The sequence below is a fragment of the Panthera leo genome, chromosome E1 (assembly GCF_018350215.1).
Source record: "Panthera leo isolate Ple1 chromosome E1, P.leo_Ple1_pat1.1, whole genome shotgun sequence".
NCBI lineage: Eukaryota > Metazoa > Chordata > Mammalia > Carnivora > Felidae > Panthera > Panthera leo.
In genome coordinates, this window is record NC_056692.1 from 35,472,520 (window position 1) to 35,584,962 (window position 112,443).

Genomic DNA, 112,443 nt, shown 5'->3' on the forward strand with positions numbered 1-112,443 from the left:
TATAACCGTACAGACAAGTCCCAGGCAGAATTAAGGCTTCACAAGGAACTCCTTTTTAGCTGGGCCATTTCAATTGGTGGGGAAGAAACTTCCAAATGTCTACCCACTCCCCCCCCCCCCCCCCCCAGCATACCAGTCTTGCAGGAGTCTCCTTCCAGATTGGATCGTTTTAGGAAATGTTACTGTGTTTTCCTCTAGGAAAAGCCCAAGAGGGAGGTTTTGGGAAGCTCTGAAGTCAAGAAACATACCGCTACTTTTTAACTGAGTTGATTTCCTAGCTTGTGTGGCTACAGTATCCTTTTTGCCCATACTATAGGGTTCAGTGGAACACACTTAGGGGAGGACTATCCAGAAAAAAGAGAAGAGGGGGTAGAGACTAAGCCAGCTGCACTCTGAGGCTGTTTGTAGGGGAACCACCAAGGCCATGTGAGCTGAGCCGGCTTATGGAAAGACTTGAACACCAGCATGAATGTGACCTTAATCCAACAAGCATTGGAAAGCCCCGTGGATGAGCAGGGAGGCGACGAGCCACGTCTGGACAGCAGGATATTCTCCACTCTTCCTGAACCGCTTCCATAAGGAGGTAGTGCAGATTCCAAGGCCAGGCAGGGACCTCAGAAGCAACTTGACAGCTGAAACAAGCTGAATGAGCCACACAAGTGGCTCCCAGGCTGCCGTAGTATGGCCTAGGAATAGTGCCCCTGGAGTTACACAGGGGGTGGCCCTTTGCCAGGCACATCTGGTTTCCAGTCACAGGCAACCACCTGAGGCAACCTACAGGCCAAACTCAATTCCTGTCCTTGCATTTCGAAAGTTCTCTTCTGCCCTTGCCCAACGCTGTGTGTCAAAATCATCTGCAAGGAAGGGCTTCGAACGGTATTTCACCCTTGCGTTTTAGTTTCAAGCGATGCCAGCAGGGGTCACTGCCGAGGCCGCATTCAGGAGGGAGGCCTGGGATCTCTGTATTCCACTTCTGCACCTCCTCCCACGCCCGGTCTCTCTTCGCACGGCCCTCACTCTTCACTTTCGCTCAAGCTTCGGGTGTGGAAACATCTCAGCTGGTTTCCCACAGCAAAAGCGGAAGCCGCCAGCCTATCACTTCTGCCTCATTCAAGGGGTCAAAACAAGTGAAGAGTCCAGCCCACTCTCCAGAAGGAAAAGGATGGCTCTTGCTGGGAGGAACAGAACACATAGCCAGAAATGGCAGAGACTGCTGGTGGCCAGCTCTGGAGATGATCTACCACACCTGTGTGTGTGTGTGTGTGTGTGTGTGTGTGTGTGTGGGGAGAGAGAGAGAGAGAGAGAGAGAGAGAGAGAGAGAGAGAGACAAGAGTATAGGTTTCTAATAACTCTGGAATAAATAGAAGGTGAGCTGTTCCCAGAAACGAACCCCCAGTGAAGAAGGGAAGGCTGCTTGGAATGAACATGACGGGTCAAGGACAAAGGTGTTTATATCTCACAGAGACCATCTGGGGCGAGCAACGGAGCCCGTGTTGTGCAACAGCACAGGTTATTTTTCTCCACTCTTGGCACAAATAAACAAGCCCCCAAACTCGCAAATGGCGGCCACATGACCGGCATCTCTAAGGTCTTGCACAAGGCCGAGGAGACAAACTGGTATTTCAGCACCAGGGGCATTTGTCACCACCGGGCGGTCCTTTGTTTCCTCCTCGGTGACACTGGCATTTGGTTGGAAGACACCACAAAGGAAGTGGGCAATTACACTGCCCCCCTCGGCAGGAGACAGTCTGGGAGAGGCAGTCATACAAGTTTGGAGCAGAAAGTGCCGGGGCAAATCCGGCGCGTCTAGTGCTTAGAATTGATGACCCAGCGGAAGACCAAAGATCGTGTCTACGGGGCGCCTGGGTGGCTCAGTCGGTTAAGCGGCCGACTTCAGCTCAGGTCATGATGTCGCAGTCTGTTAGTTCGAGCCCCGCGTCGGGCTCTGTGCTGACCGCTCAGAGCCTGGAGCCTGTTTCAGATTCTGTGTCTCCCTCTCTCTGACCCTCCCCCGTTCATGCTCTGTCTCTGTCTCAAAAATAAATAAACGTTAAAAAAAAAAAAAAAAAAAAAAGATCGTGTCTACAACTCCTAGCACACCCCACATAGTTAACCAAGTTTTCACTTTATCCTAACACGCAGAACCCCGTGCCGCGTTTTGTGTATATGCACACTTGGGAGGCCACGGGAGGAAGTGGAGAGCCACAGCGAGCCAGGCCCGCTCCCTCAGCGGTCACTTTACCTTACTCCGTGGGACCGGTCATTTGAGCCTGCACACACAAACCAGTTGAGGGCTCTGGTGGGGGGGGGTGTGAAGGCGGGGTTCACACTTGCTCACAGAAGCTTTCACAAACCAAGTTTCTTATTTCTGAACCTCAATGCAGGAATGGACTTCGAAGGCGGGGTCTCCTGAACTGTAGACAAATGGGTGCGTATCAGCATCGCGTGCATTCCAGAAGATCCAAGGCTAGTTTTTCTCAAAAGGTCAGAAGAAAAAAAATGATAGTCTCTGCAGAGAGCTACGACGCGTGACCCCGGCACCGGTCACACAACCTGCACTTCCTGGATGCCATTTGGCCTATCAGTGGCTCTTTGGATGAAAAGGCAGGAAGGTGAAGTTACTAATACACCGTAAGTCGACGCTTTCCATCCCATTCCATATTCCAGAAATGTGTACCGTAAGCTGTGGTCTGTTTTCCTACTGGCCTTTCATACGTAGCCCCAACCTCCATTCGAACCAACTACTTTTCGCATCAACTCCATGCAAGACCATTCCCAACCCTAGGCAGGCCATCTGCCCAGAACTACAGGGACAAAAACAAAGCTAACAATCACAAGCGTCATCTTGGCCTATACAGGGTAAACCATATTGTTTAAAAAAAAAAAAAAAAAAAAAATCACTTGACTCCCTCTACTTCCTTGGGAGAAATGGGAATAACAGGCAGAGGGATCACGGGGCTCATGACGGCATCGTTAACGGGTCTGGAATCAGAGGGAATCAGGACTTGGTTTCTATAATCCAGCAGCAAGAACTCTGAGCCTCCAATTTTCCCATGAAGAAGAGCGAGGTATGAGGAGGGAAGGAAACCTCAGGAAGGGAGGATGCTTACTGAATAGCTCAATCCTAAAATCAGCAGCACCAGAACAGGGCAAAGCTTCTGCTTCCTGGTTCAGGTCTCTGGCCCCCAGCTGCTGCTTATAGGGTCAACTGAAGTCCTTTCCTTCATCTGAAAGTTTCCACGTTTATTTTTCTTGCAACGGAAACCACTGGAAGTATGGGTGCCTGTGGCTGAAGCAAGGAAATCCAAAAGGGGGAGGATGACTGGGGTGCATGGATGGATGGCTCAGTCGGTGGAGCGTCTGATTTTGGCTCAGGGCATGATCTTGCGGTTGGTGAGTTCGAGCCCCGCGTCGGGCTCCGTGCGGACAGCTCGGAGCCTGGAGCCTGCTTCAGATTCTGTGTCTCCCTATCTCTCTGCTCCTCATCCTGTTCACGCTCTCTCCAAAATAAACATTAAATTTTTTTTTTTAAAGTGGAGGGGTGGGGGGGATGACTGATTATCATGGAACCAAAAACGTGGAGGAGAAAGATAGAGGGTAGGGTGTTAGGTTCTCACGCTGGACAGACTACAAAATGAATGTTCTGCCTTCATTGTTTGTCACCTTAGGCTCCAGGCGTCCTGCAGAACCAGTGTGAATTACTCCTGCGTGGGGCCGACGTGAGGGCCAGAGAGGCAGTGGGAAGGCTCATGGCAGTGCCAAGCATATACAGGAAGTAGCCAGCACACGCCAGGGCTCCCTTCTCCTCCGGAAATAGAGTAGGCGCTTCCACTTAGAGGGTTTCAGGAGCTGGATCCAGGAGTAATTCCAGACTTGTTCTGCTAGAAAAGAGCGTAAGCAGCCGAGTTGCTTTTGTGCAGGTAAAAAGAGTCAGAGGGGTCAGTCTTACACAAAATCGCCCAGGAAGTGAACACTCTGTTCCCATACCTGTAGGGGATTTAAACCAGAGAAATCTTTTACTTTTCCGTAAGGCACGTTGGGTGGCAATCAGCTGAGTCTTGGGATCCGGACTGTGCGCGAGAAAACTTCTAGTGCCCTGACCTCAACATTCCAGGCTCATGGCTCACATGACGCATTCCAATGTTTTAGAAATGTGAGCGAGCAGGGGCGCCTGGGTGGCTCAGTCGGTGAAGCGTCCGACTTCAGCTCAGGTCGTGATCTCAGTCAGTGGGTTCGAGCCCCCACGTCGGGCTCCGTGATGACAGCTCTGAGCCTGGAGCCTGCTTCAGATTCTATGTCTCCCTCTCTCTCTGCCCCTCCCCTGCTCATGCTCAGTCTGTCTCAAAAATAAATAAAAACATTAAAAAAAGAAAAAAAAAAGAAAAGAAATGCGAGTGAGCAGAATTTCCCTTTGATACAAATATCTAGAATAGGGAGATTTGGGTATACATCATTCTAAGAGTTTAAGAAGGGTCTTTGTTTCTTTTTTAAGAATTTATATATTTTAAAAGAGAGTAAGCAAGAGGGGGAGGGACTGAGAGGGAGAGAATCCCAAGTAGGCTCCGTGCTGTGAGCGTGGAGCCCGACCAGGGGCTTGTTCTGGAAACCGCAAGACTATGACGTGAGCCAAAATCAAGAGTCGGCCACTCAACTGTGCCAGCCTTCCTTTTCCTGCACTGGGTAAACGTTCCAGGGCAAATGAGCTCCTTTCAGAAAGCCTCTCAACTTGGGCGTCAGCGACTGGGAGGAGATAATGCTATTAACAAAGGAGCTTAGCGAAGAGAGGGAAACCTGTCCCCACTCCACTCCAAGTAGCCACTGTACCCCGGCTATCCAACTTCCTGCTGGTTCCTTTGCACTTGGAATCACAGGAAAATGCACTAATAATAATGAGGCACCAGGCTGGCTCAGTTTGTAGCACATGTGACTCTCGATCTCGGATTTAGGAGTTCGAGCCCCACGTTGAGCATACAGCTTACTTTAAAAAAAAAAAAAAAAAAAAAAGGAATACCGACCCATCACTGCTATGCATACCTATTAGCGGCAACTGAGTGAGGCAGAGAGAAGCCATCCCACCGAGAAGAGTTCGGAGCAATCACTCCCTCTATAGATAGCCTGCATCAGAGAAGACAACAAAAAAATTCCACAGCCACAAACCACATCCCTCAACAGTCAGCTTACTGCCGGGGAAGATAAACCCCAAGCGCGCGCACTAGGAGCGCCGGGTCCTCGGCACCCCGTCCAGACAAAGAAAGGCTCCTGCGCAAAACGGGCTTGAGCAGAGAACATGCTTTATTGAGGAGTAGATATAGAACAGCACATTCTACCACATGTGGGGAAGGGTTAGCTTCGATAAAAGGCCTTTACCCCTTAAGAAAACCCCCAGTGAAGTTGCTTTTGGATAAACTTTTAACAGTGACACTGAAACTGGCAGGGAGCTGCCACTGAACATGCTTAAAATTAGCTCCCCCCAACCCACAGTGAGTATAAGTAGTGTACAGAGATGACAGGAGAAAGGCACAAATGACCAGAGTCGGGATTGTGGGGAGGGCTCCACACGAAGACAGCGGTGTTGGAGGCGACCAAGTTGGGAAGGGTGGCGGGTCCTACATCAAAAGCTGCCCCAAGATAGCAGGTTATAATGGGCCGGACAGAAATTAGAGGGAGCATCTCTTCCTTTGCTTGAAACCAAAAATAGGAGACCAGAGAATGGGCGGGGCGGGGGGGGGGGGGGGGGGGGGAGGTTGGGTAGGGACGGTGGCAGATCCCAAAAAAGGAAATGGAGGAGGAGTTCTTGGAAGGGCAGGAGTGCTTCAGTTCAAGAGGGGAGGGTGAGGCACTGTCGAAGAGGAGCCAACGTTGGCGGGGGGTGGCCACTCTGCCCTGCTGAGTCATGGGCTGAGAGGAGATCCGGAAGTCCCTCGCGGTCACTTCCTACTTCTCCAGGGATGTCCGGGCAAAAAAAAAAAAAAAAAAAATCACCGCGACTGGGACAGAAGTAAGGGTGTGTGCCAGATCGGACTGGCGGGTCCTGGGGAAAGGTCCGTGCAGCCTAACGACCCAGGGAGCGTGCGACCTGGACATTATTTTGGCACCTGCAGACGTACATAAAACGGGGCGGGGAGTTAGGGGAGGAGAATACATTCAGGACTGGGCACTTCCCGGGGAGGCAAGGAGCACTCATTGGCTTCCCCCGAGACACTGCAAGTTCACTGCAGGTGAACGCCAGGGACAGAATCACCACCTCTCGACCATCCTTCTCCATTTCATTCGGATAAATTACATACTGTTACCAAGTTAAAAACTACAGGTCTCTGGTCAGCTGGACGCTGATCAAAACCAGACCTTTCAATAGAAATGGTGGGGGGGAAAAACTGCAAGGGAGATAAAAATCCAAAGGGAATGGACCCCTCCGAGTGGGCACACACTCACAAGCGTTCCCTCTTTCCTGCTCTTCCAAAAAAAAAAAAAAAAAAAAAAAAAAAAAAAAAAAAAAAAAAATACACGTTAAGGAGGAACTAGAAAGGTCCTGGTGGCGACAACCGTTATTTGGAAGTCTGGTGACCGGGGCAGCAAGATGCACTATTACAAAGTTCGGGAGACACAACACAACCTGAAGGGGCTAGAGGGCACGAGGGGAACCAGTGACTGGACAGGTACAGTACCAAACAGAACACCTTGGGTCAGTGCTACGAGGGATCTGTGCTCAAGTCTACTCGAGATCCCATCCAGGCAACCTCACTGAGGCCGAAACAACAGTTCCTCAGAACCAGCGTCTGCAGAGTACGTGAGGCTCGGAGCCAGGACAGTCCTGAGGGGCATGGCCTTCCCAGAGGATACTGTACTTGCCAATCACAAGAGCAACAGAAATGACAGACAGATCCCTAGGGTACGGATTCCTACTGCTGGGGTTCGCTGGCTCAGAGTAACAGGTCACTTTAAGTGCCCTTGGGAGGGGTCCATTTTAAACAGCTCGGATCCATGGTTTTATTGGAGTTGGATCTTTTGGCCTCCTTGGCTATCCACTCATCAATCAGGTCCTGGGGGAGGGAGAACAACAGGAAAAATTATTATACGCGTTCAACGAAAATGTCTTTGTACATACAGATTCCAAAATGCTGGTCAGTCAGGAAGGAATCACCCCAAGTTTAATGATATGCTAAGGTGCGAAAGAGGTATAAAAATATCTCCGGATTTACAAAATTCTTTCCCGCAGAATCCGTTTCTTCCTACTGTGTCCTCCGTAAGAAGTGAAAATTATTCATCTTCCCTTCTTATACAGGAGTCAACCAAATCAAATTAAAAGTGGCCATGACTTGAGATGGAATTTGTTAAAGGAATTTAAAAGCACTTGCACGAGCCCTGCGGTCTACGAAGATTCCCCTCTACAGATGGGCAATTTTTTCCAATCGAAGAAAATCACGCAACGACACGAGTACTGTGGGACACAAAGCTGCTTAACTGAGCGGCTTCACTTGTGTCATCTGAATCTGAGACAGGAGCTTACCCAAGGTTTCTGAGAGGGGAAGATAGGAGGGAGACAAGCCTAACAGACATTGCTGCCTATGAAAAAAAAAAAGAGAGAGAGAGAGAGAGACCCAGTGAAAGGTGTATCTAAGCAAACTCTTCCTTTAAGAAGAGAAGGCAGGGGGCACCTGGGTGGCTCAGTCGGTTAAGCGTCCGACTTCGGCTCAGGTTGTGATCTCATGGTTCGTGAGTTTGAGCCCCGAGTCAGGCTCTGTGCTGACAGCTCAGAGCCTGTTTTGGATTCTGTGTCTCCCTCTCTCTGCCCCTCCTCCACTCACTGTCTCTCTCTCTCCAAAACACTAAACATTAAAAAAAAGGAAAAAAAGAGAGGGCTGCCTTTTGGGTGTTAAGCCCCCACTTCGCTGTTAAGCCTTAAGAGACATTTAGCCATGAGCCAGCAGCTGACAAAAACTTTACCTGTCTCTTTAAAACTAGGTGTTTTCCTTTCCAGTACTTGAGCATCTGAAGGGCTTGCAGAGTGCTGACAATGTCCACAGGATTCACAGCTGTCTCCTGGCTAATTTCTGAAATAGAAGCACTATTGAGAACCTGGCCAAAGTGCAAACCCTCAAACCCCCAACTGAGCCTCGCTACCGCCACCCCCCCTTAGAGGAAATCCAAATGGTTGGAATCTTTGATACTCAACCCAACCTGTTCAGAAAAAGTTTACAAAACATTCATTTGACCGGTTCTAATAACTACAAAAGAGGAATAGTACAGCAGGAAATCACTCCGGCCCCTATGGAAATCAAGGTCAAAGACAGACCTGATTAAATTCTTCCACCCTGGCGTAAATATACAGGGATGTCTTACCAGCTCCTGTGGAAAATAAACGTTTTTCTTCTTTCTGGACTTTTGTTACCAACCCCAGGTTTGTGCAACCAAATCGATAACCATTCCCAAGGGGCCAAACGCTCTGGAACCCGAAGGCACCTTTAGGGAGAGTCTCTGCAGTGCCCCGTATTCAGTGGGCCTTCTATTCTCATATTCAGATGAGACACAGAATGAGGCATTCTCTTTGCAGGTTACACGCACAGCGGGGCCAGTGGAAAAGCTGGACTATCCAGTGGCATTAACATCTTGGGTACCAACCATCTTCAAGAGTCAAAACACCAACCTTTGATAGAAATCTCTTTGCCTTGGAAATTATGCAGGTAACGGAGAAGCACTTCTTTCCAGTAACTGCGATAGCTTATGAGTCCCAGGTCGGAGAGCGGGCGTTCCGGGGAGCCAACTTTTTCTTCCACTTTGGAAAGCAAATAACCTGCCAGGGAATGGAACACACACACTGTTATTTCATCCGAACGGCAAACGACATTGTGCCAACGTGGCAGGCCTAACGAGAACCGTCTGCTGTGCGGTACGTTAGGATTCAGACATTCAACAAAATACAGTGTGGCTGCTGTATGGTATGCTACCTCGGGATAAACCAAAAGAAAGAACGTTATGTTAATATTTACTTGTAGGAGACAGGAAGAAAACTCGAGAAGGTTTCACACGTAGAAACTTTAGAACAATGGTTACCTGTAGGTGTGTGTTGGGAACGGGAGTGGGCACAGAGACGGGAAGCCATTTCATTACGTCACTTTGTGTGTTTTTGGAGATTTAAAAATTTTTTAAATAGATTACCTCAGTACCCACATCTCGTTATGGGGATGCAGTCCACAAACTCCACTCTGAGAAACCTTAGTGGGAAACTAACCTGCTTTCGACAAATAAATAGCAAAGAAAAACAAGAAACAGATGGAGTGGGAACTTTCAGACTGCAAGTGATTTACAAGCCACATCTATCAATGCCAATATGTCAATTCTCTTTGGAATGAAGTAAAAATAATTACGCGTGCTTTTTAAAGGAACAAAATCATAAAATTAAGGAAATCTGAATACTCTAACTTAGGTTATTAAGGGATTTGGGGAGGTTTGGTTTTGTGTATGTTTTAACCTGAAATAGATCTTTTCTTTTAGAGACAACCAAGTAATTGAGGGTAGAAACAGAGGTAAAACAAGACTGGCCAGAAAATGCTAATCATTCATTACAGAGGGTTTTAGGCAATGATTCTACTTTTACGGATGTTTGAAATTTTCCATGAAGACAAGTTTATAAGATAGGTGTCACCTCTTCAGAGTTACAGGCACACACACACCCCCACCCCGGTAGTGGGACTGTTCCTGATTTCATCTCTTCCCAGGTGGTTTAAACATGGAAAAGCTGGAAAGCTAACTCTAAGAATTCTAATTTTGACCAAAACATGTCATAGAACAGTGAACCCTGCATAGAATACAGTTGATTATCATTTACAAGAAGTTAAATGTTCTCTGAAGTCACGGCAAATACCGCACCACCGCTCCTAGGGGAAATACCAGGTTCGGTTTCTATGAGCCCTCGGTCATATTTTCATCAACCCGCCATTATGTAACCTTGTTGTAAGTGTTTCTGTTTCACAACTTATTTAACATACATTGTTGACTCCTTAGCATCCAGCTTCCGGCCAATAGCACCACAACCTACGCCTGAATGAAGCCTGCCTAACTCAGGTATTTTCTCTGCGAGGCACCCCACAGCCTTTCTGGATGGCATTTCAGCACTACACTCAGGGGCAATTTAAAATCACCAACAGGGCCACCTGGGTGGCTCAGTCGGTTGAGCGTCCAACTTCAGCTCAGGTCATGATCTCGCGGTTTGTGGGTTCAAGCCCCGCATCGGGCTCTGTGTGGACAGCTCAGAGCCTGGAGCCGGCTTCAGATTCTGTCTCCCTCTCTGCCCCTCCTCCATTTATGCTGTCTTGCTGTCTCTCTCTCTCTCTCAAAAATAAGTGTTAAATTTACAACAAATACAACCAGCAACAAAAAGCACAAAAATATGAAAAATGTAGCACTGACGGATCGTGAAACAAACATCTGTTTACACCATGAATGCTGAAACAAGGCACCTGCTTGTTTGGAGCTGAGAAAATGCAGTGACTTTTTGCTGCTGTGTGCGTGTCTACAAGTGACGGCAAAGTGCCGAGAGTATTGACTTGGGGTTTAAAAATAAATTCCTAAATACAGAATACACTATTGATGCGGCCCGAAGCCTCCACCAGGTATATATATAGGGACTGCCTCTCTAGACAAGGCCTTACAAAACCGAAATCCCTAATCCGGGAGCAGATTTGAAGCCTTATGCACGTATGTGCTGTTCCTAAGCCTCAAACGGGGATAATCCTCAAAAGCTTACTTCACTATCCTCTCTTTCTCCTACTCTCAGGTACCAACTCCAGGTTGGTCCAACGAAGGTTCATTGCATACCAGGCTGGCCGGAATTGCTCAGATTTTTCTCCACATATTCATTCACTTGCTACACGCCTGCCCGGAACTACAGGGACCACAGGACAGAAAGATGACAATGTTCCCATAGCCCCTGCCCCTTGTGGAGCGTGGGCCTTAGCAATGTCACTTACTGAAATCAATGAGCATCTTGCCATAGCCCTGTCTCATGTACTGAGGCATGGTAAGGATACAGGACACATTGTAGTTGAGGAATGAATTCTTTTCCTGAAATCAAGAGCAAACAGATGGAAGCAGGTCACGAGGGTTTGGAACCAGAGGGGTCCGCAGTCCCACAGATTCAGAATTAGGCACCGGCAAAATATCTGGCTAACCAGTCCCGGGGAGCGGCTCACAGCTGTTAACGTCCACACCTACTAGGTATGGCCAAAGCCATTAATCCCAGGGTTTCCCTAGCTCTTGGGATCAGTCTCATTTTCAGGGGGCGGACTCAGAGTTCTTTATAGTCACAGCGCAAGGCAAGGAGGTCTGAGGTTTCGACTGCTGAGTTGGTCTCGGGCAACCCTCTGTAAATGCTATTTTTTTTAAAGGGGGTTGCCCACTGGAAAGGAGGGAGACCCCAAAGAGTAAGCCCCCAGTTTGGAAGGGGTTGGTCAACAAGCAAACCACATTCTGGAGGATTCCGCTTATGTCAAATGTTCACAAGAGGCACACTTCTAGAGATAGAGGGCTGGGAGGGGTTGGGTGGAAATGTGGAATGTTGCTTAGGGGTTTCTCGCCAGGGTAACGAAAACAGTGGGGCCTGTGTCGTTGCCGCACAACTCTAGTAAAAACCACTTAAGTATGCACTCTGAATGAGTGACTCGTATGGTATGTGGATTACACTTCAATAAAGTTTATATTAAAAAGTCCTAAGCAAAATCTGGCCTTCGGTCTTCAAAGGCACAGTGGGGTTATCACTGAAAAGAGCCCAGCTAGAAAGCCAGGCAAAAGGAATATATTCCTGGTTTTAGGCTAATAACAGAGGGCAGAGCCAGGAGGGTTGGCTTGACTACAAAATGTGGGTTTTAAGGGTTAGCAGGCAGGGCCTTGGCCAATAATTAATAGGCAGCTCCAGCCCACAAGTCCAGAAATGAATAAACCAGAAGCTTTCAATAAAGAATTGCACATTTTCATTAAACAACCTTTGATACATGGATTTCCGAGCCCCGAGCCCCCGCCCCTGCAAGGGAAGGGCGGTCATCACTGTCCAGGGTACTGCCTCTTCCTTGTCAGTGATTTGGGTCCCCATATGCCAACATCAATCACCCCTGCTGTGGCCATTAGCTTCTTAATCTCCAGATCCTGCTGACCTTGGAAAAATATCCAATCAGGTGACAGCCGGTGTTGTCCGCTTCAGTCATAACATAAAACAGGAAGGGTTCCACATCGTAATATAATGTCTTGTGGTCCAGAAAAAGCTTGGCCAACAGGCACAGGTTTTGGCAGTAGATCTGGAAACCGAGAAACAGAATTCATGTGTGGGCCAGCGACTCCTACACTTATCAGATAAAGGCCTAAAATTAAAGATCATTATTGCTGATGAAACGGCATGTGTACTTTGGTCAATAGTTGAACTTTATCTTCTTTACAGGGCGAGATGGAGACCAAACACACGCCTTCTGAAGCCTGTGAATATGCACCACCACCACCACCGCCGACGCAGCCACCCCTCCTGCCACTGTTTACCTTGTTCTTCTTGCCATCTACTTCAAACACAGAGACGGAGCCTTTGCGATAGATCTCGTCGCCGGGTGGGTGTTTCCACACACATTTAGCCTGCAGGAGAATGGAATTCATATCAGGGAAACAAGCTTTCCCCAACAAGACTACCGCTCAAGAGGGAAAATGAATCACAGGTCAAACTTTAGTTAGCGGAGATGACAGACAGCTGACACACTTGAGAAGGTACAGCAAGGGAGAGTTTGTTTCAGTAAAACAAAGTCTTCTAAAACCATAGTAATGTTTTTATGGTATTTTTATAGCAGTTTAGAACAAGATTTCTAGATGGTATTCTGGCCCTGCTTCAACCCAGGAGATTAAAATCATCTACTACGTAAAAGACAGATAAATAAAAAATACCCTTATTATAAAACGCCTTGTGCCAACAGGAAATTCTTAAGCAGCTTATTTCCAGCAGCTTAGAGTTGCTAAGTAAGGGCAAGAATACTTGACGTTCACCTTTACCAGTAAACTTTGCTACCACCTAGCCATTAGTCTTGTTTTCAGATCAGAAAATAGGCCTGTAATAAAAACTACCCCCACCAAAGTGTTCCCTTTGGTATATAAGGAATAGGAGGAGCAAGTCCTTTCTGTGGCTTAAAAAAAAAAAAAAAAAAAAAAAAAAAAAAAAAAAGGAAAAAAAAAGTCAAGCAACAAGAAACTGCAGGGGTAAATGGGCACCCGGCCACAAGGGGGCACAATGTACCCCCCCCTTTCCTCACCTTCAATGGCTAACAGATCTAATTTTTTTTTTAAGGTTTAAGACAGAGACAGCACAAGCAGGGGAGGGGCAGAGAGAGAGGGACACGGAATCTGAAGCAGATTCCAGGCTCTGAGCTGTAAGCACAGACACAGGGCTCGAACTCACGAACCTTGAGATCATGACCTGGGCTGAAGTCAGTCGCTTAATGGACTAAGCCACTCAGGTGCCCTCTTAACCGATTTAATGCAGGCTGTCAGCCATTGCTGTACATGGATGAATTCTTTTCAAAAGTTTTATGTGAATACATTTTTTTTTTCATTTTTGAGACAGAGAGAGACAGAGCATGAACGGGGGAGGGGCAGAGAGAGAGGGAGACACAGAATCGGAAGCAGGCTCCAGGCTCTGAGCCATCAGCCCAGAGCCCGACGCGGGGCTCGAACTCACGGACTCACAGACCGTGAGATCGTGACCTGAGCTGAAGTCGGACGCTTAACCGACTGAGCCACCCAGGCGCCCCTGAATACATTTTAAAATATCATTTAAGAAGCGCATGTACGTGGAACATTTTCTACCAAGTTTTATTGTGACTTTTGGTCAACTCAAGAATCATGGCCCAATTGGTCACATGTAAATCCAAGTATTAACTGGAATTACTTCAAGAAAGCTCCACCCAGTCTGTTCCTTTATCCACCTCCTTATTCATGCTGGCTCTTTCCAATAACCTAATTAGTGTGACACTCACTTGTTTAGAAACAGAAGCCAAACTCTTGGCCAAAAGGCCAAAGAAGGCCCACATCAGTGATTACTCCTAAAGCAATGGGAATCAGAGGAGGTGTGGACGAAAACAGGTTTTCATTTCCGGAAATTCGATTCTTGCACCTCACTTAATGCAGGAGGTCCTCAAATACACATAATGTTTACCTGGCCTTCAGATTTATCCAAACCCTTTTTTTACCCTTCTACTACTATTTCCTGCCCTTTTTGACTACTTCATTGGTTAATGCCACTAAATAACCAGAAACAAAAAGGAAGAAGAAAGACTTAAATGGTGAGAAGTTCACATCCATAAAAATACCAGCCTTACTTTCACGCAGCAGCACGGTATTTTAGCTTCCCCTCATGGTCTACAACGGTTGGAGACCAGGCCTTCTGGTACCGCTCCCCACCCTCTCCCCACACTGGTGTCTCCACCAGTCCAGTCCTGCCCATCTCTCCAGCAGTCCCTCTCTACCCGAAGTCAAGCGTGCAGGGGTCTGAATGGCTTAATTCACAGGGGCGGTTCTGGGCCACAACACTACAGACCACGTGTTCAGCGACGGGAACACAAAAATGCAGTTATCCCCCAACCCAACTAGGGAGAAGAATGGAAAGACAGAAACCCTGGGTTGTAGATGCTGGCCATATGGAAATCCTGGAAAATAAGGGGGGAGGGAACAGAAGAAAAGACACCCTGAAAGGTTTTAGAGCCAAATATGCTGTGACTGCAGAAACAGGGAAAGGAAGGTTCCCTGCCGGAAACGCTCCAGTCTTTCCCCATCTCTGCTCCCAGAAATTCCCATGTTTCAGACAAGACTTTTCACCCCACAACTAGGGAAAGAAAAATGGCTTCAAGCTACAAAATATCTAGTAACCAATAAAGTGAGTGTCATGTCTTTATTCCTATTTAAATCAGAAGGACAATGTTCAGGAACCAGAAAGCACTAAACTTGACAAGGCACCAAAGGACCCATTTTGTAAATTTCATAACTTGCCTCCTTTAAATAAGCATTCATTCAACAGTCACTGGGCATTTACTGCCCACGCTGGTTGCTAGGGATATACAAAGGTGAGTCAACGTTGTCCTTGCTCTGTCTAATGAAGTCTAATCTAATGAAGTCTATTTGTTTTCATCTAGCTTGGGACACATAAAAACTGCAGGCAGGTCATTTATATCCCAAGGAGAAACAGAAAGGAGCAGGCAATGTGTATGACAGGATGTGGTTAAGGGACATCAGTTGTTTCAGGTGCCACACAGCACACCTTGCCACAGGCTGAATCCCCCAACCCTGAGATGTGGCTTTCAATTTCCTATGCCTTCATCTCATTGCTATGGACCACGGAGAGATGCATGGATAAAGGCCATCCAGACAGACAGCAATATCTGGAGCTCCAAAGCTCATCACCATCATGATTGCGGAACCCCAGACCCGGACAACTTACCATGTGCCGGCGGAGTATCGTTTGGCTCTTCATGTATTTTAAACAGAATTCGCACATGTAGAGACGTCCCAATCGTGCATACTCTTCAGGATAGGGAGAATGGTACCAAGTATCGAGCTCATAACGACCAAAAGCAATTGTTTTAATCATGTTGCTCCCCTCTGTGATTTGGCCTTGCAGCCGTAACTTCTCCTAGTGTGGAGAAGAAATCCAAAGTCAGAAGATTAGAATTGATCATCTGTGTTATTAAAAAACCCGTAGTTAGCTTACTATGCATACTACCACCCTAGGCTATGAGAAAAATAGAACTGGCTTCTAACTCACGAGAAATCTGCACTATGGAGGGCTACCTACCTGGGCATGGATAATCAGGAAGGCTTCTAGAAAACTCCTGCCTACACACTGCCTGGCACAGGTCTCAACAGACAGCAAGCGGCTTCTCTCTGCTCCCCCCTACCATGCTCCAGGCCTTGTCTCTTGAACCTCAGAACGAGTCCTTGGTAAAATTTTGTTTTTAACCAGCCTGCACCAAACCAAATTTTAAAGCAATCTACCAAGAATGCAAATGCCCCACCCTTACTGGACACTTCTAAAATGAAACAGAAGAGAATATCTAGAATGTGCTTTGAGATCTGCTTCTAAAGCTCATGGATCGTTGGGACAAATCTACTGGGATAGAGGGCCATCCTCTCAACCTCGGTCCCTGAGAAAAAAAAACATTCCTGAAACATGGACGGGTGCTTTAATTCTGTAATCTAAACTCCAGATAAAGTAGAAAATACTTTTGGGGATCTATCTCTGCTAGTCGCTAGAATTTGTCAGCATAACCAGGTGGAGAGCGGTGAAACAGACTAACCTGGGGAATGTTCTGTTCCGGAGCAGAACAGAGAAAGCCAGCCATAGCACAGCAGCCCAACCCAGCCCAGCCCAGGGCAGCTATCAAACCCTGCCTCCTCTAAGTTTCCAATAAGTCTATAGGAGGATTTGTAAATTAAGTGTTTGATAAAATTAAAAAAAAAAAAAGGTTTAACGGGATGTTCAGGTTTTAAGCTAAGTTTCCCTCAACACATTTAATCTGTTAAATCAGAGGTACCACAGTTTTTAAAAGCAACGTTGAAAATTCTGCCTAGGGTATCAAAACTACGTGTAAAACTAACTGTAAATAAAAAGCAGAACACAAAACCAGCTTCATGTATGAAACTTGGCTAGGTCAACGCTGAATTTTCTAAAATATCCACCTACAGTCTTTTCCATTATTCCTCTTCACTATTCTTTTAGAGCTAGCCTGGAAGGGCTGAAGAAACTGCTAAGCCTAAGCCAAGTTCCTGGAGGGGGTTAAGAGAACGGAGAGGCGCATCAACCAGTCCAGAGGCTCTCAGAATTGCAAATTACCCAACTGAGACCCAGGGGCACCTATTGTCTTTACCAGCCTCAATACCTCCACACCCGGAACTGGTCCTTCCGGGAGGTGAAAGGGAGAGAGAAAACCCATCAGGCAAAGGAAAGAGAAGGGAGGAGGGGTAATTAATTTTAACTATGAATGGGGTGGATCACCTCGAAGGTGGATAGCTGGGGGAAGGGGAAAGAAATTCAAGCGGCAAAGTACGTTTGTTTAATTCCTGGCCAACTGATGGCTGATCATTCTTCTTGGCAGTCCCACATGCCCTTCCCAAGTGGTCCAGAGCTTGAAGGTTTTCATACTCACCAAATCCTCTGAAGCCCGGGCTTGCGCTCTTCGGAAAAGATCCAAGTCGTATTCGCTAGTCAGGTTTTCCAAGAGAGGTTCCCGAGTATTCCCATAGGTCTGTCTGTGTTCCTAGGAAAATAGCCAGAGCGTGATTCTCTCTGCTTCTAAGAACTTCATCTATTTCAACTGATGCCAACCAGAGGGCCAAGCACAACTATAAGCTATTTACTTAGTGCCTACTATATGCCAGGCATTATACTCGGCACCAGGAATTGAGCGTAAGACGCACTATCAGGTTAATGCCAAAAACCACCACTATCCACCCTAATGAATCTAGAAAGAAAATGCTCCTACACCTTCAAAAAGGAGCTTCATTCTTCTATCTCTAAATGAGCACCTCGAGGATCAGAATTCTATGCCTCCATTTCTTCATCTGAAAATGTGCATGACAGTACAAATAAATAAAAATATAACAAACCCAAAGGCACTACACATTCCTAGACAAAACAAAAAACAAAAAAACCAAATCTCTGACACTCAGAGTCTGAGAGTTTAGACTGAAAGGGAAAGCTGCAAAGGGGAAGGGTTAGCCGCGCTCAGGAGTCCTTGGTAAATTCTGTCCCGAGTCGCTGCACCCACTGCGGTCTGCCAAAGGCCCAAAGCTCCCGACTCAGATCTCCAGCCCAAGTGCACAGGCAAAAGAGGATGGCCTCTTTAAAAAACATTTTACTAAATATTAAGCAAGAAGAAAGAGGCAATATTCATAGAAAATCCGAAGCATAAAAATAACCCAGTTCTTAATTAGTATCAAATCTCACCATGATAGCAGAGAAAAGTATCCTTGCGCAGGAAAGGAAGGGCACGGGGGAAACTTCCCTTTTAAACCTCCGATTCTAGCCCTTCCCACTTGATCCTAGACTCCACCTCCCACCCAGAGAATAGGAGATAATGGTTGTTAAGTGGAGTGGATGGCTCATCCTAGGGAGACCATTATAGAGTTCACACGCATATTAGCATGTGAAAAAACCATTCACCAATATCTTGAAGCTATTACAATTTCTTCAGGTTCTTCTGGGCCCATCTGACCAGTGTATTTTGAATTTGGACTCTGTTATCTACGATTTAGGTTCTCAGTATTAAAAGTATTTCTTCTAGTTTCATACACATCTTTTTTTAAGTTAAAAAACATACCCTACCCAGCATTTTTAACAGGAAGGTTGGGTCCCCATCACCTAGCTCAAATTATTGCAAAGTAGATGTTTGTAAGATAAACTTCAGGAGCTTTTCCTTAGGACACTCCTTATACTCATATGATTTCTGGGCAAATTACCTCTCTAAACCTCTCCATTCTTATCTACCAAATAGGTGAGACGCCATCCGTCATAGAGGGCTGTCCTAGAAATGATGGGAACAACATAACCATAACACCTAACACACAAGCACTCGATAAATGCTATCACCGTATTATTTATGCCCCATCTACCCAACATGTGAATAAAAGCCCGGGAAGCAGCAGTCAGCCTCATACTAGAGCCCTCCCTCTACAAACCCAACAGTCTGGTGTAGGTGTTTAGCTACAAATTAGCCCACCATCCATCTCCTACTGGCTGTTGCCATTTATTCGTAAGATTCTCATTCTCAGGGCAGGGAGGACCACCAAATAAAGTAAATACGTAGTTTGGCACGTTTTGGCCTTAGTGAAGCCACGCTGTCTAAGCACTCACAACCCATCTAGTCTGATGACTCAAGAAGCCAAAATTCCAATTCCATGAAAAAATAAACATCAGAAAAAGACCCAGAGATCACACACTGAAACACCCAGGGGGTTACATCTCAGAGGGTGATTTTTATTCTCTGTATTTTTGGTATTTTCTTTCTTTCTTTTCTTTAACGTTTATTCATTTTTGAGAGACAGAGTGCGAGTGGGGGAGGGGCAGAGAGAGAGAGGGAGACACAAGATCTGAAGCAGGCTCCAGGCTCCAGGCGGGTAGCTCAGAGCCTCAGGCGGGCTCGAACCCATGAACTGCGAGATCATGACCTGAGGCAAAGTCGGATGCTTCACCAACTGAGCCACCCAGGTGCCCTTTGGTATTTACAATAGTAAGCATTTATGAACACGTTTATAAATCTTTATCAATTACATATATTCACATATCACATTTAAAAGAAGTCTTTATTTACATTTTATGCAAAAAGTGTTTTGAAGAATTTTTCATGAACTTGAGGAAATTAGTTCAAACCATTTAAGTGAAAACACAGAAATTCAAAGCTGTACTTACAGTAATATCCAAATGACATAAATAAGGCATTATGTAAAAGGTCAGAAAAGGTCAGGAAGCTCTCCCCCCAGACGCTAACTGTGGTTACTTTTAAGTAACCACTACACCCAATGTGGGGCTCAAACTCACAACCCCAAAATCAAGAGTCCGATGCTTTTCTGACTGAGCCAACCAGGCGTCCCTATTTCCCTGTACTTTTCTTAATTGGTCTGTATTCCCTATTACAAATGTGCATTACTTTTAAAACTAGAAAAAAATTAAAATACTACCAAAGAAATCTTATTATATAGAATACATCCCCCAATTAATACTCTTTATCATGTAGGAATTTTGCTTTCCCATTAAAAATACACAGACTCTCACTCAGTTGGAATACTTTTCCTTATACAGACATCTCCAATATCTCGGTATTTGTTCAAGGGGCTAAATTTAACCGTTTACAGCAAATCTGAAAAGCAGAGTTTAGAAACCAAAAGCAATCACATGCAATTACAAGAGTTCATGCCAATGGTCAACGTTTTCTCACCATGTATTTCTCTTTCTGCTCTTTGCTCAGCCCAGAATTCCTTTTCTTCCTGAGTTCGGCCACCTTTTCCTTATACCGCAGCTGCCTCTCTGTTGGTGCCTGAAAGGAAAGAGAAAACTGAGAAGCTAGCCAGAAAACTCATTATGTCAGTACGTTTCAAAATGAAGAACAAAATGAAACGAAACAAAACAAAACATGGCAGGGAAGAAAAAAACGCCAGACGTGTGAAGACCACCCTATGCCTATGACGGCAATTTTCAAATTCCAAATTGGGTTCCCAGACCACCGTGGTTACAGGCAGTTCATGTTTATTTTAAATATTAAGCCCAAAAGAACACATATTAAGGAGGGACGTCTCCACCAGAGCAACACGAATAAAATAAAGATGATTTCAATTCAGTAAGCATGTATCGAACATTTACTGTTTTCCAAGTACTGATACGACAAGGAATACAATTTTTACACTGAGAAAGATTAGAACCCAAGACAGACAATGAAAAAAAGGAGAGCTACCACTTACAGAGTGCGTATTACCTGCCAAGCACTGGGGATAGGTATTTTGTTAGCTGACGACCCTACCAGGTAGGTATTCTTCTTCACTCGTTTTTATTAACAAAAAAATGCCAGGTGTGTTACAAGGACAGAAAGTTTAGGGAGGTTAGCTGACCTGCCCAAGACCACACAGGTAGAGTCACAGAATCACAGTATTCAAATCCAGATCTGTCTGGCTCCAAACCCAAACTTCTCCCTCCTCACCATGCCTTCCTCTGCTATCCACCTACAATCTAACCACAAAAACAGACATCCGTATGATGAACTGTGATAAAGGCTAAACCGGCCTTCTGAGAACATTACAATGGAACAGATGAGGAAGAAATTCATTCTTGATAGGAGATCTGGGAAGAATTCCTACCACGGCTGAGAGGTGCTGAAGGCCTTGAAGGATAAGCAGAATTTCTTCTTGGTATAGGCACAGAGTTAGGCAGAAAAACAGCAAGACCCAAGACCAAAGGCATTCGTGGAAGAACTAGGAATTTAAGCGTAATCAACAAGCACGAACGTTCAAAGAGGTAGACAAATTAGGGCAAAGCAGCATCTAAGAATCCAAGGGAAGAGAGAAATGGAAGAGAAATGACATGACCAACAAGTGTCAAATGCTAAGGAAAAGTCACCGGTGACCTCGGAAACACGCCAGCAAAGCGAAGGGGTTTGAAAGTAACAAAGGGCTAAAAAGTAGATGCAAAGTGAGGAAACAGAGCAGCAAGTGTATCTTTCAAAGAATGAGGATTATCTTTTATCACTATTACTATCATTATCATAAATAGCACGGGTCCTTCATTTATGAGGCAGAGGTGTTTGCTTCACGAAATTTTACTCTTTGGAAAAACAAAACAAAACAAAAACGCTTCTGAGTTTATGACTGAAGACCAGTTATTTAGAAATACCACAGGGAACGAGAGGCACAGATAGACCTAAAGACCGTTAACGGGGCAGAGGAGATCCCAGACTTGGCTCTCAGACTGTGAGCGGCCAGAGTTTAACAAGGCCCATACCTGGTGCCTGGTTGCATGCCTGTTGTTGTCATCTTGCCTGTGGGACAGCATCCTTTCTTCTATCTGCTTATCCCGGCTCTGTGCTCTCACCTGCAACCATCAACAACGTCAATAAATCCACCTGCTTCTAAGACTAAGTTTACTGAAAGCATAAGAATACAATGGTCATCCCTTGAATTTACGTTGCACTTTCACCTTCAAAGGGTCTTCGCGTTTATTAGCACAATCTCTCCAAGAACAGGCGAGGCAGGCGTCACAGTCTGTCGCCTCAGCCACGAACTAGAGTCAGAGAAGTGAAACTAAGACCGCTGACCGGTGGTAAGGCTAAGATTTTAATTCAGTCTGAGGACTCTGAGCCTGGACCCTTCCCACCGTACAGTGGGTAAGAAACAAGAAACCGTGAGGAAGTGCAAACACAGGGCAAAGAAGTGCGAGGGAAAGGGCGGACACCCGGGGTCAAGTCTACAGGGAAACTGACCTCTGGAGTCGGGTGATCCTAAGACGGATCACATCAGCTCTCCCAACCGTTTCAGGACCATCTCCCGGAAGGAGAGGGCTCGTATCCCACCGCCCGTTCAACTTCACGCTAGGACCCGGCAGGTCAAAACACAATGACTGACATCTTCCCACAGATCGGCTCCTCCCAAACATTCCGTCTATCGACGGCAACGCTTTCTAAGCCACTCACCACGTCAGAAACGAGAAGGTCGCCCTCGTTGCTTCTCTTTGTCTCACACCTCGCATCACAAAATCCATCAGCAAGTCTATCAGGCTGCTCCCCTCCAAAACGTATCCCGAGTCCAATCAGCTCTTACTATCTCCACTGGTACAACGCCAGTCCGGGCCACTAGCTCCTGCCTGAGCCCAGAGCGGTCTGCCAACTAGTCTACCCGGGTCAGCGCCTGCCCCCTCCAGTCCGTTCTCCACGCCACGAACCAGCCGTGACTTTTAGAAAGTGCTCGTGAAAATTCTATTACACCTCTGCTAAAGCCCTCCAAATGCGTCCCGCCGCCATCACAGTAAAGACGCGCTTCCAACGCCAAGGCCTTAACAGGTCCTTCACGATCTGGATCCGGCTTCCGCGTTCCCGATCATGTTCCAGCCACGCTGGCCTACTCTTGGTCCCTCAAACCCAGGCGTTTACCCCCACCTCTCAGCCTCTGTGTTTGCTCGTCCTTCCACTTAACGTCTCTCCTCCTAGATGCAGACACAACCGTCTCCTTGCCCATCAGCCACGTCTCAGGTCAGATGCCAACTCCTCCAGGAGGTCTTCCTGAACAACCCAAGCGGAAGCAGTGCCGTATCCCCGTCACCCCCAAACAGCCACTCTCTGTGTTTGTAGTTTTTGGTTCCTCGCAGCATTTATCACCGCTTGAAATTCTTCTTCCCTTATTAGTTTGTATGTGTTTTGCCTCCCCCTGCGAGAACGTTAGCTCCTCGAACGCAGTCTTTTACTGCATTCACAGGACCCACAGATATCTGTCACGGTGTTTGGCACAGCAATCTGGAACTGAATAAATTTGGTCCTAACGCTGATTGCAATTGTCCACTGGGACACTCAGAGTGACCACATATAGGCAAGTACTTTAAAAATGACAGAGCTTTCAATTTAGGTGAGGAGTTAGTCTATAATTCTTCCACTTGGCATTCCAAATATAATAAAAACCTATATCTTTCCGAAATCCCCTGGATCGTCCAAGTTCCAGTAGTCAAGATGGATTATGCTGAGCCTGATTTCTCTTGCAAAGAAGAAAACACGACAGAGGAAAAATTCAGGAAATGCTTTCCTTTTCTTCGTAACTTTCTTCCCCAAACTGGCATTTTTCTTTTTCTTTTTTGAAAATAAATTGCTTAAGGTAACTCGTTCACATTGCTACAAGCCAACAATTTTTGAAAGTTGTACCCGAGGAAGACGTCAACGCGAGACCACGCTTAGTATCGGATCACGATATTTAAAGTCAAGAGGTAGAGGACAACTCCCAAAAAAGAGATCACGGTTATTTTCAGAGAACGAAAGACCCAAAGCCTTGTCGGCTTCTGCTGCAGATACCGGCAGAGCTGCTCCTGTTGGGATCTGGTCTCAGACTAACGGGAAGATAATGGGCAGACCAACCACTCACTCTTACACAGAGCAGAAGAAATGAGCCTGCTTACACAAGAGATTTGGAATAAAGAAAAATGACAGTGTCTTCAACCTTGAAATCCGTGTAAGCTTTCAAAGTCTACTACTTTGCCGAAAGACTAAACATGCAAAGAAACTTCCCATCGTGTGGTCTCGTTAAGAAAATGAGGACAAATTCCTGAATCGGAAAGAACTAGTGTTAGTTAGGGATTCTAACTTTTCTTAGGATGAAACTGGCTCAGACGGGAATAAATCTGTGACCTTGGCGTTGTCAGAAAATAACAACCACAGGAACAGTTAATGCTTTGATGTCATGAGCTTGGATAACCTGTCCCAACACTACCCACGCAATGCATTTAATTAAGCGTGTTTGCAACTCCTGCTTCCCCATTATTAGTTTCATCCTTGGTAACAGCAGCCTATACAGGAGCCCGCAAAATAGGATCTTAGGCTCTCCTAAATCCATCACCCCCAAATCCCAAAAGTTACGTAGGACTGTATCTTTCAAGAATTTAAGACAAAAATTGGCCAAGAGTGGGTGTGACTGAGAGTAACAAAAAGGAAACGTATTCTGCGGAAAGAGAGCCAAAGGAAAATAATCATGCAAAAATTTAAAGAGCAAAATGTCTTCACAGATTCACGAGAAGAGAACTTAATGCATAAATACTGAGATCACATATTTAGGCAAATTAATTCCTCGTGGAAAAGGTCCCTGCCTCGTCGAAGTCAATTTTCGATGGAAAATATCAATGCACACAGGATGATATTCCAAATGTTCCAGATCTCCCTATTAATTTCTTTCGAAGCAGTCATTACATACTGTAATTCTTTTATTTATCTGTTTAAATCTTTTTTTAAAAAACCCAGCTGTATTTTTATTGTTTCCTCCACTGGAAGATAAGAAAAGGGACCTTGCCTATTTTGTTCACATTGTATCCCCAGTGTTTAGCCAAGTGCCTGGCAACAGAAAAGCACTCACTAGATTAAGTATAGAGTCAAATAATGAATACAATTACCTTGCACTCATCAGCGGACAGGTTATGATAGAGCGGGCATCCTGAGATGGAGAAATGTCTCTCATGTTTTCCTGTAAGATGTCCTGTTAAAAGAGGAAAAAACTTAATCTCGAGACAGAAGATTTAAGCTCATAAAGTGACGTGGGTTTTTTTGTGTGTGAAAAAAATTTGTTTAATGTTTATTATTTTTGAGGGAGAGACAGAGAGCAAGCAGGCGAGGGGCAGAGAGAGAGGGAGACACAGAGTCGGAAGCAGGCTCTGGGCTCTGAGCTGTCAAGCACAGAGCCCGACGTGGGGTCGAACCCACAGGCCATGAGACCATGACCCGAGCTGAAGTCGGACGCTCAACCGAGTCACCCAGGCGCCCCAAAGTGATAAGTTTTCTATAGGACAACTGTGTAATTTGGCTGTATCATTTCTATCCAATATGTATCTGATCACAGATTGAATCCACCAAAAGTAAGTGCTGCCAGGGCCATAACTTGCACCCACTGATGAATTCTTTTTTGCCACAGGAGGGATCTGGCAATCTTTGAACATACTTGTGTATGTTTAATATAAACTGTAGCTCCTTCTGTTCTTTTTTTTTTTTTAAAGTTTATTTTTACTTATTTTGAGAGAGAGATAGAGAGCAAGCAGGGGAGGGGCAGAGACAGAGAGGGAGACAGAATCTGTGCTAACAGCACAGAGCCGGATGCGGGGCTCGAACCCAGGTACTGTGAGATCATGACCTGAGCCGAAGTCAAGAGCTGGACGCTTAACTGACTGAACCATCCAGGCACCCCAGTTCCTTCTGTTCTGATAATGTATTTCTCAAATTCTAAAAAATCATAAAGCCATATATTTATAAAAAGGAACAAAATTACAAACAGAAACATTTTCTTTTGGTGAAACTTAACTTTCCATTGCTAAATTATCAAGTTATATGTATAACAGGTGCTCCTTCCTTTCTATTATGCAATGCTACCCAATCCGAATTGAACTCCTTTCAATAATCAAAAGAAACTTGTGGAAAATGAAAAAGAAAATGGACTCTTCTATTCTGCAAATAAACATATGTTGACAATTTTGAATCAGGTTAAATATATTCATTTTTTTGGAAGGGGGCTGATTTTGCTTAAAGATTTAGGCTTCTGTAATCAGACTTTTTAATAGATGGTATTTTTAATAATGGGATATTACTCAGCCATAAAAAAGAATGAGATCTTGCCATTTACAATATGGATGGTATAGGGGCACCTGGGTGGCTCAGTAGGTTGAGTGTCTGACTTCAGCTTGGGTCATGATCTCGCGGCTCGTGGGTTCAAGCCCCACATCGGGCTCCACGCTGACAGCATGGAACCTGCTTGGGATTCTCTCTCTCCCTCTCTCTCTGCCCCTCCCTCACTTGTGCTTTCTCTCTCTCAAGACAAAAAAACTCAAAAAAAAATTTTATACAATATGGACGGCATAATGCTAAGTGAAATAAGTGAGTCAGAGAAAGACCAATACCATATGATTTTACTCATAAGTGGAATTGTTTCAGAGTAACAAACGAAGAAAAAAAAGAGACAAACAAACAAACAAACACCAGGCTCTTAAATACAGAGAACAAAGTGGTGACGCTAAAGACAGAAGGCACGTGGAAAAAGGGGTGAAACAGATAAATGGGTTCAAGAGTACACTTAGCTTCATGAGTACTGGGTAATGTATAGAATTGCTGGGTCACTATATCATACACCTGAAACTAATATACCACTGTAACACAAATAAACAGGCACAAGTTAGCACAAAGCTCCTTCTTATGAGGGGATAACGTGAGGAGTTAACAATACAAAAAGCTCACTTTAAAGGGGTATCTCTTCACTTTTTAATTTTTCATGTGGTTTTGGGAAACACACAGGGAACTGAACATTACTTCCTTTTTATACGTCTCTTTAACCAAAAAGCTTATAAAACCTTCAGGTAATAGAGACAATAGGATTTTAAAAATCATATATGATTTATAAAGTAAGCTTTAAAGAACAATAGTTCACGTATTGGGAGAGACAGGAATTAATACATGTTATGCGGACTGCCATTTCCCCAGGATTGTGTTATTAAAAATGTGATTTTAGAGATCTGTTCAATTTATCTTGCACACAAAAAACTAACCTCAGTGATCAAACACCGTGTACAAAATGTAAAGCATCCATGTTTTAGAAAGTCTTCTTTCTGTAGATTATTTCCAAAAAATATTTCTGTAGATATTTCTAAGATATTATTCATCTATATCTTCTGAGTAAATTATTCAAATGTCTTAGTTTATAATAAATAAACTAAAACCAATCAAATGAGTTTATATTAAAAGTTTTATAAATAGGATAGCTAATCTATTGATCTAGCAATTCTATTGTTACAAATTTATTCCACAGGTTTTCTAGCAAGACATCAAACTACATACGTACAAGACTATCCACTATAGTAATATTCAAAGTAGCTAAAAATGAGAAATCTAAATGTCAACTTATACTGTACAATTTAAAAAATTTATAAGCTTTAGGGGTGCCTGGGTGGCTCAGTCGGTTAAGCGTCCGACTTCGGCTCAAGGTCATGATCTCGCGGCTTATGGGTTCGAGCCCCGCGTCAGGCTCTGGGCTGACAACTCAGAGCCCGGAGCCTGCTTCCGATTCTGTGTCTCCCTCTCTCTCTGCCCCTTCCCACTCATGTTCTGTCTCTCTCTCTCTCTCTCTCAAAAATAAATAAACATTAAAAAAAATTTTTATTTTAATTTATAAGCTTTCAATATAATGGAATGCTCTGTATTCTTTTAAATAGATGGAACCCTAAGTAAGTAAAATACCCAAGATGCCAAACCAACCACTGTATTTTCCCTTTTGTGAATAACAAAAAGGAAATATATGTACATATACATGTGTACGTACATACAAACACACAAACTTACTAGAAGCATTCATAAAAAACTACCAAGAATAGTTTTATATCTGAGGATATGAGTGAAGGAGAACTTTTACTTATTCATTTCAGGGCTTGTAAGTTTGTACAAGCACATAATACTTTTATACCAAAATTATACACACACACACACACAAATTAATGCCATTATTTTCCCAAACATAAAGAGTGGAACAGGATCAAAAGTAATTTTGGCAACGGATTTTTTTTTTTTTATTAAGTAATCTCTGCCCAATGTGGGGCTTGAACTCACGACCAAGATCAAGAACCACATGGTCTACTGACCGAGCCAGCCGGGTGCCGCCTTATCAAAAATAATTTTGGAAGCTCAGGTTCACCCTTTTCAAACTTTGCCAGCAGATGAACACCAAAATTCAAAGTGAACTTTCTCTGATGCAACAGATTTGTATTTATCCGCTCATCTACTCCATTAAGGGGGTTAAGTACTGAGCAAAGATAACACACGGTCAGGCCCGACTCTGACCTCACCTCCTCCTGTCCACTGTGGCTGCTCCGCCCTAGGCATAGTGGCCCCTAAGTGTGCCTCCAACGGCCTAAGCATTCTCCCGTCCCATACCCTTTGCACTGGTGTGTGTGTGGGTGTGCATGGCCGTACATATGCACAACACCTTACTTCCCCTCTCAGCACTACCTTATCTTCCTTCAGAGAATGGTCTCTAGTTGACCTATTGTACACCTACCTGTTTTGACCTTCCCAGTTAGACTATAAGCTCCGTGAGGGTAGGAACTCTGACATGTTCATAGCTACATCCCCAGAACCTAAAACAGTATCCGCTACATAGCAAACATTCAATAACTATGTACTGAATAGCCAATTAAGCATACGACATAAAGGGAACAAGTTAGGGATGCACGGACAGTGACCAGCAGTGCTGGAGTCCCTTTCCTTGCTGTGCGGCAAGTCGATCCCCTTACCCTCTTAGAGCATGTTGGCTAGCTCTTAAACACTGGTGTTTATATGATGAGGTCTAGTCTTACTTTTTCATTATTTGCGCAAGGAAACAGATTTAGGCCTGAACCAATTAGCTTCTTTGAGCGAAGGCTGGTATGACATTCAGGGGAATTTATGCCCTGTGCATTCTGAGTTCAAATTATCTGAGAAACCAGTGCCAAGACCCGGAAAAGATCCAAATAAATTAAATACTAGGGAAAACATACTGTGGGCCCACAAAGCAGCAGCTCACTCTGTTCTACCTTTTCTGAACCTGATGGCCACATTCACAAGTTCACAAATTCGAGAAGCAGACCCGGTGGAGAAATGCCTGTGATCTCAAAGTCAGCACCTTCCAACTCTAGACAAAAACTTACGCCCAACATGTGCACTGAAGCTCACCTAAGGAGAATTGATAAGGTTTAAACCACTATAAGAATCTGTCAGTCAGGAGTCAAGGTCATAAGAAAACAAAGACATACTCATTTATCTGAGAAGAAATACTTGTCTGGTTTGTATTGATTAAGCACACAAGACCTAAAACCACTGAAGTCACAAAAGGCCGGGGTCTCCTCTGTGCCCTTTTAGTTTCAAAGCCACGCAACAAGAAACCTGTTTTTCTCACTTCCTTAGCAGCTGTGGCCGCACAACCGGGGTTGTGCGTTAGCTTACACTCATTGAGTTTGAACTACGCGCCATACAATGAGTTGTCTGAAGGTAAATGGTCCTCTGTTTTGTTTTTTGCAGGAAAAAGGAGGAAATTTTTCACGGGGGGGAAGCTCTCGATAAGCAGAACGGTGCATCCCACTTAATTTCCTTGCAATCGGATCTGTTATTATGGACGGACAACAGGCCAAGAAGCAAAAATATTCAAGTGGGCAACCCAGTGATACTCTGAGCACCACTGAAGAACCTAAGGAGCTAGGTCACAAGGGAACACAGAACATTTCTTCAGGAGCCTAAGTCCAGAGGGCAAGAAGCACAGAACACAGGCATCGTGAAGCTGGGCACACTCACCTAGAGAGTTACAGCCTGGAGTAGGACATTTCATATTGAAATTGTAGCTTTCGTGGAAGCGACGACGCTTGGGGCGATGAGAGAGGTCGCTGCCTGAGTCCTTCAGGGACATGTCCTTGGCCATGCTCTCATCGTGAGACACATTAGGGCTGGAGATGTCGATGTCAGACTCAGAAGAAGGTGCGTTTCCAGTTGGAGTTCGAGGTGGAGACTCATCATGATCGGCTGTATTTTTAGTTTCTAAAGCAAAAGTAATTGGTACAGCTCATGAATGAAGTTCATTTGTTGGAGGTTTACTATTCAGAAGAGTTTATGGACTTTCCAGATCCTCTATCATTTAACCAGTAACTTCTAACCACTTATCTGCTATAAATGAAAATGAAGAGAAACTAACATCATTCCTTTGTGCAACTTTACATTCTGACTACAATTAAGTTTGGAGTTTCCCCAATACATTTCACTTATCTGTGTTCCTCACAAACCCCCAACCATGGATAATCAAAACTAGATGGAGGCAAACTTTTCTTTAAAATTACCATCCAGGGGCGCCTGGCTGGCTGTCGGTTGAGTGTCCAAATGTTGACTTTGGCTCATGTCATGATCCCAGGGTCATGGGATCAAGCCCCGCCTCAGGCTCCTCACTGGGCATGGAGGCTGCCTGGGATTCTTTCTCTCCCTCTCCGTCTGACCCTCCCACGCTGGACAGCACACGCACGCATGCACTCTCATTCTCTCTCCCCCTCTCTCAAAAAGCAAAAATAAAAATGCGATGAAATAAATAAAATAAAATAAAATAACCCATTCCACTCCTAGGAGACACACAGGATGGAAGAGAAATGGATGACAGGCTAGGTGTGTGAGTGTGAATGAACTTGGCTCTCGAGATAGCTTGTGAGTAATCTAACAACGTAGATTACAAATCACGGGCTGTAAACCAAATGCCTATAGGAGCTGGGCAAGGCCAGAGACCCAATTGTCCATCTCAAGGAGACAACTACTATTCCGCTCTAGTCAATACTGTGAGTGAATGGGTTACCTCATTCATGTTCCCGGAGATTTGCATTTTTTAAAGGAAACTAGTAACTCAGGTTTTTATATGAAATCTCTGTATTTTCAAATGCTGGCAACAAACTTTTAAAAGTGTTAACACAGTGGGGCACCTGGCTGGCTCAGTCGATTAAGTGTCTGACTCTTGATTTCAGCTCAGGTCACGATCTCGCAGTTCGTGGGTTCAAGCCCTACATCAGGTTCCACACACTGACGGCGTGAAGCCTGCTTAAGAGCCCCCCCCTCTCTCTCTCTGCCCCTCCCCTGCTTGTGCTCTCTTTCTCTCAAAGCAAACTTTGAAAAAATAAAAAATAAAAATGGGAACCCTGTGCAAGCAAACCAACTGAGCGTGTTGGCAGACTAGACGCTCCCCAGTCTATAAGCCATGCGCTAAGGCCTCTGATTTGGGCTGGTGAATCACGATCACAGCAGCTCGCCATCCCCCATTACCGAAGGTCACCTCTCCCCAGAATTTCAGAGATAAATGGACAGACAAGCATGAATGTAAGAAAATCTGGTTTAGGCCTTCCTCATCTGTGGGTAAGAGGGCCACAGTCCCTTTTGCCTGTTATAGGTCCAACCCAATATACTCCAGAGACTGTAAACTTCAAGAGTACTCTAGAGCAAAACTGTCCTCAGCAAGACATTCAAGAAAGGAATCCGGCAAACAGCATTTACCTAGCTGAATTTCGTCAGTACCAGGCATCTACCTGCAGTGGCCCCAAGCCTTCCTTAAGAGGAAACTGACCAGATCTTCTCTGTAACTGACCAATTCATACTATACTCACTCACCTCTATCTGAAAAGTCAACCACCTGCTCAGTTTCTGAGCCAGACGAACGAGTCTGCCGAAGGGGGTACTTTTTTGGAGTCACTGGGGTAGGCTGCTGCTGACTACGGGTCACTCTTCTGGTAGAATAAGCAGGCTCCTCAGTGCCAAAAGATTGCAAATTTCGAACCGGGCTGGAATCTGATCCCCAATTTTAAAAGATAATAAAATAATTAAAGAGAAAAGAAGGAAATTTGTTTTATTTCTCATCCATATGACTTATTACCACCTGCGCCCTCCTCTTCGTATTTCACAAAATCCAACAAATCATTAAAATGTCTATTTTATTAAATAAAAAGGAAGCTAAAGAGACTAGATCAGGCATAGAAATCCAATACAGTACAGAATTAATAGTTTTAGGTTCTGGAATCAAAACTGACTCCCATTCAATCCCCCTGCACCATACCAACTAGCTATAACATCTTGGGCAAGTTCATCTCTCCAGGCCTGTTTCCCTGAACTATTAAAAAAAAAAAAAAGTAAATTATTTGTAAATTCCTCACCTTTGTTGTGAGAAGTCAGTAAGATAATTCATAAAAACGTTTAACGTAATCCCTGGTACCTAGATCTATAGCTTTCTAAGTATTAGCTGCAACGTCTCTTTCTTTCCTGATTCCAACCCACCATCAAACAGGTACTCTACTTCTAAAGGTAGAACAATACACGTATTTCCTTTCTTCAGGCATCTCTTGTGTTCTTCCTGATTACCCTGTCTGATACTCTGAAGCAAAGTCAGAATGGATTCATGAAGGGTAAGGCAAGAACACAGCTTTTGAAATTCTTTTGGATAACAAAACTATTCTGAATCACCCAGCAGCCTTTTCACATCTCTAATTTGATGACACTGAAAAAAGAATTAGAAAAAGATTCAAAGCTGAAACTAAAGCGTGTTTTAAACAACGAAAGATCCTCAGAGGATATGTACATCTTATTCTGCAAAGAAGAAAATTGAAATTCTCAAACTTTTGGGTTAAAAAAAAAAAAAAAAGCACACAGCTAGGTTATCAGCTTGCACGCCTCCAGGGGATTCAGCCGATTCATAATAGGGTCTATATCTTGCTTTAGAGAGAGCCACCTTACACAGACTACATTGTGAATGATGCCCCTAGGCGTCGTCCAACTTCATAGTTATGAAGTAGAACAACTAAGAAGTGACCCAGGACCCAGTTATTTCCTAGCTGTTTGGAATATTTTCAACTTTCAGGTGGCCAGGGCACAGCCAATTATGCTTTGTGAGAATATCACTCCCTTTCCTTTGCATATACTGTTCTCTCTACCTAGAATGATGTTTTCCCACCTTTCAGTTTGTAAATTCCTAGCAGATCCTTTAAGATTTCCATCTTGGAGACCGGCCCCAGCTCTGAACTTCCATAATATGCTATACAAACGTCTCAGAGCTCTTAACCACATGCATTACTACGATCAGCTGGCATACTATATTTCGCACTGAACTGTGAGCTCCTTACGGGCAGGAATTATGATTTTTCTATCATGGCATTCCAATACATAGCATAGTATCTGAATTACAGTAGTTTTTTATCGGTATTCCCAGTATGCTAAAAAAATAAAAACTTACAAATTGAGAATCTTACAAAACTTACAAACTTACAAAAAGACAACAGCTATACTTTGGCTGAAATGTTAAATACAAAAATAAAGTTAGGAACAGTTGTTGAGAATCTTCTCGTTTTCTCCCTTGAAAAACTGAGGTTTTTCTCTCATTTTGCATCGTGCTCCTAAAGCAGTAACTAGACCTGCACTATTTAAGTGCTTGAAGCATATTACAAAATTTTCCCCCTTAATCTCTCATCAGCTACTGATCATTAGCTTTTTGTATTAACCGCAACTTTCTTTCCTCCCCAGGGAATGAATCCCAGAGCAGAACCAGGAGGGATGAGGGGTACCTTCTAAATCAAAGCCCAGATGGCTAATCGCACTAGAGAACCTTCAAACTGCCTTCCAACACGGAGGTCCTCTATTCTTTACTACCAAAGCCAACTTCTGGGTATTTACAACTGTAAAGTAGTTGGATGCAACTACTTAGGTCTATGAATCATGTCTGACCACGTTACAGAATTACATGTAAGTTATGGAAGTATTTAGAAGTATTGAACCTCCTCCAAAAACAAGTTCAAGAGACTATTTCAAATGCCTAAGTCTAAGCCATTCTAACAGAAAGTAAAAACATGGTCTTCCCATTTTGCTCATGGAAAAACTATTATTCTAAACAAAAGTTAAATGACTTAAGACATATACGCGCCACACACTCATTGTATCAGATATAGTTCTTTTGGGTCTACAAACTGGACTACCCCCAACAGAACCATTTTTAAGAACCTGATACTTCTGCAGGCATTGACCCTGCATTTTACCAGATTTTGTCATCTACACCAAGCCAAAGGACCAGTTTCCACATTCACACAAGAATATGATGACCAGCGAGGTGGCTATGAGGCACATCAGGAAGAATGAATTCTTATACCTTGGGAACTCTGGCTCAGCCGGGCTGAGGAGCGGGTGACTCGGGCAGATCGCCGGGACGTGCCGTCACTCTCTGAACTGTCTGTGTGCTCGAGATCTGTAGAAAAATCGGAATCTTCGGTTCCATCTGAGCTACTGCCTGCATTCCTCTGTAACACCATAGATCCAGACATTAGCACAGAAGCATTTACTCTGTGGGTTTGTCTTAACACTGGAAATAAAATGAATTATGATACTGAAAACACTAAGAAAGGATTCTACCGCCAAATTCCCTTTATTTAAGGCATTTAAACGGAACAACCTGCAAGTAATGCACCTTGGTTAAATAAAAAAGAGAATTAATTCTTACTTTATTGTCACTAATTCTGAAACAAGTACATTTAGAGGTCAGTACCACAAACTGGAAATAAAAGTACCTAATTCGAAATGGTCTGGCTGACATAACTACGTACTTCGAGTCCATGGTGGGGAGAAAAATGTCAGCGCTAGACCCCTTTTAACTTTGGAGTAGCTTTTGTTCAAAGTCTCCATGAACAGCCATCACATTTTTTTTTTTAAACCATATACTAATTCAAAATACCAGGGTCCACAACTCTGATCCCAAGAGAACTTAAAGGAAAAGACTAAAGTCTAAAGTTCTTCTTATGTTATCTATCTACGAAGTTTCTCCACGTGAATGCTGAAAGTGGTTTTAAAAAAAAAAAAAAAGCGGCTTGCATGTGAAGACTTAATATCTAAGAACAGAGATTTTATCATCTTTTCAATAATCATTTGTCAATTTTTAGCCTCCTGAAGATGATTAGCCATAAAGATAACTTTTATCGGTTGAGCATTACCACTACACCCTTTACTAAGCCAGGAAGGAAAGAGCATTTGCTTAGAAAACAATACAAAGCCTCAAACCACAAGTCCTCTATTTTTTATCCAAAACCCTTAGGGCCAGTTGTGCTTCAAATTCCTAACTTTTTGGCTTTTTGGAAAGGGAATACTTTGCATATATCCCTCAAGTAACACTCCATAATCAAACACACTAATATTTCTACAGCAGAATATAGAAACAATCGCACCAAATCAGACACACAAAACCTGTAAGTAGCCTCAGGATAGTTGAGGACAGGTTTTGCCACCAAATAAGTTACTAAAAACACTTACATTTTCAATAGCTCTTTGTATTTGGGACCTGCAGAAAAGGGACTGTGGGCCTATTCCAAGGCACCGACACTATTCCTGCACTTGGTTAGCCTTCATATAAATAAATACCACCTACTAATGTAGGCCATTTTAGGAGAAAATAAAAGATTCAGATGTTTTACTTGAAAACCTCTGTGGAAAAAAAAGATTTCTGCAGAAATAAGCAAGAACACCATGCAGCTTTCCAAATATTTCAAGGGTAAACTGCCCAGAAATGAGCAGAGACTTCAGAGTCATAAGATGAAGGGGGGAGTCTTACAGGTCATCTAGTCCAGTTATCCGTTATTTGAATCCCTGACCATCCCTTCCGGGTTTGACCCTGGAATTCAGCTCTTCTCTCTGGCTTTCACCAACCTCCTTCCCATCTTACCCCAGAGCAGACTTAATCGCTCTCTTACTTCCCTCCCATAATACTTTGTATATACCTCCACGTAGAGAATTTACTAGCTCCTTCTACACTTATTTATATGTCCGTTTTCCCCATCAGACTGTGATCTCCTTAAGCCAGGGATCATGTCTGATTAATTTGTGAATCCCCAGCAACTAGCACAGTAGCAAGCAGTCAATAAGCATTTGTTGAATTAGATTTGTTCTGTAGTCCAGGCTCTGCTATTGCCTAATGGGAGTGGCTTAGGGCATTCCATTAGGCCTCTGTTTGTTCAGCTGCAAAGAAAAGGGATGGGGGTGTCCCTAGATGACCTTATAAATCCTATGTAATTGTGGAAAGTTTTTGACTTTACGAACTGCATTTTCTGGCCGCTGTCCAAATCAGCAGCTAAGGAAAAAAATACGTCTTAGATGCAAAAGGGCCTGAGCGGGATCCCTAGGGAGTGGGCGCTGGTTCTCTACCACCCAGTCTTCTGCTTTGTTGTGCCCCCCGCCTGGAGAGGAAGGATGCTCCAAAACCCCGCCCATGCACCTATCAGCATCCCCGGCCGGAAGGGCGGGGATTCGTGCCCCCCAATCGCGCTACGGCTACGCCGCGCCCCCACGGGACAGACTGCCAAGTCTAGCCAATCAAGAGAGGAGGGATCGTTCTCTACAGCCAGTCGGAGAGCCGTAGGGCCAGGCCCCGACACCGCCCCCGCACGCGGGGAGGTGACCGTTGGACCCAAATGGGCGGTGTCACCAGCCAATCAATATGCTTCCAGGCGTTTCAGCGACCAATTACCGAGAAGAACGCCTCCGAGCCAGGCAAGCAGAGGGCGGGAATAGTTGCAAGCATAGGCCGAGGCCAGGATCGGGCCCACATTTTTCTGTCGGGTATGGACAGAAGAGAGGGTTGCTGAGCTAGATTGGGGGAAGCGGGAAGTTGGCACCCAACCACCGTGAGGCGTGGCCAACTGCGTCACGTTGCCCAGTCGACTGTCCTTAGACACCCGCCATCCCTCTGTCCTGTTCCTCTCACCTTCCTTCGCGGCATTGCCGGCGGCTGCGGCCCGACAGTTCCGATTCGGGCAGCGGCGGCAGCAGCAGCAGGAACGGTGGCTCCGGCGGGCTCCGTGGCGGCCTCTGTAGCAGTCCCAATCCTGCGGACGATCCCAAGTGCCTCCTGCTTCACAGCGTCTAGACCCTTCTGCGCAGGCGCCGCGGGCTGAGGCGCTTTTTCCTTCACTTCCGGCTGGGGCTCGCGTCACCTGACGTTACGGGCCAGAGAGGGTGCTGGGAGGTTCGCTCCTTCTGGTGAGGCTAGTGAGCGCCATTTTAGAATTGGGCAGAAAGTAGCACGGCGGTAGAAACCCGGGCCGGCCATGTTTAGTCAGGGGCTTGGCACCTTTTGTGGACGTGGGCAGCCATTCTTGTTTGGGGCTGAAGCCTGACAATTGAAGTTAACGGTTCTCATCTTTACCTTGGGCAAAATTTCCCTTCCCGTTCGTTTTAATTTCTGAAGTAGAGGAAGGAAACCCCCAGAATCCATCAGGTGGCTGAGGTTTAACCCCTTGGTTGCCTGGTTGACCAAAGGACGTTTCCGTTTATCCTTTAAACTCAACGTTGGGAAGGGATATTTTGCCCAAGAAATTGCATCTTAAAAGCCATCCTGTGTCTCAAAGTGATGGGAACGGGGGCTTGTAAAAGGAACTGAAGGGTAGCGTCCATCATCAGGAAGTTTGTTGTCTGGTAGAGGAGACATTGTCCTTGCCCGTAGCGAACAGCAAGTAAGTTAGTTAGTCGTTCAGGTCGCGGAAAGAGGCAGAACCATTCTCCAGAGGCTGTAGCTCCAGAGAATTCCCACATTCGCTCTATGGTGAGCGCCCATCTCCTTCCCCCATTCTGTGTGGGTTTGAGAGCCCTGGGTGGCTCGCGGGGGTGGGGGCGGGTGCTGATGCGGTAGCGAGAGTCGGAGAAGCAGTGATCCCCACTTAGCCCAAGTTAACTCTGGAAATCTAGATGCTTGAGCCAGGAGTTGGGGGAGGGAAGAAGAGGAAGGAATATTTTTAGTAAAACTGGAGCTTAACAAAAAAAAAAAAAAAGGCATGGATATTTAAATAATAATAATAATAATAATAGTAATAGGCCTGTCTTGAGAGGAAGGAAGAGTTGGTCAAGGATGTAAGGCTAGGAGAAGAGCAATTTAAAAAGGCTGGCAAATGGAGAGCAGGCTTTGAGGATGTAATCTCTCTGGAGGAAATGCTTTGAGAGGACCAAAGATTGGCGAAGAGCGACCGGGTGGAATCCAGGCATACTCAGTCATTAAGTTAGGCTCCTGGACCCCAGTTTCACCTGAGGCCAAGTAAGACGGAGTTTTCCCCCTGGAGCAGAGCTAAAGAACAAAGCAGCCGAAGGTAAACATCTGACTGATGCGCTAAACAGAGAACTAGGAAGAGTTAAAGTTCCAGACCCTTAGCCAGCACTCTCCTGGGGGGGGGGGTGCATTCTGGGCCGGTGGTAATACAGGCAGCTTTCAGTATTTAGTATCTAGCTTCTAGTGTTTAGTATAAATACCTCTGAATAACCTGCTTTAGGTTGAACTGGACATAAGAACTTGTTGGAGCTCTTAATGCTAAAAGCACATCTCAGTTTTGTGTGTCATCCCTAATAGTGCCCAAACGGTCCTCTATGCACAGGAAATGCTTGCTAGTCAATCAAATCATGTTTACCCTTTCACAGTCTCTGAATGGATAGCCCTCAAAGATGGTGAAATATCCCTCCCTGGAAATTAGCACTTTAGAAGATCTTATCCTGACGTAACCACTCGGCATACGAACACCAGCATTACGAATGTTCAACATTAATCTCTTACGCTGGATTCTCCAACACTGCGGCTGACACGAAAGAATGTACAGTTTCATTTAGACATGGTTCTTATCCTTGGAAAATGTGCACTCTGGAAAAAAGGTGAAAAAAAACTAACATCAATAGGATAGAAAGATGGTCCTAAGGAAAATGTATACTTAAAGCGGAATGGGTAGGCGTATTTAGAAGGGGGAAGAGAGAACCCTAAAAGCTCCTTTTTCTTCCTTTCTTTTTCTGAATTAAATATAATCTTTACCTTGAGGGTCATTTTTCATCGTGGCACAATTGGCTTTTGAAGCAGGGACTGATGCTGGGTTTCAGAGTCTCTTGACTAAGTTGCCCCCTGCCCATCCTCATCCACCAGACTTAACGTAGGTAGCTCCACTGGTTTTCCTGCCTTTACACAGGCTTTTCCTCCTGCCTGGATGCCTCTCCCAACTTTCTTTAAAACTTATTTCTTCCAGGGTGCCCGGGTGGCTCAGTAGGTTAAGCGTCCGGCTTCAGCTCAGGTCATGATCTCACAGTTTGTGAGTTCGAGCCCCGTGTCGGGCTCCGTGCTGACAGCTCAGAGCCTGGAGCCTGCTTCGGATTCTGTGTCTTCCCCTCTCTGTCCCTCCCCCGCTCATGCTCTGTGTGTGTGTGTCTCTCTCTCTCAAAAACAAATAAACATTAAAAAATTTACTTTCTTCAGAAAGTCTTTCCTGATTTATTCATTCTAAGGTAGTAAGGCACCGTGATATGGTATTTTGCACTTACTGCTATATTTACACTTTTCCTTATACAACTTGGTAGATGTCCTGTTCCCCTTTCTCCTTTCCAAACAGATAATAGGAACATAACTCCTATTTATTTCGCTCATCAGCTCTCCTAGTGTCCAGCACAGGGCTCTGATGTCAGATCTGGCTTTGAATTTCAGCCCTGCCACTTTCTCGCTGGGGTGCTCTCGGACAAGTTTTCGAATTTGTGCCTCGGTTTTCTTATCTGTGAAATGGAGATGCCAATAGCCGCCCCCACAAGGCTGTTGTAAGGCTCAAAAGAGGTGATTGTGGTAAAGCGCTTAGCAAAGTTCCTGACCAGAGTAAGTGCTCAATAAATGGCCATTGTTACTGACATTTATAATTCCAGTCACCCTAGTCATGGCTGGCATCCTAATGTTTGTGAATGTGGGCATAGTCTAATGATTGCTTATGTCTGTTCAACCTCACTTCAGCTCAAGGAACACAGAGTGGGGGGCGGGGGGGCACCTGGGTGGCTCAGTCAGTTGAGCGTCCGACTTCTGCCCAGGTCATGATCTTGTGGTTGGAGTTCGAGCCCCGCGTCGGGCTCTGTACTGACAGCTCAGAGCCCAGAGCCTGCTTCGGAATCTGTGACTCCCTCTCTCTCTCTCTCTCTCTCTCTCTGCCCCTCCCCTGCTGATGCTCTGTCTCTCAAAGACTAAATAAATGTAGGGGCGCCTGGGTGGCTCAGTTGGTTGGGCGACCGACTTCAGCTCAGGTCACGATCTCACAGTTCTTGAGTTTGAGCCCTGCATCGGGCTCTGTGCTGACAGCTCAGAGCCTGGAGCCTGCTTTAGATTCTGTGTCTCCCCTCTCTCTGCCCCTCCCCTGCTCATGCTCTGTGTATCTCTGCCTCTCAATAATAAACATTAAAAAATTTTTTTAAAAACCTAAATAAACGTAAAAAAACTAAAAAAAAAAAAAAAGGTTCTCTGTCTCTCACATCTGTGTTGGGGTGCTTGGGTGGCTCAGTTGGTTAAACATCAGACTCTATGATAACTTACCCTGAGTTGAAGAGGAACAGAGCAAGGTCAGAAGTGGGGGTAGTCTTTTGTGTATGTTCTTGTGCATTTTCTTTCTTGTGTCTGTATCTTGTCTCAGTCACATTTGTAAGCTCTTTAAAAGATTCCTCAACTTCCTTGGGGCACCTGGGTGGCTCAGTCGGTTGAGCATCTGACTTCGGCTCAGGTCAAGATCTCGCATTCGTGGGTTCGAGCCCCCTATCGGGCTCTGTACTGACAGCTCGGAGCCTGGAGCCTGCTTGGGATTCTGTGCCTCCCTCTCTCTCTCTTTCTCTCTCTGACCCTCCCCTGCTTGTGCTCTGTCTCTCTCTGTCTCTCAAAAAGTAAAATAAAATGTTAAAAAAAAAATCCCTCAACTTCCTTTAAAATGCTCCCTTGTCAGTAAAATGATAGGTACCATATTTCAGATGCAAAGTGTGGTTGGTGGTTGTCTCCTTCCAAGGCCTGGGAGCTCCTGGAGGTTGGGAGCCTTGGCTGGCTGGCTACACCGTCTCCAGCTTCTCCCTTGCTGCCTGACATCTTAAAGGGCCCAGTAAATGCAGTGGCGACTGCCAAGTATTGGCTCAGTCAGGAACCAGCCACCCTCTCTCCTCTTAAACCTGCTTTTTGACCAGTGATGGGTCTAGGAAGGGTTAGAAACAGCGGTGTCCTCTGCGTGCAGAAAGCTGACCTGCAAGGTGGAGAAGCATGCCTTGGCCATTTTAGCGGCTAGGGTAGCCAGGCCAGTCTCATAACTTCTAAGTAGAGGTATTGGCTTAGTCTCTATCCCTTTGGGAGAAGCTCAGAGGCTGCTGATGTGACCATAATTCATATTAAAATATTTTTGTGTACAGCTGCCTTAAAAATGGAGTCAGCGCAGTCACGAATGGTCCTGTCTTTCTTACTCTTCTTGGAGGTGGCCTGGAACTTCTCTTACCTTCTTGGCCACTTGGGAATTTGGTTCTTGTATCCCCCTTAGCCACCACCCCTCCCCAACCCCACCCTGGGGGAAGGTATTGGACAGATCCCAGCAGGCTCAGGCATAGCTCCCCGCCTCTGCAGCTGGGGTTATAAATAACCACCAAAACTAAACAGTCAAATAACCACATTTTGAAAATGGCTTTAAAAAAAAAAATCACCCTAATCTTGATTCCATAGTACTTCTCCCACCCTTGCCCTTCATCACCCGCCTTCTCTACTTATCTACCTCCCTTCCCTGATCCAATCTCCCTCAGGAAGTCCATCTGCCCACAAAGCCTGCCTGTGATAAAGACATCCTTTTCCACATTTGACAAGGCCAAAGCCCTCCAGGGGTGTAGTTATAGTTACAAGGTGTTGTTATGGCAGCGGAGGCCTCAGGGCAACATATGTTCCTGGGTGGTAATTGGGTTTGCTCTAACAGACTGTCTCTCCCTGGGTTCTCCGTGCCCAAATTCACTTATCAAGAAGACCAGGGAATTGTCATTATGGATAGGACTTCTTTTTTTTTTTTTTTTTTTTTTTTTGAGTAAGCTCCGCCCACCTTGAGGGCTTGAACTCACAACCTGGAGATCAGGAGTCACATGCTCTACTGACTGAGCCAGCCCGGCGCCCCGCCTTCATTTTTTTATTCGAGCGAAACCAAGTTCCTGTTTATTCCCCAGGATGGAACATACCCAGCGATCCTGGGTTGAGACTTTTTGGACTGCAGGCATTTTCGCGTACCCATTCAACCAATATTTACTGAGCATCTGATAAGTGCTAGGCTCGGACTGGGAGCTGTGTGCACACTGTGGATAAACGGACATGGTCCTTCCCCTCCCAGAGCAGACAATGCAGGACAAGGGCGTGTAGAGGGGGCTGGGAGAGTATGACTTTCGAGAATAAGACATCTTAACCTCACTGCTGCCCCCAAGCTGCTTTTGTTTATTTATTTTTCTTTTGGCAGGGTGCGGTTCAGTTTCTCTCCACAGGCACACGCTTTATTACTGTGCACATTTTTTTCATAGATGCGCTCAGCGTTTACATGAAATTTCACATTTTCTTACGTATTCTCAACATTCGCCATGTGTCTCTATGGCCTTCATAACTGTAATTATAATTGCTGGGTGATGTCGCTCTGGTACTGTGACATCAAGTGCTCATTCTGAGGCGCCTGGCGGGGGGGGGGGCTTGGTTGAGCGTCCGATTCTTGATTTCGGCTCAGGTCGTGATCCCAGGGTTGTGGGATCGAGCCCCATGTTGGGCTCTGAGCTGAGCGTGGAGCCTGCTTGAGATTTTCTCTCTGCTTCTGCCCCTCCCTACTGCGCGCCCGCCCCCTCTCACTCTCTCTACCTCAAATTAAAAAATAAAAAATGTGCTCATTCCTCTATTCGAGATTATTGAGGGTCTTTTGTCAGATAACGCTGTAGCGAGCGTCTGCGTGCCTCCATAGGTCTGTCCTGTTACTATGTCTACCCTTTATATATTGCTTTATTTCTTTCCGCAAACTGGGGAAACACTTGCCCAAATTTAAAGTGTCACCATCATTGTGTGAGGGTGCCAATTTTAAGACATTGTTCCCAGAAGTGATTGTTACCATTTAATAAGATCTTGCAATTTTTTTTTAAGATCGTGTTATTTCGTCAGAACGAAAACTGTGCCTCCAATGTGCTTTTTAAAATTTATTTTTTTTAATGTTTTTAAATGTTTATTTATTTAATTTTTTTTTTAAATTTATTTTTGAGACAGAGAGAGACAGAGCCTGATCAGGGGAGGGGCAGAGAGAGGGGGAGACACAGAATCCGAAGCAGGATCCAGGCTCTGAGCTGTCGGCACAGAGCCCGACGTGGGGCTCGAACTCACGGAGCATGAGATCATGACCTGAGCTGAAGTCGGACGCTCAACCAACTGAGCCACCCAGGCGCCCCTAAATGTTTATTTATTTTAAAAATGTTAATTTTTGGGCGCCTGGGTGGCGCAGTCGGTTAAGCGTCCGACTTCAGCCAGGTCACGATCTCACGGTCCGTGAGTTCGAGCCCCGCGTCGGGCTCTGGGCTGATGGCTCGGAGCCTGGAGCCTGTTTCCGATTCTGTGTCTCCCTCTCTCTCTGCCTCTCCCCCGTTCATGCTCTGTCTCTCTCTGTCCCAAAAATAAATAAAAAACGTTGAAAAAAAAACATTAAAAAAAAATGTTAATTTTTGAGAGAGAGAGAGAGAGAATAAGTGGGGGAGGAGCGGGGCGGGGGGCACAGAAACTGAAGCAGGCTCCAGGCTTTGAGCTGTCAGCACAGAGCCCCATGCGGGTCTTGAACTCATTAACTGTGAGATCATGACCTGAGCTGAAGTCAGACGCTTAACTGACTGAGCCACCTGGGCGCCCCTATTTAGTTTTTTTTTTTTTGAGAGAGAGAGAGAGCATGCGCACCTGCACTAGCAGGGGAGGGGACGGGGAGGGGGAGGGGGAGAGAGAGAGAGAGAGAGAGAGAGAGAGAGAGAGAGAGAGAATCTTAAGCAGGCTCCACGTTCAACGTGAAGCCTGACACGGGGCTCAATCCCACAACCCTGAGCGGAAATCAAGAGCCAGACTGGCTGAGCCACCCAGGCGCCCCTCCAATGTGCTTTTGATTTTTATTTCTGGTTAGGATATACGTCAGTCTTCCATGTGTCCCTTTACCAGTTCTGTTTCCTCTTCCATGAAATCCCACTCATTACTCATTTCCCTACTGAGGCCTTGATGATTTTTTCTTTCTTTTTTTAATGTTTATTTTATTTACTTTTGAGACAGGGAGAGAGGCAGTGAGCGAGAGCACAAAGCGGGGAGGGGCAGAGAGAGGGAGAGAGAGAATCCCAAGCAGGCTCCACACTGTCAGCGCAGAGCCCAGGGCAGGGCTCGGTCCCACAGATCACGAGATCACGACCTGAGCCGAAATCAAGAGTCGGGCACTTAACCGACTGAGCCACCCAGGCGCCCCTTGATGACTTTCTTTTTAAGTCCGAACGAGGTATAGACAGGTAGACAGACAGATGCCTCGTGCGAGCCACATCCGGTTACAGAGTCAGTTGTGTCAAGAACGCAGACCGTTCGCTTTGTAATCCTTGATCCAGTACTTTCTCCTGCTCTGCTCTGGCTTCCCAGTTACCTCTAGGGGCCAACTCTCAGTCAAGTATGCGTGCTGTTGAGAGAGAATGACACGGTGAACAGAGTGTGCAGGTGACAGGAGTTAAAGCAGTGAGGAGGCAGACTCTGTTGTATCTCAGCAAGAGTCAAGGAGCCACTTTAAAACTACAATCCCTCTTAGCCAACTACAGGAACCTTGAAGACGGTTCTGTAGACGACATTTTCCCAGTGACTTAGGAGAAACTGAGTCCCAGGGAAAAACATTTCCCAAACCAGTCAAACTTCAGGAGGACGAAAACTGACCCTGAATTTTGCCATGCGTAAACTGTGGGTCGTTTTATTTTGTTGGGAGATGCTTTCCCAGGAATGGGGGCTCGGAATGGGTCCCTCTGAGTCATTTACACATGCTTACCCAGCCTCCCTTGTGACTAACTGTACCCAAATGTGAATCAGCTGGCCGAAGCGAGGGATGGAAACCGCGACTAGAAAGAACATTTCTGCATTTAAGGCAAAGCAGCACGTACATGGTCCAACGTGTCTTGCTCTAACCAATATCAGAGGCTTAGGATGATTTGTCTTCCTAGACCAGAAATTGCTTGAGGATGAGTGGGCATCTGGTCATTTGCTTACCTGCCTAGCCTTGCCAGTAGATGTCACTACACCAAACCACATTCTCCGAATAAAGGACAAGAAGGAAGGAAGGAGAGGCCTTCAGAAAGGCTAAGTCCAATCACCATGACCCTCTTCTCCCATGACTTCCAGGAGGAAAACTTCCCGTGGAGAACTATCAAGGATGTGTAAATATACACGGTTCCAGACAGTACAGATGCCTGAACTCAGCAGGTCAAGACCCCAGGTTCTAGGCAGTCAGAGTTCTTATCCAGGGGCCTTCCCCAGATCAGGTGGGGAGAACAACTGTACAGGAAGGGTGGCGGGGTGAGCAGGCCATTTAAATGGGGGTAGGTATACCTGATAGAGTTATCTAGGAACAAGAGCCATAGTCTTGGGGCTGTTCCAAGCCTCACTGTGCAGCTGATAGCTCAGGCAAAGCACTCCACCCACCCTCCACCCCTGCTCCTCTGTCCACAGGAGCAGGGGCCATCCCTTGCCTGAGGGCTGCCAGGCTGGGGCTGGCTTATCAGTCCTGCGCCTCCCCAGTGCCAGGCAAACACAGCCACACCATGCCAGGACACCGGGAATGTTCTTAGGAGTTCAGACCATCGTTACTGTTCTCCTTCAAGACAAGTAGAAGCAGCATTAGTAAGCTGGGGAAAAGAGCCACCCTTCCGGAGATTTTTGCCTCATGTGCTGCTCTAGAATTAACGACTGGCATCCTTACCTAGCCCGTAGTGTCCTGCACGGTCTTTCTTCCATTTATCCCACACGACCTCATTCTCTGTGCTGTATGTAGCCTCACTGGCCTGCCTACAGTTCCACTGGAGCACGCTGGTCCCTTCGACCTCAGGACCTTTGCACTTTACGCTACTCGCAATGTTCTCCCTCATACCCTTCTACCTACCTCCATACTCCTTCAGATCTCGGCTCAAATGTCGTTTCCTCAGGGAACCCTTTCCAGACTAGATCCAGGCCCCCATTTCGACATTCTGAGGCACCCTGTACATTTCTTCGCGGCCCTCGGTCTCAAGTTTGTAATTGTGTGTTTATTTCGGTGCCTTTCGGATTCTTTATCTTCTATCCCCATAACACACACCCCAGACTTAAGGCTCCGTGAGGGGAGTGTCCGTTTTACCTACCATTGCAACCTCAGTTCCTAGCACAGTACCTACTTAGTGCTTAGTGAGCACTCAGTGACTCCTGGAGGTTTGAAAGAATGGCAAACAGACCAATGAAGGAAGTCAGAAAACGTAGTGTTGCTCACGTGCACACATTCGTATAGCATTTGTCTACAAAGGACAGTGCCTGATTCTGGTCACTCATCTCCCAAGGAAGACCTGTCAGAGTCCAGAGAAAGTCATGCAAATTAGCAACGGAAAAGTGGAGACAAACTTTAAGTATGAAACAAACTTTAAAAGACTGGAAAGACGGAGGCTGAGGGTCTGAGCCATGCGTACGAAAACGGAAAGGGGTCAGATGCCAGTTTGATTACCAAATCCCCAAAGGTCAGCACAAAGGAAAACCTCTTGAAAACTAGACTGTGGACTCCCCCAGAGAAACGAACCGTGTGTGTTGTTCATCTCTATATCCCTAGCACCTAGTGGGATGCCTGGCACATAGTAGGAGCTCAAGAAAACGCCTGTTGAGCTATTTTGTTGTTAAAGCTTAAAGGCGGGTAGTCTTGGGTCAGGGGATAAGGTAGTAGGCAGTCATTCACTTGGGAAACCCCAAAGGCCGAATGAAAGAATGAAAGAAAGAAAGAGAAGTATGAATAGGGCCAAGAAGGGTTCCTTTACATGTATAGACAATAGCTATACAATAGACTGTTTCAGGGACATTAGGGCTATTCAAGGCCCATCCCTTGACCTTTTGAGATCATACTTATGAAGGGTAATTTACCAGACGCTCTCACAAAATGCATCTTCTTTCCACCAGCAAGGGCCAAACTCTAAACTATAGAAAGCACGGGCCTCACCCTACCTCACGTTGTTATCTCCTTCAGTGCCCTCCAGACTCTTGGGCACATGCCCTGTTGGTCCCCTGGGCATATTCTACTCTGGTGTTTCACCAGCGAAGGGAAAATCCCAGAAGGTGGTGCCCTTCAGTCAGAAGTAAAAATGGCTGCATCTCTCAGGGCAACCAAAGCCTGGGCCTGGTATTCCTGAGCCCACAGCAGGGAGGCCATTAGCCCCTGTCCCAAGAATCCCTGCGACCAGCATCTCTGGCATTTAGCCTTCCATCCCTGGCACTTAACCCCCTGGCCCCTTAAGCAGGGACATTTCAAATAGTTTTTCTTGGAGCCGTGGAGGGTTCAAAAGAATTCTTATGCATTAAAAAAAATAAATCCTCCCAAAACAGCCATTGAGCTGCTCTGCCTCACTTATTTCTTCCCTCGCCCAGCAGTGGGAGGCTTACAGGAAAGGCTAAAGCGTTGGATGTATGTCCATTAGACTCATTCCAGCCAGTTGCACGCGTCTCATCCCAGATGGTACCCGAGTCTTAGGGCCCAGGATGGGTATCTTGAAACAGAGGGCACATGTATCAGGTAAATACTTTTGACTCTTGTCAATGGTGTGCTGATGCGTCACGGTGGCAACTAGTCCCGGGGGCTTCCCCTCTCTGCACCCCACCCCCTGCCCACCTTCCAGCAGCCCATAAATCACTGAGTATTAAATACTGTCCAGAGGACCCTTTTTACCCCACCTCTCTCGGGGGCTCCCTGCCAGGCAGAAGTTTACAGCAAACTAAGCAGGGAGAAAAGAAAATGGGCAACAGGCAACGGTGCTCATCATTTATCAGCCAAACACACGCTTCCCCACCGAGCTGTTGGACAGGCCGGGCAAGCGGTGTAGCCGGTGTGTTGTGGCCGTGGAGAGCACAATCCAGCAAGGGTGCAATTTATTTTGTTCCCCCACCCCAGAGATGGGGAGACAGAGTCCCAGGGGCGAGTCCCTTTCGTTTTTGATTACGGTGGTTTCAGAATTCAAGCACACTTTTTTGGTCCTGGATCAATTCTTTTTTTTTTTTTTTTTCTTTCTTTTACTTTATTTATTTTGAAGAGAGAGAGACAGGGACAGAGCACGAGAGTGGGGAAGGGGCAGAGAGAGAAGGAGGGAAAGAGAATCCCAAGCAGGCTCTGCACTGTCAGCATGGAGCCCAACGTGGGGCTCAAACTCACGCACAGTGAGATCATGACCTGAGCCGAAACCAAGAGTCCACTCTTAACCATCAGAGCCACGCAGGCATCCGGGTCCCGGATCAATTACCAGGACCTCCTTCCCACCCTCCTCTGGTGAGGCTTCCATAGGGCCTCCTCTTGTCACCTCTCTTTTGACCCCACAAAGAGCTTTCTCACTTTACCTGCCACACTACAGAAATTTCTTAAGAGTCTTGGCTCTGGAGCTCTGGAGGCCTTGATCAGAGAGCAATGCTGCCCTTCTACCCCCTTTCATTTTCTCCCATTTCTCCAAATGGAAACCCCCCAGCTTCCCCATCTCTCTCCCCTCCTCCAAGCTGGGAAGCTCGGAGGAAGCAAATGGATTTGATCCTAGGCTAGTCCACTGAAGGAAAGACACGCTTTTGCCAAGGAGAAGTTCCAAAAAATGTTCGACTCCCACACCAGGAACAGCTGGAACCTGCCAGATTCACCTCCATCATTTCTGAGCACAGCTTCCTGTGATATAAACAGAGGCAGAATTTGAAAGAGTTTAAGGCTGGGGAAGTGACAGGGAGGCAGGGTAGTAGGTGGTCTGACGGGTGGCATGGCTGGTCCGGCCTGTTTTCCTAACTCTGACCTTCAGCCTCTGGGGAAGGGATGGACCTATAGGTCTGTATCCCTCTGACCCCCACCCTCCCAGTGCCCAGTAGCAGGTTATACACACAGTCCTTAAAAGCAGGTGGGCCTGTCACTTTTATCTATATAACTTTCAACCCATTTCCTAACCTCTCGGAGCCTCAGTTTTCCTCCCTGTGAGATGGGGGTGATTATACCTACTATATAGGGTATAATAATGCTGAGAATTAAATGAGATTATGTGTACAGATTACCTAGCCTACAGGAAGCACCCAGTAGGTGGATGTTTTCTTCCATGCTGTGTAGCAGGGTCACATGGCCTTTAGCATCCTGATTATATATCCCTTCCTTCCAGGGGTCCTGATGTTACTGTCTCCACAGGTGGTACAGGCTTCTTGGGCATTTTGAGGAATGCAGGCCCACCACTGGTTCAGGGATCCCAGGATTTTCTATCTGTCCTCGGAAGAATTCAGAGTTGAGTGTACAGGGGCCGAGAAATCGGCAGGGTTGGGTTCTAAACCCTGGCTTGACATTCTAGGCCAACACCCAGGAGATCAAAGAATTGGAAAGAGCTCCTGGGTGGGACTTCCAAGGAAGGTGCCAACTTGTGTGATATTATCAGAGTGGCATGGAAGAAGCAAGGCCGAGCTGCTTCCTACCCCAGCAGAATACAGGATACTTTGTAGACTACCAGGCCTTTGCCCAAGTTGATTGGAAGCAGGGGTCACAAAGGCCACTGGTGGAATGTACTGGAACATTCCAGGCCCTTCCGCTGCACAACAACACAAATCCTCGAGGCTTGGAGCCATCAGGGGCTTCCAGAATTGAGCACAAGTTCCTCACCCTCCATGATGCACAGCAGGAGAAACCATCTACTCTGAACAGAGGGCGATTCTAAGTGCCATGAGTCACTAAATGGAAGGAGTGTCCATCCAGCCCTTTGGAAGTTTTTCATTAGATAGACTCAGCTGCCAAAGCCATTTTGTTGAGCCAGAGCCATCTTGTGGAATACGTGTGTTGGGTACAGGATATCCACAGGAAAAACCAGGAATAGATACCTAATTCAGTCAGGGCTTGAAGAATTGGACGGGATATAACCGGACTTCACTCTCTGAGTCAGACGCAGGTTTACCATGAAGCTAACGAAACTTTAAGAGTCAGAGCCCCTCATTTGTACAGAACCTTCTAGGGCTTTGTGCCTGGTTCTCTAATGTCTTTACTCTGTAACCGAAAGAGGAACGCCCCAATGACAAGCATCAAGGCCTCACAAAACCTGGAGGCTTCACTCCTTTCGGTCTACAGGACGTTGAGCCCCAACTGAATTTCAAGAGTGATCAGAAACACTCAAGAGGGATCATTTGGAGAAATAATCCATCGCTTAAACAGCCAAGGCTGTTTCACCACTGCTGGCTGCAGTGGCTCACGGTAGTTGCCGGCAAGAAATACCAGAGCAAACGTTTCCCTTTGCTCAGAACTGGGGAGAAGGAAATCAGACTACAGACCGACTTTCCAATCACTCCTTCCTTCCGTTATATTTAGCATACCTTTCACTTGGATTTCATGACACTTGATGCCTGATGTGGAGCATGGTGTGAGGGGCAGGGAGAGGGATTGGATGTGCAATCAGATGGAGAATGTTTAGGGTTTTGTAGCTTATTTGCCCTGGGATGATTGTATTTTTTTTTAATTTTTTTTTAACGTTTTTTATTTATTTTTGAGACAGAGAAAGACACAGCATGAACAGGGGAGGGGCAGAGAGAGAGGGAGACACAGAATCCGAAACAGGCTCCAGGCCCTGAGCGGTCAGCACAGAGCCCGACGCGGGGCCGAACCCACGGACCGTGAGATCATGACCTGAGCCGAAGTCGGACGCTTAACCGACCGAGCCACCCAGGCGCCCCTGGGGTGATTGTATTTTTAAGGCCAACTTGAAGAAGGTACATGGGAAGAGAAGAGGGAAATCTAAAGGGGGTTAAGGGGCACCTGGCTGGGTCAGTCAGTAGAGCGAGCACGTGATGCTCGATCTCAGGGTTGTGAGTTCGAGCCCCATGTTAGGCATAGCAATTACTTTAAAAAAAATAAAAATCTTTAAAAAAAATAAAGAGAGCTGAGACTCCACAGTCTCCTGGGAGTGTACGTAACCCAACCTGTCTTCTCCAAAGGCTTTGATCTCTGAGGAGGTCCGGGTGTGAGGGAAGCAACCTGTTGCCACCAAGGTGCTGCTCTAGAAACCAAACGGTACCCCAAGGCGCCCATGGTCACGTGACACAGCAGCACGCGGCAGAAGTAGAGTTCATTTGAATTCCTTTTTTTAAATGTTTATTTATTTTTGAGGGAGTGCAAGTTGGGGAGGGGCAGAGGACAGAGGATCCGAAGCGGCCTCTGCGCTGACAACAGACAGCCTGATGTGGGGCTCAAACTCATGAACTGGGAGACCGTGGCCTGGGCCAAAGCTGGGCGCCCCACTAACTGAGCCATCCAGGTGCCTCTGGATGAATGAATTCATTTCATTTTTTGACAGGCACAACCTGCATGCCGGTCACAGTGCTGGTGAGGCCATAAGAGTGATGAGTGAGACGCACCTGTTCTCTTTAGGAAACTTCTCTATTTTAGAGAGGAGGACATTTGTAAAAAATGAAAAATGCCAGCCTGGGTGTTCCATAGGCCAAAGAGCCAAATCTTATGTCTCTCATAGTGACCTTTTAGGGAGATCGTGGGGGTAGCGCTGGTTCCCGAGACATTCCCTTAAAAGATTAGCAGGGTTTGGGGCACCTGGGTGTCTCAGGCAGGTAAGTGTCCAACTTCAGCCCAGGTCATGATCTCACAGCTCATGAGTTCGAGCCCCACGTCACGCTCTGTGCTGACAGCTCAGAGCCCGGAGCCTGCTTGGGATTCTATGTCTCCCTCTCTTTCTGCCCTTTCCCCCCTCACGCTCTCTCTCTCTCTCTCTCTCAAATATGAATAAACATTAAAAATTTTTTTAAAAAGGTTTAGCAGAGCTGGCACATATCAGAGATCCCTCACTCTTAAACATATCTAACTCCTTTCTTTGGAGACAGTTTGATTGAGGCATAAATTACATACCATCAAATTCACTTATTATATATGTATCATCATGTGATTTTTAGCAAATTTATAGACTCGTGCAACCGTCACCACATTCCAGTTTTAGGTCATTTTATCACACCAAAAAGTTTTACCGTGCTCGTTTTCAGGCAACCCTTGCTCCCTTCCCAGTCCCAGGCAACCACTGATCTGCTTTCTGTCTCTATAAGTTTGCCTTTTCTGGGCATTTCTTATAAATGGAATCCCATACTATGTAGTCTTTTGCATCTGGCTGCTTTCACTTAGCATGATGTGTTTGAGGTCTATGCATGCTGCGGCACATATCACTAGGTCGTTCATTTTTATTGCTGAATAGTATTCTATCTAAATTCCCTCAAAAGTCATTTATGTCTTCAGACAACACTAAACAGGATGCAGGAGCCCTGGTCTCCTACCCTGTGTCTGATTTTCTGAGTGGCCTCTGACCACTTGTCTTGGGCATCCGTTTCTCTATCCGTAAAGTGAAAAAAAATCTACTCTGTATTTTCCATGGAGTGCCCCTAGGACCAGCATTCCAAAATGTCGATGTCTCTGATCCCACATTTATTTACCCTCTCCCTGTTTGAAGACTTCCACCATATCCTATGTTGTTAAGGATGAGGAATCTTCATTTTGAAAAAACCTGCCGTTTCGGAGGCAAATCTGATTCCCAGATTGGGGAACGAAGAACGGAGGAGTCAATGTCATCCGGTCCGAAAGAAGGAGAGCGAGCAAGTGAGAGAAGTAAGCCAGAAGACAGGAAGCGGTGGGCCGCAGCATGTCTGATGAAATGTGTCAGACACGGTACCGAAGGTCAAAATCCAGGCCATCTAGTTACCTTGGGAGTAAGAGGGAAGGGATAGAGAGAGAGAGAGAGAGGCCACCAGAGTGGGAGAGGTGTGGAGGGCTGGGATCCCCTCCCTGCTCTCGTTCCCATAACCTCATTCATTCCCTCAACCCTCCTTCCCAACCCCTTTCCAGCCACTCTGCTCCTTCAGTTCTGACCCCATTTCCTCAGGATCTCGTTCCCTGAGGAGCCGGGCCTGACATTTCAGACAGAGGCTGAGGAAAGGAGGTAGGTCGGAAAGAGACACTGTGTGTCTGCGTCATCTGATTTTCTGTTTTATCATTTTGGAACCCAAAGGCCAGAGACGGAAGCACTTAGACATTTACCTGGAAATTCAGAGACAGTCCCCCAGATACCAAGGAATACGAAGAGCCGTCTATTCCCTGAACAACTGTTACTGAGAATCAGGTTCGGGAGGGTAAAAACGGCGATCTGGAGTTCCCATTCTCATTGGTAACCATGGCAAAAACGCTCAGGGTGAGGGTCAAGGTGTCCTGGAACTAGGGCTGGACACCACCTTCAAAACTAGAACACTTCTCTTGGCTCTGAGGACGCCAGCCTTCTCCTAATTCAGGAATCAGCAGGACAACACCTCCCTGCTGATCCTCGGATCGGCCAGAATTCCCCACAGCCTTTTGCCCACAGTACTCCCTCAGACTCCTGCAACTTTTAAGACTCCAGGCCCTAGGGGGACTGCTCGGAGAGTGGCTGTACCTCTGACTCACTCCTGTAGGAAAAGTGACTCCCATTCTTTGAGTCCTCGTTTGTTTGTGACAACTGTGGACATCCCCAAAGTAGGTTGGGATCAAGGAACCGAGCATTTGCTGTTGCAGCCCTCTGAGGCAACTAAGTCTCCTACAGAGGAGAAACAATTTATTGATCTGCTTTGCGTAAGCAATCTTCCACTCTTGCTGTTTTTGAGTGCCTGCCTCTGACCGAAAGGCCCTGAAAGCAGGAGCCACATCATGTCTCAATAGGAATAGCGTCTAGCCCGGGACCATTTCGGCATACAGGCTTCAAGGCCTGCTGGGTTGTGAGTTCCAGGGTAGGGAGCGTGTCTCCGAATATCTCGGTCATTCCTTAGTGCCAAGCTCTGTGTCTGGCACGGAGTCGTTGTCTGAATACATTCGTGATGAGTAAATTAATGAATGACCATCACGTGGACAAGGATGATGGGGGGACAGTCGCAAAGGTTTTGTTTTGTTTTGTTTTTGCAAGCTGGAAGACGCTTTGTAAGGCATCTGCAAGATATGCGTAGCATCACCCAGCCTCCCCAAAGCCATAGTTTCTCTCAGTGGAGGAAAAAGACAAGAGTTTATCTTCAGATGAGGTCTTTATCCTCACCATCAAGCCCGTGCCAGGAGAAGCTATCTGTGATAGAAAAGGGAATAAGAGACAGCTGCTTGGGTGTGATACCTGAGTAAGGAGCGGACGGGGATCTCCTATGCCTGCCTTCTCACTCCTTCAGCTAGGTCAGCTTGAATGTCGTCTGCCAACAACTTATCAAGAAGGACCATGACTCTCTGGCCTCAGAAGATCCAATTCTCCAGCTACACTGTCTCCGCTAGCTCTTCTTCCACTGTCCGGGCCCTCATTTTCTGGTACCTCGGCTTTAGAACAAAAGTTAAACACCACGTCCTTGAGACTGCCCACATTACCCTTCTCTCCAAGGGAAGAGTGCATCTTCCAATACTGTGCCATTTTATCTTTAGAACAACTCTTCGAGGTTGATGGAACAGAGGTGATGCTTGCATAGAGAAAGGAAGCCACCTGCCCAAAGTATTTCAAGCTTCCTCATCCCAGGACTTTAACCTCTAACCCATCCTGTATGGCTCAACCAATAAAAATCACTCATCATCTCCTAAAATTGTCTGAGAATTTACTTGTTGAGGGGTCCAGAAATGGGATATGTTGTCAGGCGAGAACAGATTTCAAGAGACCAACTAGCCATCCTTTGGTTCTTACCATCCTTTGGCTGTTAGGTCAGCCAGTGGTCTAGAAGTTGAGTTGGTTGGGAAAGTACTTGAATTTGGAGCCAAACGACCTGTGATGTAAGTCCCAGGTCTGCCATTTACTGAGTGAATGCTCTTGAACAAGTCATCTAATACTTGTGACTTAGACATTTACCTGGAAACTCAGAGTTAGTCCCCCAGGTACCAAGGAATATCAAGAGCGCTCTATTCTCTGAACAACTGCTACTGAGAATCAGGTTCAGGTTCGTCCCTGTCAAATAGGGACAAAATGTCTGCATTTTTTTCCCGCTTTACAGGGGTGTGGTGAAAATTAAATGAGATGATGTATGTGAAAGCTATAAAGTAGTAGGAAAATGTTGATTTGAACATCTCAACCAAATTTGCATCTTTGGAGACGCTTTATGTAAAAGATATGTAGTAATCCATCTGTGTTCATGAGAGAGTTTTACAAGAATAGTTCAACTGCAGAGTCAGGCTGCCTGAGTAACCTTGGGCATGCTATTTCTTTCTGAAACTTCATTGAATCAGAGATGATACCCATCTCACAGGGGTGATAACAAGCATTAAATGAGAGAATGAACACACAGTCCTTAACAAGTACCTGACATAGAGAAGGAAACTCAGTGAATGTTAGCTGCTACCATTACTGATTTTGTTAATGGAGATGTGGGACAGGGCGGTTCCATAAGATCTGATAAAAATCTGAGCTAGAAATCAAAAGGACTCACCTTTTTGGCCCTTAGTTTCCTTACTCGCTCCCTAATAAAAATCTATGGTTTTCTTCTTCCAGATTGTCATGAGAATGTAAAAAAAAAAAAAAAAAAAAAAAAAAAAAAAATGATAAAAAGAATATGAAGACTTTGAACTAATTGCAACTGAGGAATATTATAGGTTGCAAGACACTTTTTAAGAAACTGAGTTAAGTTTATAAAGACTCTGATTTTTTTTATCAGTTCATCAGTTTTTGTTCATTTCTATCTGCCTGTGTTAAAGTTGTCTTCTTCATGAAAAAGGATTACAGCGTTTCCCAGCCAATAAAAAAGATTTCAAATGCCAGATCTTGAAGTATACCCTTCAACTCTGCTAGAGTATACTTTTTGCAAAGAAAACTATTCTTCAGGATGTTCCACTGCCTCAGTTTGTTTTGTGTATGTAAACTGATTTTAGTATTCAACCAACTCTTGAATTTCCACTTTGGGTATTATCTGTTTTCAATACATAATCACAGAATGACCTCTCCTTGCCTTGCAGGATGCTCCCAGATTACCTCCTTTTCTCTGATTAGCTAGTATGGCTTCAGGGAATACCTTCATTTTAACATTAAAGTGGGCAAAAACAGAAATAGAAAGATAAATCTGTAGCAAGATCAAAAATAGAATTCATAGCTAAATATAAATCTGGAGGGAATTATCCAATTATTTGTGTGGTCCCTTATCGCAGACAATCCAGGGTTCATTGCCTTTTGCTTTTTCCATATATAGAACAAAACAGTTAATAAATACCAAATGTAATATTTTTTTCTTTTGAAGAGTAATAGTTTTTAATAGTAACTTAAGTGCTGTTTCCTTCCCAAATATCCTCATATATATTATAGCATTGATTTTTACAAAAGCACGCATCCTCTTCGGGGACCGTCTCATCTCATTTTGACTTGTAGGTCAGAGAGCATAAAACTGGGAAGACCAGGATTTGCTAATGGAGTCACTGTGCAAATTTGGGCAAGTTTCTCACTTTGTTCCTTCCACTCTGCTGAGTTAGACTTGGAATGGACGGCTCTGAAGGGAAATTCCCAGCTCCTTTTCAGTCTCAATATAATTTACAGGCTAGCAGCTGCTTTTTTTTTTTTTTTTTTTTTTTTGGGTTGGACCCACACCAGCTAGGGACTTGGAAACGTGGAGAAAGACAAATGTGGGTGTCACATGAGGCACGGTAGCCATTAAGTGCACGAAGATAATGCAAATCGCACGCAAATATATGCAAACTTTGTATTAATGTGTAGAATCTTACTTTGGAGCTTGCAAGCAGCACTGAGATCCTATGAGGACTCAAAACTCACATTTTTAGGTTAAATCAAAAGTAATGCTTTTTGAACTTATCGCTTTCTTGGTGCTTGCCGGGCTCAATTGCTGGAAGTTTGACACTCCTCCCTACCCCCATAATGATTTTACTAGTATTTGATTCCATCTTACACCCGGCCCCGCCCCCGCTTAGCCTGACGTCACGTGACAGAGTATTTGCATACTACCTGGGACTGGGTGTGACGCTCCCCTTTTCTGCGTCTTCTCATTGGTGGCACTGGAGAACCAGCCCTCTTCCGGATGGACCAATCAGCGGCCCCTCGGGCAGAGGAAAGCGGGAGGGGGTGGGATGAGGGTGGGGTCTAGGGTTGGATCGCTAGGCATATCGACCAATCATCCACTAGAAAGGGAAGAACAAGCCGCGAATTGGTTGGGAGGAGGGGTCTGGGGGTATGCGGGCCAATGAGAGCTCTGGGCTGAGGGGGCCGGTCTCCGCCCCGCAGGGCAGATAAGCGGCCGCAGCGGGGGTTGGGGGGCTGTGTGGGGCTCGCTGTGGGGCCGAGGCAGGCAGGCTGTCGGGCGGGCGATGGCGGGGGCCGCAGCGGGCGGCAGAGGCGGAGGTCCCTGGGGGCCGGGGCGCGGAGGGGCCGGGGGGCTCCGGCGGGGTTGCTCTCCCCCAGCCCCCGTCGGCTCCCCCCGGGCTGGGCTGCAGCCGCTCAGGGCCACGGTCCCCTTCCAGCTGCAGCAGCCGCACCAGCGCCGGGACGGGGGTGGCCGCGCAGGTGAGCCGGGCCTGGAGCGGGTACCGGGGGGAGGAGTCGTTGGGGGAGGGGGGGCGCGTGACGGGGGGGAGGGGTGTGGGGAGAAGCGTGAGGGGGAAGTGGACGGGGGCGAGGGGCGAGAAAGGGGGTCGCGCAAAGTCTGCGAGGGCGGCGAGAGCGAGGAGCGGTGAACGCTGGGTCCACCGCTGGGACGGAGTGTGCGGGGAGTCGGGGCCGGGAGGTGAGGGGAGGGACATGGCAGACGGAGGCTGGCTTTGGGGGCGTAACCGAAAAGTGGGCAGAGGTGTCGTGTGGGGGTGAGTGGAAGACGCAGGGGTGGCAGCGAGGTGTGAGGAAGGAATGAGTGGCGCGTGAAGGGGGCGCCCTGTGCAGGCTGGCGCTGGAGCGAGGAGCCGGTGGGCGCTGGACGTCTGCACCGGGAGGGGGAGGGGCATGGAGGAGAGCCCCGTGGAGCCATGTGTTACTTCTCCAACTTGAGTTTGGCCCCGGCATCCCGCTCCACAGCTCTGGAGTTCCTTTCCCCAGCCCTTCACGTGCACTTCCCTTTATGCCACCTCCCGGAGCTGATTTCATCCGAGCCGTTGGAATAAGTTAGTTTAACGGCGTTCACTACGGTACAAACGCTTCGCTCCGATTTCCCTACATTCCTCTTGGTGTGGCCCACAAGTTGTATGCTCCCAGATCATTGACCTGCTTAATATGGCTGTCTCATTCCAAGCATCGTGTGTGTGTGTGTGTGTGTGTGTGTGTGTGTGTGTGTGTGTATGTGTGTGTAGAGCCTGGGCAGTTTGCCCCCTGCCATTCCCTCCTACCCCCACCAAGGCTGTTTTTGTCCCAGGCATTGCCAGCCAACGTGGCAGTGGGGTGAGGGCTACAGTCAAGTACACTGTGGCAAATACCCCCATTTTCTGAACAGCACTGAGACGGTGTCTTAAGAGCAGCTTGGTGTGGTGGGTGTGGGGAAGCTAGGGAGGAGCAAGGTTAACCTTGCTTTCACACTCAAAGCTGTGATGGATCCCCCACAAAGGCAGGCAGTTAGGAATGGGGAAAGGAACCCACTGACATGAGGAGGTTGGCAATAAGTGGAAAGTGAGGCTTGCACTTGATTCACACCAGATGTGAAAAAGATCACTGCACACTTCCAAAGCCTCAGAGTCTACCAAACGTACAGGAGTCATGGTCTCTGCCATCTAATGGTTAATGACATTCTCTACACCAGAGTTTCTTGAGCTTTTTGTGATTACTAAGCCTCATCGCCACACTCCCCCCTCCTGAAATTATAGTTGCTACAGTGCCTTTCTAGATAGGAACGGGATTAAGAGGGTCTCTGAAGTTGAAAGTCCAAGTCTCTTTGGATGGGCAGTGTGAATGTTAACACTGCATCTTGGAACACAGAAAACTTGGGCAAATCGGGCAGCAAGATGGAGACCAACTAGTAAAAAGTATGCCTAGAATCTGGTAGCGTAGAGCAGGGCAATGCCCAAACTCATGCCTATCTTGAGCCATAAAGCAAACCACAAGGTTACAAACCTGTTGGTTTTGTTTGGACTTCCCTGGAGTCCAGGGAAGTTAGTAGAACAGCCAGCACCAGAGCCTTAGTCGCTTTTAGTAGAAATCAACAGAAAGCCTGCCTATGCAGTAGCTGGAAATCTGGTAGCGATCGTATTTTAAGAGCGGTCATTTTGTGTCTACCACAGAACTAACACTGAAGGCACAAGCACTGGTGGATGCTGTGGAAAGAAGAGTGTAGGTTTGGATACCTGGGTTCTTTACATGGCCTCTTTCTATAAGGCCACGGGCCCTAAGATCTGGTAAAAACCATAGGAAGCTAGAGTTCTGCATAACTTTTTGCGTGGTTTCGGGCGCGTTGAGTGGCTTCTTGTGTATGGATTTGGGCTGATGGGTAAATTCTGCACCTGTTCGTACCCCAGAGGCATTCATGAGGCAATTATCTGGTATCTAGTGGGATTATGGATAGATTTTCAGCGAGGCAGGACAGAGGAAAGGTAGAAGGAAGGAGCGGTCTGGGCCTGTGGACTTCTTTGTGAGTAGACGTTAAGGGAAACGTGTATGGCCTTTGGTTTAGGAGCACATTAGGTCTTCTACGTGTTAACTTTACCGTCTATGTGCATTCAGATTGTTTCCATATCTTGCACTTGAGAAGTGGCAGGAATGGTTTCCTCTAGGCCAGTAGGGTATGTGTGATAGGAGGAAACGCCTTGCATTCATAAACCCTTAAGAGAATCCTCCTGGCTTTGGGTGCCAGAATTCCTGCATTTACGATCCGGGCTCTGCCATTTACTAGCAGAAGGTGCCATCCGTGTTTGCCGCTGCTGATCGTCACCCTTCTCTCCACCTAGCCAAGGTGAGAGCAGTGTTGGCCAAAACCCATTGCCTTTCAGGCTTCAAAGAGCAAACCTATATTGGTCTGGAACCAGTACTGCAGGTTTCAGAATTTCAGGGCCTCCTCCTGCACTTGTATTCCCTCATCTTTTAAAATGAGCTTTCTAAACAGGGCTCTGGAACCCAACTGTTGAAAACGGGCCCCTGAGCTGGGACTGGGTTTCAGGGATAGTCAGGTGTCATCACTGTTTGTTTCCCATCTCGAGGCGACGTAGCGTTCAGGGCTGTGCAGTTATCTCTCTCCCACACACCCCGTTGTGTTCCTGACGAGATATGTTAGACCTTGTAACACAGGGTGACGGTGTAAAGAACGGATTTACCTTCTGTGGCCATTCATCCATAAGGAATGTCTTCATAAAGTGAGGAATGGCTTCATTTTTTTCTGAGCCTGGGCTAGCAGCGCGGAAGGCAAAAGAAAGCCCTGAGGAAAATGAAGGTCAACTCTAAGAAAGCTAAGATCAACCAGTGGGGAATAGCAACCCAAGATACATTTCTTATGGCAGTTCCCCCTCTAATTAAATTCTCGTTTGCTTCCCATGTCAACTGGAGGCTGCAAACTTTTATGTTCTTCCAGGACCACTGATGGACCAAACGGGACTAGGAGGTGAATTGTTCTGGGTTTCAGTCTTCCCTATCCTGCTTAGTGTCTCTGTCTTCATATCTCTAGAATGAAGATAATGTTTAATCCAGCTTTGCAAATTCTTCTCTAGTGGAGAAGAATTTACTGGGGCCAGCTAGGTGCTGGGGGAGCCAAGTGTTGCCTGTGTACCTCCTGTGCCCATCAGAACCTTCTTCAACCAAGGGTTGGCAATTATGGCCTGCAGCCAGATCCAGGCCTCTGCCTGTTTTTGTAAATAAAGTTTTATTGGAACACAGCCATGCTCCTTTCTTTAGTGTTGTCTGTGGCTGTTTTTGTACCATGGTGACAGAGTTGACTAGTTGTGATTGAGACCATAAGGCTCACAAAGCTTAAAATATTTACTATCATAGCACTTTGTAGGAAAAGTTGGGATACCTTTGTCTTAGACAATGTTCCTTACCATTATTCCTGTATAAAGATCAATTTCAATACGTGTAGCGTATACTTTCTCAGAAAATTCTAAGAGGGTAAAGAAAGGTAACAAGCCTATATTCCCACTCCTATTTTAGGTGAAAAGAAAAGGGGGGGGTCATCTGCCTCTAGTCAGTTCTCAGTCTTTGTGGGAGATCAGCACGTGTGAATGGAGGCTATCTACCCTCCACTGCCCACCCGCCCCGCCGCTGTCTTCAGGTGGCATGTGTTCAGTGGACATAAACTAATTTGGATTTACATAAAAGCTTGACTGTTAGGCAAATGTGTACCCCCTCCCTTCGTACCCCCATCGGAAACAACTGCAGTGAACGCATTTCAACTCCATTGGAAATTACTTGAGGTTTATCTCCTGTTTGGGATTTTTCTCCACACCTTTTCTCTTTCTGAACAGACCGCTGACAGCCGGCGGTAGTCATGGCCGCCCTAAAATGCTGGCTTCCCCACGGGGACATAGGATGGGTTTACTTCAAATGTCCACTTGGTTCTCCTGGATGGCCGTTTCAGTGAATATAAGGCCGCATTGTTATTAGCAATGCTATCGGTAATTATTAAACTCCTTTCCTTGCAGTGCTTTGGAAACTTAGTCCTTGGGGGATGGGTGTTTAGATAGGTCTGGAACCACATAAAGGAGGTCCCTTATTAGGGACCTTGAGAGACAGCCCTCATCAATTCCTGGTCCTTCTGGACCCTGGTACCAGAAGCAATCCCAATTCTTCTATGCCAAGGAACCACCTTGCTATAATGAAGCCTGGGGGTGCACTTTTAAATCCTTCAAGAGCTCCAGCTGTTCTTGAAAACTCTGTGATGGAGGCAGCTTCTGTCTGGGAAGCGTTAAACACCGCTTAGCCTGATGCTGCTTACTTGCTTTTGACAGCTTTGCCCACACCAGGCACACGGTCAGCAAAACGCACTGCTGGAAGTCTCCCTTAAATGATATCACCGGTGACAGCATCCTTGACATTTGGGGGCCACGGTTGCCTCACTGCTTTATCCCTCTGGTACGCAAAGGAGTGTGGGTCCAAGTGCTCTTTGGTGTTTTGGATCGCGAAGGATTATGTATATGGGAAGTTCCCTGCTCACATAACGTAGAGCTAGGATACTTTAAACCATCTGAGGTCAGTGGAGGAGGGGTGAGAACAAAAGTGGGGTGTGATGGTAACAGGACATGATTCTCTCTGGTTCCAAGTGCAGCCAGATCTCCAGAAAATTTGGGGTGGGACCGGAAAACTTCCAGTTGCGGTGGCCACATGAGTTTTGCCAAAGTAGTTGGGGGGCTTTAATAGCAGAGAACACTTTACCCGTATTTTTGGCTACGTTATATCGAACGGTGTCATGGGCACCACGGCCACGCTCTTCCTTGATCTTACTCTTTTTCTCATGAAAGTGTAATTAACATACAGGGTTATATTAGTTTCAGCTGTACAAGATGGTTCACCCATTCTATACATCACTCAGTGTATTCCCTGGTCTTTTTTTTTCAACGTTTTTTATTTATTTTTGGGACAGAGAGAGACAGAGCATGAACGGGGGAGGGGCAGAGAGAGAGGGAGACACAGAATCGGAAACAGGCTCCAGGCTCCGAGCCATCAGCCCAGAGCCTGACGCGGGGCTCGAACTCACGGACCGCGAGATCGTGACCTGGCTGAAGTCGGATGCTTAACCGACTGCGCCACCCAGGCGCCCCTGTATTCCCTGGTCTTAATGGAAGTGTTAGAAATCAGGCGTCCTCGGGGCTCCTGGCTGGCTCAGTTGGTGGAGCGTGTGACTCTTGATCTCTGGGCTGTGACATCGAGCCCCACGTTGGGTGTATAGATTACTTTTTAAAAAAGGAAAACAAAGCAAGCATCCTCCTCTGGGTTTGTACGCTTCTCACATAGAGCCTTTGTGCTATAAGGATTCACACTTCAAAGTGTGATATGTTGTGGGGGCAGGTCTGCTGTTTCAATCTGGCTGACACAATCCCATTTATCAAGTGCTGTTTGACACCTGCTCAAATGCTTTCCTAGTCATACCTGGGCTTACCCTTATTCTACAGGCAGTTTGGAGCCCTCTTAAGGGGCTGCAAGGGGAAAACCTGTGTCTCCTTCCCAATCTAGAGAGAAGGTGGGTACCTACCAGCACGTTGGTTGAGTGAGAGTGGACAATCCCTTCTTGGGTTGTTAGTAAGTTTTACCCCACTTTGAGGTGGCTAGAACAGGAGCCGGGAGGAGTGGAAGCCGCCAAAAGATGAGTGGGAGACTTGGGCCACTTTTCCCCCTGCCTGAGTTGAATCTTCACAGAGGGCTCCATTATTTGGTTTGCAGGGTTATGAATTAACCAAACACGAGCCGAATCTATTCACATTGTTAGGTCAAAACCAAATCCTGATCTCTGAGAGAAAAGAGTTTTGGATTATATTTGAAGTTATAAATTATCCGTGCTCCAATTCCTCTCCAGCGGTGTGGCGCTTGTGAAGGGCTCGTTGTTCTTGGGAACAGCTGTATGGAGGGAGTTTCTCTACCGCCGGCTGCCCGCACTCAGGCCTCCAGCTCATGGTCCCCACCAAACCTCCTGGTTTTGAAAACTCTTCCCGGCGCTTTGCTTCTCTCCTCCACACCTCTTCCTCAGGGTTTGTCCTCAGGCCCGAATGAGCCTCGGTTCACTTTCACTGTGTCAGAAGGCTACAGCCAATCAAGGGTGGATTTAACGAACTGAGAAGAATGCTATCAAAGTGTCTCATGATAGGGAATCTTTTAGCTCCAGGAACCTGGAACTGAAGTCTGGGCTCTGTGCAGACAGACACTTACCCTGCCCTGCTCACGAGCCCTAGATGGAGTGCCTTGAGCTCAGCATTGCCTGCGCATGAACAATTGTTACTTCCGGCTCCCTAATAAAAAGGGTGGGAGGCTGGGGGAGGCCTGGGAAGATTCCTCTGGGGGTTTTGGTTGATCCGAAGCAGCAGGCCTGTGATCAGGGGCAGTGGAATCTTCTGTGTGGCTGCCCGAACGTGGCTTCTTAGAGAATGGGCAATATTTGGCAGGGCAGAGTTATAAGTTTGGGGTGCCTCTTCTCGGGCCCTGAACTCCCTATCTTGCAAGTGGAGGGTGGCTTTTGGAGGTGGAGGGAACTATGTTAATCAGCGCAGGCCCAGTCTACCCCCAGCTCTGTTACCTGAATCCCCTGTCATCTGATCCTAAATGAAAACATGCGCGAGAGCCTTGTGGTCTCACCTCCTTAAGAGGCAAAGGTAGGATTAACCATAAGACTCCAAGAGCAAATTACTAACATGTCCACAAGTGAATAAAATACAAAGCCAGGCAGGAGGAGGCGTAGAATAAAGGAATATTTAGTGTTAGGTAGGGTTAATTAGAGAATTACTGGGATATTTCTAGTAAGTTGTTTTTTGTTTTTTTTTTTTAATTGGCCAATGTGTTATTCTCCCTAAGGTTGAATTAAGCGTTTACTCTCCTCTCTTCCCTTCCCTTTCAAAAGTGGCATTGGTGTGGCCCTGTCTGGTCAGCTGTGTTTCTTCACTTTTTCAGATCTCTTTAGGCCCTTCAGCCCGTGCTGCAAATTGTGTGCCTGCCTTTTTAAAAGGTAGGCACCTCATGTTTCAAGTTCAAGTGCAATGGAACTCACCCTGCAGCTTGAACAGATTTGAGTGTTTTTGCAGAGGGAGGGCCAGGGCAGATGGGGAGTGTCGTGTTCAATAAATACTTGTTGGATTGAGTTGCTGGAAAGGCAGCAGGGGTGGGGAGAGTGAGCCACACTTCCCCCAGGCTCATTTGAAATGGTTTTTCCCACTTCTGGTCCCCACACACTGTGCCCCCTTTATAATACCTCTCTGCAGCTACTTCCAAGGCAACCCCCCCCCCTCCCCGAAGTGTTAGTGTTCTCTCTCTCTTTAAATCACTGGTCTCCTATTCATCCTGGTCATTGGGCTTGAAGCCCAGCTGGTGGCAAAGACGTGGCATTTCCATGGATGTCATTGCTAGGCCTGTAGGTTCCCTTCCCTTCGTACTTAAAGCCAGAGGGTGAGCTTGGGCAATTAGTTACCAGGTCGATCCACGAAAACAGCCAACGTTTAGGATTTTGTTATGATTCCGTGAAAAAAAAAAAAGCTAGACTACCTGGCTTTATTTAGGCTTAGAAGTGGCTATGGGTGACAGGCCAAGGAAACCAAGATGAATACTGGGTACCCTTTCATTCCAGGTGGATTTACACCACATTCCTAGTAGTGTTCTAATGTATAGCAAAGGGAAGCGGAAAAACAAAGTGTGAATCGCTGGCCTTTCTAGGCTAGGGAGCAGAACTGGCTGTGGGCCCGGGGTGGGGGTGGGGCGGGGTTCAGGCTTCACCTAGAGGTGTGATCAGGCTGGGAGTCCCCCTCTCCCAAGCCAGACACCATCCCGCTCCTCCTGTGCCCCCCAGGCCCCCAGCAAGTGGGGAAATGCTCGAAAGAGATGCCCGTCATCCTTCTCCGAGCCCTGGACACATGCACCGTCATCCACGGAGACTGTGTTCCTCTGCCTTTCAAGTTGCCAACCATGGGCCCGGTGGCTTAGTCAAAATGGTTTTATACACCTGCCCAGCTGGGGGGTGGGGGCGGGTAACTTTGGACAGAGTAAGATTGTGATTGAGAGGAAGGAGAGACAGCTTCTGTTACCTCGACCTCCCTTCTCCTCCTCCCTACCCCACACACTACTGCCTTCCCTTGAAGAGTTTTCTGTGCTCGGTGCGTGTTTGATCGCCCACACGGCTTGGAGAGAACGGGCGCCCATGACACGTGTGCTCCCTGCCCCACACCTGCGAGCTGGCTGTAAACCTACCACGCGGCCTCTGTCTGGGGATTGTCTTTGTAACTCATACCCATCAGATATGACAGACCAACTGGGGTTGAGGGTGGAGCTCGATGGCCTTTGGCGAGACGGAGGGGATGCAACCAGAGAGCTTTCTCACGGCATTACGCAGTCCGGATTTAGAGATTGTGAAGAAGGCGGTATGAGCCGCGCACCCGTGTGGCGTGTGCACCTCTCACTGCCGAGAGCAGCATCTGGGCTCTTTCTCGCTGGAACCGCGGACCTGCGTGGTTCTGCGTTCACAGGAGAAGACGAAAGCAGCTACTTCACACGGAAAGCAAAGTCGGTGAATCCCAACAAGTTTTTGTCTTGTTCAGGGAAGTTGAGCTTATAAGTAGCTCTAGCCTTTTTTTTTTTTTCCTTCAGCCCTGTAGGTGCAGGTGGCATTTACTTGTTTTCGCAGATAAGTCACCGAGGCCCGGAAAGGAAGTGACTTGCCCCAGACCACGTGACTAATAAAGCCCTGTTGCTCCTGATCTCAGGGCTCTTCCCACATCTGTGTGGAGAACCCATTGTGAATTTCCTCCCAGGTTGGCACCCTCTGCTGCCTGCCCCGCACACGCCCAGCCTTTGTTTCCCTTCTGCGTGTATGCCTGGAGCCCAGGAGTGGAAATTCGTTCGTTCGGTTGACCCGAAGAGAATTGGAAAGGAAAAGGGACGGCAAAGAAGCCTGTTCGTTCCTTGGGCACCCCATCAGCGCCTGTCCGTTTGGTGTGGCCCATTGGGAGGTGGTGGTTAGTGTATTAAACGTGTGATAGGATAGTGGCACCATTTCCGCGCGGAATGCGAAGCTAACCAGGGACAGATAGACCCAGGAGGCAGGCAGGGTTTTCCTGCCTTTGTGGGGTCACAGTCCTGGAGAGCTTGGGGCCATGTCAGGGAGAGACCCCTAAGATAGAGCCTATGGAAAAGGGCGTCTTTCTTATATGTGACTGCTTGGAACCCCACAGAGCACCTGGGAATAAGTGCGGGTGGTGCGTTCCTTCGGTGGGGGGCAGGGGCGGGTGGCATGGTACCACGATGACAGCTTAGTCTTCCTTACAGGGAGGGAATCCCTGGTGCAAACCACCCCCCTCCCCGCCACGCTCTATTTGAGTGCGTCTCCTCCTCCTAGCTTCAGGTTACGTGGGAGTAGTCACTGTGACATGTGGTAGTGCCTTGATGAGACCAGCATGCGCGCAGTAAAGGGGAATATTGGGGACTGGAACTCAGGAGAAAGCTCCATCATCTAGGGGCTTGGTGTCACGGAGAACTGCCTGGCCTGCTTCACAGAGGTCACCTGGCCTCTCCCGAGAGGGTGACGGGCAGCTCTTCCCTCCTGACCTCTCGCACAAAACTAGATTTTGTGTAGAATTCTTGAATGTTCCGATAGCCGTATGCCGACCTGCAGTGCTTCTCAACTTCATAAGGGAGAATCCCATTATGACAAATATTATCGAAAACAATTGTGTATAATAAAACTATTTCCATGGTTCATATAACTGCTTTGTTGTTGTTTTTTTGTGGTTTTTGTTGTTTAAAGAAACGAGTAACCGACCATTTTCTGTATCAGGTACTCTTTCTTGTCCCTGCCCATATATGAGTTCATCCCTAAGCCGGGGCACTTGAGCCCTAGCTGTTTGCATTGGAGGCAGGGAGAAGGGAGAGGAGCAGTGGACCCACCACCAAGTAGCAAGGGCCCCCTGGCTTCCATTTCATCTCGAACCTTCCACCCTCCGATACGTCCTTGTTTTCAAACAGAACACCACCCAAAGACCCAACAAAGGACGGTATGTGCATTTATCTGAACATGAGTGTGTGTCTGGAGCGTGAGTGACCACGTAGGTGTCGAGTAAGTGTGTGCGTGTGAAAAGGTGCACGTGACAGAAAGCGAATGGCAAAAGCAGGTGGGGCCAGGGTCTGACAGAAGGTGAATCTGGGTAAAGGTTATGTGGGGGTCCCATATGCTGTTCGTGTGCTGGCATCTGTGAGCTCGAGATTATTTCCGAATAAAAAGTTTAAAACATGAGTACACGCTTGACTAGTGTGACTGGACCAGGAGTTCTGTAGAATATATGCTCTCTTCCCTCCATCTTATAACATCTCTTATTCTCCCCATTTAACAGACAGCAAAACTGAAGCCCAGAGAAGTAAAGTGACCGCGTAGCGCACGGGGGCGAGGCAGGATTGGGGTCCACGTATTGACCCCTGTAGTAGGCCACCCCTCAGGAGACTAGACTGCGGCTTGTCCTTACTCCCTGAGCGGGATAAGGGGGCCATCAGAGTCCAAGAACGATCGGGTGCCTGCCGTGGCGTGCCTGAGCCCCGTCCGTGCCCCGCGCTGGCCCAGCCCGGGGGTCAGCAGCACTGCAGCAGTCTGCCGAAGTGCACTGAGTCCGCTCATGATGTCCAGGTACCTCCTCGGGGAAAACTGCTTCCTCTTCTAAGAAACACTCTTAACTCTGCTCTTTAGTCAGCTCTCTACGTTTCTTAAAGTGCAGGAGACCGGAGGCCTGTCTTGCGCCAGAGCCGTGGAGTGATTCTATTTTGAGTTTTTACGTCCGCGATCGGAGGGTGAGAACAGTCGGGTTTGGTATAGAAAGCAACGCCAGAGTACGGGCCTGGGCCAGAGCGCTTTCTCGACTGAGCACCAGGTGGCCGGTGGACCCTCAGGAGCCTGGGGTGGGGTGGGGGGGACATTTATGCAGTTCGGTGCGGCGTGTCTTCCCAAGTGCCCAGGAGGTACAACTTCGTACACAAAGGGAGGGCTCGCTCTCAGTCATCAAAAACCTACTAACCACAGGACCCGAAGAGGGTGCATCTGACCATCCCGCTGAGCCAGCAGAGGGAGAAGTTCAGACGCTGTCATTTGTTTCCTGGCCCCTTTGCTTGAACCCCAAACCACATGTTTTACAGCTCTCTGCGCTCCTTGAACCCCTTGAATTATTCCTGACAGTGTTGCTTAACCGATATTCCCCCTCCCCCCCAGCTTCCAGAATTGGGGTAAGCGAGTAAGTCTTCCTCTACTTAACACAGAGAGTACAGTTTTGGCAAAAATTTAGTTTTAGCACGTGTCCTTTATCTGCAGGGCCTTCCTGTGGCCACCCTAGAGCCATGAGACTGGTTAAGTGGGGCATCAAAGGATTTTTTTTTTCCCCATGGGCTCCAGCCAGTTATGTGAAATAAACCCATGAACATTTGCTGTATTATTACCCCAGCTCCTGTGGACTCAGATTGCTTGCCTTAAGGCGGTCATCAAGTTTAAGGGCTATCCCCGCTATTCTCCAATTCTTCTCGGCTCTGTCCTACCCCTAAAAAAGTGCCAGGTGGATGACATCCAGGGTCAGAACAAGATGCAGGAGGATGGGGGAAGACCGCCCCCTAATTCCTGTTGGGTCGTGTGCAGCTTAGCCGTGTAAAGGGGGCCAAAAGCTGTCTACTTAGACGGGACAGCGGCAAAGGAGCCTTGTTGTTCCAGTTGTTTTTTTTTTTTTTAAGTATTTATTTATTTATTTGTGTATTTAGCGAGAACAAGTGGGGGAGGGGCAGAGGGGAACAGAGAATCTGAAGTGGGTTCCGCGCTGACAGCATAGAGCCAGCATAGAGCTCGAACTCACGAACCTGGAGATCATGACCTGAGCCGAGGTCAGACACTTAATGGACTGAGCCCCCCGGGCACCTGTCAGTTCCAGTTCTCAGAGGTACAGATAGGACGTCTTGGTAATTAACCTCCCAAACGGTTTCTCTGGACCAAATTTTCCTTTGCTTCAGGCGGCTAAACCTTTTCTTCGCCTGATTTATAAAAGAAGATACCAATACTATTTAACAGCCCTTGATTTAAGAGCAGGCACAAAGCCCATCGCGTACGGGGAAGGTGGCGTAACTTACCCCCCAGTGACATGTATTGCCCCGTCCACCTCCGTCTGTGCAAGCACGTGTAGAGAGGTGACCTGGCAAGCGTCCTTCTGCTCTGAAGTCATCAGTGGTCTTGGGCATACACTGATGGTAGGAAAAAAATCATCATACCTTTCGAGGCTGTTTCTGGAGGGTCCATCTAATCTTGCTTTTCAGACTAGGTTTACCCGGGAGGCACTGCATAACCTTTGAGCCTCCCATCTGAACAACCGGAGAGATCAGGGCAGCATTGCAGGGGCTGTCCTGGAATGTTGCCCAGCACACTTTGGGGTTTTTCCACCGGTAGGGCAACAGCCTGGGAGTTTGCCTGGGATTTGAGGTTAGGCTAGGTCAGTTCCAGAATGTCCGAGGCCGGGTGGAGAACCACTAGGTGGGATGTAGCAGTCTCTTGGGTATCTCCTCTTTGCAGCCGGGGGACGCAGTAGAACTGGCGGAAGGAGATGGTTGTAACCAGAGAAGATTTTGCACAAGTGGGACAGCATGGTCCATGCAGCTTTGCAAGGCTGCGAGGGCTGAGCAGAGGGACCCTAACAGGGTTTTAGACCCTGAGGCAAAGCAAATCCTGTGACCGTAACTTCCTGGTCCTGAATAATTGAGCAATTGCTTCTTAAAGCCCCCCCCCCCCCACCACCACCCCTCAACCCCGAGCAAAATGAACCTGAGTCAGTGTTAAGAGCAGAGAGCCTGACAGGTTCCAACCTAGTGAGGTGTAGCCAGCAAGCAAATGTGCCCTCTGAGCTCTGATGCCTGCTCGCCCGGTCATGTGACCAGACCTTCTGCCTGTGGCTAGCTGCAGGTAAACTGAGCACTGTTTATACGCTCCAGCTTGGTCTGGGAGCCCACAGCACAGCTGTCTTGATCGGCCAAATCTCCCTTTGAATCTGTGAACTTGTGCCCCGCCCCTGCCCCTTGACTTACCTTACCTTGCCCCAGATGATAGCGTGGGCTCTGAGCTTTCCATTTAGCTGAATCGGTCACCGGCCATCTTTTATTTACCCTTTAATAGTTGGGGAATTCTAAAACTAGAGGAGGCTCAGACTCCTCTGCTGTCACTCCCTGCCTTCTGGGGGTGACTCCTGAGACATCCGGGGGCATACGGTTATCTCTCCCCAGAGCTGCTTGGGGGCAGTCCTCCTCATCTAATTATGATGAGCCAGGAGGTTCTTCCTTTTATCCAGCTAGACTCTCTCCTATTCTAACTAAAGTCTGTTTGCTTTCCTTCACTTTTGCACCCATGCCGAGGACTGATGAATTCTAAGGCCTTAGAAGCTACCTTTCCTTTAGCCACGTTTACCTATGTTTCCAAGATCTCACTGGTTTCTCCATTCCTGTGACAGAGCTAGTTGTGGCAAATGGATGCCCAGGGGTAACTTAGCTGGGCATCGCTGAGGTTATATCCACTTCCGATTGTGTCTCTGGACCTGGAGAAGCCCCTTCAGTCTGCCCATGGTCTTGGTCTTGCTCCCAGGATGACGTGACCTTTCTTAATTTAACGTTACCTCCTTCATTGGGTATCTTTATTCTACCTCATACTGATTTACATCTTTCAATTCCTTGCCTCAGATTAAGCCTCATTCGCTGTTTCGTTTCGTCTCGCCCACCTTCCCTTTCCCCAAATTAGAAGTCCAGAGCAGTGACCCAATTGAATTTGACTACAACCTGCCAAGATTCAAATGTTCAAGGGTTTAGATCCTTGCTGAGGAGGGGACAGAATTTCCATCTTCCCAAATCAAGCCAGTCCTTTTTTTTCCCCCACAACTTTTATTTCGGAGAATTTCAAACCTACAGAAAAATCGTAAGCACCACGCACACCCGTTTATCTTTCATCTAGAGCCACCGATAACTTTTTGCTACAATTGTCAAATCTCTCTTCTCTCCTTCTGTGTATTAGGTATGTGTGTGTCTAGACTTACGTGTGCATCCGTATGTGTGTTTTGTTTGTTTTTTGTGAACTGTTTGGAAATTACAAATATCATGACACTTCACCCTTAACCTCAGTGGCAGCTCCTGAGAATAAGGCCATTCTTCTACATTATCATTGATATCTCTGCGGGAGAGAGAGAGAGAAAGAGAGAATGAGAATATCCCAAGCATCCCAAGCAGGCTCCATGCTGAGCATTGAGCATTGAGCCCAATGCGGGGCTCAATCTCACGACCCTGGGATCATGACCTAAGCCAAAATCAAAAGTCAGGTGCTTAACCAACCGAGCCATTCAGCTACCCCCAAAATAAAAATAAAAATTCTTTTGGGTTTTGGAATCGTCAGCGGGGAGTGGGGGGAGGCAACAAAACAGGGTGAATCAAATTCCGTCGAAGACTAGGTGTTTTGCGTGAGCTGGGCTGATATTAAATTGAATAATAGTTGCTTACACAGATATTGCTGTCCGGCAGTTTGCTTGAGATCAGGGAGAAGGCAAGCTGGATGGAACTAAAACTAAGTCCTAGTTTGTTCACAAAGCAGACATTATTTTGACGATTTGGAGTTCTTATTTCTTTTCTTTCTTTCACCCACTTTGCATTCTCCTCACCAGAAAAGGAATCTCTTCATTTTTTAAATTGTCTTTTTCTTCCCCTTGGCCCCGCCCAAGATGCCCAGCGGGTAAAACAGTGTTCCTGAGACCCAGGTATGATCACCCTGGTTCCTAGCGAGGGAAAGGACTAGAATTCTTCTAACCCGTGGAAGCCGTTCCTCAATCAAAGCAGCCAGCCAGTCAGAGACTGGAGCCGGACAGTGGAGGACGGGGGTGGGAATTATACCCTCAAAAGTCTTCTCCCGGATTAAAAAGATCCGCATCTCCATTGTCTGTGGGGCCCCGGAGAAATCAGTTCTCCTCTTTACACGAGGGTGTGTCACAGACCCCCCACCTGTAACACACCGGAAACTCTGCCTCCTGTTCTGTAGGTGAGTTCACGAGAGTATGGGGTGCACACATTCAGAGCGGGAATCACTGAGTTTCAGTCACAGGTGTCCCCTCGTAGGATTTGTTGTGGACGAACCTTCTCAGTCTCTGATGCTGCCTTTCCCTCAGTTGATCTTACAAGACTACCTGGGAGCTGACTGGATGTTGTGATTCCTTCTTGACTTGATAGGAATCAGATTGTTGCGAGAAGTGAAAATACGGAGGGGTTTGTGCCCGCCCTCCGAGTTTATAGGCCGCCCAGAGATTCCTCACTCCCAAATAACCGTGGGTGGGGATTTTTTTGTTTGTAAGAGAGGGCTAGGCTATGTGCTATTTATGCTACGCGTGCAGAGTCCAAGTAGATCCCAAAGGGAAGCGTGATCCAATCACTAACTGCTAGTATTTTGTGTTAAGGATGTTGAAATCCTGCAGAACTCTTCAGAGAATTCAGATAAAAGGTGAAAAGTTCACGCCACTTCCTTTTCTTCCAACTGCGGGTTCTTGAGAATCGAATAACTGAGTAACTGCTGTCTACTCTTTTTGTACGCGCACACGCGCACACACACGCATACACGCACACTTGAGATCACCCTTTTCCTCCTTGCTGCTACAAAGAGTCAGCCTCTTCCTTATTTTTTCCCCCCACAGTGACATCTCTAGATGGGTTGCTCCTGGCCCTTCTCTCCCGCTTCCCATAGATGTGGTCTGTGTGCTGGGAAGTCAGACACGGCCAGAAATGCTCTCACTTGTGCTGCACACTTAACCATGGACTTAGGAATTCACTGAGGGTCTGGCTGAGTGGTTTCTCATGCATATACAAATTTCATCGCTCTTTTCTGTTTAGGTAAGCCTTCGCGGTAAGGGAAATGTGATGTTACTCTTGTTTCCTTCTTTCTTTTTAGATCTGGTTTCTGTAGCTTCTCCATGTCGTGGTTGAAAATGAGCTCTTTGCTCGGCGCCGAAAGAAGCTTTGTTTAAAGCCCCAGGTTTGATTTTCCCAGCTGGGATGGTTGGGGTCTCCTTGGGCTTTCCAAGGAGGGCTTCTAACTCTTGTACAGTCATGTTGGGGATTTCAGTTTGACCACAACTTCCCTCCAAAACCCACATGTCCCTGAGTTAAGCAAGCAGTTCGGCAGCACTGGACTATACAGGTTGCTCCGAAGATCTGTCTGCAGTGTTTAATCCCAACACACGTACTGAAATGGAACAAGAATCCTTATAAAGCTGCTGGAAGGAACTTCCCCTACCGGCTGCCAATCTGTTCCTGGGGAAGTGTTTAGAAATTCTGATTCCCTGTTTCACTTTGCTCCTCTCCAGATTCACATCCCCCCCCCCCACCTCCTCCCCCAACAAAAGGGCCGCATCACAGCCTGGAGGGGGGGGGCGGGACGGGGCAGGGCCTGCTCCCTTGATGGCCAGCTTTATGCCCCCCGGCCTCAGCTTCCCAGACTGCCCCGCCCTGCCAGCTCCTCTTTCTGAAGGAAGATGCCTGCCGGCAAGAAGCAGATTGTAGGAAAACACATATGCTCTGATCTCATTTTTATTAAAAAGACAGATGCATACACACGTGCGTGGAGAGAGCTCAGGAAGGGTTGCGTACAGGTGGCAATCTCCTGAGTGGGGATACGCATCGTTTTTATTTTTCAGTTCCTGCTCACCTGCATTTTCGTATTTCCTCCAATGCAGGTACAGCTTCCGTTACAGTATGTGATCTCTCTTTAAGAGAGGAGGCGAGAAGGCTAGTGCTGGTAATGCTCCAAAGCCCAGCGACATGAGAAAGTGACTCCCAGCTCACTTGTGAGACCAGCTGGTTGTTGAGTTTTGGCCACGTGTGCGACCTCGCTGGCCATCTTTCTCCCTTTTGTAGTCCTTCTGGGGTATTTTGGACCACTAGATCTCACGTTAACAGAGAATGAGGGAGAGGAGCCTTGTCTTATTTCCCAAGCTTCTCCTGCGTTGCTCCAAAGGTAGCAACATGAGTGAAGTCATTCCCCGCCCAGATGCCCGGCCGGGACCCTCTGGTCAGCGGCTGGTTTCTCCGTGCAAGCTGCCAAACCTCCACCCCACGCTCTATCTCTGGCCATGTTGAGAAAGACAGCCACAAAAGCCTCACTTCCTGCATCATCTGCTGCCTTCCTCCTTCCCCTGACCCCCTCTTGCCCTTCAGCCGTCATCCTTCTTTGGGTTCCTGGGGTGGGGGGTTGCTGGTATGGTCAGGCCTGAGCTGATCTCCAGCCAGGGGATAGGAGGGAACAGCAGAGACAGTGTCCTCCTTCATCCTTGTCCCCGTGCCCGCTTCCCATATCACTGGTGCTTATAGACTGGCGTGTCGTGGGCACTCTGGAGGAGTCCGCCGGTCTGTGGTGGTGCGCCAGGCCCCTCTTGGCCACTCTCGGTCCCGCGTCCTGTCTGCTCTTTGCTTTCCGCCCCCTGGACCCTCCCCCCAACGCACAGACACCTGACTGCTGGCCCTGTCCACTCGGAGCCCCTGTCCCCGAAGCCATACAAATGCAGCAGTTGGGAAACCGAACCAAGTGGCGCTGGAAGATAGCACCTGAGGCTTCTTATCTCCGGCATGCGCTGTTGTGTTTTGTTTTTTCCATTTGCCGTTGCCCAAGAACCCAAGCCTCCGCCGCTGCTCAGCTGCATGGTGAAATGGCCTGGCCCCGTGCCAGGGTGCTTCGCCAGGTGGTTGGGCTGTGGAGGCTGCTACATGCGATGGGCCGATAATACCCCACAGCGCTGTAAACAGGACACTCCACCCTCCCGCAGGCACCCAGCTGGTGCCCGTCCCCCCCCCTCCGCCCCCCCCCCCCCCCAAGGCCTGCTGCTTTGTCACAGGCCCCATCGTGATACGGGCGTTGCTTCTCAGCTAGGGGAGCCGATTGTCTTGTTTCCCTCCCCCCCCAGCTTCCCAAATCCGAGAGGGGTACTTTCCAGAAATGAAACCAGTTCATCTTCCAACCACAAGCAACCGTCGCGACCTCTCAGTGCTGCCGCTTTAGCTGTACTCCCACAGTGGCCGCGCAGACCCCAGTCCCCAGATCTTTCTGGTATGTCCGTGAGGGCTCAGCCCCGTTTCGACGATGCTCTCACTCGGGGGACTTCTCAGGGGACGGTCCCACCTGAGCTAGGTCTCCGTGGGCGGCACAGCTTCTCCAAGCGGCTGTGTGTCCCTCTCCATTTATTCAGGGTGGTGCCCATACTGGCTTAGACTGGCATTAATAAAGCAGAGGCTTTGACGCCGGAGTAGTGCACGTTCCCAAGGGATAACATGGCTAGAGCTCGTTCTCTTCCTAGGCTCCTTCCCCCCCCCCCCCCCCCCCCCGCCACCTTCTGTCCTGAAGAATCGTAGAAGAGGAAGGGATTAAGTGACGTTAACTGGTTCAACCTGATCTGTCTGGTGAAGACTTTAAAGCAATTTTGCCTCTCATCTTCTGCTGTTTAGAGCATCCCTAGGAGGGAACGTAGGCTGGGCTCGCTCTCCTGGTTGCCAGATGGGAGAGCAGGCTCAGTGAGATCGGGTGGCAGTGGCTGCAGTCACATCACGAGGTGGGTAGAGCCTTGGTCCCAACTAACTGGCTCCCTCACGTCAGAGCTGCTTCTGGATCTGCGGGGCCCACGTTGCTCCAGACTGTCGCCCCCTTGAGGGTGGCACAATACATGTCACTGTCTGATTCTAGCTTTGGATGGTGTTCCATTTAGTGGCGGGGGCCGGGGCGGGGGCGGGGTGTAGAACTTGACACCTTGGTTTTGCCCTTTATTGGTTTTGGTGCCCCAGATTAGCAGGTGCTCCCCAAACCATTTAGGGTTTTGAAGTAAGTGGTAAATTTTCTTTTTCTATCAAAATCTAATTTTCCACAAAGTGCCCTCCTCCCCTTCTTTCTGAGCTTGAAGGAAACGTGGCATTTTACTCTCTCCAGAGGTATTGGGACATGCCAAGAGTCTGGGGGTCAGGGAGGGGAAGTGGGGCCTTGCTGAGGTCTCTGAGACAGAAGGGGAGTCTGTCACCTTGTGGCTGGTAGGAGCTGTGCCAGCACTAGGATGTTGTCACTGTCGAAATATGGCTGAGGCCCTGTTGTCTTTGGAGGAAGAGAAACTGAGGCAAGGCCTCCAGTTTGACTTTGATGCAATGAGATCCTTGCAAGTCTGGCAGAGAGGCAGGCATCAGAGGCCGCTGGTTCTGGATTGGGGTGCTTCCTGTCCATTCCTGTCCCTGCCCCGCTCCTTGTTTTCTTTTTTCTTTCTTTCTTTCTTTCTTTCTTTCTTTCTTTTCTTTCTTTCTTTCTTTCTTTCTTTTTTCTTTCTTTTTTCTTTCTTCTTTCTTTCTTTCTTTCTTTTTTTTTTCTTTCTTCTTTCTTTCTTTCTTTCTTTCTTTCTTTCTTTCTTTCTTTTCTTTCTTTCTTTCTTTCTTTTCGGTATTGTTATTTTTATGTACTTGGAGGAGTAAATCAGGACCCATGATGCCCTCAGAGTCTTTATGAATAACTTTGGTGCCAAAAAGCATGTAGAGTTGACCAAAGTGGGTGGTTGGATTCTCACAGCAGACTCCAGGATTCTGGGTCCCCCCTCGCCCTGGGAGTCCTGGGAGGACAGTCCCATCCCTCATAGTTGTCCTTGAGGTTAGACTCCTACCAGAGCTCATGAGTGGGGTGGGATATGAGGGGTAATGCATACGGATACCAAATGGGTGTGGTTTAAAAAAATTTTTTTTATGTTTATTTATTTTTGAGAGAGAGGGAGAGACAGAGTGTGAGCAGGGGAGGGGCAGAGAGAGAGGGAGACACAGAACCCGAGGCAGGCTCCGGGCTCTGAGCTGTCAGCACAGAGCCCTACATGGGGCTCGAACTCACGAACCGCGAGATCATGACCTGAGCCGAAGTCAGACGCTCAGCCGACTGAGCCACCCAGGCGCCCCCAAATGGATGTGGTTTAAATGGTCCCTAGGAGATCATAGAATCCCAAGGTCTCAAAGACTTTAAAAAATAACCCAACCAACCCAGGAAACAGAAAATCAGCCCAGACACCTGGGCAGTGCCTGCCCTTGAATGGTTTCCTTCCCCAAAAAGGGGCTAAAAGGACAGTCCTTCCTGCAGGTGCAACCTCTCAGGATGTTCCTGATGCCGAAGGGCCAGGAGCCTGTGTGGGGTGATTGAGGAGGAAAGAGTCTTGGGTGTAGGTGTTAGGACCACCTCGGACCTTGTGGGTGACCGAGTCTAGCCCGAGCCTGGCCCCCTCTGGCCCTTAGTTCCCTTTACAGTCCCCCCAGCCCCTTTCAGGGCTGACAGGGGAGTAAAGACCTGCATTAAAACACCGTGCAGATGGGGTGAAACTCGAAAGGTCTATATAAATACCAGTGAGTCCTCGTGGTCCCCGTAGAGGAAAAATCCCAAAGATGCTTTTGCTGCAGCTTCTGCAGAGGGGCTGGGCGAGGCAGTTCCCAGAGATATCTCCCCCTGGCCGCTTCACCCTCCCACCCCCTGCCCCTGCCCAGGAGCCCTAGCCCTCTTTTGCACAGCGATGAAGCAGCTGTCAAGATCACGGCATTCTGGCCTTTATGCCAACCTCTTGCTCATCTGCTTCCCACCTGCCTCTCTGTTACTCGGTCACGGCATCCTGTAAACTTGCTTTCTCATCCCCGGGGTCTCATGGGCACTTTCGGCGGACCACAGGGCAGCAATGTGATGTCTGACCTGCCTGCCAGCCTGTGTCAAAACCTCCGCAAAATATCTGGACTGCCACCGTTTGGTCTTAAATCCGGGATAGGAAAAAGAGTGGTGGACGGGCTTGTGTGGAAGATGAAGCTGGGGCTTGAACCCCCAGCATGCCTGTCGCTGCCTCATATAACAAGGCGCAGGGAGCAGAAGAGAGAGGTCGGGCCTTCCTGAGCCGGGGAGAGGAAGAGACAGGCAGGCCTGGGGGGTTTATTCACGGGGAGTGGGTTGAGCATGGATGCACAGACTTTGAATCCGTGGTCTAATTAGAGGAGGCGTCCCCTTGTAGTAACCTGTTTTGATTTGACACGAAGACTTAGGTACTGCCCAACCACCAGCCCTATGTCCTAGGCGCTGTGTGGGGTACGAAGATAAGTTAGGGACAGTCCTTGGCTGCAGGTTGTTTATTATCTAGGAGTTAAAATACTCGTAATCCAAGAGAGAGGATGCTAAGTACTAGAAGGGCACAGAGTGCTGGGGAAAATCAGAAAATCCCGAGATACTCCTTCCAGGAAATCCAGAAGGCTTCGTGGAGGTGGAGTGGTTAGGCCGGCCCTGATTCATGGGGCAGATTTCCACCCTGGGCACGTGGGCAAAACCTCAGAGGAGGGAAGGCTCCGGACATGGGTGGGAAATGGTGGGTAGTAGTATGGCTCGTCCAGGACGTAGAAACTTTTGGAGAGAAGGGACGTGCGCAGGAAAGGTAAGGGCTTGGGACCAGAACCTGAGAACATGAGGCCTTTGGCTACCACCTTTGAAAACGAACCTTTGAAGAGTTTTGACAGAAATGTTAAGATCATTTAAAAGGATAGCTTGTAGGTCAATATGTATTATTTGGAGAAGTGTTTATGGTATAAGGTGAAAACGTATTGGAAAAGAACATGTAAAAAATGATCCCATTTTAAAATTTTATGTGTTTTGGCATTTTTTTTATTTTTTAATATTTTTTTTACAGTTTATTTATTTATTTTGAGAGAGAGAGAGAGAGAGAGGGAGGGAGGGGTAGCGAGAGGGAGAGAGAGATGCAGAGATGCCCGATGCAGGGCTTGGACACGCGAACTGGGAGATTATGACCTGAGCTGAAATCAAGAGCCAGACGCTCAACCAACTAAGCCACCCAGGCGCCCAAGATTTTTTTCACTTTTTAAGTAATCTCTACACCCAACATGGGGCTTAACCTCACTACTCTGAGATCAAGAGTCACATGTTCCACTGATCTGGGCCAGCCAGGTGCCCCCTATTTTGTATTTGTATTTTATTTATTTATTTAAATTGGTTTTATTCATTTATTTTGAGAGAGAAAGAGCACAAGTGGGGGAGGAATAGAGAGACAGGGAGAGAGAGAGAATCCCAAGCAGGCTCCCCACTGTCAGCACAGGACCCAGTGTGGGGTTCGAACTTACAGACTGTGAGATCATAACCTGAGCTGAAATCAAGAGTCAGGCGCGCTCCCCGCCCCTCCCCCCCAGCCCATTTTTTACTTTAAAGCACACACACACACAGCAATAAGGCTGACATGGTTATATCTATCATGGTATTACCTGTGATTCTCTTTGGATGCTGAGGTTCGAGGTTTTTCTTTTTGTTTGTCTATTTCCCGGCTTTCCCACAATTCACTTACTACGTTTGCTACGTTTGCAACATGTCATTTCTCGTGTGTTTTTTTTTAATTTTTTTTTTAATGTTTATTTTTGAGACAGAGAGAGACAGAGCATGAACGGGGGAGGGTCAGAGAGAGAGGGAGACACAGAATCCGAAACAGGCTCCAGGCTCCGAGCTGTCAGCACAGAGCCCGACGCGGGGCTCGAACTCACGGACCGTGAGATCATGACCTGAGCCGAAGTCAGACGCTTAACCGACTGAGCCACCCAGGCGCCCCATTTCTCGTGTGTTTTAAGTGAGCGCATATGAGAGCTGAGGGAGAGGACTCAGAAATATGCCAGGGATTAAATAAAAACAGACCGAAAGTTATCCGCGTTGTAACATTTGTGATACGCGAATCGCGAGCAGGGAGACCCCTCAAATGTCCAATTATATGGGAGTGGCTAAGCAAACTCCCGTATACCAACCTGGTGGAACATATGTAGTCATTGAAAGCGATAAATATGTAGATTGTCGATACTTGGAGATGCGTATGTGAAATGGGTAGAGCAAAGCAGAACACAATGTGCGTTTCATATTGATTACAACTCTGTCAAAATGTGTGTAAATGTGTAAATGGATCTGGATAACATACATGGTGTTAGTGTCTCTCTTTTTTTTTTCTTTTTTAACGTTTAGGAGCCACCCAGGCGCCCCTCACTTAGTATAATGTTTCAAAGTTTCATCGTGTTGTAGCATGTATCACAATTTCGTTTCTTTTTGGGACTAATAATCCATTGCGTGCCCACACCACGTTTTCTTTATCCCGTTCATCCGTTGATGGGCATTTGGTGGCTTCCAACTTTTTGGTGGTTGAATAGGACCGCTGTGAACATGAGTGCATATATATCTTCTCAAGACCCTGCTATAGATTCTCTTGTATATTTACCTAGAAGCGGAATTGCTGGGTTGTACGGTGATTTCACGTTTAACTTTTTAGGAACTGCCAGCCAGTTGGTGTCTTTTTAATATAAAGCTCTTCAAGTTTATTTATACCTACAGTCCCAGGTTCCTTTTGCTCTGCTTAATGCACACATGAATTGTCAAGGGACTCCTGCAGATGTGAAAGCGTTTTGCTCTGTTTAAAGGAAAAGAACCTTTACAGATCTCGAGATAGTAGAATGTTTTGAATGTGCCCATGGAAAACAGGGTCAACCCAGGTGATTGAAACTTACACATGATTCCAGAACTCTTAACATCTTATGACGGTTTCAACTTTCACCTTCTCCCCAAACTTAACGGAGGTAAAAATTAAATGAATGGATTTATAATTGCTTTATTATGCTTGTCCCATTTAACCTGAAGTTGGAGACAGTGGAGGGATCCCAAAGACTGATTTTCCTTTTTTCAATTTTTTTTTAATGTTTATTTATTTTTGAGAGAGAGACAGAGTGTGAGTGGGGGAGGGGCAGAGAGAGAGAGAGAGGGAGACACAGAATCCGAAGCAGGCTCCAGGCTCTGAGCTGTCAGCACAGAGACCGATGTGGGGCTCGAACTCACAAATCACGAGATCATGAACTGAGCCTAAGTTGGACACTCAACCGACTGAGCCACCCAGGTGCCCTGGAGACTGATTTTCCTAAGCTGGATTCCTTAGCTGGATTCCTCCATCCTGGGTGGTTGAAAGGAGTTTTGTTGTTCTGTCACCTAGGTTCGCTGAGCTAACCAGTCTTGAAGGAATTATAAAGAGAGTCCTTCAGTTAATTGGGTTGATTTTGTTCAGTGCTTAGGAGCTCTGCAGTGGGTGCCGGAGAGAGGCAGGGCAGTGGATAAAAGATTGCTTTTTGGCCACTTAGAGTTCCCTTGTTAATGATGGGAAACAGTCCTGCTCTCCTGTGGAGACTTCAGAGTTCACGTTCATAGTCCATGAGGAACAGGAAAAAGATAGAAGACATGTATAGAGTAACCCCTCATCCAAAGTAAAAGGATGTAAATTGTTTCCAGTGATAAAGTCCAGCTGGTTAAGTCAGGAAAGTTCCAGTCAGACTGTATTTGCTTTTTTTTTTTTTTTTTAAGTTTTTTTTTTTAAACATTTATTCATTTTTGAGAGTGAGAGAGACAGAGTGCGAGTGGGGGAGGGGCAGAGAGAGAGAGGGAGACACAGAATCCCAAGCAGGCTCCAGGCTCCGAGCTGTCAGCACAGAGCCCGACGCGGGGCTCGAACCCTCGAAGCGTGAGATCATGACCTGAGCTGGAGTCGGATGCTTGACCGACTGAGCCACCCAGGCGTCCCAAGACTGTATTTGCTTTTATGGGCCGCTCCATATTCTTGTAGGAGGGAGGTGGATACAGGTGAAGACGTGGCAGTCACGTGAGGCTTCCTAGGAGAGAGAAGCTTGGTTACCACGTCTCCCTCCTCCGTGCTCATGTCAAGGTGTGCGGGCTGTGCTCTCTTCCAGCCAGCGTCCCGTGCTCCGTGGCCCCAGAAAAGTCAGTGTGTAGGCCTCAGCCACCCCAGGTCCGACGTACATTCTCCCTGGACACCATCCTCAGCTCCTACCTTCTGGGCCAGTGGCCACGAGATGCTGATGGGGCTTTCACCTGCTGTACCAATGACAAGGCCACCCAGGTAATGACGCGCTCTCCTACTGGGATAAGGATGGGGGGAGGGGGCTGGCTGAGGAGGCTTTTTGTCTGCTCACCAGCTCTGTCACTGGAATGATCTGTCCTGGGGTTTGGCTGTGACTATGCATCACGTAGCTGTTCATCATCTGGTATTTACCAGGTTGGTTTTCTCCGTGAACTTGCGTGAGATCAAGTTTGCATTCCACCTGGCCGGTGGAAGAGAGAAGTCAATCTGGGTTTTCCAGTTTGGCTGTGAGTCTTCGTGTGTGGGTAAGCAAGAGTTGACTTTGGACTCTATTCTGCGTTCTAAAAAATGAGATTTACCTTTCTAAACTTAAGCAGGCCAACATTCAGCCGGGTTTGCATTCCCCAGACAACTGGAAGAGGTGGCCAAGAAGTGTGGTGAGCTAGGAGAGATCCCACTGGAGCAGTAGGAGGGGAAAGTTCTCGGATAATGAAGACTTGACCCCTCGCCAGCAGCCCGGTGGGATTTCAGTGGGCCCATTCAGGTCCTTTGAAGCCCAGGTCCCCTCTGTCAGTCATTGTCTTCCTGACAGTCTTTTCAGTAGGAATCCTTAACTTGGAACGAATCTGTGCAGATCACCCAGTCTACTTGTCAGCTTTTGAATAAGATAGTGTTCACCCGAGCAAGCAATCATCTCCTATGTGAAGTTATACAAAGATATTTCTTTTTTTTTTTAAGTTTTGTTTTTTGCACTTTTAAAAATGTTTATTTATTTTTGAGAGAGAGAGAAAGAGAGAGCTCATGCGCATGAGGGGCAGAGAGCGACGGGGACAGAGGATCCAAAGCGGGCTCTGTGCGGACAGCAGAGCGCCCGAAGCGGGGCTTGAACTCAGGAACATCAAGATCATGACCTGAGCTGAAGTTGGACACTTAACCGACTGAGCCACCCAGGCGCCCGTATACAAAGATACTTCTTAACCTGATTCGGGACTTCACCGTGCTTAGCAGTCGTTAGGAGTCAAATCGTTTCCATTTTGATGCAGTTCCTCAGGAAAGAGGAAACGGGGTGGGAAAAACACGGGCTGAGGCAGGCCTGCATCCTGGGGGGTCCTGGGCAAGTCAACTGTCCCTTTGCTAGCTGGGAGTGTGCGCCTCTTCTGCTCGCTCACAGGCGGGGTGACCGCCACGCATGCAAGTGTCTTGTGTCCTCCCGTCCCCCTACCTCCTCTGTTGTGCGCATCACGTCAGTCCCTTTCTTTCGTTTATTTTTTTTTTAAATGAGATTCATTTTCAAATGTTGCCGGCGAACGTTTGAAGGCCCAGTACTGTTCTCGGCCTGTGGAATGAAGAATGAGGAAATGAGAACAAGATTTGGCCTCTGTGAGTCTGGGTGCCCGTTCCATGAAGGCCAGTGAGCAGACAGCCAAGGGATGAGATGAGACCAAATGTTTGGCACAGTTTAGAGGAGAGGAATTCTCGTGGGAATGCCCCACCTTGAACCAACAACAGTTTGCCGCAGCCCGGATCAGCGGGCCTCTTTAGATCCACAAACAGAATGCAAAGGGAGGACACGCTCCAGCGGTGGACAGGACAGCGGGGGCCCTGCTTCTTTGGAGCCCTGGGCACTGCTGTTCCCGGCATTCTTAAAAAAAAATTTTTTTTTTAACGTTTATTTATTTTTGAGACAGAGAGAGACAGAGCATGAGCAGGGGAGGGGCAGAGAGAGGGAGACACAGAATCTGAAACAGGCTCCAGGCTCTGAGCTGTCAGCACAGAGCCCAACGCGGGGCTCGAACTCACGGACCGTGAGATCATGACCTGAGCTGAAGTCGGCCGCTTAACCGACTGAGCCACCCAGGCGCCCCAACCCCGGCATTCTTTAGAAAGGCCGAGTAAGATAGCTTTACGCTTTGCCCTCCCGGGCCTGGAGCACCCACTCCCTTTCTCGTCGCAGAGGAGTGTTTAATCCAGATAATGTATCTGGTCGGGTAGGACTTCGAGGGTGCAAACTTGTGAGCGCATCCCCCTCTGACAGGCGCAGGCTTCCGGGTAGCCCACCTCTCCCCGTCTCTGTCACTTCCGGCCACCAACCTTCTAGGAAGCCTCCACCCCACTCCTCGGAGAGCGTTCTCTTTGTCAACTCAAGGCCGGGCCGCCCTCAGATGTTCCCTAGCCGGATTTAGAGGCCTGGGCTCTAGGCTGTGTGTTTTCACTCGGGCCCCAGCTGCAGGCCAGATCTTTTATATAACAAGTCTGGGCTTCTTGCCACAGCAAGACAGAGGTCAGCGATGCGCCTCCGTGGGTCTGGCAAGGCCAAGCTGTGCAGCTTTCCTCTTTTCCCGGGATGGGCTCCAGCCCTCGAGGAACTCTTAGCAACCTGTCAATATTGTGGCTGCGGGCAAGAGGTGGGAGAATTCTGATCAACGTAGGCATCCGAACCAAAATATGCACTCTGCCGGTCTTTGATTCCTGGGCCTTCTGGGAATTTTCTGCTTCCAGGTTTTGGGCTCCATTCACATTCCTGCTTGAGCCCCCTGGCCTGGCACAAGCCACCTCCTTCAACACTGGTGTTAACACTGGGAAGCTCTGAGGCTCTCCTGACGTCTCCCTAAGTAATTGGTGTTCCTTGTCTGCAGAGCACGGGCACGTCCCCAGAAAGGACTAGAGATGAGGGAGGGCCTTTACTGGGGAGAGACAAGGGAGCATGGACCAGGGTAGAGGGAGGGTGGGGAGGCGGGATTTACCAAAGTCCTTGCAAGCTTTTGTGTTGTTAGAAAACAGATGGGTGCCAGAACCTTTTCCTAATTTCTTTGACCCCACCCCTGCCTTCTGCCCCTTCTCTTCCAGCCACACTGGCGTAACACGTCTACTGTACCTGGCAGGCAGGCCCTCACTTTTGCCTCCTCGTTTGCCCCCTGCCCCAGAGCTAGCAGCTAGAGTGTGTGTGTGGGTTTGGAGACCACATCAGCTCTGGCGTTCCTGGGACATGCTTTGTAGTGAGGGCGGCAGCCAGAGTCAGGCCGAGCGGCTCCCCGCTCTGAACCTCCTAGAGCGAGCAAGAACCCTGCCTGTTCCAAGCAAGTTTCTGACCTGGGCAGCGAGCACAGAGCACCCGCCACTTAGGTAGCCAGGCACGCTGCATTCTCGAGTCTTCCTCGCGAGGCAGAAGACGGTTACCCAAGCCTTTGGGGCAGGGGAGGAAGAGAGGGGGATATAGGTCTTGTTTGGGGGTGTGGGTTGTTTTGTGAAGTTCTGCACGTTTGGAGCCAGGAAGAGCGATGGGAGAGAGCTGACCAGCTCTCCCAGAGACCAGCTTGGTGAGGCCCAAGGGAGAACTTGGGTGCGGTGGGAGTGGGGCACAGAGTGGCCAGCCCGTGGAGGACGGGCAACCCCTGTGTGGGGTCACCATCATCTGGAGGAGGTTCTTTGGTGTCCTAGAGGGCTTTGTGAGGATTCTCCAGGTCAATAGGAATGTTCTCCCCTCTCTGGACCACCTTCTTCCCAGGTCAGCTGGTAAACCGGTGTTGGCCACCGAGTGCTCTGGGCTGGCCCTGCTAGTGGCGGGGCTGGGGACAGGTGATGGCCGCACATGCCGGTGGTTGTGGCCACCCCTCCCTTCTTGCTGTGCAAAGCACGAGTGTCCCCAGGCACTCTTCTGGAGGGAGGAAGTGATCTCGTTGGTCTCATCCTGCAGACAGACGGCACCCTGGGCACCTGCTCTGCCTGGCCCCCTGTTCTACGCATCCCAGCCCTGCTTCCTCCATATGCTCCGGGTGAGGCGCGGAAGCCTCTATGGTAGACTTTTTTGTCTTCAGGCTTGATTTACCTCTTGGGGGAAAAAAACCCGGCTTAAGTCACGGAGTGTCTTGTAGGCCAGAGGCAGAGTGGCATACTTCGTCTGGGAAGCCTTCCCCTTCTGTGACTTTTCCCTTTGTTCTCTTTCTGTTCCCTGCTCTTCTTCCCAAGCCAGCACCTTAGCACTTAAGTGATAACACACAATTCCGCATGCCCGTCACAGGCTTTCCTTGTGGGTGTGGGGGGCCTGGGCACGGCGCCTGTTTTCCAAAGTGGCGAGCATATGGCCTGACGACAGCACGGCGCATTTGCAAATGGGTCCATGATGGAAAACCTGAGAGTTCCGTCGTCAACTGGAGGGCCAGAGACCGCGGCCTTGGCCACCTGCAGCCCGGGCTCTTGGCGTGGGCCGGCAGACCACCCTCAGAGCCTTTCCCTGCCTGTATTTCGCCAGGGTCCCCAAGGAGCTGATTCCCTGCTGAACTTCAGTTCGACATGTGGTTGCTGACCGTCTATACCAGGTCAGGCACCACGCCGTTCTTCGTGCCCACATAGGCGTACTGAGCCGTGTGGAGTCCAGGTAGAAACTGAGTTGGGTTGGGGGCAGTGGAAGAAGTTCCAGCTTGGAGGCTTTTCAGCTCCACGGGACCCCTGCCTTCTTGTTCTACCAGGCCGTTCTTTGGAAAGCTGTCCCCCACCCCCACCCCCAGCCATCCTTCCACATGTAGCTCTGGGAGCCCGGGAGCCCGGGAGCCCAGAAGCCCAGGCAAGGCTTCCTTGGTTTGACCCACATCCAGTGTTGCCCAATCCAGGCATCATCTGCACAGTTGGCTGATGTCACTCGCGGCGAGTGAGTAGCCCTGCTTCTCCCTCAGCTGCTCCCCTTGGGCCAGGGTGTTAAAATAAATCTGTTCCAATGCATGAATCCCCTTGACAAGCACGACATCTTGGTCTGCTGACCTCAAGCCCTATCCCACTTCCAAAGGATCGTCTGGAGTGACTGCTGCCATTGCCGTCATGCGGCATGGCTTGACCCCGGTTGTGCCATAAACGGTTGCTCTTTGAAGGGTAGCCTTCCTTCGCTGTACCCTGTGGAGACTTTGGCCCAGACCTCCGTGATGAGACCCAGAGAAGTGGCCTGTCTATCCACATGCGCTAGAAACAAGGAGCAGGGTGTGGTCCCCACTCTTGACAGTCTGAGTTCAGTTGGAGGGGCCCAGACCCATACTCGTGCACGGGCTTGCCTGACAGATACCCCAAGCCAGCGCGTAAACACCTTCAGACAGGGGATGATCTATTGAATTCAGTTCCTGGGGCTGCTATAACAAATTACCTCAAACTCAGTGGCTTAAAACAACATCACTTGCTTCTCTCGCAGATCTGGAGGCCAGAAGTCGAATTCTGTTTCACCTTCCAAGGTGCTGGCAGGGCCACGCGCTCTGAGGAGGCTCCCTGCGAGCCTTGGCTTGTGGCCACATCACTCCAGCAGCTGCCTCTGGGGTCACATCACCTTATCTTCTTCCCTAGGTGTCCAATTGCCCTCTGTCTCTCTTGTAAGGACACTTGTAATGGCGCTATTTGTCTGGATAACCCAGGATAAGCTTCCCACCTTGAGATCCATAATTTAATCACATTTGCAAAAACTTTATCGTAGAAGGTAACATTTACAGGTTCCAGGGATTGGGACCTGGTATCTTTGCAGGGTCATTTTTCAGGCTGTCACACCTAGTGACCTCATCTGCTACTACCTTGCCTCTCACTCACTCTGCTCCAGCCATGCTGGCCTCCTTATCATTTCCAAACACACCAGGCTTGCTCCTGCCTCAGGGCCTTTGTGCTTGCTGTTCCCTCCATCTTGCCCACTCTTACCTCAGATAGTCACATGGCTCACTCCCTCAGCTCCCTCACGGCTTCCTTCAGACATTCCTTTTTCAGCGAGGACGTCCCTGACCTTTACAATGACGTTCCCCTGGTGGCTCAGTCAGTCAGGCATCCGACTTTGGCTCAGATCATGATCTCGTGGTTCGTGGGTTCAAGCCCTGCGTCAGGCTCTGGGCTGACAGCTCAGAGCCTGGAGCCTGCTTCGGATTCTGTGTCTCCCTCTCTCTCTGCCCCTCCCCTGCTCTCTCTCTCTCTCTCTCTCTCTCTCAAAAATAAACATTAAAAAAAACTTTTTTTAAATGACGTTCCCCTGCCCAGCATTCCTCTCCCCTTTTTTTGCTGTGATTTTCTCTTATGTCCCCAAGCAGAACATCAACTCAGAGGGGACAAGGATTTTTGTTGTCTTGTGCCTTGTGGTGTCCCCGGCGCCTGGAACGGCACCTGACACGCAGTATGCGTTCTGTAACTATCTGTTGAGGGTGTGGACGATGTATATACTCTGGGCCCATCTGTCCAGAGCAGACGCGGAACAAAGGAGCAGCCAGCGCGAGGTGGACGAGTTAAGAGAGTTCCCCGAGGGAAAGGCTGGGAAGAGTTGGTAGGACAGGTCATCTTAGATGGACAGCCCCGGGCGTAGAGGTCCAGGGTGAGGCCAGGCGTGGAGATCCAGGGTAAAAGGGGAGAAAGGAGGCAGAGCTAGGCTTGCCTGAGTGGGATGAGTGGCGGGTACGGAGGGCCCGTGGGACGGATGGACGGTAAGACAGTGATATCGGCGGGCACTGGGGCAACGCAGAGGCGGCCGCGGTTGCTAGAAGATGTGGCCGAGCAGGGAGAGCTGGGGTACAGTGACCGAGGGAGATGACCCCCGTTGGGCGTGAATTTTCACACCCTTTCTCAACTCCCGTGCCTGCCCACCTTTCCTCCCTCCACCCCCTCACGCGCCTCAGAAGGAAGGAGGCAGTCGAAGAGTCTACGAGAGATGTTAGGGGAACCGCCGGCAGCCTGGATGGGGGCTACTTTTAGGCTGGTCTCCCCCGTCCCCCCTTGTGAGCACGGGATCTTCCCGGCGGCCGAGGGGCGATGGGCATTTCCACCCTCCCCTTTGCCGTCCCTCTGAGGAGCAGAGCCAGCGATCGGTAGGGTTGGTTTCGGAGCCCCCGGGAGGGGAGGTGCGTCCGTGCGTCCGCTGGGCCGAGGGGGCTCCTGGAGAGGGGCGCCTTCTCCTTACTTTGTAGTAGGAGCGGCGGCTCTCCTGAGGCTCTGTCTGCCGACACCCTAGTTTAGAGAGACACGGGCATTTGGAAGCAGACCAGCTGCTTGGTGGCTGTATTGCTGTCACGGCCAGGTTTACCTCGAGGGCTTGGGCCGCGGGCCCGCAGGACGTGCTGGGTGCCGTCTCCCTGAACGAGGGGGGTGTGGAGACTGGAGCCCTGGACGGTCTTCCTTGTGGCGCTAGCATCAGGGAGGGAGGGTGGGGCCGCTGTCTCCCCCTCTCCCCCGTCCCCCCCTCCCCGCTGTGTCGCCTGGCCCAGGAAAGGTCCTGGTCAGCAGCTGGGAGAGGGAAGAGCCAGGGAGACTCAGCCCCCTGTGGCCCCACGGTACAGCTGTCACGCAGGGCAGTCTGCCTCTCACCCCCCAGTTCTTCAAAACTGTTGGATGGTGAGTGGTGGAGGGGTTTTGTTTTTTTCTCCCCCCCCCCTTCCATCCTCCCCCTTTTCTGTTTGCAACAGCCTCTCGGGGGAGGTCAGCAGATCTGTTGGAGGAGATGGTTCCCAGGCCCTCATGGTTTGGCAGCTTGTGCAGAGAAGTTAGAGCCGGTTCCCCTGGAACATTCCCCCTTGGGCCTCTCCCTTGGAATGGAAGTAGGGGTGTTGGTGGTGGGAAGTGATCTTGTCCTCCTGGGCCTCATGCTTAAGCCAACAGCTTCCTCCCTCAGGTTGGGGCCCAGGAAGTGGGTCTCCAACTCCCTCTGTCTCGATCTTGGGCCCCTGGCCTTCTATGCAGCCAGGGCCAGGGGTTGGGGGGAGGGATAGGGCCGACTGAGAGCTCTGTTCTCACGAAAGGCAGAACAGGGCCCAAGAGAAGGAGTTGTGATAAAGCCAAGAGGGGTCAGGAGTCGGGGCTGAGTTCCGAATTCTGGCTTCCTCCTCGCTGAGAATGTCCCCTCCCATGTGTATTCGGGAGGACTTCGGGGCCCCCGACACTTATTCTGTGTACAGGGGAAAATCACGCAACGAGCTTGAGAAACCGGGCTACCCAGAAGTCTCTGCTTTGGTCAGAGTTGGAGGACGGGGGACCGCTGCTGACATTTTCGCCGTGCCGGACCCACAAAGGATCCAGGGCTCGAGGTTGCCAGTGGTTCCCCAAGCCCCCGATCTTTCGAAGCTGGTTGGGATGGGGAGGGGCAGCACTCGTCCTCAGCCTTGGGGAGCCCCCGGAACACATCCATGTGTAAGCTTCATAAGGGAATAAAGAGACGGTTGGCCTTCCTGGCACATCAGGGAAGGCTTCCCGGAGGACGTGGATTGGGGGAGAGGCAGGGCAGGTGGAGGCTGATGAACAGACGAGAGAGAAGCCTTCCAAGAGCCACCGCCTCCATCCAGGCAATGGTGTGGCTGCTTCCCTGGAGCCTGCCTGAGAAGCTGTTCTGTTTCACGGGGGTTTCTCTCCCTGCAGACCCCCCTGTCCTGGCAAGAGCTTGAAGGTGAGCGGGCCAGCTCCTGTACACACAAGCGCTCGGCATCCTGGGGCAGCACAGATCACCGAAAAGAGGTAACTGCTCCCTCCGCCTCCCTGGCCACGGTAGCTACGTCCTGTCCACACCCAGCACGGCGACGCGTCTGCTCCAACGTGGCCTCACATCTTCAGTCCCCCCTGCCTTGGTCTAGCCTTTTACTAATGAGATGGCTCCTTCGAAGCTGTCAGTGGCCTGGGGGGCCCGGCTTAGGAGTCCAGACCCTTCTGCCGGCTGGGGCTTTGCCATCGACTGCTGGTGCCCTCCAGCAGCCAAACGCAAGATGGGAGCCGCCGTTGTTCTCGTTTTACTTTGAGGTTGTGTCCAGATAAGGCAGTCAGAGGCTGGAGAAAGAGAGTGAGTTTCTGGGGACCGGAAGCCCCCAACCTCACTTCTTACTTAACTAGTCATCTAGCCTTGTCTCATTTTTTTTTTCTTAAATTTTTTAAAATGTTTGTTTATTTTGGAGAGAGAGACAGGGCAAGTGGGGCAGGGGCAGAGAGAGAGGGAGTCACAGAATCGGAAGCAGGCTCCAGGCTCTGAGTTGTCAGCACAGAGCCCGACGCGGGACTCGAACTCAAGAACTGTGAGCTTATGATCTGAGCCAAAGTCAGACGCTTAACTGACTGAGCCGCCCAGGCGACCCTAGCTTTTTTTTTTTTTTTTTCTTTTTAATGTTTGTTTATTTTTGAGAGAGAGAGAAACAGAGCACAAGTGGGGGAGGGGCAGAGAGAGAGGGAGACCCAGAATCTGAAGCAGGCTCCAGGCTCCGAGATGTCAGCACAGAGCCCGATGCGGGGCTCAAACCCACGAACTGTGAGATCATGACCTGAGCTGAGTGAGGTCAGAGGCTTAACCGACTGAGCCAGGCGCCCCAGCCTTGTTTTTAAAAGAAGAGAAAAGAGACGCCTGGGTGGCTCAGTCGACTTAAATGTCTGACTCTTGATTTCGGCTCAGGTCATGATCTCACGGTTCGTGGATTCAAGTCCTGCATCATGCTCTGCCCTGGTGGCACAGAGCCTGCTTGGGATTCTCTCTCTCCCTCTCTCTCTGCCCCTCTCCTGCTCATGTTCTACCTCTCTCTCTCTCTCTCAAAAATAAATAAAAAATAAACATTAAAAAAAGACTAGTGGGAAATACAAAGTATGTAGAGTTTGTAATTGTCAGAGTCAGCAAGTTATTTGCCCTAAACGTGGAGTCGCGGCATGAACCGAGTCTGATGGCAGCTCTAAAACCACTTTCTTCTTGGCAGGGGTCACAATTTGTGTGGCTCTGGGCTGCAGGTCTACTCTCCGAATGCTCTTTACTTTGGGCCCGTATTTAACTAGATCTGCATTTCCAGAGCATTCACCAGCTGAGGGCAAGGAGGTGGAGGGTTAGAGATGTGACGGGGATAATAGTCAAAACCGTTGATGATAACGCGTAATTGGTACAAGATCTGGAAGCCAGGACAAAATCTGATATTCCTTCTTGAGACCCCCGCTCCTGGCTCAGTGCCGTCTGCTTTCAACCTGGGGAGAATTCCTTCCACCCTTCCTGGTCCCGGGGCCTGTGAGATGGCCGCGAATGTCCTTGGAAGACTGAATTCAAAAACCTCATTTCCCATTTCTATTAATAGAGTAGTATTTCCACGCCTTTGGAATCTGGGAGAGACAAAAATGCTTTCGGCGTTGCGTATTTTTAATTTTTTGGAAACCGACCTATCCGATTCATCTTTCCAACTGATCCATGCAGTACGTGGTAATTTAAACAAACAAACAAACAAACAAACAAATATCTAGTGAATAAGGTCTCCAATTTGCCCAATGAAAGTATTATCACAGTTGTGAACAACACCACGAGAGGTTTTCCAGCCTCCTTTTATGTATTTTCACGGGCTCGGGCAGGAGCCACGCGTGGGAGGGGGGACCCGGTGCCCTTTAGCGTTGCTTCACCTGCCTCGGCCCCACCCCCACCCTCTCTCTGGGCTGCCAGATTACCAAGTTGAAGCAGCAACTGCAGAGGACAAAGCTGAGCCGCAGTGGGAAGGAGAAGGAGCGGGGCTCCCCGCTCCAAGGGGACCACGCCGTGCGGGGAGCACTGAGGGTATGTTTCCGCCCCCTCCCCAGGGCCCTGTGCCCCTTGTCGTCCCCCAGTCGCCATCCTCTCGGGTCTTACAGCTGTTGACAAGAGACTGCCACCCTGCATGTGCCGTGGCCGTGTGGCTGTCCAGGTGGTTTTAGCCAAAACTTGAACTCTGAGTGAGGCCGGATGGGCTTCTTGCCCTTGGGAATGGTTCTCCCCTCAACCCCTGCGCCCGTCTCCGATGGAGGCAGTGGTGAGCCTGCAGACTTATCTAAAAGCTCACTCTAGACCTCTCGAAGCGCTAAACTTCTGGGGAAAAGGCCACCAAGTTTTCCTGTAGCAATTGGCGACTGTCCCCAGATCCTCCTTTATTCCCTTGGTCCTGCTGTGTAGACATGACCTCACCCCCTGCCCCACCCCCACACCCCCATCAGAACTAGTAACTGTACAGGGCTTGGGAGTGGGGGGTGGGGGGAGAGGGGGGTCCGTGATTCCTTCATCTGCCTCCTCCTCAGGCGTCCCCTCCCAGCTTCCCCTCAGGGTCACCTGTCCTGCGACTCAGCCCCTGCCTGCACCGGAGCCTGGAAGGGCTCAACCAAGAGCTGGAGGAGGTATTTGTGAAGGAGCAGGGAGAAGAAGAGCTGTTGCGGGTGAGTGGGGCACACCCTTGACGCGGGACAGCCAGTGGCCCGGGGTTGGGGGGCGGACTTTTGCTCTCCAGGGGCTCCAGACCACGGAGACCTCAACAGAGCAGTGCAAACGCCAGCCTGCGCAAGGAACACAAATGGAGTCTGTTACGTTCAAATGGGCTTGGCCTTCAGGACGGCGGAGCTGGGCGGTGCGGCTGGGGCAGGCTTTGGGGGGCTGAGTGGAAAGAGAAGGGGCCGGGCTGGGTGGAGAGAGGGAGCTCCCCAGCCAGGGGGAAGGGGCTGGGCATCGCTCTTCAGCCATGGCACCAGCTCCCTGCTCCCTCGTCACCATCCCATCACTGTCCCCACCCGTGCCTCAGGAGTGTCATCACCTCTCCCCCCACGTCCACCTGGTGACCCACATTCATCCTTCATGCCTAGTTGCCCCTGTGCAGCCTCCCCATCCTCCCCCCCCCCGCCCCCCCCCTCACTCCCGGGCAGAATTATTTGCTACCTTTTCTGCAGTCTTAGGCACATTTTTATACTGACACAGTGCAATCGGAGAATGCCAGTTGGGCAGTATTAATATAATTCTAACGGGCACACACCTCAGTTTATGAGTTACTTGCTAGTTGATTTTTAATTTACGCGTATGTGGGATTTTAGACCCACCCAGACACACACACACACACACACACACACACACACACACAGTTTGGTGAGCTGCGGGTCCAAGTACCACTGATGGTTAAAAAGCGAGGCAGGGGTATATTCTACGTGATCATAACGTGCGTGCTTGTCCTGCCCTGGCTTGCGTGGTCAGTGGCCCGGTGGTCTGCCCCCTGTCGCGCTTCCCGAACGTTCGTCATCTTCGTGTATCCGGAGGAGGCCCCTGCCCTCGAGGCTTAGAGCCTGGTGGGGGCCTCACCTTGATGAAACCATACAAATAAACGCGTAATTCTAAATTGGGCCACAAGTGCTGTTTTCGGACCTAGCAAGGGCTTTCCCTTAAATTAGTGGCTTAAGAAAACCATGTCCTGCTGTCGCTGTGTGTGACGAATAGAGGGCAGACCAACCGAGGGGAGGGCCTGAAGGGTCACTGCAGCTCTGTTGGCCTGAAGACAGGGGCCTGAGGGTCCTTTCCCACCCTCTTCCCCCGCAGATCCTTGATATCCCTGATGGGCACCGCGCCCCAGCTCCCCCCCAGAGCGGCAGCTGTGACCACCCCCTCCTCCTCCTGGAGCCTGGCAACCTTGCCAGCTCTCCCTCCGTGCCCCTGGCATCCCCCCAGCCTTCGGGCCAGGCCAGCCGTGAGGAACACCGGGGTGCAGGCGAGGAGCTGGCGTCCGTCCCCAACGACAAAGGTAAGCTGAGGAGTCTGGGGCAGAAGGGCCCACGTGAGGTATGGGGGGGTGGGGGAGACTCCACGCCCTTTCTACCTCTAATCAATTTCACGCCTGGGAGGTCTCCTTCCTAACCGACCAGAATATCTTCGTGAACCATCTTTATTCTATATGTGACACCGGTAGTAATAACAGTCCTCCACACAGATTCTGATTGTTTTTTAAATTTTTTTTAACGTTTATTTACTTTTGAGAGAGAGAGAGAGAGAGACAGAGCATGAGCAGGGGAGGGGCGGAGAGAGAGGAAGACACAGAATCCGAAGCCGGCCCCAGGCTCTGAGCTGTCAGCCCAGAGCCCGACACGGGGCTCGAACCCGCGAACCATGAGATCGCGACCTAAACCGAAGTGGGATGCTTAACCGACTGAGCCAGCCACGCGCCCCCAGATTCTGATTTATAATTTATATCAAGTCTCCGCACCTGCACTTGTATTTCCTTCTGACTGTGACCCGGGCAAGCAGTGTCTCCCATCCTCATTTTTTGGCGAAGGCTCAGGATGCTGAGCCCGTTCGGGGGTCCACCGTGCACATCGCCAGCAACAGGTCTCAAGGTGGTTGCGAAAGATCTAAAATAAGCTTAGGTGGTCTCTTGCCCCCAGGGTCACACGGGCCCAGATTGAAACCCAAGCTTTCTGACTCCAGATCTCCACTTGGTCCTGTGTCCTGGAACCTTTACGGGAGGGCGAGACCCAAGACCTTCCTCCCTGCGATAATGATCGTCCTGTCCTAGAGCCCCGAGGAACTGCCTCACCGGGTTGGGTCCTCGCAGCACCCCGTGAGGGAGGCTGGTCAAGGGCATGACCTAACAATACACAGAGGTAAACAGAGCAGAGGGTAATAAGGAATAAACGTGAGATAAATACAGATAAGGTCAATGTTTGCAGCCTAGGCAAAGTACATTCGCCACGTGGAAAGGGAGAGGAATCTTATCCCACCAGCGGGGTTGAGGGAAGATGGCCTCTCTGAGTCGGCACAGGAGCTCTTCCTGGAAGAGGGGGTAGCTTTTCCAGACCATGGTGAGGAAGCAGCTGTGGCACGTTCGCAGCAGGGCAGGGTAGTCTTGGAGGAACATGGGGAGATGGAAGTTAGGATTCTTTAAAGTCAGACTTGGAGCCCCAGTTGCAGGCTACCTCCTGGGAATCCACAATTGATAACAGACCTGGTTTTTCCATCCACTCAGCTGTACTTTTTTTAATCCCGTACAAAGAGATACGGACTTTGGTAGGCCACCCCAAAGATGTTCTAAGGGAGAGGACGGACGGACAGCTGGGATTAGCATAATGGCCACCGGCCCCCTCACCGCGTCCGCCAGGGTCGCCTCTTTCCACCGAGGCCTGAGCCCAGGGAAGCGGAGACCTTCCTTTCCTTGGGCTCCACTGGGCTCAGCCTTGCTCTGTTTGCAGCCTCCTCTCCGGGCCACCCAGCCTGCCTTGAAGACAGCAGCCCATCTCCAGTCCTTGCCTTTGCCGCCTCCCCTCGGCCCAATCACAGCTACGTCTTTAAACGGGAGCCCCCGGAAGGCTGCGAGAGAGTACGTGTGTTTGAAGAGGCCACGTGAGTACCTGCTGTGGACAGGGCGGGCAGGGACGGGCAGGGGCAGGCAGGGGCAGGCAGGGGCGGGCTGGGGCGGGCTGGGGAAGGCGGGGAGCCCTGCACCGTCCCACCCGACTGGCTCTTCTTCGGTCTTGGACTCTCTGTCCCGGGGACGTTGTCAACTTCAGATGATTGGTATTGCACTTTTTCCACCATCAAACTTGTTGACATTACCTACTCTGAGCCCTTCAATCTTTGCTTATCGTTATCTCCATGGAAACCTGCTCTCTGCCCACATGCCAGCCACAAGTGCTGCAGGAGCTGGAAAGGAAACAGATCTGAAACCTAAACCCTTTGTTTCTTCTATTTTTTTTCCATCCCCGCGGAAGGCGTGAGCTTGCTAGACAGTAATCGGAGAGAGAGAGAGAGAGAGAGAGAGAGAGAGAGAGAGAGAGAGAGAACATACCAGTTCTCTCAGGCAGAGAGGCGAGGTGTCTTGTCCCCACCGCAGTGACAGTCCCCCAAACGGCCTCCTAATGGCTTCTGAGTCAAGTCTTCACCCTGTGGCTGCAGTGGTTCGAGTGTCATGAACTCCCAGACAGAAATGTCCAGTCCTTGCAAGGATGGACTATGGAATTGTCCCAACCCAGGTTGGACAACTCAGAAGCCATTCTGGTGTTGATTTTTTTTTTTTTTTTTTAATTTAAATTCTAGTTAGTTAACACGCAGTGCAGTATTGGTTTCAGGAGTAGAATTCATCGATTCGTCGCTTACATACAACGCCCAGTGCTCATCACAACACGTGCCCTCCTTAATTCCCATCCCCCTTCTAGCCCACTCCCCCCCACCCACCTCCCTCAGTTTGTTCTCTATCCTTAAGAGTCTCTTGTGGTCTGTTTCCCTCTCTCCTCTTCACCCCCTTTCCCATTCTGATGTTGATTGACTTCTGCTCCCTCCCATTAGCAGAGACGGCCAAACCTTTCCATATGCCCCTTAACAGGTGCCCTAAGAGCTCATTTCATTCCCCCTGCCAGTTTCATCGTCAGCGGGGCAGATTCTTAGGAAGATTTAAGTTATGGCATGTGAGCCAAGATGTAGCTAGGACAGGGTTTGAGACTTGAGAGCTCCATTCACGTTTCAGATAAAGGAGAGGACAGTCCATGGTAGCAGCAGGGGCCCATCTATAAGCCGGAGTGGGAGTTATGGAGAAAATCACAGCCCCCCCCCCCCAGGGTTTTTCTCCCAGCATCACTGTTGCCTTGGTACCTCTCCAAGAACCCTGGGTCCCCAGGGGTGGTGCGGAGGAAGAGGGCCACACCTCGCGGCTGAAGCAGGTGCTTCAGCCTGCTGAGTATACTTGAGTAACTCCGAGCTGGGGTTGCTTGTGGAAATAAGGCTGGTGCCTGTCCTGATCCTTCCATGGACTCATGATGCCAGCAGAGGTCTTAAAGTCATGTCCTGCGGCGTCCTGCCCCTGCGTTAACCCTTTCAGAGAGGTGGTGACCCACTGAATGCTTTCCGGGATGCCCTGGGATAGAAATTCCCAGCTCCTTGCGGCCTTCTCATTGTTATCAACTTTCCCATTGGGAAGGCCCCGCGTTTAGCAATTCTTTTGCCATGTTCTCCTTTTCCTACATGCTGATCCTATAAGATGGCCTGGGTTTCCCAGGGAAGAGGGGGAATCAAGCCCTTCATCGTCATGCCCTCTTGTCCTTTGAGGGGTGCTCGGTCTCCTGGGTCGCCATCCCTAAGTGTGCGTGCACACACCGATTCTTTTCAAACCTTCTTGGTCGGGGGGATACCTTGCCACTGTGGACTCCCCAGGGACCGCAGGCCTTCCCATGGGTCTTTGAGAGAGAGAGAGAGAGAGAGAGAGAGAGAGAGAAGGAGAGGGAGAGGGGCAGAGAGAGAGGGGACAGAGGATCCAAAGCAGGCTGTGCACTGACGGCAGAAAGCCCGACGCGGGGCTCGAGCTCACGACCCATAAGATCATGACCTGAGCTGAAGTTGGACGCTCAACCAACTGAGCCACCCGGGCACCCCCATCCTCATTCCTTACTCTAGAACTCCCTGACCTCACTCCTTTTATCCTTCCGTTTCCTCCACATGACCAAAAGGGTGGGGACGGTTGTTTCCTATTAAGGTCGGGCTCCTATTAAGGTCGGGCTGCCTTCTCCAGACGGTTGTTACCCTTGCCTCTCAGCAAGGGCTTTGAAAAAAATCACACCTTTCAAATGTGTTCAAAAATGAGATTCTTTAGGTCAGTAGATTTCAGTGGGGGACATCCTCCCCCCCCTCCCCCCACCAGGGGACATTTGGCAATGTCAGGAAACATTTTTGGTTGTCACAGCCTAAGGGGGGCACAGGTGCTCCTGGCACCTGGTGGGTAGGGCCCAGGGATGCGGGTAAGCATCCTACAAGGCTCAGGACAGCTCCCTGCCACCAAGAATTACCCAGCCCCACATGTCCATAGCGCTGTTGCTGAGAAACCCTGCTTTAGGCTATAAAAAGTCTTAGAAAATCACTTTGCCTGGGTCTCTGCTTTTGGGGAAGTGGCCTGCCCCCAAAACACTGCTTACTGATAAAATCTCTCAAATTAAAAGATCCCTTGGGGGGCGCCTGGGTGGCTCAGTCAGTCGAGCGTCTGACTTCGGCTCAGGTCATGATCTCACGGCTCGTGAGTTCGAGCCCCGCATCAGGCTCTGTGCTGACAGCTTGGAGCCTGCTTTGGATTCTGTGTCTCCCTCTCTCTCTGCCCCTAACCCACTCGCATTCTGTCTCTGTCTCTCTCAAAAATAAATATTAGAAAAAATTTTTTTAGAAAAGATCCGTTGGTTTCCTCTTCAAAAATCACATCATGAGGAAGTTCTCCTTCTGGTCTAGCTTTAATCCCTCCTGTTTCTAGATAAAGTAGATTTCCTGTGGTTTAACCCTATTCCTAATAAATGGAGAGCGGAGGGCCTAAAGACTGGCTTAGTAGCCTGTAGTTTTCTCCCGTTTGAACAGAGACCCAGCTCCCCTGATGCCCCCGTCCCTTCTCACTGGCTGTTTCTCTCCCTGTGTATGTGTGTTTCTCTCTCCGTCCTCCAGGTCCCCAGGCCCTGACCTGGCCTTCCTGACTTCCTGTCCTGACAAGAACAAAGTCCATTTCAACCCGACCGGCTCGGCCTTCTGCCCCGTCAGCTTGATGAAGCCCCTCTTCCCCAGCATGGGCTTCATTTTCCGCAACTGCCCCTCGAGCCCGGGGTCCCCCCTTCCCCCTGCCAGCCCCAGGCCACCGCCTCGGAAGGATCCAGAGGCCACCAAAGCCTCCTCGCTGCCATTCGAGCCGTGGCAGCGCACCCCGCCATCAGAAGAGCCTGTGCTTTTCCAGAGTTCCCTGGTGGTCTGAGGGCCCTGACCCCATCACTTCGCCATGGAGACCAGTGCCTTGGTGGCAGGCCCCTCTCTAGCTCCCCTGAGGTGGGGGATGAAGGAGCCCTTCCCTTCCGGCCTTCGAGCACTTTCATTTATCGTGTCAAAGCCCCGGGTCCTCTTTCTGGCGGACACCGGCCCCTCCGAATGTGAGGGGACCTGCCTTCTCCACTAGCAGCTGGGCAGCTCACAAGTCACACCTGTGTTCTTGCCGCCTCTCTCACTTGGTGGAAAACTCACCCCCGAAGGTCTTGGGTCCCCCACCCCCGGGTGTGAGTCCAAAGGGCTGTATATGGCGCCCTTGACCTTGTCATGGAGCAAGCTGCCCATGATCGAAGGAGAGGGGACCCCACAGATGTCCTTCCCTCTCCCCGCCCCCCCCCCCCCGGACACGGAGGAGGAGACATGAAGATATATACCCCCTCCCCATGCCTCCCTCTCATTGGAGGAGCCGACCAAAGCAGCCCTCAAGGGCCAGAACACTTGACCAATGCAGCTGCTGGCAGAGATGGGAACCAAGCGTTTTCCCAAGTGGCATTTTCATCTCGCTTTCACCCTAAGATTGTCTTAAGCAGCGGCCCGGCTTGCCCAGCCCCAGGTGGGCAGTGGGGGAGAGGGACAGCTGGCATTCCTCCAGGTGGCAAGCGGCGACCCTCCACCCTCCACCTGCCCCAGGACTGGGTTGGATTAGAAAAATGCCTATTTTTCTTGTATCGATGTAGAAACTCTATTTTCTCCCAAAGACACTATTTTTGCAGCTGTTTGAAGTTTGTATATTTTCCGTACTGCAGAGCTTACGCGAAATCGAAGAATGTTAATGTTCAAGTTTTCTTATCCTGTGTTTAGAAGTTGTTTTTTTTTTGCAGATCTTGGTGTTAATAGACCAAATAAATAAGTATTCCCAGCAGCCTGAGGTTCTGTTAGACGTGATTTGGGGGGGGGGGGGGGGGGGGGGGAGGGGGGAGGGAATGGGATAGAGATTGGAGGTATTATATTGATCATTTCCTGCTTATCTTCAAGAGGGGTCTTTACTGAACACGTAAGGATGTGGATGCGGGTGTTACATGAATGTGGGCGTTGTGTGGATGGACAGTGTTCCTGTCCTCAGGTCACTAGGCTTGGATTCTTTACACGGACATCTAAGCAGCAGGTCCGTAGAAAGGCTGTCCAGATGAAGGGTGTGGCGGAGGTGGGGTGAAGGAGTCAGTGGGGAAGCCGGAAGTCAGTGGGGATGAGTCCGGAAAAGCTCCCTAGAGAGAGTGGGTTTCAGAGAGGACGCGAGGGGGGACCAAGTTTGACGTCGTGTGTGCTCCTTGCACCAGCCAGGGGAACAAGACGAGAGAATGGCAAGCAGGCTGAAACTCTGGGCGCAGTTTTAGGGAAGCTTTGGCCTTTCTGGAGCATTCTTTCCATCTCCTGAGTACCCACGACACAGAGGGGTTTGCAGCCTCTCAGCTTTATTGTGCTGCACCTGTAAGAGCTCAGCAGCTTTGAGGGGAAACGGAAACAGCCACCCCAACATTCCGAAGGCGCTTTGCGATTTACAAACATTATCACCTGGCATCCGATCCCTACTGGAGGGGCGGAAAGTTGACTACCCCAAGAGCAGTTGTAATAACTACAATCGCACCTGTCTTGTAAGGCCGCAAGACGAGCTCCTAAGGCAGGCTATCCCTGTAGGCATTGGCCCGGTGAGCATCAGAAACCCTGTTAAGTGCTTGACCTAAAATCTTACCGAAATATCGCAACAACACAGAGAGCGAGAGAACTGGATAAATCCCGCTGTACTAATGAGAGAAAGACAGAAAGATTGTATAGCCTCACCCCAAAGGCACAAAGTGGGGGAGCTAAGATTGGGAAGCAGATCATTTGAATCCGGTGCCCATGCTTCTGACCACAGTGGTCTCCTGCTTGTTGGTATTTTCCCATTAATTTCAGATGAGGAAACTTGACTCAGAGGTCAAGAGAATTGTTTGAAGTCCCAGCTGGTGAAGAGGCAGGGCGGGGACTGGAACCTAGGTCTCTCACCCCAGCTACTGTTTGGTGCCCTGGAATCACAGGCTGATTCAGTGGAATAAGCCACAGGGCGAGACAGCAAATTGTGTGTGGGGTGGGGGGCACCCCTCATTAATAGAAAGGAGACAGGGGTTTGAAGACAGACCCTGTCTTCTTTCTCTTACTCCCCCCCCCCCCCCAAGATGTTTGGCCTACCCCCAAAGCCTTAGTGAGTCAGGCCCGGAGTGATGGGTGTGGTGCTGCCCTGAGTTTCCTTCCTTTGCCTGAGGCTGTGCCAAAGGAGTGAGCTGTTAGAAGCAGAGAAGCAGCCTCTACCCAGATAGCAGCCCAGAGTCCATGGATTAAGTGGCACTTGGGGGTTGTAGGGGAAAGTCCTGGGGTCTTGCCCTAGCTCTTGATGCAGGCCCAACACTTGGGTGAGGGAGGGGTCCAAAAAGGCGGTCCTTTAATGGGAAAGAATCTGGAGGGTGGCAGGCCCATTGCTGGGGATGCATAAGACCCTGGAGAAAAGCCACTTCCATTTCCACTTCCAGGAGGTGAGGAAATCCGATCAGAGTTGAGAAAGTGTCAGGACGAATAATGCCTTAAACTCGCACAGCGCACTTCACGGTTTACGAAACGCTTTTCACAAACCTCGGCCCATTTGATCCTCAGAACAGCCGAGAGGCGACAAGGTGACTAATACTAATTGAGGCCGGGAAAACTGCCGCTTGGCACGGAGACAGCACGCGTAGGTTAGCCTAACCCTTGGAAGCCTACGGATGTGCTCTGGAAGGAGGACCGCTCTCAAACGCCTGGTCTTCGGGCAGAGGGCGAAGCGCTGACGCGTGGCAGCAGCTAGGGGGCGCTGAGGTTCCACTGAGACTTTCCTGGCGTTAGGACCCAGCGGAAGCCTGACCGCTGACTGGGAAAGAGACGGGGGGATTTGCCCAGCTGGCCGCAACCTCCTTCCCACTCACCTGTCTGTCTTCGCACAGCGTAGCCAATTGCTGACCTCCACATCCTCATACGTCATCACTCCCCGCCCGCCTAGCTCGTAGGCCATCCCGTCGAGCTCCGGGTCGCAGCTGTCCTCGGACTTGCCTGATCGGAAGAGCTCGAGGGCGAGGAATTAACTTCGGGGCGGCTGGCTCTCTTGGCCACCAGGGTCGAAGCCAAGGTTTCAGGGTAGATCTCCGTTCCTTGGGAGCGGTTTCCGGGTCCCGAGGCGTTTCCCCCTCGGAGGCCCTGAACTGGCACCTCTGGCGGTGGCTGCTGGGGCCTGCTGAGCAGCGGTCGCATGCAGCTCCTATGAGGCCCCTGCCGCCGGTCGGCGATGTCCGGCTGGAGCTGTCCCCGTCGCCGCCGCTGCCGCTGCCGGCTGTGAGCGGGTCTCCGGTCGGGTCGTCCGGGCGTCTCATGGCCGCTAGCAGCTCCCTGGTGCCCGACCGGCTGCGCCTGCCGCTCTGCTTCCTCGGCGTCTTTGTCTGCTATTTCTACTATGGGATCCTGCAGGAGAAGATGTGAGCAGATCCCCGGGGCCGGAGCGCATGCTTGACCCCCTGTCTCGCCCCTGTGGCCGCGTTCGCGGGCCTCCCGCCCCTGAGCAGGGTGTCCCCTCGTGCCCGCCCTCCCAGCACCCCGACCCCTTGGCGGCCGCCGCTGTGCCTGCTCAGGTTTCCAAAACGCGAAAGTTGGTCTCCGAATTCTCGGGACCTGGTTAGTTTTCTTCCCTTGTTTTTCTTCCTTTTGGATCTGAAAGGCCTGCGTTTTACAGGCTGAGAGTTCTACCCCCACACAGGTTTGCGTGCCTGTGCCGCCGGCTCCTCTTTGGTCCTTCCAGATGTTTGCAGACCGCGGGTTCTTTTGCCCTGGGCTCTGCTGCTGTAGCCCGTACCCCTTCATCCGCTGCGTGGGGTACCTCGTTTCACCGTCTGATGTGCCACGTTTCCTCTAGCTCCATCCCCTAGTCTACGGGATTCGCAGGCCGGGATGTCTGGTTTCTAGATCCATTAAAATCAGCCCCTCTTGCGAATGAGGCCAGTGATCCTTCCAAACTGCCCCTTCGTTCAGAGAAGCAAGATCATTTTAAAGCTTTTCGTGGTTCCGGACATACTAGATGACCCTGAGGGAAACACACTAATTCCTCTCCTTCCCCGCCCCCCCCCCCCCTTTTCGTTCTTAGAACAAGAGGAAAGTATGGGGAGGGAGCCAAACCGGAGACATTCACTTTTGCCTTAACCCTGGTCTTCATCCAATGTGTGATCAATGCTGTGTTTGCCAAGATCTGTGAGTACCTGTATAGTAATGCGTTGCACGCTCTCTCCCTACCCACCCGGCTCCCAAGACCTCCACCCTCTTTAGCACTTTCGCAGCCTCTCTGTTCAGTGTACCAAACGAATGGCTTTGGAACGGGGTACAACCCTGTTTCCTCAAATCAGACCAACTTCTGAGTCAGAAACGTGCAGAGAATGGGCCTTCTGTGTTCCAGATCCCCGCGGAGAATCCTTACTTTTTTTTCTTTTCTGTTTCCCTTTGATTTTCCTTTATGCATCAGCTTCAAACATGTTTTGAGCTTCTCTCTTTGTTCCCTGGGGGCTGCATCAGGGCTAACTAGTCCCTTGAACTGAATGAGCCCCCATCCCTGCCCTGCATGTGGTCTTGGGTTAGGCGTAGGTGAGACTGGGGAGCGTAATCTTCAGAGACTTCCCAGGCTAAGAGGACAGAAATACCTTGTGCTGCTCGTCTTATTTGACAGGTTCCTTTCATGTGGCTTCCGACTTTTGCTCAGTAGTCCATCCTGGGCCCACCAGGTTTCTCTTAACATGTTTTTTTGGTCTTCTCCCAGTGATCCAGTGTTTTGACACTGCGAGGGTGGATCGCACTCGGAGCTGGCTCTATGCTGCCTGCTCGGTCTCCTATCTGGGTGCCATGGTCTCCAGCAACTCAGCACTACAGTTTGTCAACTATCCGACTCAGGTGAAACCTCAGGGTGGGAGGAGGGTCGGCTCAGCAGTAGTTGGAAAAGAACGAAGGCTCCTTCGCTCGGGCCCGTGGCTTAAATAAAAGGAGAATGGGTTGGAGAAATGCAGAGGGCAAAGAACTAGAGAGCTGAGGTTTAACGGTGGTGGGTTGGCCATGACAGGCTGCGGTTTCTGCTGTAGGCCCCACAGTTACTCATCCTGACGTAGCACGGGGCCTGGCACGTCACCGATGGCTCAGATATTATTTGCTGAATTTAATTTCAGGTCCTTGGTAAATCCTGCAAGCCAATCCCAGGTAAGCAGCAGAAGATGGTCCCCATCTACCGTCCTCACTCTTCCTGTCGGAAGCCCTCTACTCCTCTGCTAGAGCTGTGTATTCCTTCGGATTCGTCATCCCATCTCCGCTGTCTTGAGAGTCGCCCCTCCGTCCCTTCCTGCTGCCATCCTGTCATCCGTATCACTTCCTGTGGTGTTGGGGGTGCATGAGCTAGAGGCTGACCTAGTCTGCTTCTCGTGCCGGTCATTTTGGCGTCCCATGTGTTTACGTGGTCATTAGACACTCTAAATCCTATTTTGGGGGCGCCTGGGCGGCTCAGTCGGTTAAACGTCCGACTTCGGCTCAGGTCATGATCTCGCGGTCCGTGAGTTCGAGCCCCGCGTCGGGCTCTGTGCTGACAGCTCGGAGCCTGGAGCCTGTTTCCGATTCTGTGTCTCCCTCTCTCTCTGACCCTCCCCCGTTCATGCTCTGTCTCTCTCTGTCTCAAAATTAAAAAAAAAATAAAAAAACGTTAAAAAAAATTTAAATCCTATTTTGTTGAAATAGGATTTGTTGAAATCCTATTTCATGCTCAGGGTGGAGCCCGACTCGGGGCTCGATCCCACAACCCTGGTCATGACCCAAGCCAAAAGCAAGAGTTGGATGCTCAACCGACTGAGCCACCCACGCGCCCCCTCTCAATCCCATTTTGATCGTCAATTTCTTTCTCTAAATCTCTCACTCTTTTCCCTTATCCCCACCCTTGCCTTGTTCCTTCTTGGACCTTTCACCTTTGTTCTCTCCCTTTTCCCTGCCTTATACCCTTTGTTCACCCTGTTGCCCAATCATCTCTGTCTGGGAGCCAGCCTTGCACACCTTCCTCTTACCGTCTATAGGCCTTCCTTCTCAGACATTGTTTTCTCCCATGAGTCTTTTCTTGGCCCTCCAGAGAAGAGTGGTGGGCTCATCAGTGCCTGTGGGTACCGGAATTTTCCACTCTTTCTTCCCTGTAGTCATGCTCCTTGGAGTTACCCTCTTGAAGAAGAAGTACCCAATGGCCAAGTACCTGTGTGTGTTGCTAATTGTGGCTGGAGTGGCCCTTTTCATGTACAAACCCAAGAAAGTAGTTGGGATAGAAGACCACACAGTTGGCTACGGAGAGCTGCTTCTGGTACGTGGTCCTCGTGGGAAAGGCAGCCTTTTCCAGTAATCACAACCAAGGAGCATCCCCACCTGGGGTTATATGTCTTGAGAGAGATCATGGTGCTCCGTATGCCCCCCACTTCTGGTCTTTGCCTCTTGCTGTGTGGCCCCTGGCTCTGCGAAGGCCGTAGCAGGAGGCCTGAAATATTTAACTACAGCTCAGCCCTCCCGGGGAGGGGACGACTCCGAGGCCTGCATTTAAACACTGGTGTGAGGCCAGAGCAAACAGGGAAGGAATAGTGTGTCTCTCACTGTAGCTTTTCTGAGAAACCTGGAAGCCAGAGTTTAAAAGAAAAGTACAGTAACTGTTGCTTGCTGTGTATTAGGCATTGCCCCCAGTGGCTTACCTATTCGTTGGTTACTTTTTACAACGATAACCTTACAACGTACGTGGTGTTCTCTTCGTTTTCCATACGAAGGAAGTGAGACACAGAGAGGTTAAGTCCATTGCCGTGGTCACACAGCTATTAAGTGGCCAGAGTTCATGGCTAACTTTGCCCGGGGTTCCAGTCTGGGCAGTGTGACCGCAGAAGCCAGTCCAGAGCACTGCTCCAAGCCGGGAGGCCAACACGCCAGGACTAGATTCCCTGTCCTTGCTATAACAAAATACACGCATCATCACAATGTGTTCCTCTGGCCCCTGCACACGAAGCTTCATGGCGTTGTGTTGGGAAGTGGGAGGCGTCCCGTCCTACTCTGATTACATTATGACTGTTGGGGCTCAGATAGGCTGTCGTTCTAGTGTCTGGGGGGCGGGGGGAGTGAGCTATCGTGATCTCTCCTGACTGCCCACCCGTGACCGCTCGGCAGCATTTTGTTCTGAGGGACTCTGTCCTAAGGCAGCGGCTTTGTGAGGAGGTCTCAGAAAACTGAGAGTACCGTGTCCTGGGACGGGGGGTGGCGGTGCGGCCTGGTGGCCTCACTGCCGGCTGCACCCTCCCTCTCTTTTCCAGTTACTGTCTCTGACCCTGGACGGACTGACAGGCGTTTCCCAGGACCACATGCGGGCTCACTACCAAACGGGTTCCAACCACATGATGTTGAACATCAACCTTTGGTCGACATTGCTGCTGGGAGCTGGTAAGGAGCAGTTTTGCTGTTCTTTCCGTTGTGTCACCAGAGGCCAGACCACCCTCCGCCAGTTGACCCCCAGCGCAGAGGCCAGTTGCTAACTTTGCCCAGGCCAAGGGCCTTTCTTGGCTCAAAGGGGCCCTTCTGTCCAGCCCCCCGAGAAACCTTCCTGGAGAAAGCTTCCCAGCAGGCTGTGCTTGCTACTCATTGCACAGTCAAGGCTGGGTCACGGGGGTGCCTTGGGAACCCAGGGAGAGAGATGAGATGTTGGTATTTGACGTGTACCGAGTATAGTTCGAATGTGGACGCATTTGCTTTTAAATCAGCGCTTCCTAACCTGTTTTTCAAATCCGGACACACGCGGGAAGTATTTTTTGTACAGCCCAGTGGGCTTCACGGAGGAGGCTGCCGATGGCTGGAGGTGACCAGCACTCGGGGCTCCACTGAGCTGGCGATGCGTGGGGCAGTATCTCCCCAACACGCGAGGATCCCTGATTCCAGTGGCTTTGGCAGAAGCGACGAATCGATTCCCAAGCGTCTCTCGGAAGAGTCTTTAGTTAGTTTCTCTAATCGGAAGACTAGGAGGCTGCCTGACGGGACAGTACAGACTCCTTCCGCGCATTCTCCTGTGGGGTACTCCAGTGGGTTGTGCGCAGGCACGCGCACCATTACAGGCATGGGACGTGCGCCACTCACCCCCAGATGTCTTTCCCTAGGAATCCTGTTCACTGGCGAGCTCTGGGAGTTCTTGAGCTTTGCCGAAAGATACCCTACCATCATCTACAACATCCTGCTCTTTGGTCTGACCAGCGCCCTGGGGCAGGTGAGCGCATCACCACAGGGTGGCGTGGCTTCCCTGAGAGAGACTGACCCGGCTTGGGGGGAAGAGGGTGGGCCGAGTGAGCCCCGACGGCCCCTCGCAGACCTTAGACCTGGTGGCGGGTCCCCGAGAGCCAGGCCGACCCCCACGTTCTCCGTCTCTCTAGAGTTTCATCTTCATGACGGTGGTGTATTTTGGCCCCCTGACCTGCTCCATCATCACGACAACTCGCAAGTTCTTCACCATTTTGGCCTCTGTGATCCTCTTTGCCAACCCCATCAGCCCCCTGCAGTGGGTGGGCACCGTGCTCGTGTTCTTGGGTAAGTTGCCGGCAGAGCTGGCCTCGCTGGGCACACGGAGGGTGACAGCGCTTGGGATACTTTCTTCCCCCCTGAAACGTTATACTCATGAAATTTATGTCGTTATTTTAGAGAAGACGTTTTTAAAAGAGGAAAGGAAAAAAAAAAAAAAAAAGAGGAAAGGAAGCATCGCACCTAATCCACCCTTCCTAACGTACGTTTCATTTTAGTGATGTTCCTCTGGTGACTTAAGTTTCCCCACGCACCGAATAGGATAAAATCATTATACTTACTCCCTACTGATTGGTGCTGCCGTGGATGCGCTGAGAGAACTAGCTAAGAAGTCTTGACGTTCTTTTCTTTTCGTTGTACCGTATTTTATTCTATATATGTAATTACCTGTATCTTGGTGATTTTTTTTTTTTTCCCCTCCGAGGGAGTCCACTAAAACCGGTGTTTGCACGTTAGTTTTATTTAAAGCTCCCAGTGTTGGGGGGGGACTAAGGCTGACCGTCCCCTCCCCTCCCCCTACCCTCAAAATCATTGGTAGGTTGCATTTCTCCTCATAAAGCTAAGCCCATCTTTTCCCTTTCCTTAGGTCTCGGTCTCGATGCCAAGTTTGGGAAAGGAGCCAAGAAGACGTCCCACTAGGAACAGAGAGGCTACCTTCACTTCAAGCATATTTAAGTTATTATCTCAGATACGGACATCTCTTGGGCAAATGGACACAATAGGGAAAAAAGACTGGGACTGGGTTCCAGTCTGTTTGGGGTTTTTTGGTTTTGTCTTGTTTTTTGTTTGTTTTTTTTAAGAAAAGGAAGCAAAAATCACATATTCTGAAAGAAGCCCTTGGATTTTAACAGGACAGAGTTGGCAGTTTCTGTTCTGGCTGACCGGGAGCACAGCCCAGGGCAGAGACGAGAGCTGACGCTCTTTGCCCAGGCTTCCTGCCGGCTGTAGGTGCCCTGGTTGGGTGGCTAATTCCCCCAAGCGCCCAAGCCTTGCCGGGAGGAACTTTAATAGGTTTGCAGTTGTGATTGTGGTCTCCACTCCCACAGGTGACGGTCCAAACATGCCAGGACGGGGGGGCTGGCCGTTAGAGCCAGAGAATATGAAAATCACTTCCTCTCCTCAAGCTCTGCTGGGCAAATCTGTCTTTAAGAACTCCAGATCTCTTCTTTCCTCAAGAAACCTCTCTTGAAGTCGTGGGGGGAGGGAAATGAGTCCAGAGCCACAGCGGCTGCCGCGTTTTCACGTTTCCCCGCGGCCTCCCCTTCGGCCAGAGCTCGCGCGAGCCCCGAGTGGAGACCCAGCGTATGTATCATGAACAGCTTGGGAAGGTCGCTTCCCTCCCTCCGTCTCTGCGTCTGTTCTCGGTCCACCTGGTCCCCTCCTGGGGAGGCCGGATTAATCCTATTCCCCTGTCCCCGTCAGCTGCTAAAGCATTGCGGTCCTCCTGCCGCCGAGGCTGTGCCAAGGTGTCCCCATGCCAGCTCCTGCCTGTTGAAAGGGATGCTGGCGGAAGGCATGGTGGCTGGGGCCTGGCACAGAGCCTCTGTCAAGTTTCCTGGGTGGCAGTGGCGGGGGGGGGGAGAAGGCGGAGCGTGGAGCAGAGCCACCTGCCCACTGCTGCCTTCAGAGTTGGAAACCGCAATCCTCCACGGGCCGAACTTTACACATGAAAGTGCATTTCCACCAGCTGCAACTTTCACTCCATCTGTTCAGCAGCCCCAGCCCCTTGGCTCTCCAGATGGGAGCCCAGCCGCCTTCCTGAGCGGCTGCCTCGCCACCCCTACCCAGCCTTTCAAGCCAGCCTCGCTTGCGCTCCTGTCGCTCTCTAGGGGCCCTGGTGTCGCTGCAGTTCTGCCCCCAAAGGCCCCCTCTCATTCTGTACTCCTCCTTGAGAGAAGAGGTTTTAAGTACATCTGACTGAACTTCCTTCCTTCTCCACCCCTTCTCCCTCTCTCTTCCCCCCCCCCCCCCATCCCAAAGTTTGCATCAGTTAGCTCCTTGGACTGATGGTTCTTTCAGACTGTCTTCTGTGGATCGGATAGGTGGCTAGAGCATGTATGTGACCGGGGCCGGGAACCTGTAGGCGATCCGCATGTGGGCCTGTTGTTCCAACCCTCCGACCAATCCCCTCCGCCTCCAGCCGCTGCCCTTCCCAGAGATGCCTGATACTAGGCACCAAGAGCAAGACAGAATCTTCAGCGGGCAGCGTGGCTCTCACCTGCCACCAGGGCAAGTACGTCCTACGTGCTGTGCGCCAAGAGCACGGTGCTGGCCTATCTGTTCAGTCCCGTCTGTCCAGCTAGCCCCTCCCTACTGTGCCACCTACTGTGAACTTGCTGGGAGTTGGAAGCTGAGGAGGACCAGTACTTACCCTCTGGGGGGGTTCACAGCCTACTAGGGAGACAGGTAAACAAATCACTGCGTCTCAGACGCGCAGAGCTAACAACGAAGTGTCTGGGCAAGGTGAGGCTTGAGCCCGAGTGTGGGAAGATGAAAGGAGGGGGGAACGGAGCCAAGCGGGAACTGGGGTTTAAAATCCCTGCCTCTCCCACCCCCCCCCCCCCCCCCGCCCTGACCCCGCCATCCTCCTGCCTTCAGTCAGTTCAAGTGGGAGCAGTGACCGCGCTGACGCGTCGCTCGGCTCAAATGGGACAGAGGTGAAGGTGTGGCGTAAGTTGCCATTGTGTTTTGGGCGGGGCATCCTTACCTACAGGATCGCGGGAGCCAAGCGCGCCAAGTTAGACCGAAGTCGGCAACATTCTGTTAGGGCTGAGACTGTGAAATACCAGACAAGTTCCGACAAAAGTAGTGTTGATCGCTAACCCTGGGCGGCCTGATGCCTCAGGTTGCTACAGATCAAAGGGCTTTCATCTGCAGTTAATTCTCAGCTATGTGCAGAAGGGAGGGAGCCCGCACACACGTTTCCCCAAGCACTGTGTTTTTCGTTTGGGGTATGCTGTACTTAGGCCTATTTTGGTCAAGCCATCAGGTCGACCTCCTCGGCTGTTTATGCTCAGGCTGGTGGCAAAAGCGGCTTGTCTCCTTCCTGGACGCCTCATAGCCTAGTGCGAGGGGAGCGACCCACCCGTGCGACTGGGGGTAAAAACCTAGGGCAGGCTATTCCGGAAGTAAACATTAAGAGGAGGATTCTATGTTGTTTTGAAAGGGACAAGAACGGGCAATCTTTTCAGGCGAGGCACTGAGGAACGGGTAGTGTGTTTTCCCACAGCCCCGCACACCCTTCCGAAGAGGACCGAGCAAGCACCTGTCCCTTACAGAGATGGAAAAGCAGATTAGGGAAGGCCGGAAGACCCGTGGTAGGTCCTTGGGTATGTGCCCGAGAGAGAGCGAGAACTAGAACTCAAGTCCCCCAGGCCCTAGTCGCGTCTTAGACCTATGCCCTCAGGGAGAAGCCAAGCCCCTCAGGAGGCCCGCTGCCTCTGCTGTCCGCTCCCGCCGGTCAGCGGGACAGTTTGCGCGTTTTATCAGTCGGTGGCGTGCTGGTCGCTTTCTCCAGATGCCGTGGCAGAGAAGTGTCATCGTGGGTCTCTCCACGATCGTTCAACCCCTCCCGCTGGGAACACGCCAGCTGTCTTTAGGAGCCGCGATCTCATAGATTTATTGGACTCCTTTCCCCAAGCTCTGTAGTTCCTCAAAATTTGCCCTGACAACACTCCTGGGGAGAAGCTAGGGCAAGGCAAGTCTCCCCACATTTGGAATAGGGAACCAGGAACCCACCCAGGCGCGTCAACCGGAAGACCCACGACTGCGGGAAGACGGGGCCCAGAAGCGAGCCTGTACTCCCTGCGGGTGGGGTCAGCAAGCGAAGCCAGTGGTTCCCGGCTGTTTGGATATCCTGGTCCAGCCGAACTGCAAATGATTTGGCGGGGGGGGGGGGGTGGGGGGGGGTGGGGGGGGGTTGCTGACAGAGGTGTTTCCATATTTTTTTTCAAGTGAGGACATTAAAAAAACAAAACGAGTATCAACCATTATGGCTGATTACAAGACGTTTTAACTCCCGAAATTTTTAGGAGGGGAGCAGACTGTGGGGGTCAGGGAGCTTTCCGGG

The 112,443-nt window shown here is 49.3% G+C and overlaps 3 protein-coding genes and 1 long non-coding RNA gene across 6 annotated transcripts; 3 read left to right on the plus strand and 1 right to left on the minus strand.

Annotated features, from left to right (window-relative positions):
- Nucleotides 1–6,467: 6,467 nt before the first annotated feature.
- Nucleotides 6,468–36,661, minus strand: KAT7 (lysine acetyltransferase 7). 2 transcript variants are annotated; one of them, XM_042914908.1, is made up of 15 exons: nucleotides 36,499–36,660; nucleotides 33,901–34,048; nucleotides 31,383–31,559; nucleotides 29,544–29,783; nucleotides 24,641–24,723; nucleotides 21,503–21,592; nucleotides 19,950–20,048; nucleotides 17,163–17,273; nucleotides 15,458–15,649; nucleotides 12,523–12,612; nucleotides 12,147–12,287; nucleotides 10,968–11,061; nucleotides 8,645–8,791; nucleotides 7,945–8,051; nucleotides 6,468–7,040 (listed from the first exon to the last, which is right to left on the minus strand). In XM_042914908.1, the coding sequence occupies exons 1-15, from the start codon at nucleotides 36,511–36,513 to the stop codon at nucleotides 6,939–6,941; spliced, it is 1,836 nt and encodes a 611-aa protein (XP_042770842.1). In that variant the 5' UTR covers nucleotides 36,514–36,660; the 3' UTR covers nucleotides 6,468–6,938. The 2 variants fall into 2 exon arrangements, with proteins under 2 accessions (XP_042770842.1, XP_042770843.1); XM_042914909.1 differs by lacking the exon at nucleotides 21,503–21,592 and having other exon boundaries at nucleotides 36,499–36,661.
- A 4-nt stretch (nucleotides 36,662–36,665) lies between these two features.
- Nucleotides 36,666–38,817, plus strand: LOC122206086. The gene is made up of 3 exons (XR_006196361.1): nucleotides 36,666–37,335; nucleotides 37,716–37,873; nucleotides 38,199–38,817. It is a non-coding gene; the product is annotated as an uncharacterized LOC122206086 (long non-coding RNA).
- Nucleotides 38,818–57,079: 18,262 nt separating this feature from the next.
- On the plus strand, nucleotides 57,080–100,635 carry FAM117A (family with sequence similarity 117 member A). Its single transcript, XM_042917439.1, has 8 exons — nucleotides 57,080–57,290; nucleotides 82,152–82,321; nucleotides 90,635–90,730; nucleotides 92,667–92,777; nucleotides 93,272–93,406; nucleotides 94,548–94,749; nucleotides 96,191–96,341; nucleotides 99,411–100,635. Exons 1-8 carry the CDS (start codon nucleotides 57,095–57,097, stop codon nucleotides 99,709–99,711), a joined length of 1,362 nt encoding a protein of 453 aa, XP_042773373.1. The 5' UTR covers nucleotides 57,080–57,094; the 3' UTR covers nucleotides 99,712–100,635.
- Nucleotides 100,636–102,902: 2,267 nt separating this feature from the next.
- SLC35B1 (solute carrier family 35 member B1) lies at nucleotides 102,903–109,222 on the plus strand. Of its 2 annotated transcripts, XM_042917440.1 has the most exons (9): nucleotides 102,904–103,252; nucleotides 103,915–104,018; nucleotides 104,578–104,708; nucleotides 104,978–105,008; nucleotides 105,983–106,140; nucleotides 107,126–107,252; nucleotides 107,960–108,066; nucleotides 108,230–108,383; nucleotides 108,961–109,222. In XM_042917440.1, exons 1-9 carry the CDS (start codon nucleotides 103,041–103,043, stop codon nucleotides 109,011–109,013), a joined length of 1,077 nt encoding a protein of 358 aa, XP_042773374.1. In that variant the 5' UTR covers nucleotides 102,904–103,040; the 3' UTR covers nucleotides 109,014–109,222. The 2 variants fall into 2 exon arrangements, with proteins under 2 accessions (XP_042773375.1, XP_042773374.1); XM_042917441.1 differs by lacking the exon at nucleotides 105,983–106,140 and having other exon boundaries at nucleotides 102,903–103,252.
- The last annotated feature ends 3,221 nt before the right edge of the window (nucleotides 109,223–112,443 follow it).

Coding starts and splice junctions, on each gene's coding strand:
- KAT7 (XM_042914908.1), bottom strand. Junction 17,274..19,949: donor AGCAGAAAGAGAAATACATG/GTGAGAAAACGT, acceptor CTATTTTCCTAG/GAACACAGACAGACCTATGG. Junction 11,062..12,146: donor TGATTGGATATTTTTCCAAG/GTCAGCAGGATC, acceptor TCTTGATTTCAG/GAAAAGAATTCATTCCTCAA.
- SLC35B1 (XM_042917440.1), top strand. CDS start 103,041: ATGAGGCCCCTGCCGCCGGTCGGCGATGTCCGGCTGGAGCTGTCCCCG. Junction 106,141..107,125: donor GCTACGGAGAGCTGCTTCTG/GTACGTGGTCCT, acceptor TCTCTTTTCCAG/TTACTGTCTCTGACCCTGGA. Junction 107,253..107,959: donor GACATTGCTGCTGGGAGCTG/GTAAGGAGCAGT, acceptor GTCTTTCCCTAG/GAATCCTGTTCACTGGCGAG.
- FAM117A (XM_042917439.1), top strand. CDS start 57,095: ATGGCGGGGGCCGCAGCGGGCGGCAGAGGCGGAGGTCCCTGGGGGCCG. Junction 82,322..90,634: donor CCAATGACAAGGCCACCCAG/GTAATGACGCGC, acceptor CTCTCCCTGCAG/ACCCCCCTGTCCTGGCAAGA. Junction 96,342..99,410: donor CGTGTGTTTGAAGAGGCCAC/GTGAGTACCTGC, acceptor TCCGTCCTCCAG/GTCCCCAGGCCCTGACCTGG.